This window comes from Saccopteryx bilineata, chromosome 2, assembly GCF_036850765.1.
Source record: "Saccopteryx bilineata isolate mSacBil1 chromosome 2, mSacBil1_pri_phased_curated, whole genome shotgun sequence".
Classification (NCBI taxonomy): Eukaryota; Metazoa; Chordata; class Mammalia; order Chiroptera; family Emballonuridae; genus Saccopteryx; species Saccopteryx bilineata.
In genome coordinates, this window is record NC_089491.1 from 314,060,535 (window position 1) to 314,168,139 (window position 107,605).

General features: G+C 50.8%; 9 protein-coding genes and 2 long non-coding RNA genes across 25 annotated transcripts; 7 read left to right on the forward strand and 4 right to left on the reverse strand.

The window, feature by feature from the left end:
• The first annotated feature begins 268 nt into the window (after positions 1 to 268).
• Positions 269 to 5,142, forward strand: GBA1 (glucosylceramidase beta 1). 2 transcript variants are annotated; one of them, XM_066261919.1, is made up of 11 exons: positions 269 to 432; positions 795 to 882; positions 1,282 to 1,497; positions 1,622 to 1,768; positions 2,065 to 2,198; positions 2,361 to 2,533; positions 2,746 to 2,983; positions 3,626 to 3,850; positions 4,244 to 4,407; positions 4,769 to 4,885; positions 4,979 to 5,142. In XM_066261919.1, exons 1-11 carry the CDS (start codon positions 406 to 408, stop codon positions 5,079 to 5,081), a joined length of 1,632 nt encoding a protein of 543 aa, XP_066118016.1. In that variant the 5' UTR covers positions 269 to 405; the 3' UTR covers positions 5,082 to 5,142. The 2 variants fall into 2 exon arrangements, with proteins under 2 accessions (XP_066118016.1, XP_066118015.1); XM_066261918.1 differs by having other exon boundaries at positions 361 to 432; positions 1,306 to 1,497.
• A 488-nt stretch (positions 5,143 to 5,630) lies between these two features.
• On the reverse strand, positions 5,631 to 10,694 carry MTX1 (metaxin 1). The gene is made up of 8 exons (XM_066261920.1): positions 10,580 to 10,694; positions 9,123 to 9,192; positions 8,902 to 8,981; positions 7,252 to 7,344; positions 6,887 to 7,069; positions 6,686 to 6,762; positions 6,085 to 6,239; positions 5,631 to 5,987 (listed from the first exon to the last, which is right to left on the reverse strand). Exons 1-8 carry the CDS (start codon positions 10,658 to 10,660, stop codon positions 5,773 to 5,775), a joined length of 954 nt encoding a protein of 317 aa, XP_066118017.1. The 5' UTR covers positions 10,661 to 10,694; the 3' UTR covers positions 5,631 to 5,772.
• A 66-nt stretch (positions 10,695 to 10,760) lies between these two features.
• THBS3 (thrombospondin 3) lies at positions 10,761 to 22,611 on the forward strand. 6 transcript variants are annotated; one of them, XM_066261911.1, is made up of 24 exons: positions 10,761 to 10,783; positions 11,993 to 12,109; positions 13,149 to 13,355; positions 13,928 to 14,184; positions 14,283 to 14,385; positions 15,559 to 15,585; positions 15,802 to 15,884; positions 15,965 to 16,016; positions 16,142 to 16,290; positions 16,666 to 16,806; positions 17,047 to 17,124; positions 17,669 to 17,821; positions 18,039 to 18,149; positions 18,240 to 18,347; positions 18,661 to 18,820; positions 19,112 to 19,230; positions 19,350 to 19,402; positions 19,685 to 19,878; positions 20,068 to 20,246; positions 20,356 to 20,404; positions 20,583 to 20,779; positions 21,010 to 21,182; positions 22,080 to 22,219; positions 22,306 to 22,611. In XM_066261911.1, the coding sequence occupies exons 2-24, from the start codon at positions 12,031 to 12,033 to the stop codon at positions 22,362 to 22,364; spliced, it is 2,871 nt and encodes a 956-aa protein (XP_066118008.1). In that variant the 5' UTR covers positions 10,761 to 10,783; positions 11,993 to 12,030; the 3' UTR covers positions 22,365 to 22,611. The 6 variants fall into 6 exon arrangements, with proteins under 6 accessions (XP_066118008.1, XP_066118011.1, XP_066118013.1 ...); XM_066261914.1 differs by lacking the exon at positions 11,993 to 12,109 and adding an exon at positions 12,164 to 12,284 and having other exon boundaries at positions 10,768 to 10,783; XM_066261913.1 differs by lacking the exon at positions 10,761 to 10,783 and having other exon boundaries at positions 12,036 to 12,415.
• Positions 22,612 to 24,901: 2,290 nt separating this feature from the next.
• On the forward strand, positions 24,902 to 29,831 carry MUC1 (mucin 1, cell surface associated). Its single transcript, XM_066261921.1, has 7 exons — positions 24,902 to 25,045; positions 25,479 to 27,370; positions 27,460 to 27,515; positions 27,654 to 27,787; positions 27,947 to 28,068; positions 28,152 to 28,301; positions 29,472 to 29,831. Exons 1-7 carry the CDS (start codon positions 24,985 to 24,987, stop codon positions 29,538 to 29,540), a joined length of 2,484 nt encoding a protein of 827 aa, XP_066118018.1. The 5' UTR covers positions 24,902 to 24,984; the 3' UTR covers positions 29,541 to 29,831.
• An 866-nt stretch (positions 29,832 to 30,697) lies between these two features.
• TRIM46 (tripartite motif containing 46) lies at positions 30,698 to 40,154 on the reverse strand. 4 transcript variants are annotated; one of them, XM_066261925.1, is made up of 10 exons: positions 40,057 to 40,154; positions 38,462 to 38,723; positions 37,876 to 38,150; positions 37,077 to 37,220; positions 36,852 to 36,947; positions 35,685 to 35,938; positions 35,306 to 35,427; positions 34,068 to 34,370; positions 32,917 to 33,214; positions 30,698 to 31,844 (listed from the first exon to the last, which is right to left on the reverse strand). In XM_066261925.1, the coding sequence occupies exons 1-10, from the start codon at positions 40,117 to 40,119 to the stop codon at positions 31,451 to 31,453; spliced, it is 2,211 nt and encodes a 736-aa protein (XP_066118022.1). In that variant the 5' UTR covers positions 40,120 to 40,154; the 3' UTR covers positions 30,698 to 31,450. The 4 variants fall into 4 exon arrangements, with proteins under 4 accessions (XP_066118022.1, XP_066118019.1, XP_066118020.1 ...); XM_066261922.1 differs by having other exon boundaries at positions 37,876 to 38,219; XM_066261923.1 differs by lacking the exon at positions 40,057 to 40,154 and adding an exon at positions 39,443 to 39,477 and having other exon boundaries at positions 37,876 to 38,219.
• A 611-nt stretch (positions 40,155 to 40,765) lies between these two features.
• On the forward strand, positions 40,766 to 49,638 carry KRTCAP2 (keratinocyte associated protein 2). Its single transcript, XM_066261927.1, is given in 6 exon segments — positions 40,766 to 40,840; positions 40,843 to 40,888; positions 41,193 to 41,347; positions 41,471 to 41,534; positions 49,187 to 49,253; positions 49,492 to 49,638. Coding segments are annotated over 6 exon segments (489 nt in total). The 5' UTR covers positions 40,766 to 40,804; the 3' UTR covers positions 49,613 to 49,638.
• A 12,366-nt stretch (positions 49,639 to 62,004) lies between these two features.
• LOC136323367 (uncharacterized) lies at positions 62,005 to 74,564 on the forward strand. The gene is made up of 3 exons (XR_010728965.1): positions 62,005 to 62,098; positions 62,971 to 63,126; positions 74,534 to 74,564. It is a non-coding gene; the product is annotated as an uncharacterized lncRNA (long non-coding RNA).
• A 1,606-nt stretch (positions 74,565 to 76,170) lies between these two features.
• DPM3 (dolichyl-phosphate mannosyltransferase subunit 3, regulatory) lies at positions 76,171 to 76,895 on the forward strand. 2 transcript variants are annotated; one of them, XM_066255201.1, is made up of 2 exons: positions 76,171 to 76,212; positions 76,375 to 76,895. In XM_066255201.1, exon 2 carries the CDS (start codon positions 76,380 to 76,382, stop codon positions 76,656 to 76,658), a length of 279 nt encoding a protein of 92 aa, XP_066111298.1. In that variant the 5' UTR covers positions 76,171 to 76,212; positions 76,375 to 76,379; the 3' UTR covers positions 76,659 to 76,895. The 2 variants fall into 2 exon arrangements, with proteins under 2 accessions (XP_066111298.1, XP_066111297.1); XM_066255200.1 differs by having other exon boundaries at positions 76,186 to 76,283.
• Positions 76,896 to 77,724: 829 nt separating this feature from the next.
• SLC50A1 (solute carrier family 50 member 1) lies at positions 77,725 to 80,441 on the reverse strand. Of its 4 annotated transcripts, none has more exons than XM_066261929.1 (6): positions 80,253 to 80,438; positions 79,872 to 79,949; positions 79,612 to 79,735; positions 78,571 to 78,714; positions 78,216 to 78,335; positions 77,725 to 78,134 (listed from the first exon to the last, which is right to left on the reverse strand). In XM_066261929.1, exons 1-6 carry the CDS (start codon positions 80,330 to 80,332, stop codon positions 78,033 to 78,035), a joined length of 648 nt encoding a protein of 215 aa, XP_066118026.1. In that variant the 5' UTR covers positions 80,333 to 80,438; the 3' UTR covers positions 77,725 to 78,032. The 4 variants fall into 4 exon arrangements, with proteins under 4 accessions (XP_066118026.1, XP_066118028.1, XP_066118025.1 ...); XM_066261931.1 differs by having other exon boundaries at positions 78,571 to 78,732; positions 80,272 to 80,434; XM_066261928.1 differs by having other exon boundaries at positions 78,571 to 78,732; positions 80,253 to 80,434.
• An 854-nt stretch (positions 80,442 to 81,295) lies between these two features.
• EFNA1 (ephrin A1) lies at positions 81,296 to 90,642 on the reverse strand. 2 transcript variants are annotated; one of them, XM_066261934.1, is made up of 6 exons: positions 90,510 to 90,642; positions 88,556 to 88,716; positions 84,032 to 84,327; positions 82,585 to 82,650; positions 82,373 to 82,423; positions 81,296 to 82,200 (listed from the first exon to the last, which is right to left on the reverse strand). In XM_066261934.1, the coding sequence occupies exons 2-6, from the start codon at positions 88,645 to 88,647 to the stop codon at positions 82,088 to 82,090; spliced, it is 618 nt and encodes a 205-aa protein (XP_066118031.1). In that variant the 5' UTR covers positions 88,648 to 88,716; positions 90,510 to 90,642; the 3' UTR covers positions 81,296 to 82,087. The 2 variants fall into 2 exon arrangements, with proteins under 2 accessions (XP_066118031.1, XP_066118029.1); XM_066261932.1 differs by lacking the exon at positions 90,510 to 90,642 and having other exon boundaries at positions 88,556 to 88,771.
• Positions 89,246 to 106,136, forward strand: LOC136326260 (uncharacterized). The gene is made up of 4 exons (XR_010729419.1): positions 89,246 to 90,307; positions 91,285 to 91,374; positions 105,173 to 105,576; positions 105,938 to 106,136. It is a non-coding gene; the product is annotated as an uncharacterized lncRNA (long non-coding RNA).
• The last annotated feature ends 1,469 nt before the right edge of the window (positions 106,137 to 107,605 follow it).

The following is a 107,605-nucleotide window of genomic DNA, read 5'->3' on the forward strand; positions in this document are numbered from 1 at the left end:
ATTACTTTAACCTTTTTTTTCCTCAAGAAAGCAATGTGCCTACTATGATTTCCATCCTTTGGGATTCGGGAGCTTCTACCCAATCCTCCACTCAGATCTTTAATTTAGATTCTTCCTAAAGGTGTCATCCACACATGCCTTCCAGAATTTCAGAGGATGTGTAATTACTAACAACCTGGAGGACTGCCAGTCGCCCTTTACAATTATGGTTGCAGTTGCCTCACTTCCTGTATCATGTGACTCTTGCATAGTCGTCACATGACCCATCCACTCCATTATGCCGGAATTACTCTACAAGGCTAGTCTGGTGTTTGTAGCTACCCAGGTACCTGTGTTCCTGTTTTTATTTAGTGGACTCTCTATCCACTCCGAGGCTTGGGAACTCTGCAGTCTTCTCATCTGGTGATGGAGCTTTCTAGTCGTTCCAGAGAGGTATGTGGGCCAGGGCTCCCAATTGATCTTGTCTGCTTCTGGAATCCTGACCATCCAGGTTCTGGAATTCAATGAATGACTGGCTCTCTTCAAACTCAGGCAGGCCATCATGGCATTTTTATGAACAGGTCAAGGGAGAAATGGGTGAGAAGAGGCGAGGAGGAGGGTCCTGTCTGAAGTGGGATTGTCACTAACAGAGAGGGCTTGGAGGGAGAGCTGTCACAACAGCAGAGTCCGTTCTATTCCTATTAAAGGTAGGAGACTAGGCTGTGGGTGCCCATAGGCAGCCAAGTGCTGCCCAGCAGAGTAGTTAAGAGGTGGAGAGGTGCTTGCCTTCCAGCCACTCCTCATTCTCTTTTCAGGAATGTCCCAAGGCCCTGGGTAGGATAGGCATCATGGCTGCCAGACTTGCAGGATTGCTTCTACTTCAGGCTGTTTCTTGGGCATCAGGTGAGTGAGTCGGGAAGAAAGGTAGCCCCAAGGCTCCCTTCTGCTTTGTGGTCCTTTTGTAGCATTCTATAAAACTGGTGGTGGACTTCAATATGTGCTCAACAAATGCTTTTTTTCTTTTCTTAAGATTTTATTTTTTCATTTTATAGAGAGGAGGGAGTAGGACAAGACATAGTTGCGTTGTTCTAGCTTTTCATTGGTTGCTTGTCATATGTGCCTTGACCGGGCAAGTCTAGGGTTTTGAACCTGCAACCTCAGTGTTCTAGGTTAGCACTCTATCTAGTGCACCACCACAGGTCAGGCAACAAATGCTTGGGATGGGCGTACAGTGAGAGGGTTTTTGAAAACGGTGTTCAGGCTCTCCTGACTGGTGTGTCTTATCTTGGCTTCATCCTTCAGTCCTTGCCTGTCCCTCCCTCCCAGGTGCCCACCCCTGCAGCCCTAAAAGCTTTGGCTATAGTTCAGTGGTCTGTGTCTGCAATGCCACATACTGTGACTCTCTTGATCCCCTGACCCTACCTGCCCCTGGCACCTTCATGCGCTATGAGAGCACACGCAGTGGGCGCCGGATGGAGCTGAGTCTGGGACACATCCAGGCCAACCAAACAGGCACAGGTAACCGCTACACCTTTTACCTTTAAGGTAGGCTGGGTCCTCCTGGAGCTGAATCATGCCTGTGATCACCACGGGGTTTCTCCTCTGTGCACTGACACCCTTAATTCCCTGCATATGTTCTCAGGGCTGTTACTGACCCTGCAGCCAGATCAGAAGTTCCAGAAAGTGAAGGGATTTGGAGGGGCCATGACAGATGCTGCTGCTCTCAATATCCTTGCCCTGTCACCCCCAGTCCGGAATTTGCTACTCAAATCGTACTTCTCTGAAGAAGGTGAGAAGGGGGGCAAGGTGACATAGTACATTGGACTGAAATTTCCTTTGACCTTGACTTCTACCTGTCCCTGATACTTGGGTTCTCTCTTAATACCCAAATAAATAAGATTGTCCTGTCCATCTTCCACTGAGAGCTCGGGCACTCGCAGGCTCAGAAAGCTGTGTTTCACTCAGGTGCCTGGCTCTGTAGTGCCCAGTCCAGGAGCCCAGACATAATTTAGGACTGGCAAGTAGCAGGCCAGGTCCCACATTCCCCTATTGACTCAGACTCCCAGATCTTGCCTTTTTCTGCAGGAATTGAATACAATATCATTCGGGTACCCATGGCCAGCTGTGACTTCTCTATTCGCACCTACACCTATGCCGACACACCTGATGACTTCCAGTTGCACAACTTTAGCCTCCCAGAGGAAGATGTCAAGCTCAAGGTGGGCATTCTGGCTTCCTCAGGCCCTGGTGGCATTGATGCCTGGTGTTTTGTCCTAAGGGTGGGAGGGCGGGGGCTGATAGCTAGGCCTGATGCACTGGTTGGGCCAGTCTGTCTATGTTCCAACTCTGGGTGTCTCTCTCCTCGCTACTTTTGTTTCTAGATACCCCTGATTCACCAAGCCCTAGAGATGGCCCGGCGCCCTGTCTCACTCTTCGCCAGTCCCTGGACATCACCCACTTGGCTCAAGACCAATGGGGCAGTGAATGGGAGGGGGTCGCTTAAGGGTCAGCCAGGAGACCTCTACCACCAGACTTGGGCCAGATACTTTGTCAAGTAAGGGAGGAGCAAGGCCATGAGGTCTGAACCAGCCTGGTCTATATCCCAACCTGTTTCAACTTCAGATCTGACTCTCCTCCTCTCACCTTTCTATCTTCTGGGTCTTTCAGACTTGGGCTCCCAGTATTTCTCATTTCATTGGGCCTCTTCCTTCCCAGAGTCTTGGTCCCCTTTCTTGGTCATGGTCACACATACCCTTCCCCTGCCAGGTTCCTGGATGCTTATGCTGAGCATAAGTTAAAGTTCTGGGCAGTGACAGCTGAGAACGAGCCTTCTGCAGGTCTACTTAGTGGGTACCCTTTCCAGTGCCTGGGCTTCACCCCTGAACACCAGCGAGACTTCATTGCCCGTGACCTGGGTCCCACCCTGGCCAACAGTACACATCGCAATGTCCAGCTGCTCATGCTGGATGACCAACGCTTGCTGCTGCCCCGCTGGGCCCAGGTGGTAAGACCCGGGACCTCCATGGCTACCCTAGTGACCCTTAAATCCATGATTCAAATGACTGGCTCTCAAACGAAGTGCCTTCCTGCCCCAACTCCTTTTTTTAAGTCAGAGGAGGGGAGATCTCTCACAGACTCCCACATGTGCCCTGACCGGGATCCACCTGGCAACCCCCGTCTGGGGTTGATGCTCAAATCAAGTGAGCTATCCTCAGTGCCTGAGGGGTAATGCTTGGATGAACTGAGCCACTGGCTGCGAGAGGGGGAGAGAAGGGGGAGAGGGAGGGGGAATAGAAGCAGATGGTTGCTTCTTATGTGTGCCCTAAGGATAGAAGCCGAAGCCAGGACATCCACACACCAAACGGATGCTCTATCCACTGAGCAAACTGGCCAGGACCTGCCCCAACTCTTGATTCTTGGAGCATTCTGGGCTTGATGCAGGTGCCCAGATGGCACCCTTGGAGTGCTAGGGTGTTAGTAACCCCCTCTGGATCACCAAGGTCCCATGGATCCCCCATCGTTGTTGCTTCAACCCCTTTACTTGTGTTTATCTCACTGCCTATTTCTCTGGTTCCCTAATACTTTTTCCAGAACCATCCATACATGGGCCAGGTTCAGTGGCTCCCTTTCCCCATTCCCGGTACAGGTATTGGCAGACCCAGAGGCAGCTAAGTATGTTCATGGCATTGCTGTACATTGGTACCTGGACTTCCTGGCTCCAGCGAAAGCCACCCTGGGGGAGACACACCGCCTGTTCCCCAACACCATGCTCTTTGCCTCAGAGGCCTGTGTGGGCTCCAAGTTCTGGGAGCAGAGTGTGCGACTCGGCTCCTGGGATCGAGGGATGCAGTACAGCCACAGCATCATCACGGTGAGCCACCCGTCTCCCTTCCCACGACGCAGGCCACCTGACCCTCCCTAGTTTCACCAAAGGTTGATGATAGGTACTTCTGTCCAACCCTTCCCCAGCTGGCTGGCTTGGGGGACATTTCGGGATATGAGATGCTCTATCTTGCCTTCCCTTCACAGATCTGTACATCCCGTCACCCTTTTTCCAAATGCTTGGGTCTCAAGCAGTTAGAACTGCCTCCGATTTCTCAGCTTCTTTTGGGATGTCTCTATCCTCACAATTTCTCTCCTGAGATGTTCAGGATATAGAACACCCCTTTCACAGGTCTGAGGCACCGTAGTCCATCTACCTGATTAACTTCGTTATCTGGGTACCCAGTGTGGAACCCCTCTCTCTCTGCCCTTCCTACCCTAGAACCTCCTCTACCATGTGGTTGGCTGGACTGACTGGAACCTCGCCCTGAACCCTGAAGGGGGACCCAATTGGGTACGCAACTTTGTTGACAGTCCCATCATTGTAGACATTGCCAAGGACATGTTTTACAAACAACCCATGTTCTATCACCTTGGTCACTTCAGGTGAGTGGCCGGCAGGCACCCCCACTCTACACCAGGTCTAGCATCTCCTGTACTGAATGTGCACCACCCCACATGAGGAGCAGTAGGTGCTTAGGGTGGGAACCTTGGGTGAGGCACACCTGTCCATCATACACCATCTGGGCAGGAAGTAACTTGATGGCATCAGACACAAGTCGAATGCCAATGCTGGGGCTGGGAGGCAAGAGGGCAAGAGCAGCATGGCTTGAGACCTGGAGAATTAGGGCAGAATTTTGGCAAGGTTTTGGGGGGGAATGACTTCCTGGGTTACAAATCGATGAGAACTACCCTCAGGGCCAGAGGGCTGGGCTGGGCTCCCTGACTCTTCCTGTTCCCACTTCAGCAAGTTCATTCCTGAGGGCTCCCAGAGAGTGGGGCTAGTTGCTAGTGAGAAGAACGACTTGGACACAGTGGCACTGATGCATCCGGATGGCTCTGCAGTTATGGTGGTGCTGAACCGGTAAGAGCAGCAGCAGGGCCTGGGAACTGGGCTGAGGATAGGATGGTGGGTTTGGCAGGATCACAAACTCAGCTTCTCCTCCCCTCTTCCCAGCTCCTCTAAGGATGTGCCTCTTACCATCAAGGATCCTGCTGTGGGCTTCCTGGAGACTATCTCACCTGCTTACTCCATTCACACCTATTTGTGGCGTCGCTAGTGGTGAATCAGATACCCAAGCAGATGCCGGGGCTCAACATTAAAGGGACAGAGTCAGCTCACATGCTGTCTGTGGCTAAAGAGGGTACAGCAGGGTTGGGGTAAGCTTAAGTGATGTAAGCCCAGGAACAGTGGTTTGGGTGACTCACTTTCCCCTCTAGCTGGTGCCAGGGGCTGAAAGCCCTTTGGGAAATGATTGGGAAGCCCCAGTGGCCCCCCTCACCCCACCCCCAAGCTTCTGTGAGTGTGTGTTCTGTGCTGGTTGCCTGTGGAAACTGGGCCCAGGCCCAGGGTGAGCTCACTGTCTGTACAAACACAAGATGGGGGTGGGGAAAGGGTAAGAAAATGAAGAGAATAGGAAAGCTGGACCTAGAACTGAGGACTGTTTGTCTTTCCTGGAGATGCAGAAATGAGCCCATGCAGGAGCAATGTCAGCATCAGGGCACAAGCAACTAAGAAGCCAAGCACCAGTGGGATGGCTCAGGCACACAGATGGCTCCTTGGCACCAGCTAGGAAAAATGGTGGCCCCTTAAAGGAGAGAATTTCTAATTCCAGTCAGTGTGAGCAGGTTTATTCTGGGTGTGTGTGTGGGAGGAAGACACCCATTTCTGGCTGTACCGACAACAGGGGACACAGGGACCTCTGGAATGCATAATAGTAAAAAAATCAGTCCTGGGAGCATGAGGACAAATCATTCCTCTTCATCCTCCTCAGTCATGCCCAGGGCCCGCGAGCCTGGTGTCTGGGCAGGCGTTGCCCTCTGGATAGAGACAATGCCACTGAGTAAGGCATAGCCCACCATGGCTGCCAGCCCTGCCAACACAGATAAGATCTGGTTCCGGCGCCGGTATGGATCTTCCTCAGTCTCTGGGCCTGCTGGTGTCTGGTGTGGAGGTGGCACCTCAGCTGAGGAACAAGGAAGGGAGGTGGGCAGGGGGAATAGTTCCTAGACCCCTGCCCATGCTCCCTAGGCTGGTGCCCCCCCCATCCACCTGGCCCTTACCTCCATCCCAGGGGAAGTAGAGACTGAGGATGTGGGTACAGTAGCCACAGAGGTTGTGCAGCCCCCGCAGGTGGGCCTGCAGCTTCCCACTAGGCAGCTTTACCTGCAGCAGCAGGGCCAGGTAGCTAAAGACAAAGGCGTCCAGGGAGGCAGGGCTGAAGCATAGAGAGAGGGATGTGATGGAGGAGGACAACTTCGGCAGAGTGGTTAGAGATGGAGTCAGAGGAAGATTCAGCCCTGGGAGGTAGGTTCTGGCAGCAGGGGCCACCAGAGTGGGAGAGGACATACTGTTCTGGGCCTTGTGTGGGAAGGCCCGTAGGTGGAGCCAGCCTGGCCCTGAATGGGACTCTATCCCAGGGCTGCATAAAGGGCACATTGAGTGCCCCCCCAGCCCTGCAGGCCCCTCCTGTGCCTGGCAGCCCTCCCACCCTCCTGTACCACCGAGGAGGCTCCAGCCCTACACAGAGCCCCACTGTCACCAGACCCAGTATCTGTCCCGAGGACCTCTTGTCCAAAGCTGAGCCCACCCCAGTGCTGGCAGCTACATTCAAAAGCGCATCTTCTTCAAAGCCACCTCTTATTCCCCTGGAGTCAGACTCACGCATCTGCAAAGAAGAATTTCTGAGAGCCCAGGCGCTGAGATAGGAGGGTCAGGCATTCCCGAGCCTCTTGGTACAGCTACAGGGAGGACACAGGTAGGCTTGTGGCTGTGGGTACCATGCCACCTTCCCTCCGAGGCACTCCCATCCCGCCATCAACCTTGGGGTTCCTCTCATACAATAGCTCCCTATCCCAGAGGTACCTCCTTCTCCAGTTCTTCCTCATTCTCAGGCCGGTGCTCCCCACACAGCAGCTGCAGCCGTTCCATGTACTGCCGCTGCATGCGGCCAGGCAGGAAGAAGTTGAGGGGAAAAGGCATAGCTTCTGCATACCACTTCCGGGTCACTTCTACATAGTTCTTGGTGTCTATCCAAAAAGTATGTATCTGGATTGGGCACAGAGGAAGGAAAAGGCAGGTCTGAGCCAGTGCACCTGCCTACCTAAGGGTGGGCTTCTGATCCCCATGCTGCTCCAAGGCTGGGGGATAGGGGGTGAGGAGTAGGGTGTGTGTGTCCCTGGCCCCCTTCCCCACTGACCATGAACACTGGGAGGTCTGGGCACACTCACCAGCACTGGGAGCAGCTTCTCCTCCAGCAGAGATAGGAAGGCTAAGGTGTCTGCCCCTTGCCGGGCAGACAGATCATAATCAGCATTGTATTTCTGTGGAGGAAATGTCCACCATGACATGGATGCTGACTTCAGAGCACTTTCCTAGGAACATCCTATCTGGTACCTCTCACTAGCCTCTGAATATAGCAGAGGTAGAGTAATGAGTTTTTCCCGCTGAGGCCCCTTGGCTGGGCACAGCCAATAGCCTGTTGCTGTTGGCAGACATCCAGGACCTTGGAGCCTGTTGGCCTTTGAGGTCCTGCACCCATTGGGGGGAAGAAGGAAGGCCCAGCCGCAAACCAGGAGCAGCTCCCAGAATTTCCACAGAAAGGTGGCAACGTGCCTGCTGACAGCAACTTTCTAACAGTAACTTCCTCAATCCAGGTACCACAAAGCTAGCAGAGTGGAGCTAGAGGCATGCTGGGCCCCTCCATTCATGCTTCAAGAACTAGAAGACTCTGTTACCATGCTCCTGGGACCTAGGGAACTCATGCCCAGGGTTCCTTGGCTTGTACTCTCAATGCCTAGTTCTTGGCTATTTCCTCTATTTCGTTGCCTGGCCCAGGCGCCACCACCACAACACATACATTCCAAAGGAAATCCCAGGCCTCAGGCTGCCTCACTTTCCTAGGCTCCAGTGTCCTTCTTAGCATCCCCTCCACATCCTGATTAAGCTCTGGCCCCAAATATCCTCTTGAACATGATCCTTAAGTCTTTCTGAGCCTTCTTTTCTCCTGTGTAGAATGGGGATACTAATACCTTCCTCTCGATGTGCCTGCATTAGGAAAAAACTCTGGAAACTGGAAAAGTTGTGCTCATATATAAGGAAACAGGGCAGTGGCTATATAGTTCCTGTCAGGAACTTTGACTTTTACCTGGATCCCCTCTCTCCATGCCTCTCAAGTCTCTCTTGATTCTCCAGCTCCTTAGTCTTTGGGAAAAGTACAAATGTAGAAGAGGCTCCCACCTCTGACAATGTGTTCTCTTTTGGAATTAGACCGTGAAAGGTAGAAGAACCCTTGGAAAGCATCCTGGTTAAGCCCCCTAATTTTACAAATAAGAAGCTTATGGCTCTGGGACATTAAGCGACTTGCCAAAGGTCACAGAGTAAAGAAAAGAGTGAAGATCATAGCTTATGCTTTCCCATTCTTCATATAATGTTGGAATTCTTCCAACTTCCCCACCCTGGTTCTAAGCCTTGTCCATCCCAAGCCCCATATCCTGCCTGATCTGGTCCCTGAAAAAAGGGCAATGGCTCTGAGGAGTCCCTCCCTGGTCCCATTTTTGAGGGTCTCATCTGAGTCAACTGCTCTCTCCTACTCTCTCTCCCTTATGTCATCAGCTTGTTCATTTCTCTCTCTGCCCAGCAGGTAGAAGGCACAGTGCCTCCATATGCCCCAAAGTGCCCCAGCTTAATCTCTGGTCTACTGCTTAATGTATCATACCAACAATGTATGTGACCCCCCTCCCCCCCAATCACACTATGTGTTCCTTTAAGCTCTGGGTCACCTGCATCTAGTTTGGCATTTACTTGGTGCTCAATAAATGTGTCTTGCACTGAATTGACTGAACTTTTCTCACTGGCAACCCCCTTGGCAAACCACCTACCTCTTTTCGAAGGTGGGTGATGATCTTGTGTGGTACCGAGATGACCTCTCCGTGACTGGTCCGAAGGGCAGGCAAAATTCCTGACATTGAGAAAGAAGTATGCCCACCAGACTCTTAGCTGATTACCCGTACATATTGGATCACAGGACCACATTCCTGTCTGTCTCCTGTTTCTCCCCTTGTACAGCTCTCTTCCTCACCCACCCGCAGACACTGGATACCTGAAGGGCTCCGCCAGGGGTTGGTGATCTTGTGCACCTTGAGTGGGGCACCAGTAAATCTGGCATAAGTCTGCAGGGAAGGAAGCAGAAGGCAGAGAGGCTAGGAATATGGCCCCCACAGTGGAATCGAGAGAAATAACATTTACTGAATACCTTTTGTGTGATGATCTATGCTTAGTACTTCACACACACACACACACACACACACACACACGAACATTATTGTGTACACTTTACAATGGGCAACACTGGGTTCAGAGATTATGGATATGTCCACGATTACAAGTCAGCTAGGATCCCTGGCCGGTTGGCTCAGTGGTAGAGCACTGGCCCCACATGTGGATATCCCAGGTTCGATTCCTGGTCAAGGCACACAGGAGAAGTGACCATTTGCTTCTTCATCCCTCCCCCTTCTTTCTCTCTCTTAGCCCCTTGTAGCCATGGCTCTGTTGGAACAGGTTGGCCTAGGGCGCTGAGAATGATTCTGTGGACCCCATTCATGCGCTAGAATGGCTAAGCTGCCAAGCAATGGAACAACAAGCTCAGATGGGCAAAGCATTGCCTGTTAGGGGGCTTGCCGGGTGGATCCCGGTCAGGGCGCATGCAGGAGTCTGTCTGTGCCTCCCCACTTCTCACTTAAGAAAAAGAAAAACAAGTCAGCTAGGAAAATCCTTTCACCTCCTCGCCTACCATCTACCTGGTGAACACTTATCCTCAGTTTTTTCTAACCAGTATACTACTTTTCTTGGAAAAACTGACCATGCCCTTTTTTGGCAGTCACTTTGGCCTGTCCCACTTATACCTTAGCACCTGAACATTTTACTATATTTGCTGACACGTCTGCCTTTCTGTAAATAACGCCAGGGTGGGAACCAAGTCTTACTTATTTTTGCATGCCAATGTTTGGTATTTGGAAGAGGCCTAATACAGTACATACTTATTAAATGAAAGTGTGAATGAGTGAAATGAACTAGTTTGAATCCAGAGGTCTTTCTACAGAACCTGACTGTGGTTCTTTTGGTTCAAAAAAACAATAAGCTCAGTAAATGCTCTTTAGTGAGGAGGAGGAAAGGGAGGAGCAAGAAAGAGAGGCTGAAGGAAAGATATAAATGCCAAGTCTGAGAACCCTGAGATTGTTCAGCTTTAGTCAAGATCCGCATATAGAAATAGCGCCCAGATAGAAGGGATTGCCCCAAGGTCACACAGCTAGTAAATAGATGAGAGAGGACTAAAACCCATTTCCTGAACCCACGACCACGCCTCTTTTTATTGCTACACAAAACCTATGAGGCTAAGGCATAAGGCGCTGAGTCCATATTGCTGGCACGCTCTTTGATTGCCTCAGTTTATCCCAATTCGCCCGTGAGGCGCCCTGGCAAAACTCGGATGATCAGCCAGTTAGGGGCCCCTCACTAGTCCTCCAGGGCGCAGCAGAGGGCGTCTGCACCAACCCTCACCAGTACCGCCAGGCTGTCCAGGTCCACTGACGGCAGCCCCCAGCCCCCCGACCAGCAGAACAACTCCATGGGCGCCGCCATCTTGCTCGCCCTCTGTCCCGGAAGCACTTTCCCCGCTCTTGTGCCCGCCCCTGAATGGACCCGCCCCACACCGCGGCTCCTTTGGTCGCTGGAGGCGGAGGGCTGAGGGAGGCTCCCGGAGAGGTGCGGCTTCTCGTGGCCCAAGAGGCTGCCGGGCGGCAGGGGCGGAGCTGAGGACCTCTGGGGTGGGAGGCCGCCGCCTGATTCAGAGGCGGCTCCCGAGGGGGGGGGGGGAAGGGCCCTCGACCGGGTGCGCCTTGGAGAGTCGGGACGCCTAGACCGAGGGGATTCCCCGAAGCCCCAGAGGAGTGGCAGGCCCGGGACAAGGGGTCTTGAGCGCTTGGACCGGCCCTGGTGGTGGTGGTGGTGTTGGGGGGTGTCTCGCAAATCTGCACGTAGCCTGCACTGCTCCAGAGCCCCTCAGGCCTCGGCCCATAGCCGGAGGTGCGGGGGGGGGGGGTGATCCCCCGAGGCGCATGTTTTCCACAGCGCGTTATGCTTGGAGCGGGCCCCGCGCCGCCTGTCGCCATGGAAACAAAACAGGGGCGGCGGCGGCGGGAGTGAGGCCGAGCTAGGGCTTGGGTGGGGGTAGGGGAGGTTGGGGGGGCTCACGGGCTATTGCCTTGGTAACGCGAACTAAGGCGCCCCTCCGCTTCAGCCGCGTCACCGTCTGTCAGCCAGTACCCCCGGTGTTCCCAGCCTGGTCCCCTTTGCCTGGTCTACTCCTGCTTCTGGTGTCCTTTTCCTCTTTACTTATTTCTTCACTCCGACCTCAGTGACCACTGTTTTAGACGTTCTCTCCAGTTCCCATTGAACCCGTCTAGGTTTTCCTAGGAAAGGGAAAATGGAGGCACAGGCACATGTCATGGGACCCTTACCTTAATAAAGAGCACTTTCCATTTCAGAGAGCACATTTCATGCACTATGGGCATCCCCTGGGCACTATAGCGAGCTAGTTTCCACCACTCCCTTGGCTTCCTTTCATGCCAGCTGTGGAATAATGCCCACTGTCGGGTACTACCTTGCCAGGGTTTTCTGCGGTCCCCAGCTGTGACTTCCAGAAAACGGTAGCATTTGGTAGTGGCCCCCAACAACGAAGTGCGAGGAGAGAGGCAGCCGGATGAGAGGACCATTAGGGAGAGGCAGGGAGGCCTCCAGGGCTCTTCCCAGTGCCCCTGGTTCCTGGAGCTGGGGATGCCTCCAGGGTGATTGGCAGCTCTTTGTTTCAGCACCCCCCCTTACCCGCCTGCTGCCCCCCCTTAAACTCCCCCTTCCAGTCCCCCCGCCCCCCTCCCGCTCCTACTCTCTCCGCCTAGCCTTTTCCCCTCCCAGCCGCCTGCCTGCCAGGGGTAGTGAGCCGGCTGAGCGGCATGGAGACACAGGAACTTCGGGGGGCCCTGGCTCTTCTTCTCCTTTGCACTTTCGCATCTGCCATTCAGGACCTGCAGGGTAAGCCTGTCTCCATCCTCTTCGACCCCCTGCCTCCTCCCCATTTGCCCTCAGCCTAGTAGCAGGGAACATGTGGGTAAGAGAGAAGGAGAAGGGGAGAGTCCTGAAATTGAGCCAGAGCGATGAAATGCTGCATTATGGCCCTATGGAAGACGTGAACACCAGAGGGTGGTAGGTGAGTGGGAACTGGCCAGAATCAGCATAAGGCCATGGCAGAGGACTCAGGAGCTGGATGCTAGGGCTGCCTGGCTGGGTCGGTGTCTGAGCATCCCTGGGCACCTCAGGATCTGGGAGAGCAGCGTGAAGGTGGGTGCACTATGTGGTCCCCTAGGCTTATTCCTCCCCTGGGCTCCTGGCTGCCCAAGGACAGAGTGGGGGTTGGGACCGAGAGGTCTGGGCTCTCCCGGAGGTCTGGTAGTGGGATGGGCCTGTGGGTGTGGGAGAGGTAGCTGGAGCAGATGACACAGGCACAGATTCTTTACTGGCTGGAAGGGAAACCACAGATTGGCCAGGACACAGGCGGCAAAGGAGCTGGGTCCTACATTCCCGAGGGAAAGAGCCAGACAGTGGGAGGGTTGGAGCCCTCAGTGGGCAGCTGTTCTCATCCAGAACGAGTGTGCTGAGCCCCCAGGATAGGAGGAGGGGCGTTAGGGTGTAGAATGAGCCAAAGCCAGCAGTGTAAAGAGAAACTGCCTTCCAATTTTTGGGCTGTGGGCACCAGGTGCTGCTCCTGACTAGAATCAGCAATGACTCCCTTGCGACACCTAGTGGAGACATCTCAAGTTTATGGGGCACTGTTTCTATTTCCAAATGAGCCTCGGGCCTGTGGATTCCCAGAGGGTGGCTGTAGGCAGTGTTGAGGGAAAGGCATAATACCTTGTCCTCTGATAGTAGTAAGGGTTGAATTTTGAGGTGACTGACACTGGTGGTGAGGATGGGGAGAGTGATGAAGGATGCCCCAACCCTGAGGACTCAGGGAAGTGGGCAGGCCCTAGCATCTAGCCCTTTTCCCTGACTTTGATAATCCCTGCCTGGCCAGTGATTGACCTGCTGACTGTGGGTGAGTCCCGGCAGATGGTAGCTGTGGCAGAGAAGATCCGGGCAGCCCTGCTTACTGCTGGGGACATCTACCTCTTGTCCACCTTCCGCCTGCCTCCTAAGCAGGGTGGTGTCCTCTTTGGCCTCTACTCTCGCCAAGACAACACACGATGGCTGGAGGCCTCTGTTGTGGGCAAGATCAACAAAGGTGACTTGTGGGCATCTCCTTTCCTGAAGTGGTGATCCCCTTGAGCACTCTCCCTTATCCCCACTCCCACATCTCTTAATTTTCCTTGGGCTCCACTGGGGACCATGGACCTATCAGGCTATGTCCAGGCACCAGGGGCCACCTGGTATGGAGTACTTAGGTGGTGCCTCAGAAGGCCAGGTACCCAAACAGTAGAGTGATGCCTGGTATTTGTAGGGACGGGATGTTGTACTTGGGAATTCCTGGGGGGAGGAGGAAATCCTGACACTATGCCTCAGTAGGGGTATAGAGAGGTCTCACATCCCTGGGACAGTTCAGTGGGTATATAACTAGCTACCACCTCGCAGGGGATAGAGTAATCTGATGCCACTGAATACTAAGAAAGTCTTAGTCTGAACCAATTTAAAAAACATATATTGTTCACATATTATATACAAGGTGTTTAGAGATACATAGATGAGTAAAGGATAATAGTCCTAGAAATGTGGGGCACCCAGAAGAGTTGATCCAAGGCTCAACTGGGAGATGGGGGGTGGGGTGGGGTACCCATACTGACCTCCCCTTCTGGGCAGTGCTGGTGCGGTATCAGCGGGAGGATGGCAAAGTCCATGCAGTGAACCTACAGCAAGCAGGCCTGGCTGATGGGCGCACACACACAGCTCTCCTGCGACTTCAAGGTCCATCCCGCCCCAGTCCTGCCCTGCAGCTCTATGTGGACTGCAAACTGGGTGATCAGCATGCTGGTCTTCCAGCACTGGCCCCCATCCCTCCAGCGGAGGTTGATGGGCTGGAGATTAGGACTGGACAGAAGGCGTATTTGAGGATGCAGGTGAGCAGAAGGGAGGAGCCTCGGTTTTTTGTGGAAAGTTTGCTCCAGTGGTGGGAGTTGGCAGGTCCTCCCACCCTATTCTACTTTTGTCCCCCCAGGGATTTATGGAATCTATGAAAATGATTCTGGGTGGGTCCATGGCCCGGGTCGGAGCCCTGAGTGAGTGTCCGTTCCAGGGGGATGAGTCCATCCACAGTGCAGGTAACACAGACTTCCGTTAGCTGACATCCTGAACCGCAGATCACATCCTGTGGTCTTTGGTGATTCACATCCTTTTGACCTTCTCCTTAATACTCATTCCTTTGGTTCACCTGTTCCTGGAGCTCTGACTCTGATCTCCAAATAATAAAGCCATCCCAAAAGATATCCCTGTTCAGGTCATCTTGCCTACCAGTGTAGCCAGAAAAATAAAGTGATACAAGAGAAGACTGTAACTCTGAAGAACTCTGAGTGCAGTTAGGATGTTACTGCTTGGTCTTTTTTTTGTTTTTTAATTAACTTTGAGAGGAAGACAGGACTATCAATCTGCTCCTGTCCTGACCAGGGATGATTGAACCAGCAACCTCTGTGCTTCAGACAATGCTCCAACCAAGCTATCCAACCAGGGCTTGGTCTTTTTTTTTTTTTTTTTTTTTTAAGTGAGAGAGGAAGACGGACAGCGAGGGAGGGATGAAATCATCAATTCATAGAGCATCACTTTAATTGTTCATTGATTGCTTTTCATATGTGCCTTGACTAGGGGGCTCCAGCTGAGCCAGTGACCCCATGCTCAAGCCAGCAACCTTTGGGCTCAAGCCAGCAACCCCATGCTCAAACCATGGGGTTTCAAACCTGGGTCCTCAGCATCTGTGCCACCGGCTGGGCGGCTTGGTCTTGATTTTGACTGAGATAAGGGTTTTGGGTCTTTTCTTTTAAGCTCCCATTGGTTGCTGTCACCTACCAGCAATTTCTCTGAGCATTGCCCATTTTCCTGCTCTCTCTGACAGAGATGTTCAGAGGCTTTTATCTAAATAAAGCACCCACTTCTTACAGATATTTCATAGAAAGCGTTCCTGAGGTAGAAGCTTATAAGGGAGGAAATGGACTGTATTGTGGCCCTGGTCCTGCTTTGGATTGCCTTACTCAGATCCCTTCTGCCACCACTATGCTTGGAAATTAGAGGCGTTTGGGTTTTGACTGAGGCAACTCCCTAAGAGGGTCCCTTACCCTGTGGAAAGAGCTTAGTGCTGCTTGCCTGTCACCTCTGCCCTCCTACTATCCAACACCCTACCTTTGTTCCAAAGCTCCAGCCCTTTGTTTCTGTCCCTCTTCTGCTACTTCACCGGGCAGGCCCCTCCACATCTCCACCCTCTGATTGTGTTTTCTTCTATCTAGTGACCAACACACTCCACTCCATCCTAGGTGAGTAGGTCACAATGAAGTGGACGGGGCATGAGGATGGGGAAGAGGTCCCAGGCTTTGGCAGCTGCCTGAGAAGTAAATCCTTCAACAGAAATAGGATGGAGTTTAAAGGTGGTGGTGGGGTGGTCAGCAGGGGCAGGAGCTGGCTTATTACCCAAAGAGGGACCAGGGCTGGTGTCCCAGTTCTGAGCCTCTCTGCACCCTGGGCCTTGACAGGGGAGCAAACCAAGGCACTGGTCACCCAACTCACCCTCTTCAACCAGATCCTGGTGGAGCTGCGGGATGATATCCGAGACCAGGTTGGAGTGGGCCAGAGAAGGGTCGCAGACTCTGGGGTGGGGTGGCAGATGCTGAGAGCTGACTCCTCCCCATCCACCAGGTAAAGGAAATGTCCCTGATCCGAAACACCATCATGGAGTGTCAGGTGTGCGGTGAGTGGGAGAGTAGGGGAGGGCTCCAGGTGGTATCACTGCTTCCTACCCCCTGACTTGAGCCTCCCAATTCTGATAGTTTGAATGGTGAGCTCTTGGTGGCTCTGACTGTGCCCTCCCCCCAGGCTTCCATGAGCAACGTTCCCACTGCAGCCCCAACCCCTGCTTCCGAGGTGTGGACTGCATGGAAGTGTACGAGTACCCTGGCTACCGCTGTGGGCCCTGCCCCCCTGGCCTGCAGGGCAACGGCACCCACTGCACTGACATCAATGAGGTGGGGAAGGGCAGAATCTGGAAGGGCATAGAAAGCTGGGGAAGGGGGTAGGAGAGGCCCAAGAAGGTAGGGCGAATGTTGGTCTGAAGGAGAGGAACCTTGGGTTTAGGAGAGGCTGTAGACCAGAAAAGAAGTGTGAGAAGGGAGGGAGACAGAAGGCCTGAGGCAAAGACTGAGGGCCACACAGGAAAGGTGTTAGGGGAGTGGCAGGGACAGTTTAAGATATCTAGTCAGGAGGGAACCCAGAGGGAGACTGGGGGTGGCACTCAGAGCACAGTGATGTTGGGTGGGAAGGGCTGCAAATGGGACACTAAGAGCAGTGGTCCTAGGATCATAGGCAGGGGCCTGACTTCTTTCTTCTCATCTGGTCCCCAGTGTGCTCACGCTGACCCTTGTTTCCCTGGCTCAAGTTGCATCAACACCATGCCTGGCTTCCACTGTGAGGCTTGTCCTCAAGGCTACAAAGGCACACGGGTGTCTGGTGTGGGCATTGACTATGCCCGAGCCAGCAAACAGGTCAGGTTGGGTAGAGTGTGTGGGTAAGAGAGGTTGGCCTTGCAGGGGCCAGAGGCTTCTGGGTTGGCTATGGGGCCCTTGTGATGAATGGGATGAGGTTACTGGCTCATCTACTGGCTTTGCATTGGTTTTGGGTCTGGGCTTCATGTCAATGTTCACAGATAAGGCCACATCAGTGCTCTCTCCTTTGTTGGAGACCTACCACACAGGTCTGGTTCTACCCAAAGTCTGCCCTTTCAGGTCTGCAATGATGTTGATGAATGTAATGATGGGAACAATGGTGGCTGTGACCCAAACTCCATCTGCACCAATACAGTGGTGAGCTGAATACCCTGTGTGTCTGGCGTAGTGGTTTATGCAACTCCCTCTCAAACTTCCTGCTTCCTCTCCTCCTTCCCCAGGGCACTCATAGTAGGTGTTCTTTGTGGACCTGGTATGAATTCTGGTTTTGTCCCTTACTAGCTATGACCATCAGCTTTTCTGAGTCTCAGATTCCTCACTTGAAAAATGGGGCTATTTAATTTTCTTTAATTGATTTTTTTAGAGAGAAAGGGAATGAGATCATAGATGCTTTACTTTAGTTGTTCATTGATTACTTTCCTGTATGTGTCTTGACCAGGTAACCTTGGGGTTTTGAACTGCCAACCCCAGCATTTCAGGTCAATGCTCTATGCACTGTGCCACCACAGGTCAGGCAGGGGTTGTTTACTTTTAAAGGTTGCCAGGAAAACCTAAAGGAGATAATTGATTGACCTGGCATCAAGCTGAGTGCCCATTCTACACACATCAGGTGGGACAGCGCTGGTCCTGGGCATCTGGTAGGCTGGCCCTCCTTCCTAAGATAGTGTTTCTTTACTCTTAGGGCTCTTTCAAGTGTGGTCCCTGTCGCCTGGGCTTCCTGGGCAACCAAAGCCAGGGCTGCCTCCCAGCCCGGACTTGCCACAGCCCAGCCCACAGCCCCTGCCATGTCCACGCACACTGTCTCTTTGAACGCAATGGTGCAGTGTCCTGCTTGGTGAGCTAGGCCTGGGGCTTGGAAAGAAAAGGGAGAATCTGGGGGAGGGGGAGGGCTAGTGAACATGTTTAGGAATTGGGATGAAGACCTTCATGTGAAAGAGAAGTGGGCCCAGGCCCAGGAACTGGGTGGTGAGAATAGAGCCTAAGGCAGAAAAAAGGGTGGGGTGGGGGAAGCCAACCCAGACCGCTAACTCCGACCCTTTGTGTTGCCCCAGTGTAACGTGGGCTGGGCCGGGAACGGGAACGTGTGTGGGCCTGACACAGACATCGATGGCTACCCGGATCAGGCACTACCCTGCATGGACAACAACAAACACTGCAAGCAGGTGCAGGCTGAGGCAGACACATGAGCAGGGTGGGTGCCCCAGGCTGGGCAGGCCAGAATTCATCCATTCTCCTCCTCCCCTGACCTTTAGGACAACTGCCTTTTGACACCAAACTCTGGGCAGGAAGATGCTGATAATGACGGCGTGGGGGACCAGTGTGATGATGATGCTGATGGGGACGGGATCAAGAATGTTGAGGTGGCTCCCAAACATCCTGCTCCTCCCAGCTCTTATGCTTTCCTCCCTGTCTCTGTTGCCTGGTTCCATAAACCTGGCCCCCCAACCCCTGGCCCCGGGCAGCTCTACAGGAAGGGCTCCAGTACTACAAATTAGGAAAGCATAAGCTCAGTGCCCAGGACAAGGTGGACTACCTGGAGGTTGGGTGGGTGGGACTGTGCCGAGCAGGTGGACCATCACAGGAATGGTGACCATAGACAAGGGTACAGAGACAAGGTGGGTGCTAGGTGGCCAGTGGTTTGAGTGAGGCCTGACTCTTTCCCTCCCGCCCCAGGACAATTGCCGACTGTTCCCCAACAAGGACCAGCAAAACTCAGATACAGATTCATTTGGTGATGCTTGTGACAACTGCCCCAACGTTCCCAACAATGACCAGAAGGACACAGATGGCAATGGGGAAGGGGATGCCTGTGACAACGACGTGGATGGGGATGGTGCATGCCTGGGCTGAGGGGGTGGGAGACCTGTAAGAATTTGAATATAGTGGGAATGAAGCAGGGAAGCTAGGAAGTCTGAGAATCGGGGAGGGTGTTCTTATGGAAAATGACCTATGGCAGATGTCAATGGGAATGTGAGATAGGGTGTAGCTAGGCAGGGAGAGAATAGGCAAGAGGGTGAGACGAAGTAGTCAGATTTCCTGAACAGCTATCCTCAGGATGGGAGACAAAGCTTTCACCAACCCAGGAGAGAGTGTGACAACCTTTTGCTATCCTCATGTCTTCCAGGCATCCCCAATGGACTGGACAATTGCCCTAAAGTCCCCAACCCCCTGCAGACAGACAGAGATGAGGATGGAGTGGGAGATGCTTGTGACAGCTGCCCTGAAATGAGCAATCCTACCCAGGTACAGGGGAATGGAGAGGGCAGGGAAGCGGGGTGGGGGTGGGGTTGATGGGTGATGGAAAGTGGTCACCATCTTCAGTTATCAGGAGAGATGGTGAGAACAGGCCCCCTCTATCTCAGACAGATGCAGACAGTGACCTGGTGGGGGATGTCTGTGACACCAATGAAGACAGGTAGGGTCTTGGCCAAGAGATAAAAGGTCTTACAGGGGATACTTTACTTTCCTCTAGTATATTCTCAATTCTCTATGGTTTAGCCTTAACTCTCCACTACTGCTGAGTAAGAACTTATTCCTGTAATCTACCCTACATTTCTACTGCTGGATCTTCACCTCATTTGGCTGACTGCAAGGGGTCTGGTTGTATGGATGGTATACCTCAGAGAGACTCCTAAGCAGGAGACAAGGGAAGGATATGGTACCTTTAGAGCCTTTATTTGGTGCCTATTCTGGGCAGCGATGGAGATGGACACCAGGACACCAAGGACAACTGCCCACAGCTACCCAATAGTTCCCAGCTGGACTCAGACAATGATGGACTTGGAGATGAGTGTGATGGGGACGATGACAATGATGGTGTCCCAGATTACGTGCCTCCTGGTCCTGATAACTGTCGCCTGGTACCCAATCCCAATCAGAAGGACTCAGATGGTAAGGCTAGGGTCCCACAGAGGATTGGACTAGAGTGGGCTTTGCTCATGGAGAGGTGGCAAGCCTTGCAGGGGAGTGAGAAAGGGTCGAGTGGGGAGAGAGGTCAGGAATGCAAGGCCCAAGAGGTAATAGTGTTGGCTGGTGGCAGTGGCCAGGGCCTTCCTGAGTGCCTAGCCTCACTCTTTCCAGGCAATGGCATTGGTGATGTTTGTGAGGATGACTTTGACAATGATGCAGTGGTGGACCCCCTGGATGTGTGCCCTGAAAGTGCAGAGGTAACCCTCACAGATTTTCGGGCCTATCAGACCGTCGTCCTGGACCCTGAGGGGGATGCTCAGATTGACCCAAACTGGGTTGTGCTCAACCAGGTACTAGGGCAGTGGGCTGGGCGGGTGCTGTCAGACTGGACGCCTGGGCAAGGCCTAAGTGGGATAGCGCACCTGGATCAGCTCTTTCTTCTTTATTGCCCATCACCAGGGCATGGAAATCGTTCAGACCATGAACAGTGACCCCGGCCTGGCTGTTGGTATGTGAGGGATACCCAGTTCAATAATTTCTAAACAGAGGAATCCAGCAGGGGCTGAGGGTGGGAGACAAGCTGGCCACACTATACAGCAGGCATCCCCTCCCATCCCCTCTACACAATGAGCCACTAGTAGCTTTGCTGCTCCTGACCTTGATCCCACTCACCCACCCACCATTAGGATATACAGCCTTCAACGGTGTGGACTTTGAAGGCACCTTCCATGTGAACACAGTGACCGATGATGACTATGCAGGCTTCCTCTTCAGCTACCAAGACAGTGGCCGCTTCTATGTGGTTATGTGGAAGCAGACAGAGCAGACGTACTGGCAGGCCACACCTTTTCGGGCTGTTGCCCAGCCTGGGCTGCAGCTCAAGGTCCCGCAGCTGTCCATATTCCCCAATTCAAGACCCTTTCCTAAAACCTCTCCCCCCTATCTGGATGGGAACTCTTTTACTCAGAGATTGGGCCTGGAGGTTGGCTCCCTGGGGCTCCAGAACAGTCTCCTTACCACCTTGATTGCTTTTCCCACCTGTACTTATCAACCTGTTGTCTCCCCTCATATGGGTCCTGTGGTTAACCCAATGTCTTTGCCAATGACCCCCAGGCAGTGACATCAGTGTCTGGCCCAGGTGAGCACCTCCGGAATGCCCTGTGGCATACTGGCCACACCCCTGACCAGGTACGACTGCTGTGGACTGACCCACGAAACGTGGGCTGGCGTGACAAGACCTCCTATCGCTGGCAGCTGCTGCATCGGCCTCAAGTTGGCTACATTCGGTGAGGGGAGGGGCTGAACCCTCCTGAGGGACCCCAGGCCCAGTCTTTCCTTCCCCTTTAGGCGGGAAGTGATCCTTCTACTCACTGCCTTGGTGCTGTGGTCCTGGACTAGCACCACTTCTCTCCATCTCCTCTTACCACAGACACGTCACCTCAGCCCTGCTCTCCTAGCATCAGGCGGCCTGGGCTGTGGTGCCAAGGACATATAGGCAATGGTGGGCAAGTCCCTCCTTTTCTGTACTCCATTATCCCCTCTGTAAAACTGGGGCATCTCTGGTTGGCTCCAAAGCCCAGGCCAGTCTGTGGAGAGGCATATCACATCCAGCCCCTTCACTGGTCAAGTGTCAGACCTAGAACGGAGTATCATTTACAGAAGCACAAACTAAGCCCCCAGACATCACATCTCTTTGCAGCAGAGCTGAGGCCTCTCAGTTCAGCACTTTGTCCACAACTTTGCATTTCTTAGTTGGTGGAATGACAGGGAAGGGAGGGGAAATAGCCAAGGTCCCAGAGTCTAGGCACTTGGGTTGTTTTGCCTTTAAGGTGCCTGGTGCCGTGGGGTGCTAGGGCAGGGAATAAGCGGGGGTGGGGCAGTGGGGGTGTGGACTAGAGCCTGGGAAGCCGGTGACTTCACCCCCCAGTCCATTGTGCTCATTGTCATGGCAACCCAATCCTTGCTTGGAATGTGGCTGGTGCTTTGTGGTGCTTTGAGATGCAAAGGGGGCTGGACAAAGAGCCAGGGGCCCCAGGCCTGAGAAAAGCACCCCTTTCCCTCCCCTTTCCTTCCTTCTCTCAGGCCTGCTGAACTGAGGGGGGTTGGGGATGCACAGGGCCCTGGCATAGTGGCAAAGTGCCCACCGGTACCCTGCCACCAATGGAAACCCCTATCCTGGACAGAGTGAAGCTCTATGAGGGTCCCCAGCTAGTAGCGGATTCAGGGGTGATCATTGACACATCCATGCGAGGGGGCCGTCTTGGTGTATTCTGCTTCTCCCAAGAAAACATTATTTGGTCCAATCTCCAGTACCGATGCAATGGTGAGGCCTGTACCCACATCAGCCTGACCTCCCATGTTCTTGTGGGAGAGTCACATCTCTGACCTCAATCATTTCTCCCTCCTTAGACACAGTTCCCGAGGACTTTGAGCCATTCCGGCGGCAGCTGCTCCAGGGAAGAGTGTAAAGAGGTGGCTACCAGCTTCAGAATCCTGATTTTAGACCTTTTGGCCTTGGGGTTCATTCTGGAGGCCCCTGGGTCTAATCTACAGCCCCTCAGACAAACACACACCCTCCTTTGGCACCAACCAGCAGTTCAGCTCCAGAGAGGTGGTGACTGTTGAGGAGATGAGAAGTTTTCAAGGGGTATTTCTCAGGCGCTAACCCCAGGAAAGATAACAGCACATTGCCATAAAGTTCCAGTTGTTTTCTAAGCCAGTGCAGTTGCTTATTTTAGGGATTTTCCGGGGTACTGTGGGAGCAGGAAGGAGACTAAGAGGGGTAAGAGAGGGGCTGGTAAGATGGAAGTTAAAGATCTAGAGGAAGTTTGGCTGAATTTGGAGCATGGTGAGGAAGATGCTGGATGAGGGTTAGGTGAAAGATGGGGGGTTTAGGTGAAGGATTAGGTGCTGGACGGAGGATGGTTAAAGTCCTCCCAGCCCCACTTACTCACAACTGCAGCGGCGACACTCCAATCAATCTTGGATCAGCCGGGATCGACAGCCAGGAGGGCTAAGGCTGCCCCGCTCTGGGTGAGTGGGAGGCCGGGAAGCCGGGGGGGCCGGAGGCCGGGACGAGTGCAATATTGGCGGGGGAAAGAACAACACTGCACCGCGTCCCGTCCCTCCCGCCCGCCCGGGGCCCGGGATCCCACTCCCCACCGCTTGAAGCGGGACCAGCCCAAGGACCGGGGGCGCGCTGGGAAGTTGGGTTCACTTCGGAGGCCAGAGACACTTGGCACCCGGAAGAGGATGAAGGGGGTAGTAAGGGGGAGGGGAGAAGGCAGAAGGAACGACAGCGGCATCCCGGAAGGCAGGTTTCTGGTGCCCGAGCGGTGCGCGCGCTTGCTCTTTAAATACTCCGACTGCGCGGCGCGGAGCCGCCGCCATGGTAACGCGTATCCCAGCAACTGAAATAAATGGCTGTTGCTCGGCAACACTGGGGGTGGAAGTTTTGAGGCCGCCCACCTAAATACCCGCGAGTCCTCTAGCTGGTGGAGGGCTTCCACGCCTCTCCGGCCGGCGCGCGGGACGCTGACGTCACGCCTCGCTCTCCTCGGGCTCTGGACAAAGCTACACCAACAAGGTGGAGCCGAAGTTCCTGGCTTCCTACATGCTTCGAAGAGTTTTTAAAGTTTCTTTTTATGTGTATTTTTGGGGGCTAGGAATTGTTTTCCTAACGCGGACGCAATTGCTTTCGTCGGCCGACACCACAACCCAGGTGGATAAGACCGGATACCCTAAGCAACACGTGTCGCTGTGACCCCTTATACTTTCCTGGATCCGTGTATTTCTGCCCTTTAAAACAGCTCTGTTTCTTCAAAATTACGTACCCTCATATGCAGTTTGACCCCCCATTACAACATGTGTTTATCTGCCCCCCAAAAGATAGCTCAGTGCCCCAATACCCCTCAGCCTCCTAAATACGTAACCTGTCCCACCGCCCTCCACATTCAGATGTACTCTCCTACTTACCTCGCCGACCCTTCCACTACCTCAGGATTCCACACACTTAACGCCATTTTCTCCAGATACCGCCCCACGCGCCTCACACTCCCTAAAGTTTCCAGCCTCTCGGTCGATGGCACAGTGCGTTCTTCCCCTTCTCTGTCCAAGCCACTGACTGCTCTCGCTGGGGCGCTGCCCTGCCTAGCCTCTCTCGGCCCACACTTAGGCAGCGCAGTCTGACGACCTCTCTCCGCACCCGATAGCCCCGCAACCCGCCGGGGCAGGCGCCGTGAGGCTCCCGGTTACCACTAGAGGGCAGGAGAGCCTGGCTGGCCAGCCCAACGGGCCGTCTGCCACTAGCAGGTGGAGGACTGTGAGGGAAAGATCGTATGGTTCCACGGAGCCCAGGTCTCGGCTTTCTTTAAGTGGAAATTTCTTCCCCCGCTCCCTTCTTGGGGGAAAGCCAAGGAAGGAATTCAGGCTACTGGAAAGTCCGTCAGGGGCGAGGACTGTGGGTTTTAGGGTAGAACTGCGTGTAGAAAGGTACAGGGAGCGGTTAGCAAGGTGGGGCTATTCCGGGAAGTGGTGGGGGGAGGGCGTCCAAAACTAGCACCTAGTCCACTCCTTATCAAGCCTTCCCATGTCTTCCTAGCCCCCAGAGTGGGGCTTCAAGGGGACCAGGGAGAAGTGAAGTGGGGGACTAGAGTGAACTTCCAGGCCTTAACCTAGCCCCTTTATTATTTTTCTCATCTTGGCTGTTGCCCTGGGTTAAAACTAAAGCCTTGGAAACTCAGGTCCCAGATTCCCCCATTTTTTCCCACACACACCACATTCTGGAACCAGGGAGTGGTTGGTGAAAGAGGGGAGGCCAACTGGAGAACAAACAGGTTGTCAGAGGGTTGAGTGATTGGAGCCCATGTGCCCTACCTTAGGGGCAGGAATGGTTGGGGAGAAGGAGGAAGAGATCGGAGGTAGGGAATGGGGGAGAGGGCGGGGTTTTGTCACCTGTCACCTGCTCTGGCTGAGCCTAGGGCGGGCGGGGGACCAGTATAAAGCAGCAGGCGCCTGTGCTCGCCCCACCTCACACGCAGTGCCTGCCTGAGTCTGTTCTGCCCCTTCCCCACCCGGTTCACCACCACCATGACACCGGGCATCCAGGCCCCTTTCTTCCTCGTGCTGCTGCTATTTCGAGTGCTTACAGGTGAGGGACACAAAGTGGGGTGGGGGCTGCTCTGCACAGCCTTTCTGTGGGTTTTGTTTCCTGGCAGATGGCACCACACAAGGCAGAAGTTGCGTCTGTGCCAGAATAAAAGAGACAGGCTAAGGACAGTCTAAAGAGCTGATACCCCAGGAGAGTGGGTGCCAAGTGCAGGCGAATTTCCTTAGGAGAAGTCCGGGGTCAGGATGGCGGTGAGGGTGGTGGAAGCAGCGGGAGAGGTATATCTTAAGAGTGGAGAATAGTTAAACCAGGAGTAAAGGGGTGTGGGAAGAGAGGGAAACTACCAACTAGGAAGGAGGAGGAGGGCTAACACAGGGTCCTGCTCCCCAAATCCTGGCATTACTTCTCCATGCTAGAGGATATATTTTCTCCTTGTTCCAATTTATGCTGGAACCCAACCCTCACCTTCTTACAGCTACCACCAACCCTCATCCCCAAACGGTTCTTACAACCTCTGACCATACCAACCGCAGTGGAAATATACAGACTTTGAATCCCCAAAGCAGTCCAACATCCAAGTTCACTGACAGAAGTTCTGTGAGCAAAACCAGCAGCTCACTCCCCACTCACAGACCTGCCTCCAGCCCAGCCACCACTCCAGACCACACTGCCACCTCTTCCCCAGCCACTGGATCGGCCACCACTCCAGACCATGCTGCCACCTCTTCTCCGGCCACCACTCCAGACCACGCTGCCACCTCTTCCCCGGCCACCAGCCTGGCCTCCAGCCCGGCCACCACTCCAGACCACACTGCCACCTCTTCCCCAGCCACTGGATTGGCCACCACTCCAGACCATGCTGCCACCTCTTCTCCGGCTACCACTCCAGACCATGCTGCCACCTCTTCTCTGGCCACCACTCCAGACCATGCTGCCACCTCTTCTCCGGCCACCACTCCAGACCATGCTGCCACCTCTTCCCTGGCCACCACTCCAGACCATGCTGCCACCTCTTCTCCGGCCACCACTCCAGACCATGCTGCCACCTCTTCTCCGGCCACCACTCCAGACCATGCTGCCACCTCTTCCCCGGCCACCAGCCTGGCCTCCAGCCCGGCCACCACTCCAGACCATGCTGCCTCCTCTTCCCTGGCCACTGGATCGGCCACCACTCCAGACCATGCTGCCTCCTCTTCCCTGGCCACCGGATCGGCCACCACTCCAGACCACGCTGCCACCTTTTCCCCAGCCATCAGCATGGCCACCACTCCAGACCATGCTGCCTCCTCTTCCCCGCCCACCGGATTGGCCTCCAGCCCGGCCACCACTCCAGACCACACTGCCACCTTTTCCCCGGCCATCGGCATGGCCACCACTCCAGACCACGCTGCCACCTCTTCCCCGGCCACCGGATTGGCCTCCAGCCCGGCCACCACTCCAGACCACGCTGCCACCTCTTTCCCAGCCACCGGCACGGCCACCACTCCAGACCACGCTGCCACCTCTTTCCCGGCCACCGGCACGGCCACCACTCCAGACCACACTGCCACCTCTTTCCCGGCCACTGGCACGGCCACCACTCCAGACCATGCTGCCTCCTCTTCCCCGGCCACCGGCACGGCCACCACTCCAGACCACGCTGCCTCCTCTTCCACGGCCACCACTCCAGACCACGCTGCCTCCTCTTCCCCGGCCACCGGCACGGCCACCACTCCAGACCACGCTGCCTCCTCTTCCCCGGCCACCGGCACGGCCACCACTCCAGACCACGCTGCCTCCTCTTCCCCGGCCACCGGCACGGCCACCACTCCAGACCACGCTGCCTCCTCTTCCACGGCCACCACTCCAGACCACGCTGCCTCCTCTTCCCCGGCCACCGGCACGGCCACCACTCCAGACCACGCTGCCTCCTCTTCCACGGCTACCACTTCAGCCCACGCTGCCACCTCGTCCCCGGCCACCGGATCGGCCACCACTTCAGCCCACGCTGCCACCTCGTCCCCGGCCACTGGCACGGCCACCACTTCAGCCCATGCTGCCACCTCGTCCCTGGCCACCAGCCTTGCCTCAAGCTCAGCTGCCACTCCAGCATACAAGGGCACCTCTGCCAATGCTACCAGAACCCCAATTGGTACTCCATCTTCAGTTCCCATCCACCACTCTGATACTGCCACCACCCCTGCTAGCCGCAGAACCAAGACTACTGCCAGTTACACTAACGGTAGCACAGTGCCCCTCACCTTCTCCAGTCATAGGATCTCTTTCTTCCTCCTGTCTTTTTGTATTTTAAACCTCCCATTTAACTCTTCTCTGGAAGATCCCAGCACTAACTACTATCAGGAACTGCAGAGAAACATTACTGAGTTGGTGAGTATCTGCCACGTGCTCCCCTGAAACAGCCTTCGGAACTGCTGGAATCCATGCACCAAGCCTTAGTGCTTTCCCTCTCACCCCAGTTTTTACAGATTTATAAACAAGAGAATTTTCTGGGTTCCTCTAATGTAAAGTTCAGGTACAGTTCTGGGTGTGGACTTTGTCTGGAGTGGGAAGATGTTGTCATGACTGTGAGGAGGGATTGGTTCACTTGTGGTTGGGGGAGGTGCCCAGAAGCTGGGACCTGCAGCTGAATTACCCATTTCCCTGTGAGCAGGCCAGGATCTGTGGTGGTGAAATCAATTCTGGCCTTCCGAGAGGGCACCGCCAATGCCAACAATGTAGAGGCATGGTTTGTTCAACGTGAATCAGAAGCAAACAGATACAACCTGGTCATCTCGAGAGTTAGCGGTGAGGCCCCTTCCCTTGCTTCAGGCCAGCACCACACTGCCAGCGTCCCTCTCTGTCTGTCCGGCATCAGCATCTGGATTCTTGCTTTTCCCCTGGGTGGTAATAGAGGGAGGGTCACCTCCTTTGGGAGACTGCTCTCATCATTGCTTTTCTTTTTAGTGGATGATGTGTCATTTCCTTCCTCTGCCCAGTCTGGGTCTGGGGTACCTGGCTGGGGTATCGCCCTGCTGGTGCTGGTCTGTGTTCTGGTTGTGCTGGCCATCATCTATCTCATTGCCCTGGTAAGTGCTCAGTCTTCAGCCTTAACCAGAGTCCCCCTGCTAAAGGGAACTGCACGGCCCCTCACAACCTCCTATCTCCCTAGGCTGTGTGTCAGTGCCGTCGAAAGAACTGTGGGCAGCTGGACATCTTTCCAACCCGAGATGCCTATCATCCTATGAGCGAGTACCCCACCTACCACACCCATGGGCGCTATGTGCCTCCTGCCAGTACCACACGTAGCCCTTATGAAGAGGTGAGAATGGGCCCCACAGGTGGAAGGGGATGGAGGCTTTAGCTGGGAAAGCTCCTTGAAGGGGTACTTGCAAAATCCAAAGAGCTTAGAAGACGTGAGAGGTGACATGAAGTAAGCAGGGGAGGGCCTGGCAAGGATGGGGAGGCCAGAAGAGTTCTGAGGAAAGGCCTGGGGAGGAGACCACGGAAGAAAAGGGACTTCAAGAGGGAATGTCCACACTAGTGATATTTCCAAAAGAGCATTCACTATTCGTCTGAACTGGCGCCACTGCCGTGGATGGGATGCCCACAGGTGAAATGGGTGGGCACGGTGCCCAGGGCAAGCCCTTCATACAGGACTCATAAGGAGTGAGCACCTGTACCCCACTCTTCTAAGAACGGAGGGTAGATTGAGAAAGGCTGGGGAGCCTAACCTGTGGTGGCGCAATGGATAAAGCATCGATCTGGAATGCTGAGGTCGCCGGTTCAAAACCCTGGGCTTGCCTGGTCAAGGCACATATGGGAGTTGATGCTTCCTGCTCCTCCCCCTCTTCTCTCTCTCTCTCTCTCTCTCTCTCTCTTCTCTAAAAAATGAATAAATAAAAATAATTAAAAAAAAAAAGACGAGAAAGGCTGGGGAAGGGTAGGAGGATCTCTGATTTGGAGGAAGAAGTCTCACCAAGCCAGGTGAGCCTGAGTGGGGTTCTTAGGAGTCTCAGGAAAGCAAGAACCCCCTCCTCCCCTTTCTTCTCCTGGCCTTTCTCTGCAGGGCCTAGTAAATAATTACTTTGGTCACCTGGGGCTGGAACTCCAGGTGGGGGAGGGGGGCTTTCCTTTTCTTGACCTTGTTTTCCCTCTCCTGGGACTTCCTTCTCTGAGTTTTACACAGATGAGCACACACACCTTCTTGGGCTGGAAAAGCAGAGAATGGAGGGAGACAGGGGCAGGAAGGGAGAGCACGGGGACTGATTAGAACCAAGGGGAGGAAGAGAATGGGAGCAGAGGGAGGAGAAAAGGCCCTGTTTACAGTCACCTGGCTGCTGGTGGTGCCTGGCAGGTGCTCTCTCCAAATTAACCCTTTGAGAGCTAATCAGACTCTTGGATGTAAGGTGCCATCCAGGGGACCTGAGGTGGTGGCCTCTCTCAGGAAAGCTTCTGCCCTTCAGCCTGGATCCCTTCTCCCCTCATCTAGGTTTCTGCAGGAAATGGTGGCAGCAGCCTATCTTACATGAACCCAGCAGCCACTTCTGCCAACTTGTAGGGGCACGTTGCCTTCTGAGCATCCAGCCAGTGCCAGCCAGTTGCTTCCCTCCTGGTCTTCACTGCCAGTATTCCTCCACCCCTTTCTGAACTGGTGAGCTGGGGGTTCAAGCGGGCTGCTCACAGCTGCCTTCACAGACCCCACTAAGTTCCCTACCCACCTTAACCCTGGTGATGCCATCAGATCTCTGGGGATCTGCCTGGGGCAGTGGCTCCCAGGACTGGCCTAGAAAGCCCCGGGTGGGAGTGGGAACCTGTACATGGTTGAATAAAATGGGGGCCAGCTCTGTTGACTGCCAACTTTGATCTGTCATCTGGGACCCTTAGATAGGAGGAAGGTGGTGGGGTGAGGTCGGTCTGGAAGGGGCCTCTGTGGGAGGAGACAGGGAGGAAAGATGCAAGGAGCAGGGTTTATTTGAGCAGCAGGAGGCTGGAGAGATGACATTGGGTTGCAGGAGTGGCTGGGGGAAGAATTTGAGTCACCTCTACCCCATTGCTGGCAGCACAAGAGGAAGGAGGAAACGAAACCTAGGTGGCTGTGCCCCTGGTTCCACTCAGGCTGGGGGCTGGCGGGACGCACCCTCCTCTCCCCTTGGCTCGATGCCCCCAGGCGGCGGTTCTATTCTGAGCTGCCTGGGTGTGAAGTAAGTCCTCAGGCAGTGATAACAGCCTCAGTGTCAACACGCCATGGTAAGTGTTAGATCCGGGGCTGGCACCAAGCCTGGTCACCACCTCCCTGGCTGCAGGCAGCCCATCCGCCCGGCCCACTGGCTCTGGGGTCTGCTCCCTGCACCCTGGGAATGGGGAAGTGGTTCTGGTTCTCTGCCCCCTTTGGGCCCAGGCAGTGTCTGCCCCCTCCATCCCTTTCCCTCAGGGTCTGGGAGCCACTGCCCAGATGCCTCATCAGGGCTGAAGCAGGAGGTCACCAGAGCAACGCACTGGCTGGTGGCCATGGTCCATGGTCGGCTCAGGCCTGGGCTGGGTACATGTGTGGGCAGGAGGCTTGGGAGCACCTGGCTTGGGGACATCCTTCTCTCAGGTGCCACATCCACCAGGCAGCTCTGCTCTGAGCAATAGCAAAGCACCCTGGATCCCTCCCGGAAGCCACACCCAGCACAGAAACTTAAGAGGAATGGTGGGGCTCAGGGAAGGCAGAGATATGCCTGGTATCAGTTTATTGTTTATAAACCATGAAAATGACAGCTATTGCTTGGCACAGGCCTAGCGGTCCCTACCACAGGGAGGCAGCAGTGGGCACCAGAGGTCTTGCCTGGCCCTACCCAATGGGGACATCCAACTTCCATTGGGGCCGCAAAAGGAGACTTGGCACATTGGCATGGGTGTGTGACAAGTGAAGCATGCAAGAGAGAGAAGAGGGGTATAAGAGGCATGCGGCTGAAGGGTATGGGGACCCACATAAACAAAAGAGGATAGGGTCCTCTTCCCCTCACTAGGGAGTGCCTGGACAGTGTCCAGCCAAAGAGCCTGCCCGCCTTAAAGCTACAGTTCAGCATCAGAGGGGCAAGGAGCCGGGCAGGGAGCCTGGTAGGGCAGAGGGCAGGCCTGGGATGATTCCTAGTGTTCCAGGAGCCTTCCCTCCCAACTGTCCTGAGGAGGAGGAGCACAAGGCAGGGATGGACGAAGGGGTTCTTTCCATGACTGGATAAATGCCAAGGGCAGAGCGTGGAGCGGAAACTTGGTGGGATTGGGATCTGGATTAACAGGCAATGAAGAAAATGGGGGACATCCAGAGAGGTGAGCAGAGGAGTGTCCCTTGGTCAGAGAGGGCCCTGGGAGGACACAGACATGGGGTAAAGGACAAGACTACATGGTTTAAGGGAAAAGCTGCTGGAGGAATAACCCGGCTCTAGGAACCTTGGAGCGCGAGGGCCCAGGAAGGGCCTGAGAACATCAGTCCAGTTTGGCAAAGCCCCCAATGGTGACCTTCCTCTCAGGCTTAGTGCCCACAGGTTCCTGCAGCTGTACAGCACCCCCCCCAATGAAGCAGAAGGCAGGGCACACAGGCCCGGAGCAGTCCAAGGGGCACTCCAGGAGTCCACGGAAGGACACAGCATCCAGGAAGGAAACCCGACCCTGCTCGTAGTCCAGGCAGATGCCCAGGCGGGGTGGCAGGGGCACTGTGCAGCTGGCAGCTGGGCCGTCCCTCCCTGTCAGCCCCGCATTGGAGCTGGCTCCGGATCCCAGCAGAATCTTGCCCATGCCAATGGTGAGGAAAGCAAAGGGCGGTGACGCCTCCACGGTGGCATCCTCGGCTCCGCTGTCGTGTCCACTGTCCGGGTCGTACCTGCAGGACGGTCATTGAGAATGGGTAGGAGATGGCTGAGGGGTGGAATAAAGGAGTGGGGGATGGGTTATCAGAGGGCTGAGATGTTGGAAGAAGGGAATGGTAATGTTGGTTGAAAGGCTGGATCTGGGGTATTGAGGGGAAAACATGTTGAAGACACAGGGGTTAGAAGGTCGGGTTGGGGGTTTGGTTTGGCAGAAAAAGGGTAATGAGAGGAAATCACACTGGCAAGAGAGGTACTGGGGCAAAGAAAAGACAAGATATTGATAAAGCACATTGAAGAAATGCAGCCATATTGAGGAGAGAAGGTGGTGAGTAATATGGTTTTGGGGATGTCATGCTGGGAAAGGGTCCTGAGGTCAGAGGGTGCTGGATGGGTGAGGAGTTAGTGACTAAGGGGCTGGGGTGAGGGGAGGAGCAGAGGAAGGGTGTTGGGAAGGTAAATGTTGGGAGACAGATGAGGGCGGATCAGTGTCACCAGAAGAGATGTCAAAAAGATATGGGGCTGGGGACAGCGCTGCTGTTGAACAGAAAGTATTTTGAAGAAATGGGGCCCCGGGGGATAGAGTGCTGGGAAGAAAGTGTTCAGGAAGAAGGCATGCATGGAAGGCTGTTAAGTGGGATGTTAGAGATAAGAGGGTTTGGAGATGGAAAGTTTAAGGAAAGACTTTTAAAGTGTTAAGAAAACATATGGTTGAAAAAGGCATGGCAGAGAAAAGATTTTATGGGGAAAGGATGTTGGAAATGGGGTATTAGAAAGAAAGACATGGAGGCTTGGAGAGATGGTGTATTAGTCCTGAGTGACAGATGGAACAAAGTGGAGATGGTTCCCTTTTCTATCATCTCTTTCCTCAGCCACACACTCCAAAAATCAATCCTTAGTGCCTTTCTACTGACCCCACATTTCTCCTGGTCACATGCCCCTCGGCCTGGCTTCCATGATCTTACTGCTTCCTCCTAGTCTTCTCCCAGCTCCACCCCAGCAAGTCTGGGCTCCCCTTCCCACCCCCACCCTATCCCCAGCTCCCTCACCGAGGGCCCCCACACCCCTTCCCTGCCAGAGTGGCCTGACCTGGGGCTGATCACATCCGAGGCACCCTGGAAGCTTTCCTGAAGCTTGCTCTCCAGCCCGACGCCCACCTTGACCAAGTAAGAGGCTGGGTCTACAGCGCAGGCCCAGTAGCTGCGGCCCTGTGTCACAGCCACATCGCCCAGGACCACATCCACACTCAGGTGGCAGCCAGTAAGCAGCCGCTCAGCAGCCAACAGCAGGGGCAGCCCTGGAACGCTCCGCACTGCTCGCTGGTCCTTGCTGATGGCCAGCCTCTCTCGGCTTGTGCCCCAGCGGCCATCGAGGAAGAAGTGAAGGACTGGAGTAGAGGAGGGTTGAGACAAACGGAAGAACTTCAGGGACAAACACCGACACTGGGTATTGTGAGGTGTTAGCAAAAGACACTGGGAAATTTCAGAACATGGAACAAGCTGCTGAGGGATGGGCAGGAAGCTTTGGGAAAAGAGCCTGGAGAACTGGAATGAGGGGCATATGGAAAAAAAGAAGGGGGTATTCCAAATGGGCATGGGACTGCAGGAAGAGTTTTAGTGATGACTAGTGGACACAGAAACCAGTCTCGCAGACCCAGTTCACTCACAACGCTTCCTTCAACCCCTTTTCCATGGCTGGCCCCATGTATAGTCCCCTCTAGTTCCATTTCATGTGGTGACATCACCACCACCATCTGACTACACTTTCCAGCCCACACTCTGGTGTTCACATCTGGTCCTTACACCCAACCGCTACCTCTTCTGCCCCCTCTGGGGATGGTGATGCTCTTTTATTATGCCTGCATCCTAGGGCCCACACTATTTTCTGGAGAGTCACTTTACTATCATTTATTGAGCCCTTACTCAAGGTGGAAAACTCTGCTAAGACTTTATATGTATCAATTCAATTAATTCTCACAACTCTATGAGATAAGTATTGAAATACTTCTATAGAAGAGGAACTTGAAGTTCAGAGAGGATGAATAACTTGCCCAAAACCACACAGTTGGCAAGAGGCAGAGCTGGGATTTGAATGCAAGAAGTGTAGCTCCAGCGTTAGTGAGCATGACCCACGGTTTCATTCTGCCTTCAGTGCTCACCCAGCCCCGGCTGTTAGCTCCTGGATCCCAGCATACCCTGTGCTCTTTCTGTGCCACACTGCCCACTCATGTGCCCACTCACCGGGTGCTGGGGGTGTGTGCAGGTGCACATCTTCACTGTACTCGCCATAGCCAGCTTTGTTACAGCCACGGACACGCAGCACATACACAGAGCCTGTGTCAGGGTTCTCCAGCAGGGCACTGGTGCCCCTCACCTCTTCCCGCCGCTGCCAGCGGGTGGGGCCCGGCTGGGCAGGCACATCTGTGCGCCGGAACTCAATGGTGTAGTGCCAGGCAGGTGGTGAGTGGGGGGGCAGTCGCCAGCACAGGAAGATCTGGTCGTAGGCAAAAGTGCGCTGGGTGTCAATGACTGGAGCCTCAGGCACTGTTGGGAGAGACAGCAGGGTCAGTCAAGGCCTGGCCACTGGCTGGGCATGGAGGAAAAGGGAAAGCAGCGGGAGCCGGGGGGGTGAGTGAGGGTGAGAGGGACCTGGGGAAGTGACCCGTCGGGGCACTGGGCAGGGGGTGGGCAGGCAGAGCCCAAGGCAGAAGGAGAGAGGCAGGTGCACGCTGGGCAAGTAGGAGGCTTGGGCATTAGTCCTGTCTGCCACACTGGCCTTAGGTCAGTTACTTCCCTTTTCTAGGTCTCAGTTTCCTCCTCTGTCAAATGAGGACATCAGACCAGATGGGGACCCTTCTTTCTATGGTCCTTTTTATTCTATGAATAAAGAGGAACCCCAGGAAAAAGCCACTGGAAGAGGAAGGCAGGAGGGCACTGAACAGGAAGGAGGGGACTGAGTGGGAGAAAACTAGATACAAGAGTCAGCAAGACAGAAAATGGAGGATAACAGAGGGCAAGCAAAAGCTTGATAGCAGGGGACAAAAATCAAGGAAAAGAAGAAATGTCCAGAGGAGAAGGGTCACAGGGGCAAAAGGTCAGAAGGGCAAGGATTAGGCATATACCCAAGGAAAGTAGAAGAGAGACAGGGCATTGGTCTGGAGAGGACAGAGAAGGAAGCAAAGAGTGGGAGGCCGAGCTGCATGGGGGCTGCGGGTGGAGCAGGGGGCCCGGGCCGCTGACTTGCCTGGGGTGCTCCGGAGCAGAGTCCGCGGTGGCCACAGCCTACAAACAAAGAGAGGGAGAAGCAGCGCTGAGCGCAGTGGGACGGTGTGGCCAGTGGGCTAGGTGGGGGGTGGGGGCGACTGGCCAGGCCAGGCAGTAGGCTGGGAGGTCCCCGGTGGGCACTGCCCCCCGGGTCCGCTGCTGGGGAAGAAGGGAGGAAGGCTGTAATTGGGCATGGGGCCTGGCCATCTCCTTACCTCTAAGGAAGTTAAGCTCTGTCAGCAGCTTTATTTCACGCCCCACGTCCAGCTGGCAATGGCGGAAGGAGGAGCTGGCAGCTGGCCGAAACGTCTGGAGGGCTTCTGTAGCTCGGGCAATCCTGGGATGGGGGACCCAAGGGTCAGGCACTGCCATCTGTGCAGCCACCCTTCCCCTTGATTCTGCCTGCCTGCCCCTAGAACTCAGCTTTGAGTCTCTTCCTCATCCCTTCAGGCAAGCTGGGTTTGGCCTGGTGAAAATCCTCAGGGCCCAGCTCTCCATTGGACAGTACTTGAGACATTGTCTTGGACATTGGCTATACCCATGATGCCCCTGCTCCCCTGGGAGCCTGTGTCCCTGAGCTGTGCCCCAGAGTACCTGTTATGTAACTGCTTGGCTGCTTGCACAAAACAAGGCTGGTCTGTTTCCTTAAGGACCTCCTGAGCATAGCCCACCAGACCTGAGCCATCCAGCAGGCTCCGGTGCTCCTGGAGCTGGGTGCTGAGACGGGCCAGCCGCTCCTGCTGGCATTCCTCTATGGCCTGAAGCAGCGATGCCCTCTTCTCCTCCAGCACAGCCCCGAGCCCCCGCACCAGCTGGGACACCTCTTCCTTGGCCTGCTGACCACTCACCTGCCCAGAGAGCAACACTTACTACCTTCTTGAAGGCAGTGCCTGTTCCAGGCTCCTAGGACATCAAACCATGGCTAGGATCACAGAGGACCTGGGGAAATTCTACCCACCCATTTCAACAGGACCAAGTTTCCAAAGGCACCTGTATACCCAGATGGGCTCAATTCCTGACCATTTATTTATGCTAACCTTCCTGGAGCCCACACCTTAATTCCTAAGAACTCCCCAAAATAAAAGAGATCACAAGTACACTAATGTCCACTTGAACTGCATGAACATCCACCAACATCTGTGCCATCCTTAATGGCCATCTGCATGTCAGCTTATGCATGCAATCTGAAAGAAGGTACCATAGCCATTGCTTTACCCTAGCTCCAGGGATGTGTGCCATTCTGAGCAGGCAAGTGAACCTGAGCAGCATCTGAGCTGCGTCCCTGGGGCTTTTCAAAAAGGCTCTCCCTGTCCTGGGCAATAGCCACCTGGTCCCCACTGTAGATTTGGGCACAGCCTGGCCTGAGGCACTGATGATCCTGCCAACCTGGTTTAACCAGAACCTTTTTTTTTTTTTTTTTTTTAATATATTAAAAAAAATTTTTTTTTAATTCATTTTAGAGAGGAAAGAGAGAGACAGAGAGAGAGGAGAGAGACAGGGGGGAGGAGCTGGAAGCATCAACTCCCATATGTGCCTTGACCAGGCAAGCCCAGGGTTTCGAACCGGCGACCTCAGCATTTCCAGGTCAATGCTTTATCCACTGCGCCACCACAGGTCAGGCTAACCAGAACCTTGATGCATCCATGGGGCCCACACTGGCTCTCTGAGCTTGCAATCAGGTGACTGGGTCATGCACATCCACACCCCCTTATTGCTTCCACATCCAGTAAGGGCCAAGAGCAACCTCTATGCCTCCCTCACCTCAGTGTGCCTCACAGTCTCCTCCAGCTCACAGATCTGGGTCTGTACTGTGTCCTGGTTTCCTAGGATGTATGTCAGGCTCTTCGTCAGTTTGTCCTGAGGGGGAAGAAAGAGGTGGGCATCACACCTAGTTCGACAGCAGTCAGCAGTTAGTTAAGAGGGGGTGTAAAGGGATGTGAGTAGGTTACCACTGGTGTTGAGTGTGTGTGTGTGTGGGGTCCTCACCTTGAGGGCTTGATAAGCATTGAGCACTGGTGTAATCTTGTGCCCACTGTGGGTGCGCCTTACTCGACAGAGTTGGCATACCAGCCGCTGGCATGTCTTGCAATAGTGGGTCACCTCTTCCTTGTGATCTGGGCATATTAGGCCCTAGGGACAGAAAGAACAACAGCATACTCAGCCAATAGTGGGTGTAAAGGTGCTCACCTACCATGAGAGCAGTTTGGTGCCCTCCTTCCAGTGGCCAGATGGGGCTGGAGGAGAGCCCAGCTGGTGGTGTTCCACAGTGCCATCTGGTGGTACATACTGGCATCAAAGAGAGCCTTTCTGCACCCTCCAGGCACCAGCATTGCTCCTCCCTTCATCTACCTCAGGATATGTGTGGTAATGACAATAATAATAATTAATCTTTGCCTTGTGGTTAATAATTAACTTTGTCCATCTTGTTCTTTGTCACATTCCAACGCCTAGAACAGTACTAGGCACATAGGTGGCTGATACATATTTGTTCAATGAATAAATGCATACAAACCTTTTAGTGTACAGATAACTTTCACAAACATTATCTCATGTGATCCTCTGAACAGCCCTGCAGATATGAATATTGCAGGGAAGATAATTATCAGCCTCATTCAGCAGATGAGATGAAGGATCAAAGATGTCCAAATGCCTTTTTTGGTTGTTGTTACTGAAAAGGAGCTTGGCAATGGCAAACCCCTGCCCACCTCCTTTTGGAGGCCCACAACACCAGGCACCCCCACCCACCCAGCTCTACCCATCCCAGGCCCTGCAAAGGCTGGCTCACCTTAGGGCGGAAGGAGAGGGTAGGCAGCGTGGGCTCATGCTGGGCCTTCTGGGTGCCCCAGGGGTGGAAGAGCTTGAAGCACTCATTGCAGAAGGTGGCACGACACTCAGTGCAGCCCTTGGTGGCCTCTAGTGGCGGGGGCTTGCACAGCTGGCACAAGATGACGCCACCCACACTCACACTCTGGCGGTACCGCTCCACCACACGCTCCAGGGTCAGGTTTCGGAACAGGCCTCCCAGGCCCCGCTCCCCCAGCTCCACATCGCCCTGGCAGGCTGGGCACGGGAACATGATCACCTGGGGGTGCAAAGCACCTCGCTTCCGCCCGGGGTATGTCCCAAAGCCTGTGGATGGGCCGGGGATGTAGGGAGGTGAAAATTATAGCTGGTTGGAGGTATGGGGAGTCTATTCAATTAAAAAATTAATTTTTATTATGCCATAGCTCAGCTGAGTTATTAGAAGCCTGATTGAGCAATAACTCCACCTCCTGAAAGGGACAGATGCCCGTGACCAGAGATGGACCTGTTCCATCTTCCTGATGGACATCCCAGCATCCTCACCCCCATCCCACAGGCCCCAGCCCCACCTGACTTAAGCAGCCGGTCCAACCGATCTGGCTTGGGAAGAGTTCTGCGGGACAGGCGGGGGCTGCGGGTGGAAGGAGTGGAGGCAGGAGAGGTGGGCTCAGAGCTGGGGTCCCCACCATGGCCTACATAGCCCTGCTGGCCCAGCACCTCCCGAGCACAGGCCTGGCACACGTTGTGGGTACAGGGCAGCACCAGTGGCTGCTTGTACATCTCTTGGCACACTGGACACAGCAGTTCCTTCTCCATGTTCTTCATGCTCGTCTGTGGAGGGACCAGGAGGTTGGATCAGAGCTTGGACATATCTTGACAGGCCCCTCAGTTGCCCTTAGAGACCCAAAGGGGGTCTCAGGACGGAGTAAAACAATCTACTTATGGCTTTTACCCAGCACCAGCCTAGCCTGGTTCACAGTACTTCCCAGCTCTGTCTCTGGCCTCTGTTTCCCTTCTGCAGAGCTAAAAGATGGTTGGAGCTCGCGCCTCCCCTCAAACCCCACCTTCTTTGCTTGCAGCCCCTCTCGCCCGACGGTAGCTGCTGTTTCCCTCATCTCTGCTCCAGCTCCGGCCCTTCTCTCAAGGACACGGCCTAATTGACACCTAGGTGCGGACCCTCGCCCCTTTCTCTGACACACACCCCTGCCCCCCAACTATCGCGTGACTCCTTCCTATAGGCAGGCACCGCTCGCTCCATCCTCCTGCTCGCGCCGGCCGTCTTCAGCCGCGGCTCCGGCCTGTGGCTGCCAACAGCCTCCATCCACCGTCTTTCACTTCCCTAGCTATCTCCACCTGTCCACGGATGCTAACCCATTTTCCTTCGCCCCCTGGACCTCCCGTTCCATCCCGCGGCGCAACCGGGCTAGTCGCAAAGCCATCCCGAAAAGGGGAAACAAGCGCTTCACATACTCGCCCCCTACCCACCGGAAGTATCCCTCCCTTTCTTAGTGGCGGGGGTCCTCAAGCTATGCCCCACCTCCTCACCTCACCTTGGTCCCTCTCTTTGCAGCCATCCCGGTCAGGGGCGCAGCTGACACAAAGGAGGGAGGGACACGGAGGGAGGGGGAAGGAAGTGGTGGGGGGGAGCAGGGTTGGCACCGCCCCTGGGAGAGCCGGGCATGGGTTGCCATGACAACCGCAGGAGGCTCCGAGGCAGCCGGGAATGGGGGTGCGGTAGGGTGGGGTCTTAGGGAGCTGTCCAAATTAGAAACTACCTCTCAGGGCGCACCTTCTTCGCTCCTGTCCTCAGTTTTCTTGGAAAATTTCCAAACTTACACGCGCCCCCTCCTCACGGTATAGCCCCATTACCCTGCAGCCACAGTCTAGGTGCACTGTTGGCCACTACCCCAGCCCACCCGCTGTGTCCGGGCAGCTCCTTGTTCTTCACACCCCAGCAGATGGACGCCTTTACGGCACCCACTTTCGGGCTGCCCCCGGGATTATCCTCTCATACGTGCATCCCGACCTTCCCAGTCCTTTCTACCATCACCAGCCCCCTGTCTACATTCCAGGGTCTCGCCAGATCGCCACCTGTTCGAGGTCTCAGCCTTCCCCGGACCCCTATACTCCACCTCCCCTTCCCCTCGACCCCTCCTTAACTCACACTGATGCGGACCAGAGCATCCATGATGGAAGTGAAGGTCTGCATATCCTCACCCTCAGCCATGGTCCTACCTTGCCCTCCCGCCCCCGGCTGCCCGATCCCGGCAGCGGCTGAGAACCCCGGGCTTAATGCAGGAGCTCGGTGGGGGTGTGGGGAGGGGTAGGGTGGGGGGTGAAATATTACTGCGCATGCTCCAGGGATAAGCCTCAAACAGCGCCAGTGAGGGGTAGGGAAATAGTTTCCCCACGTGGTTCTCAGAGGCGGTGGGCGGGGGGGTGGGGAGGTAACACGGGATGGCGTTTGAAGGGAAAACCATTTCTTATGCTCGCATTCTTCATTGGCTCCTAATCTTACTCATATAAAGTGAAAGAATATTTTCAGGGAATGATGCCTTCCAGGATGGCAGGACTAGATTTTGGTTTGGCCCAGGGTCTACGGTAGATGTCGAGGCAATGATCATTGGGGAAGGAGGTCTGAGAACAGGCATTAGAGGTGACATAAATGGCAACGAAGACAGAGATGGGCTAGAGGCTATGGGCTATAACCTCAGTGATTTAAAGAGTTAAATGCAGGTTGCATTGAGAGGCTGCAGTTGCTCCGTGTGCTGGTAAAGGCGGTACTAGGGCGGTGGCCCAAGATGCTCTTTGACGTAATATTTCCTCCCTTCCAGAAGAGGGCGCTACGTACAGGTGCCAGAGGGAGAAAAAGGGAGACGTGGAGGATGAAAGTTTGAGCTGGGTGCTGACGCATGCGCACAGGCAACTGCTCCCGGTTCGTCTCCCCTCTTTCTTGGCCGGAGTCGTGTATTGGACCCACGAGCAGAACGTGATGGGTAACGGGACCGGCGGGGTCCTCCGGACGGACTAGTGGGGGTCGGAGATGGGGCGGGCCAGCTTTCCTGGTCCTCTCCCCGCAGAGCTGACGTGTCCTGGTTTCCAGGGGGCGGGCCAAAATTTGCACGCGACCGGAGGGTGCCGGGCGTCCCGAGCTGAGGAATTCCTGAGGGTCGCCGTGGGGAGCCATACTCCTTAATGCTTGGAAGTGGTCGGGCCCTCGAACTCCGGGACCTGTCGAATCTGCCTACGGCTCCTGGAGCGAGGATCGGGCCTGACTTTCCGTTTTTCTCATCCCTCCAGTGGTGGGTACGGGCACCTCGTTGGCGCTGTCCTCCCTCCTGTCTCTGCTGCTCTTCGCTGGGATGCAGATGTACAGCCGCCAGCTGGCCTCCACCGAGTGGCTCACCATCCAAGGCGGCATGCTTGGCTCCGGCCTTTTCGTCTTTTCTCTCACTGTATCCTCCTGCAGTGGAGTGGGGAGAGGTGTTTGAGGGTAGGAAGGGTGGAGAGCCACGCAGGCTTGTGAGGATCCCATTACTCACACAGCTCTGCCCTACTCCTTAATTCCTTCAACCCAGGCCTTCAATAATCTGGAGAATATTGTCTTTGGCAAAGGATTCCAAGCAAAGATCTTCCCTGAGAGTAAGTGAAAACTAGGGGTTGGGAATTTGAACCCTCCTCTCTAATCTTCCCCAATATGATACTGAGCTTCCAGGTGCTAGAAGGTAAAGATTGTTTAGGAGAAGGAAATATGATAATAAGACTGTAAACAAGTGATACTTTAGGATCTAGCACTTTATGTAGCTCATGGAATTGGAGCTGGAAAAGGTCTCTGAAAGCAAGAAACACAGTGCCTTTTGTCTAGTTCGGAATGTTTGAGGAGAGCAGGCAAGTTTGGACTTCTTTTTTCCAGAAAGGGAGGGAGAGAAAAGCATCAACTCGTTCCACATAGTTGTCCATCTATTGATAGCTTCTCATACATGCTTTGACCAGGGATCAATTTGGTGACCTTAGGCTCTAGTAGAGACCTCAGCACTCCAGGCTGATGCTCTGTTCACTGCACCACCACTGGTCAGGTGGACCTGTTTTTTTGTTTTGTTTTGTTTTTGTATTTTTTTTCTGAAGTTGGAAACGTGGAGGCAGTCAGACATACTCTCGCATATGCCTGACCGGGATCCACCCGGCATGCCCACCAGGGGGCGATGCTCTGTTGCAACCAGAGCCATTCTAGCGCCGGAGGCAGAGACCACAGAGCCATCCTCAGCGCCCAGGCCAACTTTGCTTCAATGGAGCCTTGGCTGCGGGAGGGGAAAAGAGAGACAGAGAGGAAGGAGAAGGGGAGGGGTGGAGAAGCAGACGCTTCTCCTGTGTGCTCTGGCTGGGAATTGAACCCGGGATTCCTACACGCCAGGCTGACACTCTACCACTGAGCCATCTGACCAGAGCCAGGTTGGACCTGTTTTGCATACATCCATGGGGAGGTGTTTTTGTTCCCACCAGAAGCAGCAGCAGGAAGGACCAAGGTCATTGAGGGGTTCTGGTATGAAACTGACCCAATATTTAGTGAATTAAGGTTATTTTGAAGAGCCTAGCCTGACTGGGCGGTATTGTAGTGGATAGAGCATCAGCCTGGAATGTTGAGCACCCAGGTTTTGAAGCCCTGACATTGCTGGCTTGAGTGCAGTTCACAAGCTTGAGCACAGGGTCGCCAGCTTGAGTGTGGGAAGGTCGCTGGCTTGAGTAAGGGGTCATTGGCTTGGCTGGAGCCCCCCACACCCATCAAGGCACGTGTGGGGAAGCAATCAATGAGCAACTACTGTGGTGGCACAGTAGATAAAGCATTTGACCTGAAATGTTGAGATTGATGGTTTGAGACTCTGGGCTTGCCTGGTCAAGGCAAGTGTGGGAGTTGGTGCTTCCTGCTCCTCCCCCCTTTTCTCTCTCTTCTCTCTAAAATGAATAAATAAAGTCTTAAAAAAAGATGAACAGACCTGTGGTGGCGCAGCGGATAAAACATCGACCTGGAACACTGAGGTCGCTGGTTCAAAACCCTGGGCTTGCTTGGTCAAAGCACATATGGGAGCTGATGCTTCCTGCTCCTCACCCCTTCTCTCTCTCTCTCTTTCTCTCTCTCTCTCTCTAAAATGAATAAATTAAAAAAAAGAAAGAACAACTAAGGTGCCGTAACTATGAGTTGATGCTGTCTCTCTCTCTTAAAAAGATTATTTTGAAGAATCTAAATATTACACCAAGTTTCTATGTCAGCAGGAGTCCTGATCAAATCAGAATAACTGTTAAGAGTGTTTCCTGTTTGAATTTTTTCAAATTAATTTTTAGAGAGAAGAAGGGAGAGAGACAGAAACATCAATTTGTTCCTCCACTTATTCATGCCGTCATTGGTTGATTTTTGTATATGCCCTGATGAGAGATCGAACTTGAAACCTTGGGAGGACATTGTAAGCAACTGAACTCCCTGGCCAGGGCCATTTTGTGTCCTGTTTGAAATGATCCTTGTTATTGTTCATGTAATTGAGATTTGATGACTTAATTATTTATGGAGAATTAATTTCATAAAGCAAATTAGGCATCAAGGCCAGATCACACCAGGAATGCCACATGCTCAAAAATTGACAGCAGAGGCCCCTCAAAAGCCTCAGTGCGGGCAGCCAAGGCAACCTGGCCTGCATCTACTAGGACTCAGCCACCCCCTCCTCGCAACCAGCCCTGTGCCTCCACTGCCAGGCTGTTGTCAGCTCCCTCAGTGTCAAGGCAGAGATACTGGATGCTGAGCTGCTAGGACTGTGGGTGGCTGCAAGTTCTTGTCTTTAGCTTCCCCCTGCTGCCTACTGCTGCTGGCCCGCCTGCCACTTTTCCCCTGCTCTCGTTGCCTCATGAAGCCACTGGGACCCAATACACCTGCGTCATGGAGGAATATGGCTACACACACCTTTCTGCAGGAGAAATTCTTCGTGATGAATGGGGAAACTCAAGTTCACAGTATGGTGAACTCATTGAAAAGTACATTATTCCTGGCCAGATAGTTCAGTTGGTTAGAGCATCGTTCTGAAGTGCGGAGGTTGTTGGTTCGATCCCCAGTCTGGGTACAGACGGGAACAGATCAATGTTCCTGTCTCTCGCTATCTCTTTCCCTTTCACGCTCAAGTCAATAAATAAACATTAAAAAAATTTCATTAAAGATGGAAAGATTACCCTGGCTGTTTGGCTCAGTGGTAGAGCATTGGCCTGGCGTGCAGGAGTCCCGGGTTTGATTCCCAGCCAGGGCACACAGGAGAAGCGCCCATCTGCTTCTCCACCCCTCCCCCTCTCCTTCCTCTCTGTCTCTCTCTTCCCATCCCGCAGCCAAGGCTCCATTGGAGCAAAGTTGGCCCGGGCACTGAGGATGGCTCTGGTTGCAACAGAGCAACACCCCAAATGGGCAGAGCATCCCCCTGGTGGGCATGCCAGGTGGATCCCAGTCGGGCACATGCAGGAGTCTGTCTGACTGCCTCCCCGTTTCCAACTTCAGAAAAATACAAAAAAAAAAAAAAAAAAAAGATGGAAAGATTGTCAGTTGAGATAACCATCAGTTTAAAAATTTTTTTGAGAGAGAGACACAGGAAGGGAGAGAGATGAGAAGCATCAACTCGTAGTTGCGGCACCTTAGCTGTTCATTGGTTGCTTCTCATAACGTTCCTTGACAGGGGGGCTCCAGCTGAGCCAGTGACCCCTTGTTCAGGCCAGCAACCATGGGAGCATGTTGATGATCGCATGCTCAGCTGGCAACCCTGTGCTTAAGGTGGTGACCTCAGGGTTTTGAACTTGGGACTTCAGCATCCCAGGTTGACACTGTCCACTGCACCACCACGAGTCAGGCTTAAAAAAAATTTTTTTTTAATTGATTTGAGAGAGAGGAAGGGAGAGAGAGAGAGGCATCAACTCATTCCACTTAGTTGTTCCATTTAGCTGTGTACTCATGAATTGCTTCTTGTACGTGCCATGACGGGGTCAAACACACGATCTTGGTGTGCTGAGATGACGCTTTATCCACTGAGCCACTCAGCCAGAACCGTCAGGTTTTTATATATTTTTTAAAGATTTTATTTATTCATTTTAAAGAAGAGAGAGAGAGAGAGAGAGAGAAGGGAGGAGGAGCAAGAAGCACCAACTCCCACATGTGCCCCGACCGGGCAAGCCCGGGGCCTCGAGCCGGCAACCCCAGCGTTCCAGGTCAATGCTCCATCTGCTGTGCCACCACAGGTCAGGCCAAAGATTTTATTAGCCTGACCTGTGGTGGTGCAATGGATAAAGCGTCGGCCTGGAACGCTGAGGTTGCCATTTCGAAACCCTGGGCTTGCCTGGTCAAGGCACATAATGGGAATTGATGCTTCCTGCTCCTCCCCCCTTTTCTCTCTCTCTCTCTCTCTCTCTCTCTCTCTCTCTCTCTCTCTTTTCTCTCAAAACAAATAAATAAAGTCTTTTTAAAAAGTTAAATATTTGGCCCTGGCCGGTTGGCTCAGTGGTAGAGCGTCGGCCTAGCGTGCGGAGGACCCGGGTTCGATTTCCGGCCAGGGCACACAGGAGAAGCGCCCATTTGCTTCTTCACCCCTCTGCTGCGCTTTTCTCTCTGTCTCTCTCTTCCCCTCCCGCAGCTAAGGCTCCATTGGAGCAAAGATGGCCCGGGCGCTGGGGATGGCTCCTTGGCCTCTGCCCCAGGCGCTAGAGTGGCTCTGGTCGCAATATGGCGACGCCCAGGATGGGCAGAGCATCGCCCCCTGGTGGGCAGAGCATCGCCCCTGGTGGGCGTGCCGGGTGGATCCCGGTCGGGCGCATGCGGGAGTCTGTCTGACTGTCTCTCCCTGTTTCCAGCTTCAGAAAAATGAAAACAACAACAACAAAAAAAAAATAAAAAAAAATAAAAAAAAAATAAAAAGTTAAATATTTATTCATTTTAGAAAGAGGAGAGAGAGAGAAAGGGGGTGTGTGGAGGAATGGGAAGCATCAACTCATAATTGCTTCCCATATATGTGCCTTGACCAGGCAAGCTCAGGGTTCTGAACTAGTGACCTCAGTGTTCCAGGTCAACGCTTTATCCACTGTGCCACCATAGGTCAGGCAAACCATCACTTTTTATTTATTTATTTATTTATTTATTTTACAGAGACAGAGAGAGAGAGAGTGAGGGATAGACAGAGACAGACAGAGTGAGGGATAGACAGAGACAGACAGACAAGAACGAAGAGATGAGAAGCATCAATCATTAGTTTTTCGTTGCGCATTGCGATACCTTAGTTGTTCATTGATTGCTTTCTCACCTGTGCCTTGACCTCGCCTTCAGACCAAGTAACCCCTTGCTTGAGCCAGTGACCATGGGTCCAAGCTGGTGAGCTTTGCTCAAATCAGATGAGCCGCCGCTCAAGCTGGCGACCTTGGGGTCTCGAACCTGGGTCCTCAGCATCCCAGTCCGATGCTCTATCCACTGCGCCACCACCTGGTCAGGCAAACCATCACTTTTTTAAGGAGGGAAATGGATTAGACAATGGGTGCCAATGATCAGAATAATAATTGTATTTTAAGAATACTTTTTAAAAAAGATTTTATTTATTGACTTTTTAGAGAGAGAGAGAAAAAGGTGGTGGGGTGGGGGAGCCAGAAGCATCAACTCTTAGTTGCTTTGACCAGGCAAGCTTAGGGCCTTGAACCAGCAACCTCAGCATTATTCCAGGTCATCACTGTATCCACTGTGCCACTGCAGGTCAGGTCTTTTTTATTTATTTATAGAATTGATTTTAGTGAGAGAGGAAAGGAGAGCAAGAGAGAGAGAGAGGGAGAGAGAGAGGGAGAGAGAGAGAGAGAGAGAGAGAGAGAGAGAGACAGGAACATTGATCTGTTCCTGTAGGTGTCCTGACTGGGGATTGAACCAGCAACCTCTGCACTTTGGCACAGTGGTCTAACTAACTGAGCTATCACACCAGGGCAAAAGAATAAATTTTTTTTTTAAATTTTAATGAGAGGAGGAGAGATAGACTCCTGCATGTGCCCAATCTGGCAACCCCTGTCTTGGGCCAGTGTTCGAATTAACTGAGATATTTTTAGAGCTTGAAGCTGATGTGCTGCAATCAATGGGCTGTCCTTAGTGCCTGGGGCCATGCTTGAACCAATCAAGCCACTGGCTGCGGGTGGGGAAGAGGGTGAGAAGTGGGAGAGGGTAGGGGAGAGAAGCAGATGGTCGCTTCTCCTGTGTGCCATGCCTGGGAATCAAACCTGGGACATCCATATGCCTGGCCAATGTTCTTTCCACTTAGCAAATTGGCCAAGACCAGAAGAATAAATTCTTGAGAGCTTGTGTGGAAGTTCTAGCAGGGGAATGCAACTACTCTTATACCCGTGACTGGAGAACAGTCCTCTCTTTTATCAGAGAAGGTCGTCCTCTTCGAGCGCACAGCTTCGGGAAGGACGCACATGGAGTGGTGAGGGAGGAAGGGAACACCCACCTGTCCAGCTGGATCAGCCGAATCAACCCCGGTGATCAGTGGGGTGACAGATGTCACAGCCAGATCACCCTCGCATCCAAGAATAAATTCTTTTTTTTTTTTTTTTTTCTTTCCAGAGACAGAGAGAGAGTCAGAGGGATAGACGGGGACAGACAGATAGGAACGGAGACAGATGAGAAGCATCAATCATTAGTTTTTCGTTGCGCGTTGTGACTTCCTAGTTGTTCATTGATTGCTCTCTCACATGTGCCCCGACCGCGGGCCTTCAGCAGACCGAGCAACCCCCCGCTGGAGCCAGCGACCCCGGGTCCAAGCCGGTGAGCTTTTTTGCTCAAGCCAGATGAGCCCGCACTCAAGCTGGCAACCCTGGGGTCTCGAACCTGGGTCCTTCCACATCCCAGTCCAATGCTCCATCCACTGCGCCACCGCCTGGTCAGGCCAAGAATAAATTCTTTTTTTTTTTTTTTTTTTTTTTTTTTTTTGTTTTTTTTTTTGTTTTGCTTTTTTTAAGATTTTATTTATTCATTATAGAGAGGAGAGAGAGAGAGAGAGAGAGGAGAGAGAGAAGGGGGAGGAGCAGGAAGCATCAACTCCCATATGTGCCTTGACCAGGCAAGCCCAGGGTTTTGAACCAGCAACCTCAGCATTTCCAGGTTGACACTTTATCCACTGCGCCACCACAGGTCAGGCCAAGAATAAATTCTTGATTGATAGGTTTCCAAGAAATGAAGACAACCTTCAAGGTTGGAACAAGATCATGGAGAGAAGGCAGATTTATTTAAGAAGATTTAAAAATCACTGCACTTTGGTCAGAAAAGTAATAACTATGTCTCATAAATGTTTTTTTTTTTTAATTTTTTTAAGACTTTATTCCATTTTTAGAGAGGAGAGAGAGAGGCAGGGAGAGAGAGAGAAAGAGAGAAGGGGGAGGAGCAGGAAGCATCAACTCCCATGTGTGCCTTGACCAGGCAAGCCCAGGGTTTCGAACCAGCGACCTCAGCATTCCAGGTCGATGCTTTATCCACTGCGCCACCGCAGGTCAGGCCTATGTCTTATAAATGTTAAAGAAATTGCCAGCAGATGCCATGTTGTTGAAGCCTCCATTTGGTAGAATAAGGGTTTATCACTTGTCCTCCAGGTCTTGCTCTCTAGCTCTGTTGTAAGCTTCCAGAGCTCCTTCCATTTACCAGCTCCAGGACCTCTGTTTTATTTTGTTTCCATATGAATTGTTTATATTTACTTGTATAAGAAATCTTTGTTGTGGGGCAGGGTTCTTGGCCCTCTTTACCTGCCGTGTTCTCCCCAACTGGCCGGTGGTGCTTGCCCTTGCTTCCTGCCCTCCCAGCTCCCCAGGCCTGCTCTCTAGGCAGCCTGAGACCTGTCCTGCCACCATGGGCGTGTGTGTCCTGGCACTCTGCTCTCCATCCGATGTCCAGGGAGTGAGGCCCTCAGCCTCCACTATCGACCAGTTTAATGAATTGATCCCCACTGTCTGGCTTCTATTGAAAAGGCCCTGACCCTGCTCCCCAAATGGGAACAAGCCTTGCCCTTCAGGCTCTGCTATCACTTTCCTTTTCTCCAGAAGAAAGCCAGGAGAGGAAAGCTAAGTGATACTTGGGGCAGAGCTGGTGATGAGCATGCCTGTCCTACCACCTTGTCCTGGGCGTCATTAACGGCCATCTGAGGTTCTGCTGTTATTAGCTCCAAGATTCAGAAGGCCCCAGATTTCTCCTAGACGTCACGTATGATGCCTGGTATTTCCATTCTGACCTCTCCCCTTCTTGTCCCCTCTTATCTCCCCAGTTCTCTTCTGTCTCCTGTTGGCTCTTTTTGCTTCTGGCCTCATCCACCGTGTCTGTGTCACCACCTGGTAAGTGCCTGACAGCTGGTTAATGGGTACAGTATCCTGTCCTTTGGCCCTGGATCCTCCTGTGATGGTTCCATCCTTCCCCATACCTTCCTCCCTCCCTCTCTCTCCTTTTTTCCCCCTCCCCCGTTTTGCTAAACCTCAGCCTGGATTCTTTCCCTGGTGCTCGTGTCTGCCCTGAGAGGCACCAGGCTGGCAGCATGCCCACTGATGCTGTGACCTTTTTGTCTTTACCCTGTAGCTTCATCTTCTCCATGGTTGGCCTGTACTACATCAACAAGATCTCCTCCACTATGTATCAGGCAACAGCTCCAGTCCTCACACCAGCCAAGGTCACTGGCAAGGGCAAAAAGAGAAACTGAATATCCAATAAAGTTGATTCTTTGTAGCTCTGTGAGCTGTGATAAAGCGGTGACCCTCTTCTGCCAGTGACTGCATAGGTGTACAAAACATTAGGGCACATAGGTACCTGATGTTTTCAGAATTGGGAATGGTGGGGTTTTCCACCAAAGTTTATTTTTACCAAATATTTATGGAGTGCCATGAGTGGCTAAGTACTCTGCTAGGTACTGGAGTGGCGTATTGCTTGTGTTTCACGGAAGAAAAGTGCACCAATGATCTGCAGACTTGACTTTTGGAAAAAGGGGTAAAGGCTGCAGTGCAGGAAGGAAGAACCTCAGAACTGGAATAGATCTTGGAATAGAAGAATAAAGAAAGGCTCCTTGCTGCCATCCTTCCTCATGAGGTTCCGTTTACACCTGCGGGGGCCTTGTTACTCCCAGCTTCCCACTCAGCAAATGAGCCCCTGCCCATTCTGCTCCGTGTCTGTGTGTGGGATTTCCTGCTGATGTTGCCCACCTAGGCTGGTCTCTTCTAGCCCAGCATGGACATACGATGCCTGTATTTAGAAAGACTCCCAAGGGTGATGATCATTGCCCCATCCCCTTTGTTCTGCTGCCTTCATTTTCCTCCTGTTTTCGTAGCCAATAGATTAGGAACTTCCCAAGTTTTAGCAAAGTATATAAAACGATAGAGACAAGGCTGTCAACCTTGGAGGCACCATTGAAAGGAAATGAGGGACCTGGCCGGTTGGCTCCGTGGTAGAGTGTTGGCCTGGCGTGTTGGGGACCCGGGTTCGATTCCTGGCCAGGGCACATAGGAGAGGCGCCCATTTGCTTCTCCACCCCCCCCCCTCCTCTCTGTCTCTTTCCCTCCCGTAGCCAAGGCTCCATTGGAGCGAGGATGGCACGGGCGCTGGGGATGGCTCCTTGGCCTCTGCCCCAGGTGCTAGAGTGGCTCTGGTTGCGGCAGAGCAACGCCCCTGGTGGGCGTGCCGGGTGGATCCCGGTCGGGCGCATGCGGGAGTCTGTCTGACTGTCTCTCCCCGTTTCCAGCTTCAGAAAAATACAAAAAAAGAAAAAAGAAAGGAAATGAGAGGGGGCCCCTTGCGTTCTACTCTGTGCTCTGCCAGGAGGGGCACTTCTGTCCAGAATACCTGTCCTGAGGACACCTAGGCACCCGCCCTCCTGATGGGTGGTGTGGGCTTTTGAGTGTGCACAGGGCCTTGGTCAGTTTTGTGTTAGCAGTTCCTAATAATGGGCAAAGACTGGTTGGTTGATCGAAAGAACCCGCCCTTCTAGAACAGAAAATCCTGTATGTGAGATGTGCCTATTGTGAGGGAAGAAGACCTAATGAAGATGAAGTGAGTCAGAGAAGTTCTTGTTATAAATTATAGCCCCCCCCCACCTCCTCTAATTAGAGACTCACCCCAACCTACTTATTCCCATTTGTGGCCTGAATCCCAAACCCTTCTGTCACTAGACTGCTGGAGTTCTATGCAGTTTACCCAGGATTCCTGTAGAGGGCGCATCAGCTCATCTCCCGGAGACTGGCAACCCCTCTCCCCTGCAAGCCCATCCTGAGGGCTGGGGAGGATTGTTGCTCCCGTGGATGCCAACCTTGGAGGACCCAAAAGACCAGCTTGGGAGTGCTGAAGCCTGAATCGAGTGTCCTTCCCTAGTCTGGGAGCAGAGATGAAGAGTTCATTGGAGACCAGAGCCTCCCTGAGAGAATTCCAGCCCTAGACTCCAACTTATCTAGTTATGGTCTGGGAGTTGCAGTATGTGAGACCCTCTGAGGGAGGAGGAGAGGTTGTCCAAAGTGGGCTGTGGACCTATGGAGAAGCTGGGTTGGATCTGGGTCTCACTCTGTCAAACCTTGACTTTCTCCTGACCTGGGGTGGGAGCAATGGGCAGAGGGTCAGGTCCAGGCCAGGTGAGCATAGTCACAGCTGGGAGTATCTGGCCACCTGAGGGCACCTTGTCTCCCAAGATGAGAGCAAAGGTGGGGCCAGGCTAGGGGAGGGGAGGGAGGAGCTGGTGAGCAGGTGCCAGGGCATCTGCGTAGGCACCCAGTACAGCAGATGGCCCAGCAATAATAATCCCTTCCTCAGGGAATGCATTTACAAGGCAGGTTGGCGCCAATCTTGGTCCTCCACCCAGCCTATCTCTGGGGTGCCTAGTTGCAGGCGGCGGGCAACACCAGACCTACTAGTTAACCCTGGCAAGGGTATCCCATCTGCCTGATCACCATCATTAAGTTAGGGGGCGGGATGCCATCATGGCTTCTGGAGGCCTGAAGGTGAGAAAGGCAAAGGTGCTAACCTCTTGGCCCCTGGCCTGGGGGAGGGAGGGGGGCTCCCACTCCTGGAGGACAGAGGGAAGCCAGATGTTTCCTCCAGCCTCCTGCTCCCTAACACGTGGCCCTGACACCAGAGCCTTGCTCCAGAAACGAGTAAATAATACAAGGGAAGGGAATGTGAATGGGGAGGCTGGCCCAGTAGGATGCTCCCTGAGGCAGGAGGTGACAGCACCAAGGAGAGGGCAGGGTGTGAGACAGGTCAAGAAGCCTCCCCAGCCCTGCAGAGGCTGGACTTCCTTTGGACTGGCACTGGCAAGAGGGGATGCCTTGCATGTAGGGCACATGAGAGGGTCAGGACAGGGTGGGGGTGCTCAGGGCAGGCACGGAGGGGGAGTCTATGCCAAGCCAGCCCTTTCCGGCCCTTATTGTCCTTGGTGAGAACAGGACGCAGTCTCATTCCCACTGCCCACCCCTCCTCCAGCTCTGCTCCCTGGGGAATGAAGAAGGATGTTGGGAAACTAGAGTGAGCCAGAGACTAGAGACAGAGATGCTGAGAGACACAGAGACAGACACAAAGGGGAAAATTTCAGTAAAAAGCAAACATTGAAGTTTATTGTGAGCCCAGCAGGCCCTAAGCACTGTGGGAACCACAAAAGAATGAGAAGCTGGAGGCCCTGCCCTCAGGGACCTCGGGGCTGGCCTGCCCTGGACGCAGTCCTCCTTGACTTAAGATCACCCACAGAACCACCATCTAAGCAAACAATGGCCTGAACCCTTGTGCAGGCACAGATGGTGGCAATTACTCTGCTTCAGATACATTTCTTTGCCTTCCTTTCAACAGACTGGAAGTTCATAATGGGGCAGGGCCAAGATCCTAGATCCCACCCAAACCTGAGAGCAAGCTGACCAAACAGGTTGCACTGTAATGCTGTTTGGCTGAGTTCCTATGGAGGCAGGGTGAGAGCCCCTAGTTGGCCCTGGAGTTAGGCACCCACCACCTGCTGCAGGAATTCCCTCTGGTACATTGTAGAGCTTTCACTCTGCTGTATAGAGTCAGCTGTTCCCACCCCAGACGCTGCAACCTGGAATGTGGACCAGGGGTTGGGGGGCTGGTACCCTTCCTTCTAACTCTTCTATTTGGGCCCACAGTTATCAGCAGATCCAGAGAGGGTTCAGTTCCCTTCAACTACTGAGGCTCCAGATAGGCTTTATTTTTGTTTTTTTCTTAAAAATTTTTTAGGCCCTGGGTGGTGCTCCTGGGTTTGTTTCCTGGTCAGGGCACACAAGAGAAACAACCATCTGCTTCTCTTCCCCCTCCCTCTCCTCCTTCTCTCCCTCTTCTCCCACAGAAGTAGCTTGATTGGTTTGAGTGTTGGCCCTGGGTGCTAAGGATAGCTTAGTTGGTCCTAGCATCAGCCTCAGGTGCTAAAAGTAGCTCGGTTGATTTGAGCATCAGCCCCAGACAGGGTTTGCTGGGTGGATCCTGGTTGGGGCACACATGAGAATCTGTCTGACTATCTCCCCTCCTCTCACCTAAAAAATGTTTTTTAAAATTTATTTTGAGAGAGACAAATATCAATTTATTGTTCCACTTATGCATTTATTGATTTTTAATTTTTTTTGTTTTGTTTTGTTTTTGTATTTTTCTGAAGCTGGAAACGGGGAGGCAGTCAGACAGACTCCCGCATGTGCCTGACTGGGATCCACCCGGCACGCCCACCAGGAGGCGATGCTCTGCCCATCTGGGGCATCGCTCTGTCGCAACCAGAGCCACTCTAGTGCCTGGGGCAGAGGCCAAGAAGCCATCCCCAGCGCCCGGGCCATCTTTTGCTCCAATGGAGCCTCGGCTGCGGGAGGGGAAAAGAGAGACAGAGAGGAAGGAGAGGGGGAGGGGTGGAGAACCAGATGGGCACCTCTCCTGTGTGCCCTGGCCGGGAATCGAACCCAGGACTTCTGCACGCCAGGCCGACGCTCTACCACTGAGCCAACTGGCCAGGGCGATTTTTAAATTTTTAAAAAAATTTTTAGCAAGAGAGGGAGACAGAGAGACATTCAGAGATGAGAAGCATCAACTCAAGCCTGACCAGGCGGTGGCACAGTGGATAGAGTGTTAGACTGGGACATGGGGGACCCAGGTTTGAAACCCCAAGGTCACCCAGCTTGAGCACGGGCTCATCCGGTTTGAGCAAGGCATACCAGCTTGAGCCCAAGGTCGCTGGCTTGAGCAAAGGGTCACTCGCTCTGCTGTATACCCGCCCCCCCGCCCCGCCCCCAATCAAGGCACATATGAGAAAGCAGTCAATGAACAACTAAGGTGCTGCAAGAAAGAATTGATGCCACTGAGGTTGCCGGTTCGAAACCCTGGGCTTGCCTGGTCAAGGCACATATGGGAGTTAATGCTTCCTGCTCCTCCCCTTTCCCTCTCACTCTCTCTCTCTCTCCCCTCTCTCTAAAAATCAATAAATAAAATATTAAAAAAAAAGAAAAGAAAATAAAGAATTGATGCTTCTCATCTCTCTCCCTTCCTGTCTGTCCCTGTCTATTCCTCCCTCCCTCTCCTCTCCTTCTTTCTTTCTCTCTCTCTCTCTCTCTGTTACACACACACACACACACACACACACACACAGAAGCATCAACTCATAGTTGCGGCACTTTAGTTCTTGACCAAGGGGCTCCAGCTGAGCCAGTGACCCTTGTTCAAGCTGGTGGCCTTGGGCTCAAGCTAGTGACCATGGGGTCATGTCTATGACCCCAGGCTCAAGCCAGTGACCCCGCACTCAGGCTGGTGAGCCTGTGCTTAACCTGGTGACCTTAGAGTTTCGAACCTGGGTCCTCAGTGTCCCAGGTTGACACTCTACCCACTACACCACCACCTGGCCAGGCCATTACTTGATTCTTTTATGTGCCCTGACTGGGGATAGAACCTACAACTGTGGTATATTGGGATGATGCTCTGACCAACTGAGCTATTTGACCAGGGCCCCAGATATGCTTTAAAATGAAGAAAAGCTGAGGCCTGACCTGTGGTGGCGCAGTGGATAAAGCATCGACCTGGAAATGCTGAGGTCGCCAGTTCGAAACCCTGGGCTTGCCTGGTCAAGGCACATATGGGAGTTGATGCTTCCTGCTCCTCCCCCTTCTCTCTCTCTCTCTCCTTTCTAAAATGAATAAAAATAAATAAATAAATAAATAAAATGAAGAAAAGCTGAGACATCTTTGAAATGTTTTTCAAATTGATACTTTTTTTTTAAAATACCAACTATTTTATTTTATTTATTTATTATTATTTTTCTTTACAGGGACAGAGAGAGAGAATCAGAGAGAGGGATAGATAGGGACAGACAGGAACGGAGAGAGATGAGAAGCATCAATCATCAGTTTTTCGTTGCAACACCTTAGTTGTTCATTGATTGCTTTCTCATATGTGCCTTGACTGCGGGCCTTCAGCAGACTGAGTAACCCCTTGCTTGGGCCAGCGACCTTGGGTCTAAGCTGGTGAGCATTTTTTTTTTTTATTTTGCTCAAACCAGATGAGCCCGCGCTCAAGCTGGCAACCTCGGGGTCTTGAACCTGGGTCCTCAGCATCCCAGTCCAATGCTCTATCCACTGCGCCACCGCCTGGTCAGGCCAAATTGATACTTTTTAACACAAAATCATAATACGATGTAATGATCGTGCTAGTCACAAGAACTTTACAGGATTTTTTTTTTTTTTTTTAGAGAAACAGGAAGCGAGAGATGAGAAGCATCAATTCTTTGTTGTAGCACCTTAGTTGTCCACTGATTGCTTTCTCATATGTGCCTTGATTGGGATACTCCCGCTGAGCCAGTGACCCCTTGCTCAAGTCAGCAACCTTTGGGCTTTCAAGCCAGTGACCATGGGGTCATGTCTGTGGTCTCACGCTCAAGCCAGTGACCTGCACTTAAGCTGGTGAGCTTGTGCTCAAGCCAGCAACCTCAGGGTTTCAAACCTGGTTCCTCTGCATCCCAGGAGGACACTCTATCCACTGCCCCACTGCCTGGTCCAGGCTCATTACAGGATTTTTAGAAATTTTCCTTCACAGGGAACTATAGACCCTATTTTATAATGTATAGTCTTATGATAGGCAGACCAGATTCATTGTATGATTCTTTCCACATTTGTATATATTTGAAAATTCCATAGTAAAAGTTAAATCACTTGTGCGACAAGTCCGTTCTTTCATTTCTATCAGAGAGTAACAGTGTGATGGTCTGTAACTACACTTGGAGATAACAACAGAAGTCTAAATTTGAGACCTTGTGGAACAATAAGTCCCGAGCTAAATTGTCCGGAAGGCCTGTGAGGAGAACTCCCCTCACCCCAAATATGGTGGAAGAGCAGGGGAAGTTTCCCTTACCCATTTCAGTCTGAGGCTGCACTGTTAAGAGGTACTAAAGATCTATTTGGCACAGCCTAGGATCCCACAAAAAAACCCTTGCACATACCCCTTCTTGGGCCAAGAGTTGCCATGAGGGCTGACTTCAGGCTGCTTCAAGAGAATTTCTGGGACTAAGGTGTGTGTATACACCTGTGTGGTAGATACTAGGAGTAATTTGGCAGGGAGAAACCCCTTCCTGTTCTCAGCCTCCAGCCCCCATTTCTAGCTCCTGTGACCAGGGCCTCCTTCTGACTCATAAATTTCAGGGTCAAGGAAATACGTATGTGGGACACTGGGGAAATCTTGAGTCTTGAAATCAGACAGACCTGAGTTTCTAGTATGGGCTCTGAACCTTACCAGATTAGGGTCATTGGGTAAGTTGAGTGACCTCTCTACCTTATATTCCTCAACTATAAAGTGGGAATAATAATACCTATGTCAAATTGTGGTAAAGATTTGAATTAAATAACAACGTGGAAGAGCCTAGCTAGTATAGTGCTTGACCTACCAGGTGTTTGACAAATGTTATTTACTTCTATGTGATGACAAAAACACCTTTAATTGAATATTTACCACTTGCCAGTGCATGTACTTAGTGCTTTACAGATAAATTCAGTTTCAATCTTCACATTAACCTTATTGCTACTCTTATTCTATGTGATACTTAATTTTATGTCTAAACTTGACTGGGCCACGGTGCCCAGATATTTGGTCAAACACTATTCCAGATGTTTCTGTGAGGGTGTTTTTGAGTGGAATTTACATTTAAAATATGAGTAAAGAAAATTGTCCACAATGTGGCTGGGCCTCATCGAATCCATTGAAGGCCTACAGTGAATAAAAGACCGCCCCCCCCCCCCCCCGCGCGCCCCCAGAGCAAGAGGGAACTCAGCAGCAGCAGGCCTTTGGACTTGAACTGCAACACATCTACCTCCATCTCAGTGGGGCCTTTCTGACTGTGCTGTGTTACATAGCACATTCTGTCACCCTTTAGCTCTTTACCTGGCTATATTTTTCTTCATAGTACTTCTCATTGCTTTATATATTAAATATTTGGTTGTTTCTTGTCTGTCTCTCACCTCTTCGTTGAAAGCAGGGAATTTGTCTGTTTTGTTCACTAGAACACTGCTTGAGGTCTAGTAGATGCTCAATACAAATATGTTAAAAGAAGAACCAAGTATCCCATTAGCAACCCACCACTGTCTTACTTTGAGCTCTTTGCTGAAACGGGTCCACCCTGCCTCAATTCCAAATTGCTGAATCCCCAGAATCAGCCAAATGTTCCTCTCAACTGGCAGGCCTGTTCCTGGTTGTTCCTCTCTCAGGCTATCTTCTTGTCCCATCGTGGTCTTCTCTAGCTTAACTTTCTCTAGGAATCCCTGACTCACCTAGCCCCTTCTCCAATCAGCAACAAGATCTCTGATCTACCATTTCCTCCTAAAGCCTGGCTATAATTCTGTAAGTATGTATTCTTGTTGATTACATATGTGTCCGTCCTGTCTCGCCAATGGAGCTGTGAGTGCCCTGAGGATAAGGACGGAGTCAACACAACCTGACCATTTGGAACCTTTGCCAAGGACCAGTAATCACACTTGAGCATACAGAAAGCTATACTGCCTGACATAATATACAGGAATGTGTAGGGGTCACCCACTTCTCTAAGGTGTGAAGATTTTGACCTGAGGGACTAACCCTATACTCCCCCCCAACACAAATACTTTGAAGGGGTTTTTATTATAATAGCCTGACCTGCTTTTCCAGCCTCTTTTCCTACCACTCCCCAGGAACAGTGGTGGGATTCAGCCGGTTCGCACCAGATCAGCAGAACCGATAACCAATTTTTTGCTGAGTTCGGTAAACCAGTTGTTAAAATGGCATTTGTAATCAGAGTTCTCTCTAAGGTGGGCAGCTGCCAATGTGGAAATCACAAATTTACATTCTTTATTCTCTTTTAATATTAATCTGTGCAACAGCGTATTCTAAGCACCCGTAGTAATGTTCATTCCGTCCACAGGTGAAAAAAATTGTAAGTGAGGATACCTATCAAGAAGCAATATGGAAATATCTTAAATAATAATTTTATTGTTTTTAGTCAGGTATTATTTAATATTTTAAAACATATTTATTAAAAAAAAAAAAAAAAGCCTGGGCCCTGGCCAGTTGGCTCAGCGGTAGAACGTCGGCCTGGCGTGCGGGGGGACCCGGGTTCGAATCCCGGCCAGGGCACATAGGAGAAGTGCCCATTTGCTTCTCCACCCCTCCCCCCTCCTTCCTCTCTGTCTCTCTCTTCCCCTCCCGCAGCCAAGACTCCACTGGAGCAAAGATGGCCCGGGCGCTGGGGATGGCTCCTTGGCCTCTGCCCCAGGCGCTGGAGTGGCTCTGGTCGCGGCAGAGCGACGCTCCGGAGGGTCAGAGCATCGCCCCCTGGTGGGCAGAGCGTTGCCCCTGGTGGGCGTGCCGGGTGGATCCCGGTCGGGCGCATGCGGGAGTCTGTCTGACTGTCTCTCCCTGTTTCCAGCTTCAGAAAAATACAAAAAATAAAAAATAAAAAAATAAAAAAAAGCCTGATCTGTGGTGGCGCAGTGGATAAAGCGTCAACCTGGAATGCTGAAGTCACGGGTTCGAAACCCTGCTCTTCTCTAATAAGGCACATATGGGAGTTGATGCTTCCTGCTCCTCCCCCCCTTCTCTCTCTCTCTCCTCTCTAAAATGAATAAATAAGTAAAGTTAAAAAAACATTTAAAATTTTAAAACATAACATAATACAGTTTTGTGTACCTCTTTTATTGTTCTTATTTAAGTACTAAATGCATGAAATAATAAACTACCTTTCAGTATAGTGTTTCGTTTATTCTTAAAATGGTCATTAGGGCAGAGAACTGGTTGTTAAATTATTTATTTATTTATTTTTTTTGTTTTTTGTTTTACAGGGATAGAGAGAGAGTCAGAGAGAGGGATAGATAGGGACAGACAGACAGGAATGGAGAGAGATGAGAAGCATCAATCATCAGTTTTTTGTTGTGACACCTTAGTTGTTCATTGATTGCTTTCTCATATGTGCCTTAACCATGGGCCTTCAGCAAGCTGAGCAACCCCTTGCTCGAGCCAGTGACCTTGGGCCCAAGCTGGTGAGCTTTTTGCTCAAACCAGATGAGCCCGAGCTCAAGCTGGTGACCTCAGGTCTCAAACGTGGGTCCTTCTGCATTCCAGTCCAACGCTCTATCCACTGCGCCACCGCCTGGTCAGGCTGGTTGTTAAATTATTTAAATCTGGCCCTGGCTGGTTGGCTCAGCGGTAGAGCGTCGGCCTGGCGTGCGGGAACCCGGGTTCGATTTCCGGCCAGGGCACATAGGAGAGGCGCCCATTTGCTTCTCCACCCCCTCCCCTCCTTCCTCTCTGTCTCTCTCTTCCCCTCCCGCAGCCAAGGCTCCATTGGAGCAAAGATAGCCCGGGCGCTGGGGATGGCTCCTTGGCCTCTGCCTTAGGCGCTGGAGTGGCTCTGGTCGCGGCAGAGTGACGCCCCGGAGGGGCAGAGCATCGCCCCTGGTGGGCGTGCCGAGTGGATCCCGGTCGGGCGCATGCAGGAGTCTGTCTGACTGTCTCTCCCCATTTCCAGCTTCAGAAAAATACAAAAAAAAAAAAAAAAATTTAAATCCCACTGCTGCCCAGTAAGTTGTCTTTGTCCCAGAAACAGCCACAGAGGATTACTCACCATGGATGCTCATGCCTCTGTACCTTTGTTCAGACTTTCCCTTGGCCTCACATGCCCCGCGTGACCTCCATCTGAACAACTCTTATTTATTTTTTTAGTACCAACTCCAGTGTCAGGGCCTTTGTGAAGCCTTCTGCCCAGCAAATTCCCTTTTCGTTGTATGTAATTTTGCATATTCCTTCATTTTCCATGCACTTTAGAAAGAAAGTTCCCAGATTTGGAATTTGTCTCCCTCTGAAACCTAAGCTTGCAAAAACAGAAAAGCCCAACAAGCATGAGTTTATCTTTCTGCGGAAATAACTTACATCAGAGGATGGTTTGGGACCTGACCAGGTCGTAGCTCAGTGGATAGAGCATTGAACAGGGATGCAGAGGACCCAGGTTCAAGACCCCGAGGTTGCCAGCTTGAGCGTGAGCTCATCTGGTTTGAGTAGGGCTCATCAGCTTGGACCCAAGGTCCCTGGCTCGAGCAAGGGGTTACTCGGTCTGCTGAAGGCCCACGGTCAAGGCACATGTGAGAGAGCAATCAATGAACAACTAAGGTGTCACAATGAAAAACTAATAATTGATGCTTCTCATCTCTCTCCATTCCTGTCTGTCTGTTGCTATCTATTCCAATCTCTCCTTCCTCTGACTCTCTCTTTGTCTCTGTAAAAAAAAAAAAAAAAAAAAAAAAAAAAAAAAAAAAAAAAAAAAAGATGGTTTGGGAATAATGGGAGGGAGGCTGCATCCTCAGCCCTGAGATGTAGCTAATGACAGCTATTCTTTACAAGAGTAACACCCATTATGTGCTTTCCAAATGCCTCAAATTAGTTTAAGTGCCCTACCTACACTATCTTATTTCATCTTGAGAGCAACCCCATCAAAGAGGATCGATTATTGATTCCATTGTACAACTGAAAAAACAGGCTCAGAGAAGCTAAGTTGCTTGCCCAAGACCATGTAGCCAAGTAAAGGAAAGTGCTGGGCCTGACCAGGTGGTGTCGCACTGGCATTGACCTGGAATGCTGATGACCCAGGTTCGATACCCCGAGATTGCCCTCTTGAGTGCGGACTCACCAGCTTGAGCAAGGGGTCGCTGGCTTGAGCGTGGGATCATAGACATGACGCCAAGGTTACTGGCTTGAGCCCAAGGTCACTGGCTTAAGCAAGGAGTCTCTGGCTCAGCTGGAGTACCCCAATCAAGGCACATATGAGAAAGCAATCAATGAACAACTAATGTGACACAACTAGGAGTTCATGCTTCTCGTATCTCTCTCTTCCTGTCTGTCTGCCTCTTCCTCCCCCACCACCCAAAAAGAAAGAAAGCACCAGTATCTATGCTCTGGGCAACTGGGCTATAAAAGTCCACATTTTAACCCCCAAGGTGTACTGCCTCTCAACCCTGCTATAACCACATGTATTGTGTCTTTTTTTTTTTTTATGTGCCTTGACCGCAGGCCTTTCAGCAGACCGAGTAACCCCTTGCTCAAACCAGGGACGTTGGGCTCAAGCTGGCGACCTTGGGGTCTTGAACCTGAGTTTTCTGCATCCCAGTTCAACGCTCTATCCACTGCGCCACTGCCTGGTCAGGCTGTTTTTTAATTTTTTAATTCATTTTAGAGAAGAGAGACAGAAAGAGAGAGAGAGAAAGGGGGGAGGGGCAGGAAGTATCAACTCCCATATGTGCCTTGACCTGGTAAGCCCAGGGTTTTGAACTGGCGACCTCAGCGTTCCAGGCCAATGCTTTATCCACTGCACCACCACAGGTAAGGCCATATTGTGTCCTGTTGTGGCAGCAGAAGGTGATGGTATACAAAAAGATTGACAGCTACGAGTTAAACCATCAGAATCTGCTGGCATTTGTCTTGTGCTATTCAAGGCCAAAGACCCGATGTCTGGCAGATTCTAGTCTCTGGAGTAGTTATATTTTCTGCAACCAGGTAAGCTGGGTCAATTTCCCTGGAGACCAGCAAATGCTAACCTGTCCTTCCCTCTGTCCCTCATTTTACGTTTAGAGAGAAGACCTGCTGGGTGTCCCACATTGTACTTGTTCCTGGAGATACAATAGTCTTGGGCAGACCAAGCAGAGAAACAAAAAACTTACAGCTCAACCCAGTAAGTGCCATCTATAAAAGAGAGGCAATGAAGACCTGGCTGGACAGTTCAGTTGGTTGGAGTGTTGTCCTAGAGCGTGGAGGTTGCTGGTTTCATTCTCTGGTCACGGCACATACAGGAGCAGCTTGATGCTCCTCTTTCTCTCGCTCTCAAAAAAAAAAAAAGTTTTTAAAAATAAATAAAAAGGAGAGACAATGAATGTTCAGAGGAGGAAGATGGTGACCAACCCTGAAAGACAAGGTCAAAACCAGGAAGGCTGCTTAGAGGACATGATGGTTGAGCTATACTAGAGAAATATGTATCCACATTTCTTGTGGCATATATAGGGTTTCACTTTTCACAGTTAATTCTTTTTTTTTTTTTTTTGTGAGAGACAGAGAAAGACCAACAGACAGACAGTAAGGGAGAGAGATGAGAGAAACATCAACTTGTATCACTTTAGTTGTTCATTGATTGCTTTCTTATATGTGCCTGACCAGGGGACTCCAGCTGAGCCAGTGACCCCTTGATCAAGCCAGCGACCTTGTGCTCAAGCCAGTGACCTTGGGCTTCAAGCCAGCGACCTCTGGCCTCTGTCCAGCAACCATTATCTGAGGTCATGTCGATAATCCCATGCTTTGCTAGTGACCCTGTGCTCAACCTGCTGAGTCCACACTCAAGCCACAACCTTGGGATTTTGAAGCTGGGTCTTCAGCATCCTCAGCATCCCAGGTCAACACTCTACCCACTGTGCCACGACCAGTCAGGCAGTACATTTTTTTTTTTTTTTTAGTGTACCGGGAATTAATTTTGGTATAAGATATAAGGTTGAAATCTAACTTTACTTTTTTAAATATTTCTTTTTTTTAAATTTTATTTATTCATTTTTAGAGAGGAGAGAGAGAGAGAGAGAGAGAAACAGAGAGAGAGAAGGAGGGAGGAGCTGGAAGCATCAACTCTCATATGTGCCTTGACCAGGCAAGCCCAGGGTTTCGAACTGGCGATCTCAACATTTCCAGGTCGATGCTTTATCCACTGCGCCACCACAGGTCAGGCTCTAACTTTACTTTTTATTTTTATTTTATTTTATTTTTATTTTTTTACAGAGACAGAGAGTGTCAGAGTGAGGGATAGACAGGGACAGACAGACAGGAACGGAGAGATGAGAAGCATCAATCATTAGTTTTTTGTTGCACATTGCAACACCTTAGTTGTTCATTGATTGCTTTCTCATATGTACCTTGACCATGGGCCTTCAGCAGACCGAGTAACCCCTTGCTTGAGCCAGTGACCTTGGGTTCAAGCTGGTGAAATTTTGCTCAAACCAGATAAGCCCACGCTCAAGCTGGCGACCTCGGGGTCTTGAACCTGGGTCTTCCACATCCCAGTCCAATGCTCTATCCACTGCACCACTGCCTGGTCAGGCTAACTTTACTTTTTCAAATGGTAAGCTAGTTGGGAATAGTTTTCATGCAATTCACCTTTCCTCACTTACTTGAGATGCCATATCTATTATGTGTTAAATTGGTGTATTTTGATCTTTTCTTTTTTTAACTTTTCTGTTCCACTGATCTTGAGAGGAAGATACTATATTGTAGTGGCAAACTTTGCAGGCTCTGAAGTCATATTATTTAGGGTGTGCCTCAGTTCCCTCATTTGTGAAATGAAGATAATAATAGTACCTATTTCATATGATGACTGTGAAGATGAAATGAGATAATGCATGTGAAGTACTTATTACAATGCCTGGCACAGAGTAAGCAATCAATGAACATCAGTTGCTGTGATGATCTCTATCTTCCCATTCCTGGACCAGTAACTCAGGAGGGTGAAATTACTAAGCACATAGCTTTGAGCTGGTGGGACAGCTCTGCTACTTACCCTCTGCATGGCCTTGGGCGAGTTCCTACCTTTTATTTATTTATTAATTTTAGAGAGAGAGAGAAAGAAAAAGAGAGAGAGAGAGAAAGGGGGGAGGAGCAGGAAGCATCAACTCCCATATGTGCCTTGACCAGACAAGTGCAGGGTTTCGAACTGGCGACCACAGCGTTCCAGGTTTACTCATTATCCACTGCGCCACCACAGGTCAGGCAAGTTCCTTACCTTTTACTATCTCTCTGCTCTGGTTTCCCCACTCATAATGAGAATATAAAAGTATCTACTGCAGCATGTTTTGAATATTAAGTATGACAATGTCAGACCTCTTGATGAATGTTTATTCTGCTAATTATTATGACAATGTTGTAACTTATCTGTCTTTATGTGTTGTAGCCCCTTCTCATTATCTTTCCGCCCAAAATTTTATGGTCTACTGTGGCTAAATAACATACTGTGGCTGAATAAAATAGAATTTCTGAATCTGCAAAGTTGATGCCTATCCCCTGACCTGCACTGAAAGTCTTTGTGACCAGTGAATCCTGAGTGAGTAACCAGTAGGATGGGGGGGGGGGGGGGATGACAGAAGGGTGGGGCTTTGAAGTTCATATAGAAGGATTTTAAAAAGTATTTTATTATTTCTTTTTCTGGGTTTTTTTTTGAGAGAGAGAGGAAGGGGGAAGAGAGAAAGAGAAAGAGAAGCATCAACTTGACATTCCATTTAGTTGTTCCTTTTTAAAAAAAAATTTTTTTTTTCCTGATGTAATAAGCGGGGAGGGAAAGAAACAGACTCTCGCATGCGCCCGACCAGGATCCACCCGGCATGCCCACCAGGGGTGATGCTCTGCCCATCTGGGGTGTCGCTCTGTTGCAATCAGAGCCATACTAGTGCCTGAGGCAGAGGCCACAGAGCCATCCTCAGCGCCCGGGCCAACTTTGCTCCAATGGAGCCCTGGCTGCGGGAGGGGAAGAGAGATAGAGAGAAAGGAGAAGGGAAAGGGTGGAGAAGCAGATGGGCGCTTCTCCTATGTGCTCTGGCCGGGAATCGAACCCAGGACTCCTGCATGCCAGGCCGAAGCTCTACCACTGAGTTAACCGGCCAGGGCCATATAGCAGGGTTGTTTTTTTTTTAATTTTTAAATTTTTTTAAATTTTATTTTATTTATTTATTTATTTATTTTTTCATTTTTCTGAAGCTGGAAACAGGGAGAGACAGTCAGACAGACTCCTGCATGCGCCCGACCGGGATCCACCCGGCACGCCCACCAGGGGCAACGCTCTGCCCCCCAGGGGGCGATGCTCTGTCCATCCTGGGCGTCACCATATTGCGACCAGAGCCACTCTAGCGCCTGAGGCAGAGGCCACAGAGCCATGCCCAGCGCCCGGGCCATCTTTGCTCCAATGGAGCCTTGGCTGCGGGAGGGGAAGAGAGAGACAGAGAGGAAAGCGCGGCGGAGGGGTGGAGAAGCAAATGGGCGCTTCTCCTATGTGCCCTGGCCGGGAATCGAACCCGGGTCCTCCGCACGCTAGGCCGACGCTCTACCGCTGAGCCAACCGGCCAGGGCCAAATTTTTTTTATTTTTTACAGAGACAGAGAGAGAGTGAGAGAGAGGGATAGACAGGGACAGACAGAAAGGGAGAGAGATGAGAAGCATCAATCATTAGTTTTTCGTTGTGCGTTGCAACACCTTAATTGTTCATTGATTGCTTTCTCATACGTGCCTTGACCGCAGGCCTTCAGCAGACCAAGTAACCCCTTGCTTGAGCCAGTGACCTTGGGCTCAAGCTGGTTAGCTTTTGCTCAAACCAGATGAGTCCTCGCTCAAACTGGAGACCTTGGGGGTCTCAAACCCGGGTCTTCCGCATCCCAGTCTGACACTCTATCCATTGTGCCACCGCCCAGTCAGGCCCATATAGCAGGTTTTAAAAAGTGTATTAGCCTGACCAGGCAGTGACGCAGTGGATAGAGCGTTGGACTGGGATGTGGAGGACCCAGGTTCAAGATCCCAAGGTCACCAGCTTGAACGCGGGCTCATCAGGTTTGAGCAAAGCTCACCAGCTTGAGCCCAAGGTTGCTGACTTGAGCAAGGGGTCACTCAGTCAGCTTAGCCCCCACGTCAAGGCACATATGAGAAATCAATCAATGGACAACTAAGGAACCTCAACGAAGAATTGATGTTTCTCATCTTTCTCCCTTCCTGTCTGTCTGTCTGTATCTGTCTCTCTCTCTCTGACTCTCTCTGTCTCTGCCACACACACACACACAAAATGTATTAGTTCTTACTTTAACAAAGAAATTTGCAGTTTAAAAAGCCAATTAATCTTACAAGGCATTTAGTGAAAAATAACTCTTCCTGCTCCTCTTTCCCACCCCTACACGCACACACACCCTGCCACAGAAATCACTTTCCAGTTTCTTGGTTGCTTCTTTCAGTACTTGCTTCTATATTTCTAAATAACATGCTTATAAAATAAAAAAGGGGCCCTGGCCAGTTGGCTCAGTGGTAGAGCGTCGGCCTGACGTGCAGGAGTCCCGGGTTTGATTCCCGGCCAGGGCACACAGGAGAAGTGCCCATCTGCTTCTCCACCCCTTCCCCTCTCCTTCCTCTCTGTCTCTCTCTTCCCCTCCCACAGCCAGGGCTCCTTTGGAGCAAAGTTGGCCCGAGTGCTGAGGATGGCTCTGTGGCCTCTGCCTCAGACGCTGGAATGGCTCTGGTTGCAACAGAGCAACAACCCAGATGGGCAGAGCATCGCCCCCTGGTGGGCATGCCGGGTGGATCCCGGTTGGGTGCATGCGGGAATCTGTCTGACTGCCTCCCCGTTTCCAACTTCAGAAAAATACAAAAAAAAAAAAAAAAAAAAAAGTTAGCTCTGTTGGAGTATTGTTCTGATGCACAAATGTTTCCGGTTCGACCCCTGGTCAGGGCACATACAGGAAAAGAGTGATACTCATGTCTCTCTCTCTTTCTCCCTCTCCCTCTAAAATTAATAAATAAAAAATTTAAAAGAAAGAAAGAGACCCTGGTCGGTTGCTCAGTGGACAGAGCGTCAGCCCAGCTATGGATGCCTTGGGTTCGATTCCCAGTCAGGACACACAAGAAAAGCAACTATCGGCTCCCCCCTTCTCTCCTTCTTCCCCTCCTGCATATGCACTTGGTTTGAGGGTTGAGGTGCCCACCCTACCCCACCCTGCTGAGGATAGCTCTGTTGGTCCCATAGCAAAATAGCTCTATTGATTTGAGCATCAGCCCCAGACAGGGGTTGCCTGGTAGATCCCGGTTGGGGTGCATGTGAGAGTCTGTCTCACTATCTTCCCTTCTCTCAAAAAGAAAAGAAAAGTAAAGAAAAACAACAACAACAAAAAGAAGAAAACAAAATAATATATAACATGCTTATATTATTATTTCTTTTTTATATTTAATTTTATCTATCTCTTTCTCTCTCTAGCTCTTTATTTATTTTTTGAGAAAGAGAGGAAGGGGGAGGGGAAGGAGAGAGAGAAGCATCAACTCATTGTTCCACTTAGTTGTGCATCCACTGATTGCTTCTCATAGGTGCTCTAACCTAGGCTTGAACTGGTGACCTTGGGGTGGAGCCAGGACTCTTGGGATGGAGCCAGTGACCCCGGAATCAAGCTGGCGACCCTAGGATTGAAACAGCAACTCCGGGCTTCAACCCACGACCCTGGCTTTCCGGGACTACACTCTATCCACTGTGCCACTGGCCAAGGCCATTTATTTATTTATTTATGAATTTTTCCGAAGTGAGAAGCGGGGGCAGGGGGGGAGTGGTGGAGAGGGAGGAGAGGCAGACTCTTGCATGCACCCCACCGGGATCCTGGCATGCTCACCAGGAAGTGATGCTCTGCCCATCTGGAGCGTTCCTCTGCTGCAACCGGAGCCATTCTAGCTCCTGAGGCAGAGGCCATGGAGCCATCCTCAGCACTCGGGCTAACCTTGCTCCAATGGAGCCTTGGCTGTGGGAGGGGAAGAGAGAGACAGAGAGGAAGGAGAGGGGGAGGGGTGGAGAAGCAAATGGGTGCTTCTCCTGTGTGCTGTGGTGGGGAATTGAACCCAGGACTTCCACATGCCAGGCCAATGCTCTAATGCTGAGCCAACCGACCAGGGCCAGCATTTGCTTCTTGTATGTACCTTCACTGGAAACCTTAGCATGCTAGATTACCATTTAGCCACTACGCCATCACAGGTAAGTTGGGGCTGAGAAACCTTATTCTCTAAAATTATAGCCATAAACTTTGCTATTTGAAATCAGTCGGTGAGAATGGAACATTCTGAGCTATGTGGATTACTCTGACATGAAGATGCAGCCTCTCCGCAGTGGATAGAGCATTGGACTGGGAAGTAGAGGACCCAGGTTTGAAACCCCAAGGTCACGGGCTTGAGCTCATACAACTTGAGCGTAGGGTGGTTGGCTTGAACATGGGATTATAGACAAGACCCCATGGTCACTGGCTTGAGCCCAAGGATGCTGGCTTGAGCAAGGGGTCAGTCAGTGACCACTGTAGCCCCTCAGTCAAGGCACATAAGAAAAAGCAATCAATGAACAACTAAGGAACCACAACGAAGAATTGATGCTTCTCATTTTTCTCCCTTTCTGTCTGTTTGTTCCTTTCTGTCCCTCTCTCTGTCTCCGTAAAAAAAATAAAAATTATAAAGCGCAGCCTTTTCTGACCTGTGGTGGTGCAGTGGATAGAGCATTGGACTGGGATGCGGAAGGACCCAGGAAGGACCCAGCTTCGAGAACCTGAGGTCGCCATCTCACCAAGTAACCCCTGGCTCAAGCCAGGGGTTACTTGGTCTGAAGAAGGCCCACGGTCAAGGCACATAGGAGAAAGCAATCAATGAACAACTGAGGTCTCGCAACAAAAAACTGATGATTGATGCTTTTCATCTTTCCCCATTCCTGTCTGTCCCTATCTATCCCTCTCTCTCTCTGTCCCTGTAAAAAAATTAAAAAAAAACCCAAACCCTGGACTTACCCAGTCATGGCACCCCAGGAGAAGCAATTGCTGTAAGATGATTTCTGCTCCTCTCCCACCCCATTTTTCTTCCTCTCCTCTCTCTAAACTAAATAAATAAAAAATATTTTAAAAAATATCTATAAAAGGCCCTGGCCAGTTTGCTCAGTATTAGAGTATCAGCCTGGCATGTGGATGTCCTGGGTTCAATTCCTAGTCAGGGCACACAGGAGAAGCACCCATCTGCTTTTCCATCCCTCCCCTCTCACTTTTCTTTCTCTCTGTTTCCCTCCTGCAGCCATGACTTGATTGGAGTGAGTTGACCCTGGGCGCTGAGGATGACTCTATGGCTTCCAGCTCAGTTGCTGAGCAATGGAACAATGTCCCAGATGGGCAGAGCATCACCCTCTAGTGCAGGGGTCCCCAAACTTTTTACACAGGGGACCAGTTCACTGTCCTTCAGACCGTTGGAGGGCCAGACTATAAAAAAAAACTATGAACAAATCCCTATGCACACTTCACATATCTTATTTTAAAGTAAAAAAACAAAACGGGAACAAATACAATATTTAAAATAAAGAACAAGTAAATTTAAATCAACAAACTGACCAGTATTTCAATGGGAACTATGCTCCTCTCACTGACCACCAATGAAAGAGGTGCCTCTTCTGAAAGTGCGGTGGGGGCCGGATAAATGGCCTCAGGGGGCTGCATGCGGCCCGCGGGCTGTAGTTTGGGGACCCCTGCTCTAGTGGGTTTGCTGGGTGGATCCTGGTCAGGGCACATGCAAGATTCTGCCACTGCCTCCCCTCCCTAAATTAAAAAAACATTATATGTATAAAAGAAGCAGCTTTGGCCTGACCTGTGGTGGCGCAGTGGATAAAGCATCGACCTGGAAATGCTGAGGTCGCCGGTTCGAAACCTTAGGCTTGCCTGGTCAAGGCACATATGGGAGTTGATGCTTCCAGCTCCTCCCCACCTTCTCTCTCTGTCTCTCTCTGTCTCTCTCCCTTTCTCTCTCCTCTCTAAAAAAAAAAAAAAAAAATTAAAATTAAAAGAAGCAGCTTTGTCTGACTTTTGGGGCACAGTGGATTGAACATTGGGCCAGGATGCTGAGGACCCTGGTTTGAAACCCCAAGGTTACTGGCTACAGCACCGGCTCCTTGCCTCGAGTGCAGGCTTGCCAGCTTGAGCACGTGGTCACCAGCTTGAGTGTGGGATCATTGACATGATCCCAAGGTTACTTGCTTGAGCCCAAGGTTGCTGGCTTGAGCAAGGGGCCACTGACTTGACATGAGCCCTCTGATCAGCACATATGAGAAGCAATCAATAAGTAACTAAAGTGAAGCAACTACGAGTTGTTGCTTCTCATCTTTCTCCTCCCCACCCTCTTCCTCCTGTCTCTCTCTTAAAAAAGAAAAAGAAGCAGCCTTGAATTCCAACCTAGATGCTAGGCTTCAGATAATGGGGTTTTGGACACAACAGTAGGTTTATCTTAATTATGTAGCTATCTATTACATAATTATGTACAATTAATTATCTTCATTTTGTAGTTTCTAAGTGAACCCTCAGTCCACTGCTCAGCTGTTGATTCCCTCACATATATTTGTGCTTACCTTGAACCTATCAAAACACTGCTTTATTTAAATATTACCTAAACTCACCTTTTCCATATTCTGTAATGACCCTGTTTTTTTTCCTTTGATGAACCACTCATGTTCCTCTGGTGTACGGTGTATGTTCTTTTTTTTTTTTTTTTTTTACAGAGACAGAGAGAGAGTCAGAGAGAGGGATAGGGGATAGATAGGGACAGACAGACAGGAACGGAGAGAGATGAGAAGCATCAATCATCAGTTTTTCGTCGCGCGTTGTGACACCTTAGTTGTTCATTGATTGCTTTCTCATATGTGCCTTGACCGTGGGGCTACAGCAGACTGAGTAACCCCTTGCTCAAGCCAGCAACCTCGGGTCCAAGCTTGTGAGCTTTGCTCAAGCCAGATGAGCCCGTGCTCAAGCTGGCAACCTCAGGGTCTCGAACCTGGGTCCTACGCATCCCAGTCCGACGCTCTATCCACTGTGCCACCACCTGGTCAGGCTGGTGTATGTTCTTTCTTGCAGCAGCAAGTTAATAAACCTAACTGTCCAACAACCTACAGTTATGTTTCTACTGGTCTTTATCAGGCAGGCTTTTTATAAATTCTCTTTCCTTCCTTTTATAGTTCTTTGTTTTCCCTAAATTTGATCATTGCCTAACCTCTTCTTTTACTTGGTTTTCTATATATCTATCATGAGTTCATCCCCAAAACTCTGAAAGATGTATATATATACCTTATACCTTCTCTCAGTGCCTTAAGCACATCAGGAAATTCTTATGTCCCACACTTTTTCACTTAAAAAACACCCTCCTGGAGCCTGACCAGGTGGTGGCACAGTGGATAGAGCATTGGACTGGGGCCCTGGCTGGTTGGCTCAGTGGTAGAGTGTCGGCCTGGCGTGCAGGAGTCCCAGGTTCGATTCCCGGCCAGGGCACACAGGAGAAGTGCCCATCTGCTTCTCCACCCCTCCCCCTCTCCTTCCTCTCTGTCTCTCTCTTCCCCTCCCGCAGCAGAGGCTCCATTGGAGCAAGGATGGCCTGGGCGCTGAGGATAATAGCTCTGTGGCCTCTGCCTCAGGTGCTAGAATGGCTCTGGATGCAACAGAGCGACGCCCTGGATGGGCAGAGCATCGCCCCCTGGTGGGCGTGCCGGGTGGATCCTGGTCGGGCACATGCGGGAGTCTGTCTGACTGCCTCCCCGTTTCCAGCTTCGGAAAAATGAAAAAAAAAAAGAGCATTGGACTGGGATGTGGAGGACCCAGGTTCGAGACCCCAAGGTCGCCAGCTTGAGCTGGTCTCATGACTTGAGCAAAAAGCTCACCAGCTTGGACCCAAGGTCGCTGGCTTGAGCAAGAGCTTATTCGGTCTGCTGAAGGCCTGTGGTCAAGGCACATATGAGAAAGCAATCAATGAACTAAGGTGTCACAAAAAACTGATGATTGATGCTTATCATCTCTCTCCGTTCCTGTCTGTCTATCCTGGTCTAGCTCTCTCTCTGACTCTCTCTCTGTCCCTATAAAAAAAAATAAAAAAAATATTAAAATTTAAAAACAAAACAAAATAAACACCCTTCTGGAGCCCTTCTCCCCCTGGCTCCAAGCTGTACTAGTTTCTTTCCTGTGTTTCTTTTTCTTTTTTTAAAGATTTTATTTGCCTGACCTGCAATGGTGCAGTGGATAAAATGTTGACCTGGAATGCTGAGGTCACCAGTTCAAAACCCTGGGCTGGCCTGATCAAGGCACATATGGGAGTTGATGCTTCCTGCTCCTCACCCTTTCTTTCTCTTGCTCTTTTTCTAAAATGAATAAAGTCTCAAAAAAATTTTTTTAAAAGACTTTACTAATTGATTTTAGGAGACAGAAACATAGGGTGTATGTGGAGAAGCAGGAAGCATCTACTCGTAGTAGTTGCTTCTTGTATGTGTCTTGACCTGGGAAGCCTGGGGTTTCGAACTGGCAACCTCAGCATTCAAGGCTGACGTTTTATTTACTGTGCCACTACAGGTCAGTAGTTTGTGGGGGTTTTTATTTCTACTTTTCTTTTAAAAATATTTTTATTTATTGCGTGGCCTGTGATGGTGCAGTGGATAGAGAGCCAACCTGGAATGCTGAGGTTGCCAGTTTGAAATCCTGGGCTTGCCCAGTCAAGGCACATATGATAAGCAACCAGTGAACAGCTAGAGTGAAGCAACTATTTCTTGTCTCAGCCCACCTCTGTAAAATCAATAAGTACAACATTTATTTATTTATTTATTCGGAGGCTAGGAGAGAGAGACAGGAACATTGAGCGGCTCCTGTATATACCCTGACTGGGGAATTGAACTGGCAACCTCCATGCTGCAGGACGAAGCTCCAACAAACCTAGTTATCTGGCCAGGTCTTAATTTTATTTTTAAGAGAGAGAGAGAGAGAGAAAGGGAAGAGGAAAGGGAAGCATTCATTTGCTGTTCTACTCAGTTGTGCATTCATTGGTTGCTTCTCATGTGTACCCTGACTAGGGATTGAACTCGCAACCTAGTTGTTTCAAAACGACACTTTTAACTGACTGGACTAACCACCCAGGGCCAATAAAATCTTTAAAAAAATTAAAAGTAGCCTGACCGGTAGTGGATAGAATGTCCACATAACATATGGACATCCTGGGTTTGATTTCTGGTCAGGGCACACAGAAGAAGCAACCATTTGCTTCTCTGGCCCCCCTTCTCCCCTTCTCTCCCTCTTCCCTTCCTGCAGCCAGTGGTTCTATTGGTTTGAGCATGCTTCTGGTCGCTGAGGATAGCTCCTTTGGAGCTTCAGGTGTTAAAAATAGCCCTGTACTCCAGTATTGGCCCCAGATAGGGTTTGTTGGGTGGATCCCGGTCGGGGTTGCATGTGGGAGTTTGCCTCACTGTCTCCCCTCCTCTCACGTAAAACAAAACAAAACAGAACAAAACAAAACAAAACAAAAAACAAATATACTGCTCCCAGAGTTAGGGGATATTTCAAAAATGAATATGAAGCTATAAAATGTTATTTATTTTATTTTTTGTGAGCAGCTGTAGATCCCGAGGTTGCTGGCTTGAGCAAAGACTCATCTGGTTTGAGCACGCTCACCAGCTTGAGCACAGGGTCGCTGGCTTGAGTGTGGGATGATAGACATGATCCCATGGTCGCTGGCTTGAGCCTTAGGTGGCTGGCTCAAACAAGGGCTCACTGGCTCAGCTGAAGCCCTCGCCCCCTCCCTAGCGCCCCCCCCCCCCGTTAGGGCACCTATGAGAAGCAATCAATAAACAGCTAAAGTGCAGCAACGAAAAATTGGTGCTTCTCATCTCTCTCCCTTTTTTTTTTCAACACAGACAGACAGAGGGATAGATATGGACAGACAGGAAGGGAGAGAGATGAGAAGTATCAATTTTTCGTTGCTGCACTTTAGTTGTTCATTGATTGCTTTCTCATATGTGCCTTGACCGTGGGGCTATAGCAGATGGAGTGACCCCTTGCTCAAGCCAGCGACCTTGGGTCCAAGCTGGTGAGCTTTGCTCAAACCAGATGAACCTACGCTCAAACGGGTGACCTCAGGGTCTCAAACCTGGGTCCTCTGTATCTCAGTTTGACGCTCTATCCATTGCGCCACCGCCTGGTCAGGCCATCTCTCTCCCTTTCTGTCTCTCTCTAAAAATATATATATATTTAAAAAAATATTTTTACTTATTGATTTTACAGCGAAGAAAGGAGATGGTGGAACAAGAAGTTGCTTCACTTTAGTTGTTCATTGATTGCTTATCCTATGTGCCTTGACCAGGCAAACCCAAGGTTTCCAACCAGTGGCCTGAGTATTATAGGTGGTAGACGCTTTATCCACTGGTCACCACAGACCAGGCCTCTTTACTTTTAAAAATATGACAACCTTTGCTCTAACACCTATCTCAAATAATCATGATTAATTGTCAATGCATCTGTTTCTCTGGCTCCTCTTTTTCTCCTTTACCCCAGGAGAGGCAAGTGTTTTGACATCTCTAATTTCTCCAAAGGCTATCATGACACTCAAGAAACCTTGGAACAGGCCCTGGCCGGTTGGCTCAGCGGTAGAGCGTCGGCCTAGCCTGCGGAGGACCCGGGTTCGATTCCCGGCCAGGGAACATAGAAGCGCCCATTTGCTTCTCCACCCCTCCGCCGCGCTTTCCTCTCTGTCTCTCTCTCTTCCCCTCCCGCAGCCAAGGCTCCATTGGAGCAAAGATGGCCCGGGCGCTGGGGATGGCTCTGTGGCCTCTGCCCCAGGCGCTAGAGTGGCTCTGGTCGCAACATGGCGACGCCCAGGATGGGCAGAGCATCGCCCCCTGGTGGGCAGAGCGTCGCCCCTGGTGGGCGTGCCGGGTGGATCCCGGTCGGGCGCATGCGGGAGTCTGTCTGACTGTCTCTCCCTGTTTCCAGCTTCAGAAAAATGAAAAAAAAAAAAAAAAGAAACCTTGGAACAAATGAATAAATAAGGCCCTGACCGGGTAGTTCAGTTGGTTGGAGGTGTATCCACAAGCAAAGGCTGCAGATTTGATCACCCCCTCAGTGCACACACAAGAATCAACCAATTACAGCAGGAATGAGTGGAACAACAAATGTCTCTTTCCCTCCATCTCTCCCTTTCTCTCTCAAAAATAAAATAAATAAAAATTAAATTATATATATAAATGTTGGTCAAATAAGTTTGTAATATATATGTTTGCTAGCTTAAAGTTTGCATTGGGTGTGGGGGACAGGCTGTAAGCAGGCAGAGTCGTTATAGCCTAAGGCTTAGTTTTAAGACTAAGCTTTTTCCCACACCTTGACTGTTGCATGATAGGGGGTGATGCACTCTAATGAGGAATCCCATTTATGCCTCAGATAAGTGACTTTGTATCACAGACTTCCTTGTTTGTATATTGGATTAAAGATTTTGATTTCTACACTATAAAATGGGGCAGAGGAGCCCATGCTGGAGAAGAGCAGAGAAAGGCCACATGGAGGAGAGGAGAAGCAGCCAAGATGGTGGAGTGCTGAAGGAGAAGCCAGTTTGTGCAGTCTGTGCAGAGAGAAGGAGATGGGGAACAGAGGTGAATAAGGCTGTTGAGGTACAAACCTTTGATTCTAGGAAACTCGGATAAGTCAGTGGCTTTGGGAGCCCTGAATGGATAGAGAAGTGTTTTCCCACTGTGTGTAGTTCTTGCCCACGAGGTGCAAGCTAGGATTAAAGCAAATGGCCCACCAGATCTTGGCTCCGTCGTTTTCATTACCATCTGTTTGAATCAAATGCGAACCTGCATGGGCTAGGCGGCTGTGATGGTGGTTGTGGCCACTGGCCTTACATATACAGTATATATAAAATAAGTAAAAGAAAGAATAAATCAGTGAATGAATGAATGGGATTTGTGTGCGTAAGTGGTTTAAGAAAAACGATTATTGCAAGGTTTAAGGGTGGCCTTAGGCTTTCTGCAAAGTCTACGCCATCTTGGAGCGCGGCCCTGAGATAGAAGTGGCACAGAATCCTTTGGAACCCAAGCCGCAGTTTGCGGAGCAAAGACGTCTGAACTCAGCAAAGTGAAAGACGGAGGCTACGAGCTCTCCAAGCGCCTCCACGAGGACTACAACTCCCAGAAGGCCGAGCAAAGGCGGGGAGCGAACCTTGGAGAGTTGCACGCTGACGTCAGAGCCGTGTGGAACCGGGAAGCTGCAGGCATAGGTACGTCTCTAGGTTGAGAGCTGAATGGAGGGAGAGAGGAGGGTGAAAACGATGGCCTAATGGCCCTGAGGGTAGGTGAGATGGAGGGGGCTGGTGAGGGAGAAAGACGAAACGGGGGTCGCGGGGCGGAAAGATCTCGAGCTCTGCTTTTTATTCCCGCAGCGACCATGACGAAATTAGCACAGTGGCTTTGGGTACTGGTGCTCCTGGGCTCCGCCTGGGCGGCCCTGACCATGGGGGCCCTGGGCCTGGAGCTGCCTTCATCATGCCAGGAGGTCCTGTGGCCACTGCCCGCCTACTTGCTGGTGTCAGCCGGCTGCTATGCCCTGGGCACTGTGGGCTATCGTGTGGCCACTTTTCACGATTGCGAGGATGCCGCCCGCGAGCTGCAGAGCCAGATCCAGGAAGCCAGAGCCGATTTATCCCGCAGGGGGATGCGCTTCTGACACCCTAACCTCATTTCCGCCCGAACAGCCCCCATTAAAGAGGAAGTTTACTTTCTAACTTTGTTTAGTATGGAGAATGGGAATTGGGGATTGTGTGTACCAGCTGTTGAGAAGTGAGAGGGGGACAAGCCACCTTCCTAAGGCCATCCAGCCTTTATCTTTGCATCCAGCTGGTTTTCCTCCTTCTTTTTCTCCAAAAGAGGCAAAGACCCATTCTCAAGATCTTCCAGGATGGAAATGTTTCACTTTTCTGATCCTTTTAACACTGTTAGGAAGTACTTCCTGAAGCCTAACTTACATTCATCATCATAACATCCAAGCTGTCCTTTTTAAGGCCTTCCCAGGTCTGCCGAGGCTGCTCTGGTTCTTTCTTTCTTTCTTTCTTTCTCTATTTATTTATTTATTTTTTACAGAGACAGAGAGTGAGTCAGAGAGAGGGATAGACAGGGACGGAGATGAGAAGCATCAATCATTAGTTTTTCATTGTGTGTTGTGACACAGTTGTTCATTGATTGCTTTCTCATATGTGCCTTGACCATGGGCCTTCAGCAGACTGAGTAACCCCTTGCTGGAGCCAGCGACCTTTGGTTCAAGCTGGTGGACTTTTGCTCAAACCAGATGACCCGGTGCTCAAGCTGGCAACCTCGGGGTCTTGAACCTGGGTCCTCTGCATCCCAGTCCGACGCTCTATCCACTGCGCCACCGCCTGGTCAGGCTGCTCTGGTTCTTTTTTTTTTTTAATCTTAAAAAGATTTTTTATTTATTCATTTTAGAGAGGAGAGAGAAAGGGAGAGAGAGAGACAGAGAGAGAAGGTGGGGAGGAGCTGGAAGCATCAACTCCCATATGTTCCTTGACCAGGCAAGCCCAGGGTTTCGAACCGGCAACCTCAGCATTTCCAGGTCGACACTTCATCCACTGCGCCACCACAGGTCAGGCATGCTCTGGTTCTTTTAGATACCTTTTCTGAGCCAATCCTACCAGCCCAAGAATAACTCTGGATCAGGCATTGCACCACTACCCTTCACCAAACTAGGCAGGTTGAGAATCACTGAAGAGAGAATGAGCTTTGATGGGCAGGGGTAGGGAACAGTTTATTTTAAGGCACATAGTAAAGATTTCAACCCAACCTCTAAAATTAAAAAATATAATCTTTAAAAAATAAGTGCTTCATTTCCCAGGTCCCACCCAATCTTCTAAGTAAAGCTCTTTTGTTGGTCCTCAGATTCTTAAAATTGTTTCTTTTTCTTTCCCATAACCCTCAGCACCGTGGAACTGGTTAGCAGGTACAGTTGAAACAGGTTGCTTTAACTGTTGGTTTGAACCTCTTTGGTAACAGGTTGGCATTAAGGTGCCCTGTGATCAGGTGAACTGCTTCAGGTTTGTAGGAGCTGATAGTTCCTGTCTTGCTCCTGAGGGTATTTCCAGAAAAGCCAGAGACGAATGAAGCTGGTGAGGATTCCTGGAAAGTTGGGTACCTGAAATCACAAGGGCTGCTGTGAGGAGAGGCGCTGATTTTCCACCTTGCACACTTGTCACCCCATCCCTGTGCTGCTTACCATGATGTAGGGATCTCTAAGTTGAAACCCATAGAGCGTCCAGGAGGCAGAGGTGAGGAGAGTGGCAATGGTCAGTGAGAAAGAGAGACTTTGGGTTGATTTAGTCTGAATAACTTTGGCCTGTGGGAAAGGATGAGACACTCCTAGCCCAGACACACAGTAAAGCTTCCATCTTGCCTAATAATACCCTCCCTGATCTGTTACCCAACCTTTTCCTCCTGCCTTCTACTCACCCACCTCTACTGCCCTGTCTCCTTCCAGGATTTGAATCTTCCCTTCCTCTGGAATATAAGCTAGTCTCTGGCTATGGGAGCCTGGCCCTTATCTCCCCACCTCCATGGACACCTCTACTCACCAAATCAGTCAATGGTGAGAGGTACATACTGATGGTGAAGACACTGCAGAAGAGGCCCAGCTGCTGAAGCCTGGCCTCAATGTTGGGCACCAGGAGCCAAAAGTAGCCAAAACCCAGGAGAAGGACCCCCAGCAGGGTTGCAGTCTGTAGGAGCACAGCACGCTGCAGGGGAGAGAGTCTTGGAAGGCTGGCTTCATGGAGGAAGAACAGCCTTCCTTCTAGATGTGCCAGGAGCCCTCTCTTGACTCCCCTACTGGAATTAATTCATCCTGCCCTTTCCCAGGTTTCAGTAGGGGAGCCAACTTTTTTTCTTTTTTTGGGGGGGGGGGAGCCAACTTTTGTCTAGTCTCCCAGTATAGCACTTGTCAAAGCCTTTTTCCCACTAGTGACTTGATCCACCCACAACACTGGAAGTTTCTAGGGGAGGGAAAGATATCTTTTTTGTGTGTGAGCTTGGTATACACAAGAGGAGCTATTAATAAATGCTTGTATGGCCTGACCTGTGGTGGCGCAGTGGATAAAGCGTTGACCTGGAAATGCTGAGATCGCCGGTTCGAAACCCTGGGCTTGCCTGGTCAAGGCACATATGGGAGTTGATGCTTCCAGCTCCTCCCCCCCTTCTCTCTCTCTCTGTCTCTCTCTCCTCTCTTTCCCTCTCTGTCTCTCTCCTCTCTAAAAATGAATTAAAAAAAAAAAAAAAAAGAAATGCTTGTATGATTGAGTGGGGAAACAGCCTATCATCTCATTCTCAGTCCCTGGCTCTGGTGGAACTATAGGAGACAAAAGCCCTTTTCCTCAGCTTGTTGGGCAGCAGGGCACCATTGGGTAGGCAGAGCTACCCGCTTTGCCAGGATGGGTATGATGTGTGAGTCTCAGAAGACTGGCTTCATGGAGGAAGGACTGCAATGCTGGAGGGGCCTTCCAGGAAAACGTGGCTGAGCCAGCCTGTTATAGCCTTCTAGGAAGCACTGTTTGCCCTGCCACGCTGGCAGAGCATGCAGCAGAGAGGTAGGTGCAAGGGAGGGGGGGGGGGGGATCTACCTTCCGAGGGCAGTAGTGCAGATACACCAAGATATATAGGGTCTGAAGCACAGCGCCCACGGTGTTGACGACGATTAGGGTCCCGTCACCCTTCAAGATCCCATAACTCAGCCAGCTCAGGTTGCTGCAGGATGGAGGGCAGAGACATTTGCCGCGGGGCTGAATGTGAGAGAGGGACCCAAGGAGCCTCTTCCGTGGTCCTCACCCCACCCCACCCCACGCCCCTCAGTCTTTCCCGCCTCAGCCGTCGCCCCTCTCACTTGACATCCGTGGTAAGAAAGGGCAGGAACTGGACATTGTCCACTCTCCGGGTCATCCGCATGTGCCTGAGGTCCGAGCTGTAACGGGACCCCGAAGGCAGGAGTGAGAAGAGAATGGATAACCAGGCTGCTGGGGAATGGAGATCCCCAATGCCTGTCATCCTCCCCTGACAACTGCAGACCCCCGGCCCCGCCCTCAGCTCCCTGGCCTTCTTCAGGACAAGTGGCCAGCCTCGCCTTGGTACCTCGGTCCCCTCGACCCGATTCCACTTTGACCCCATGTTCTGGACGCAGCCTGGCGCTGCACCCACGTCTCCGTTCCCTCTCGCTCCTTTCCTGACTTCCTGGTCCTGCCCTAACCCGGCCCGGCCGCACTCTCACAGGCCGGTGGAGAACATGCCGAGGGTGAAGAGCACGCAAGCTCCGGAAAGGAGCGTGTTTGCCACGCTGCCCGCCTCCATCGCTCTCAAATCCGGCTCCCGCGCGGGGCGCCGGGGAAAGGTTAGCTGGGGGTAGGGCCCCAGACGCCGGAGCCCCGCCCCCCGGCGGCCCCACCCCGCGCGCTCCGCTGTCTCCCGGAAACTGAACCGGAACCCGGCCTAGGACGTAAACCAGAACTCAGGCCCCGCCCCCTTGGCTCGGCGCCGGCTCCCAAGGTTCCAGGTTCTGATGTTATCCTCCCGGTCTCTGCCCGTTTGCTTACTAGGGCTCCTCAGACTTGCCCTGGCACCCGTCGTTTCCCACTCTCTGCTAACCCCTTTTCTCACGTAGACCCCCAGCCTCAACTCACGCACAGGCCCAAAAGTCGACATGGTAGACCTCAAAACAAAAGCTTGTTGGACCCAACCAGATTTCAACGCGCTACCCACCCGAGCTCAGATCAGAACCTCCAGATTTTGGGAGGTTTCTCCCAGTTAACAGGGATTGCCAGGAATCACCAATTCTGTCAAGTGCCTTTCCCCTTCAGTCACACCACCATCTTAGCCGGCCCACTGAAGCACATATTATTTTGATATCCCTGCCAACCCGACTTGTTGCACGGAACTTTCGCTCCTAGATTCCCACACGTCTCTGTTCGTGCTGCGGGGCGCTCAGCTGGTGTTGCTTGAGGGTTGTCCTAACTCACCCATGAGTACCTGCATGGTATGCCAAGCCCAAAGCCCAGTGCTGCAAGGGTGGGAATGGGGCAGAGGTATGATAGGAAGAACTTACAGAATGGGGTCAATCTAGAACCAAACAGACTATGTGGGAACACTCCTATCTTGGACAACCCTGAGAAAACACCCCTCTTTGGGGCTGGTGAGGGGTATGTATTCTTTCCAGAAAAGGAAAAAAAACCCAGTCGCTACTGGTATTGCCTACAGCAGGGACTCAATGGTCATAAATTAGTATGGAGGAGCAGAAAAGCATGTCCAAAAAACAAAAACGAACAAACACAGCTTTATTTTGAAACAAATAACATTGTATAAAAAAATCTCCAGTTGTAGAAAACAGCACAGACACACAGCAAGTTTATATACAGATCCTGTACATGTGGGCCCTGCCCTTCAGGCTACACTCTAGGCAGATTCTGGGCACATGGGCACTGCCCTTACAACTACACTCTAGGAACAGGTTGGCACAGCCCCCTGCTGGCACAGCTCTGGGGAGTACTGCCCCAGGGTAGGAGAGGGTGCAGTGGTTGATTGCAAACCTCTCCACGGCAGCTCCACAAATGGGAGATGCTGGGAGGGCCCAAGAATACTGCCTCTTCTGTCCCTGGCTCCCAGGCAGGAAACTGTCTTTTGCTTTTCCTTCAGTCAGTTCATCCTGGCATCCTGGCTCTCTGTGGAGGAGCATCTTTGCAAAGCTCAGTGTCCACCAACATGACCCCAGACCCTTCCCAGCTCAGCTCCCACAGTACCCTTCTTGAGTCCATGTCTGCACAGCTTGAGTTTTTGGCTTAAAGGCAGGAATGGCAGAGGAAGAACTGTCCACACTTCTTTGTTTATCCCTCTGGGGTGGAGGCAGGGATAGCACTACTAGGCTTGCTGACCTCCATTGGGTTGAAACCCTTAATACTGACCCGTTTTGAGGCTGCTGGGTGGCAGCTTGTGCATATGGTGGGAGTGGTTCCCAGGACTGGGGCTTTGGAAGCGACCCCAGGACAGGTGAGGGTGCCTGCTTCTGCCTCCTCAGCTCAGGTCCAATCCTAAGGCCAGATGTGGCATATAACTTCACGGGGTTTGCAGCAGCAGGAATGGCAGGAGCAGCACAGCCCAGGCAAGTGGGAAGAGGCGGGGGGCAGCACTGTGACCGATGCTATGTAGAACCTGCACCTCTGGGTCATCTGCAAGGTGGGAGGGCAAAGGCTCCCAGGTGAGCAATCCCACTACTAGCACTGGCCCTCAGCCCAACAAGGTTTCCTTAGCCCCTGCCTGGCAAAGGAGCCACCTCTGTACCCAGTCTCCTCAAGCAGAACCCTTTGTTTGCCTCAGACCCAATTTGTTCCAGATACCTACCTGCTGGAAGTTTCTTCTCCTGTGGATTGGCATGGGCCTGAGGACTGTGAGCTAAAAGACAGGGTGGCCATAGATCAGGTACTGTGCCAAGGAGGCAGAGGGGTGGGGGTGCTGGGTGGGTCAGGCAGTAGAAATTGCCCACTAGCCCAGGTCATTAGGCCAGGCCCACCATAGGGGTATAAAAAGGAGACCCATAGGGCCCTGACACTCACTGATTTTGCCATTGACAGTCACCTTCAACCTCAAGCACTGGTCTTCTTGGTGGTGGATGGGTTTGGCTGCAAGATAAACCCACATGGTGATATGGAAAGGGAAAGACCCTTTGGTGGAAGAAAACAAGCACAAATGCCTCTGACCTTGCTTTCTCAGTCTTTGCTTATTTGAATCCATTTCTTCTCTCTAAGCTTTAATTCTTACCTTTCTTAGGCTTTGCCCACTTTCTGCCCCATGTGGTTAGAGTGGTTCCCAGGACTGGGGCTTTGGGAGGGACCCTAGGCCCAACCTCCCTTGTTTTTGGAATAATCCTTGGCTTTGGAGATGGTGATAAAAAGAACACAGCCATTGTCCCTTGTTCACAGTCCATCCTTCATTCCTGCCAGCTGGAGGGGTGAGGCCTGCACAATAATCTTCCCTTACCTGGCCATTCTGTACTCCCCCTGCCAAGACAACACCGAACGAGTGAGGCCTAGATGCATTCTACACAAAGCTGATCTGATCATTGTTAAAACCTAACAGTGGCTCTCCACTGCCTTCAGGATAAACTCCTTAGCACTTCTTAGGCCCCTATGATCTATCTGTCCTGTCCAGTCCACTTCTCCAAGCTCATATCCCCCACTTTAAAGTGTCCCTCCTACTCTAGACAGTCTAACTCTATGGAGTTCCCTAAAGATGTTATGTTTCCTTTGCATATGTTCCCCCCTCATTTATGGCCAACCCCTCTGCTTGTCTTTTTTACAGGGACAGAGAGAGAGTCAAAGAGAGGGACAGACAGGGACAGACAGACAGGAATGGAGAGATGAGAAGCATCAGTCATCAGTTTTTCGTTGCGACACCTCAGTTGTTCATTGATTGCTTTCTCATATGTGCCTTGACCACGGGCCTTCAGTAGACCGAGTAACCCCTTGCTCAAGCCAGTGACCCCACGCTCAAGCTGGTGAGCTTTGCTCAAACCAGATGAGCCCGGGCTCAAGCTGGCGACCTCGGGGTCTCGAACCTGGGTCCTCAGCATCCCAGTCCGACGCTCTATCCACTGCGCCACCACCTGGTCAGGCTCTGTTTGTCTTAAGGTCTGGGAAGCCAAGAAGCCTTCTCTGATCCCCTCTAACCTAGAAAGTACCTAAGCCATTTTTCCAGGGCCCCTGTGCTCATGTCTGCCATATTACACTGTTCTAATGGTCTGTTAACATATGTGTGTTTCTTCCCAGCTTCCTTGAGGACAAAGACCCTGTAGTATTTTATTTATCTTTGAGCCTGTAATGTCATGCAGAGTGCACAGTACACAGTAGCTCACTGTACAATGTGAATGAATGAAAACAGAATCCAGTATTGGAGAGGCCCTCTGCTGCTTGACTCCTCACTAAGCATGTACTCAAGCATACGCATCATGCCAGCTGTGTCCCCAGGTATGTGCACCTTTGTGCATGCCTCCCGAGCACTCACAGATGTAGTAGTAGCTATGTCCCTCTTTGAACTCCTTGCCAAGGGTAAAAGGTGTGAAGCGCAGGAACTTCTCAGACAGCTTTTCTGGGCCATGCCTGGCACTGGGATGGTTGCACTGCCAGCGAACCTGGTCCTTGGATTGGGGCTGGCACAGATGGTACTGTTCAAACTCCACCAGGTACAGTGTATACTGCTCCATGGCAGTGGCTGCCACAGAGTCATCCTCATAATGGGGACAGATGATGTCTAGGTAGTCATTCAGCTGCACGTATACTGTGTAGTCCTCATTCCGGAACCTGGGCATGTGCAGAAGAGAAGAAAGCAAGCTGTCACTTAAAAGCCAGCCAGAGCCTTGAGTATCCAAATGTTTACATGGCCCCTCATGCTTTACACTGGACCCCCATGGAAATTTGTTTTGACAGTCTCAACTCCCAATATTTACTGATCTTGATCTCTTAAATATCTTTCCACCATCTCCAAACATCCCCTACCATCATTGTTTCCCATAATCCAATAAATAGCATTCACTTAGTATCTTTCAGATAACAAAACATTTCCCATAACCCCCCTGATATTTACCCAAGGGTGGGCTTCTAAATATTTCCTTAGCTCTCTCATCAGTCTCTTTAACCCATAAATATTTCCCCAAATCTTTTGTACCCGGTGTTCCTTTAAATGCTATTAGACCTCAGGCTGAGACCCTACTGGCCCATGCTATCAAAGGATCCAAGGAACTCTTTCTCTTTACCAGGCTAGCATTCAGCCACAACACATTTATATCTTTTTTTAAAAATTGATTTTAGAGAGAGAGCGAGAGAAAGAGACATTGATTTGCTGTTCATTTATTTATGCATTTATTGGTTGATTCTTCCTTTTTTTTTTTTTAATATTATTTATTTATTTATTTATTTATTTTCTGAAGCTGGAAATGGGGAGAGACAGTCAGACAGACTCCCGCATGCGCCTGACCAGGATCCACCCTGGCACGCCCACCAGGGGCGAAGCTCTGCCCACCAGGGGGCGATGCTCTGCCCCTCCGGGGCATGGCTCTGCTGCGACCAGAGCCACTCTAGCACCTGGGGCAGAGGTCAAGGAGCCATCCCCAGTGCCCGGGCCATCTTTGCTCCAATGGAGCCTCGCTGCGGGAGGGGAAGAGAGAGACAGAGAGGAAGGAGGGGGGGTGGAGAAGCAAATGGGCACTTCTCCTATGTGCCCTGGCCGGGAATCGAACCCGGGTCCCCCGCACGCCAGGCCGACGCTCTACCTCTGAGCCAACAGGCCAGGGCCTCTTCTTTTTTTTTTAAAGAGAGATGCCTGACCTATGGTGGTGCAGTGGGTAAAGCATCAAAGTTGAGGTCGCTGGTTTGAGGCCCTGGGTTTGCCTGGTCAAGGCACATATGGGACTTGATGCTTCCTGTTCCTACCTCCCTTTTCTGTCTTCTCTCTAAAATGAATAAAGTCTTAAAAAGAAATTGAAGAGAGAGAGGGAAGTAGGGAAAGAGATGAGAAGCATCAACTTGTAGTCTTGTAATTGTGGCACTTTTAGTTGTTCATTGATTGTTTCTCATACATGCTTTGACTGTCAACCTTAGGTATCAAGCCAGCGACCATGGGACCATGTCTGTGATTCCAAGCTCAAGCCCGGCGACCTCAGGGTTTTGAACCTGGGACTTCAGCAACCCAGATCAATGCTCTATCCATTGCACCACCACTGGTCAGGCTCATTGGTTGATTTCTGTATGTGCCCTGACTGGGGATTGAACCCACAACATGCATATGAAATGACAGTCTAATTAACTGAGCTATCCAGCCAGGGCCACATATATGTCTTCATTTCTTATTCATTTTTTCCCTCCTGACCCACTAAAATCTTACATTTCTCAGTTTCATTTCCCCCCAAGCCTCCGGTATACCCAGGACCACAAATAATGCCTGAATCCTTTAAGTTAAATCATTCGCATTAATTATTCATTCCCCTCAAATCTATACTCAAAATGATGCTCAGGTCTCCTTGTCCACTTCTCTCAAAGGACCCCAAAACATCCCTGTCCCTTTATCTCCAAAAGTCACACATTCCGTTGTCAAGTGAGCACCACAAATGCTGAAGTTCTTAGATCTGAGGCTGCCTCTCCCCTCCTCCCAAGGTGGAGCCAGCTCCCCTCCCCCAGCCCATTCCCTCCAGGCTCCACAGGCTCCAGCCTGACTGCCCACCAGCCCCTCCCCCCCAGCTCCAGACACCTGGCTCCAGTCTGGGTGGGGTCCTAGTAGGGGGAAAAGTGCCTCCCTACCTCCCTCTCCAAGCTGGTCAGCTTCTCTGAATTCCCCCAAGCACTGCCAGTGAGACACTCAGCAAAGTTGGCTGCCAACTTGCTACAAACCAAAGCCCTGGGCATGGGTGGTGGGAGGAGGAGCAGGAATTAGGCCAAGATGCCTTGGAGGTGGGCACCCACTGCCTAGTCAGCATGACCCCTAAGAGGCCTGGCCTTGAAGCAGCATGCCAGTTCTCAAGCTAGGCTTACAAGGGCCCCTCCGCCACCCTGGGAAAGAGAGTAAGAGAGTAAGAGAGTGAGAGAGTGAGAGGAGAGAGGGAGACAGGGAGGGGGGAGAGAAGCAGAGGGAGGCTTTTAAAATTCCTCTCTGGAGAGATAAACATAGAAGCCATTTCAAAACAGGTATTTCAGCTCTGGGCCTGGCATCCTTCCCCCATTCCAGTGACGGGCACTGACTCATTCTTCATCCACCTCTGCCACCCGCCCCAGCATTCATAAGTCTGTGAAAATTTACCTTGTCAAATGTGAATAGTCCCTGGGACCCCAGGACGGCAGTGTCCACTTGCCCTAGGTCCTCTCCTCCAGGCAAAGGGAGCTGGCAGGTCTGAATGGGCAGGGTATTTGCCCTTCTAGCATCGAGGACAGTGCCCAACTCACAGTGGCACCACCCTTCTTCCCATGCTGCCCCCCCCCCAAGATCCCAGGGCAGATGCCCACTGCCCTGAGTCACCCCTGCCAGCCTCACACCCGCCCAGCTTATTGCCACTTCATCTTTGCCCCCGAGCTGGGCTCAGCTTGGCTGCGTGTGTACTCCACTCTGGGCTGGCTTCTTTTTAGTCCTGGGTATGAACAGGGCATAAGCTCTGCTTGGTGGGGGCATTGTCACTCCTCCCTCCTGGGGTACAATCTGCTCCACTTCAGGCCCTTTTGACTCTTGCTCTCCATTTGAGAAAGGGGGGCAATGGCGTCAGGGAAGGCGGGGAAGGGGGCAAGGAAGAGGCTCCTTCCTGAAAGAGAGGAAACCTGGGAGCTTGGGAACGGAAAAGGCCAGGGTCACCCCCTCCCTACTCACAGCTTCCTGTCCCCTCCTCCTCCTTCAGCCAACACCTGGCATGGGCATAAACAGGGACTTTGCTCTCTTCCACTAGGACAAGATTGGGTCAAGGAAGCAAAGAGCAGGCAGCAAGGAGTGGGGTGGGGGAGGACTGGCCAGGCTGCCCCTTTAAATCATGGGCAATAGGGCATTGCCCTCTGGAGCTGCCAGCTAGCTGTTCTCTCCCCACCACTGCCACAGACACAGAACCCTTTACCAGGCACTGTCGCCACAGGATTAGAGAAAGCTGGTACAATATATTTCTCAAGGGGACTGGGAGGCAGGCACCCTAGGGCTGGGGGAGGCTGAACTGAGTGCAGTTTTTCCTGACCCCAAGCTCCTCCAGCCCTCCTCTCCATTCTTTCCCCTAACCCCCTCTCAGGTTTTTCTGCAAATATTGTTCTCATAACTTCAGAAAACTCAAGGGCAAGAACAAAGGGTCCTATGGAGCTTCTTCCATCCAGTACCATTTGCCTCAGTCCTAAACCTGCCCAGGAGAAATTAACTCTTTCCTGCCCAGACCCCTTGTAAACCCCCCCCACCCCCAATCTCTTTGGTTTTACTACTGGAACCTCAGGTGACTACCCTGACCTACTCACACACAGCATGTACCTTACACATGTCACCTCAAACATCCCTTGGGGAGGGGGGCTTTCCGTAGTCACCTTAAATACAGAGTGAACACTTAATGCCCACAGCCCAGGGCTCTCCTGAGAGGCCCTTCTAGGATTACAGTGAGCATTCTGCTTACTCCTGATGTCATATCAGGTGCCTGTCAGTATAGGCAGATGACCAAGTGACAGACAAGGAGAGACACACAGGCTTTCATGGGGGGAAGGATCTACAAGAGCCCTGGTGGCCAGGGAGGGTGGTCCATCCTAGAAGCAGGAACTGTTCAGCATGGGTTCCTCACTTCGGAGAAACAGAGGTGCCAGAGGGAAAGAAAAGACAAGCAGAAATACTGCCTGTGTTCTTACCCTGGGGTGGGGGGCCCACTCCCAGTTATGGGGGAGAAGTGAAGGAAAGGACATCTGAGGAATCCCTCCCGCCTCTGGTCACTACCCCAAGACTCCAGCCAGGGGCTGGTCGGGACAGTTAAACTGGGGTAGAGGACAGTGCCAACAGGACGCTCAGGCTGTCGGCCGGAGACTAAGGGCTTACTTGGGGTTTGAACTGTTCCAGAAGACGGTGTGGCGGTCGGCAGCGGCCAGACTGTAGCAGAGACCCAAGAGAGGGGCCCAGAAGAACTCCATAGCGCGGGGCCTGGCCAGGCCGGGCGAGGACGAGGGGCTCGTCGAGCTCTGGGTTCCTGCGGGTTTTCTCTGCGGAACAGCCCGCACAGCACTCACAGGTCTGGCTTCTGCGCCTTAGGACTCCGCCTTTTGGGCCAGCGCCGCCCGACACCCCGCCCCGCCCCCCGCCCCGCCCGGCGTGCGGCTGCCCTGGGGCTTGGGGGCTGGGGAGGTGGGGGAGGAGAGCGCAGGGGAGGGAGCAGAGCTGAGCGCGCGACTCAGCCGGGGTAGATTCGCTGTGCGCTGCGTGTTAGCTCACTTGTGTTCTGCATGCCACTTTCTGGGCCTATGCGGGGTGGTGGGTTTGTGTCCCTCGGAGCAGTCGCGCGTGCGAGTGAGGGGAACCAACTACACTAGCAGCTCTGTGAACACGCGGTGGCGAGACCCAGCTTTTCGATCTTGCGGGGTGCAAGGTTGTTGATAGGTCTGGCACCTTTCCCGAGCCTCGCACTACCAGGCTGCGGCGTCGCGTTCCCACACTCTCCTCGCCGCCACCGCCCCCCCCCCCCCGTCCCCTCCCCGGACTCTGCGCTCGGTTGCACCTCCCCACTCACGCGGCTGTTTGTTTTTGTTGGGTTTGTCAATGTTGTCTTTGTTCAGTAGATTGTGTCATCGCCTAGATGCCGGGAATAAAGTACGACCCTGAGTGATCAAGTGTGTATTATGTGTGGCCGGGGTTAAGGGCGCGCCTCTGTGTCTGTGAGAGGGAGACACTCGGGATCGTGGGCCCGCGAGAGGGTTCACTCCTGTTTGTAGTGCGCCATAGGGTTCTAACGACCTGTGTGTGTTGTGTACGTGTGGACACACGTGTGTACCGTGCGAATGGACTTTGAGCTGTGAGAATCTGAGCCCGAAAGGTGACAAACCACACATGTGCATCTGGCATGTGCAGATGCGTGTGATGGCATGCAAGTGTGAAAGCATTTGTGAGTAGTATTACAGCTGCGTGTGGGGTGGGGAAACGTGTGCAATTTTGATGTGTGCATGCCAATGTTTGTGTGAAGAGGAAGGGAAATGTGCATAGGCGAGCAGGGTATGTGGGGTGGAGGCAGGAGTGTTTGCGTGGCGTCCCCGGTCAGTAGTCAAGACCCAAGACCCAGTTTGGCCCCCTCTTCCGCGCCCTGTAAACAAACCCGCTGGAATTCGCTTTCGGAGCCCCCTCCCCGCAGGGTCCATTGTCGGGTGGGTGTCTGCCTCCCAGGTCGAAGGGTGGAGCAGACGGGCAGGTGTTTGATTGGGCTCGAGTGTCTGGCGCGGGAGGGTCGAGTGCTGTGTGCCTGGGTGTCTGGTGGCTTCTGTGTGATCGCGTGTCTGTGCGCGCGCCCCCAGTTGGGTTGGAGTGTGTGCGCATCCCTGGCCAGCTCTCCACGCGGCTGCGCAGCGCGGGTAGCCGCAGACTCTGGCCCCGGCCGGCAAGGACCCAGCCCCTCTGGTTCTCAGGCTGTTTCATCCTCCTCTTTTACTGCCAGGCCTGGCGACAGCCTCTGTAATTACGCGGGGCCGGGACGCCACGGTTAGTCCGGCGCTGACCCCGTGGGGAGAAGCCTGGGGTGGAGGAGGGCCCAGGCTGGCCCCACCCCCGGGGCGCAAGTAACTGGAGGTCCAGCTCGACTTACTGACGGTAAATATTTACCCAACGCCTACTAGGGTCTGGGTCAGGCTTTGCGTGCCGCCCCCACCAGCCTCCACCCTCTGGCGTGCACCTGCCCCCGGCGACGTGCGCAGCTCAGCGTTTACCTGATGTGCAGCCTGTCCTTCCCGCTGGGGCCGAAGTCTACCCGCGGACCAGCTCCAGGGCGGTTCCTCACGCGCGTTTTACTCACCTGGGTGTCGGCCTCCCATGTACCCCCGGAGAGATTATCCCATCCCTGCGCCTGTGTCGCACAGAATCAAAGCTCCACGAGGACAGGGATATTTTTGTACTCTGCTGTATTGCCAACGCCTGGCACAGCACTTAGCACACGTAGTAGCTAGTCAATAAATATTTGTTGTGTGGGTGACATCACTGTTCAGTGAAGGTGCCTAACTTGGCGTACATACTGCTCTGAAAAGAAACCAGAGAAGGGTAGGGAGGGGAGGGGGATGGTAGCTCTAAAGAGAGGGTGGCCAAGGGTTGCCCCCTGGAGACGGTTTGGGGCACACCCCCGTTTCTCTGGTTGCTGGGACTGCAGAGCGGGAACTTGTAGGGTCCCTGGGCTGTGCCACTGGGGCCGGGCAGGTTCAGGCTCGCTCCGCCTAGCCCGGCTGGGCTACGTCCGTTCCCCGCCCTAGCTGCGTCTAGGGCTGGGGCATGCCGGGTGGAGAAAAGGTGGGGGAAAATTCGAGGCATGAATGGGATACGGAGCCCTCCTTCCCCGGTTTAGCGCAGTCCCCAGTGTCTCACTTTAGGCTTTGATCTCATTACTTTTCGTGCATATATTTGTGCGTTTGGGGGTCGTTCTTCAGGCCTAGGCAGCCCTAGAGAGAGGGTGTTGTGATGAACAACGTAGGTAGGGGTGCGTCTAAGATAAAATTCCTGCCCTTGAGGAGGAGCCTTCAGGCCAGTAGGAGAAATAGGCAAATCACCATTTATACAAGCTTACCTTTAAATGTTAACAGCACGGACTCCAGACCCACAATCCGCACTCGCACTGCCCTGACACTTTGAGAGCCGCTACGACGCCTACTGGACGGAAAGGAGAGTTGCAGGTATTGTGCGACCCAGACAGTGACAACAGAAGAGAAGTAGGCTTAGGAACTCGACCTGAAGACCAACTCAGCCTCCATCTTGTCCCCTCCCCCACACCTAATCTCTAGCCTGCCCAGGCGGGTCCGTCTTGGCTCTGGCTTTGGGCTACCTCTCACCGCAAACTTGTGCGCTTATAAAGGCTTTCAGCACCGCCACCCCCAGGCAAACATCTGTGCTTCGCTGCATGAGCTGTCTGAAGTGTCTGTCTGTCTGCCTGTCTGGGAAATTCCCCTTATGAACCTATTTTTGTGAATTTCTGAAAGACGGATGAACCCTCTGAGTGCCTTGTGAGGAGTCCAACCTCTGGAGGGAGTGCGTCCACCTGTGGGGGCACTGCCCGCCTGTAAGCGCCATTGCCAGTCTGGAGCAGGCAGAGAGCTAATTGATTGCTACTTCTTTACTGAGCACCCTGTGGTTTGGAGTCACAGCATCCTGGGGCACCTGCCATCCTGGTCCAGCCCCTGAGAGCATCTCTAGAATATGGGATGGGGGTGGGAGGCCTGAGCATGGAGCAGCCTCTGTTCCACTCCCTCAGTGTCATTTTGAAAAAGAAAGGGAATGTCTCCCACTTTATTAGTAATGTGTGTATATTTCCTCACTTTACAAATAATGTGTGTAGAGTTGGAAAAAAGGAAACAGGAGAATAAAGGGGAGGAGGAGACACCAGCTACTGTTAATATTTTCATATCTTCCCTGCCAGCCTTTTGTTTGTGAGATTGGGGGGGGGGGGCGGATGCTTGCTTCTTCCTAGTGTGATAAATATCACACATTTCTATTGTGTACTTCCATTTTTCCCTTTAACTTTATTATCTTTTTTAGCTATTTTTAATGTTTTGATCTTTAGAGAGAGTGGAGAGAAAGAGAGAGAGAGAGAGAGAGAGAGAGGTGGGAGAAGCAGGAAACATCAACTCGTAGTAGTTTCTTCTTGTATGTGCCTTGACGGGGAAAGCCCAGGGATTCGAACTGGCAACCACAGCATTCCAGGTTGACGCTTTACCACTGGCCCCACAGATCAGACCCCTTTAACATTATGATAGAAGACATTTTCCATGTTTCAAACTCTTTATAAATAATATATATATTTTAAATTTTTATTTATTTTTTATTTATTCATTTTAGAGAGGAGAGGGAGAGACAGAGAGAGAGAAAGGGGGGAGGAACTGGAAGCATCAACTCCCATATGTGCCTTGACCAGGCAAGCCCAGGGTTTCGAACCGGTGACCTCAGTGTTTCCAGGTCGATGCTTTATCCACTGCACCACCACAGGTCAGGTCATCTTTATAAATAATATTTTTAATGGCAGCATAATATTCCAGTGAGTTTTTTAGAGTTTGCAATTGCAGGGTAGGTATTAATAAGCACATCTACATACACAACTCAGGCTCTCCTCAGTTGCTGAGAACATGAATTGACTGGTTCTTAGCAGTTAGAAATAAACCTGAGATTGACTTTCATTCAATAAGTATTTATGGAGCACCTACTCTGGACAGGACTCTGGATTGGGGTTGGGGACTTAGTGGGGCACAACAGGGAAGGGCCTGGTTCTCATGGAGCTTATGTTTTAGATGAAGTCAGGGCATCTGCTTTTATAGACTTTGAAGATTTTCACAGATGTGGGGAAATGCATTTGATATTGCCAAGCTAAAGCCAGATTCTTTTGACTATTTTCTAGTCCAGTTCTTTTACTGAAGGCCAAGGTGACCGAACCTAATGGCTCTGTCCCCACTTACACACATCCAACTCAGGAGGAGGCCAAACTCCATGGGAGAAGGTGGAATTCTTTCCCTGGGAGTTCACTGCAGGGAAGAGGAGTTTGGGCAGGATGAGAAGTGGTAAGGAGGATGGGACTGTTCCAGAAGGTGTCTTGTACTGCTGCCTCTTCCACTGAAAATGGACTAACTACGCCTGACCAGGCAGTGGTGCAGTAGATAGAGCATCGGACTGGGATGCCAAGGACCCAGGTTTGAGACCTCGAGGTTGCCAGTTTGAGCGCGGGCTCATCTGGTTGGAGCAAAGCTCACCAGCTTGGACCCAAGGTCGCTGGCTTCAGCAAGGGGTTACTCAGTCTGCTGAAGGCCCGCGGTCAAGGCACATGTGAGAAAACAATCAATGAACAACTAAGGTGTCACAACGCGCAACAAAAAACTAATGATTGATGCTTCTCATCTCTCTATTCCTGTCTGTCTGTCCCTGTCTATTCGTCTCTCTGACTCTCTCTTTGTCTCTGTAAAAAAATAATAATAATAAAAATAAATAATAAAAAAATTAAAAAAAAAGAAAATGGACTAATTGCTTATGTCAAACACTGTACTGAGAAGTACTGGGGATTCTGGAATATATTCTTACACTAAAGGTATCTAGTCTATTGGCAAATATATAATTTGAATATAAGAATTATAATAGAGGTATAAGTGGAAGCTATGTGTTTACAGAGGTAGGAATGCTTATTTGTGGTAAGGAGGATTTTACAGAAGAGGGGACATTTGAAATGGATTTTGGAGGATAAGTAGGCATTCACAGTCAAGGATTAGGGAGCAAAAAACATGGTATAGGGGTGAGAGTTTGTGCAGTGAATACTCTGAGGTAGTTAAAATTACAAAGTAGGTCTGGGGGAATTGTAGATGAGAGCAGAAGGTGATTTGGGGACTATGTTGCCAAGAACCTTCAACCCATGCTCAGGATTTTGAACATTATTCTGCAGCCCATAGATGCTTAAACAGGAAACATAATTCAATTTCTATTTTAAAAAAAATTATTGTGGCTGATAGAATGTGGGTAGAGGAGGGAGCTCAGAGCTAGGGAGGCTGGTTAGTCCCTAGCTGCAGGAGCTCTGGTGGGAGTGAGGAGGGCCTGAAGCTGAGGAGTGGTGGAGACGGAGAGAGCAAAGGATAAATTAGACAGATTTGAATGAGACCTGAGCTGTGGGTAAGAGGCAGGGAAGGAGAAATGAAGAGTGCATGTTTTTGCCCTGGCTAGAAAGCTCCATTGGTTAAGGCAGTGGTCCCCAACCTTTTACGGCCACGGACCGGTTTAATGTCAGAAAATATTTTCACAAACCGGACTTTAGGGTGGGACGGATAAATGTATCACGTGACTGAGACAAGCGTCAAGAGTGAGTCTTAGGCCCTGGCCGGTTGGCTCAGTGTTAGAGCGTCGGCCTGGAGTGCAGGAGTCCCGGGTTCGATTCCCAGCCACAGGAGAAGCGCCCATCTGCTTCTCCACCCCTCCCCCTCTCCTTCCTCTCTGTCTTTCTCTTCCCCTCCTGCAGCTGAGGCTCCATTGGAGCAAAGTTGGCCCAGGCACTGAGGATGGCTCTGCGGCCTCTGCCTCAGGCGCTAGAATGGCTCTGGTCACAACAGAGCGATGCCCCAGATGGGCAGAGCATCGCCCCCTGGTGCGCATGCTGGATGGATCCCAGTTGGGCCCATGCGGGAGTCTGTCTACCTCCCCATTTCCAACTTCAGAAAAAATACACACACACACACAAAAAGAGTGAGTCTTAGATGGATGTAACAGAGGGAATCTGGTCATTTTTAAAAAATTAAACATCATTCAGACTTAAATATAAATAAAATGGAAATAATGTAAGTTATTTATTCTTTCTCTGTGGACCGGTACCAAATGGCCCACGGACCGGTACCGGTCAGTGGCCCGGGGGTTGGGGACCACTGGGTTAGAGCATGTCCCAATATGCAGAGGTTGCTGGTTCGGTCCCAAGTCAGAGCATATACAGGAGCAGATTGATGTTTCTATCTTTCTCTCCTCTACCCCCTCCTCTTTCTCTAAACTCAATAAGTAAATAAAAAAATAAAATAAAATGTTTAAAAAAACAGAGGGCAGTTTTGGTTATTGTATCAAATTGGAATGATTTTGCCTGCAAGTAACAGAACTGGTGGTGTCTGTTAGCCTGACAGCCGGGGTAAGCCCTGACAGTGTCTGCCACAGACATGTTGTATTTGAGGGTGTTGGGCAGATAAAATATATTATGCTCACTTTGTTAAAGATGGCGCTGCCCACATGGAAGCTGTAGCCCAGGTGATATTAATGTGTGTTGGGGGCGGACTGTGGGCAAGCAAGATCCTTGTAGCCTGGGGCTTAGTTTTAGGACTAAGCCTTTCCCACCCTTTTTGATGTGGGGTGGTGCAATCTCATCATGCCTCAGACAAGTGACCTTGTATTAGAGACTTCCCCTATTTTGTATATTGGATTAAAGGTTATGAATCTACACTTTACTTTTTTTTTTTTTTTTTTTTTACAGAGACAGAGAGTGAGTCAGAGAGAAGGATAGACAGGGACAGACAGACAGGATTGGAGAGAGATGAGAAGCATCAATCATTAGTTTTTCATTGCGCGTTGCAACACCTTAGTTGTTCATTGATTGCTTCCTCATATGTGCCTTGACCACGGGCCTTCAGCAGACTGAGTAACCCCTTGCTGGAGCCAGCGACCTTGGGTTCAAGCTGGTGCGATTTTTGCTCAAACCAGATGAGCCCGCGCTCACGCTGGAGACCTTGGGGTCTCGAACCTGTGTCCTCTGCATCCCAGTCTGACACTCTATCCACTGCACCACCGCCTGGTCAGGTGAATCTACATTTTAAAATGGGGGCAGAATAGGAGCTTGCTCTCTTAGTTCCTGAGATTAGCATTAGAGAGGAGAGAGCAGAGAGAAGCCATGTGGAGTAGGCCAGGAGAAGCAGCCAAGATGGCAGAGTGTTGAGTGAGAAACCAGTTTGTGCAGAGTTTGTGCAGGGAGAAGGAAGGAGATGGGGAACAGAGGTGAATAAGTCTGGTGAGCTAGAAACCTTTGATTCTAGGAAACTCGGATAAGTCAGTAGCTTTGTGAGCACTGAATGTGAGTGGGTTTTGGAGCCCAGTGTGTGTTTTACTTGCCCGCCGGGTGCAAGCTAGGATTAAAGATGATGGCCCACCAGTTCTTGTCTCTGTTGTTTCTTTACCGACTGTCCGAATCCAATGCGAACCTGCATAGGCCAGGCAGCTGTGATAGTAGCCCTGGCTACTGGCTTTACAGAGGGGCCAGTGGTACTTCCAGGTGGAGGTTTATCCGGGCATGTGGAGATGGGAGTCTAGAGCTCAGGAAGGTTCGAAGCTCAGAACCTTGTCCATTTGGGATGTCATGGTGAATCTTAGGGCTCTCAGGGAAGGCTTCCTCTAGACTGTATGCTACAGGCAGGGAAGGAGAGCGTGGTGGACAAAGGACCAGGAATCTCTTTCTTGTGGTTTTGATCGGGGAGAAATCCCTCTTTCTCAGCTTCCTAGCTTCACAGGTGGAAAAGCTAGGCGAGGGTGAGGGTGGGCCGGAGGATATTCACTCTCAGTGCAGCCAATAAATCTCTTTTTTAGCATTGGTTAGCCTTTCACTATAACATAGTATAAGAGCAGGAATTGATTGATTGATTGATTTTAGAGAGAGGAAGGAAGGAGGGAGTAAGAAAGAGCAAGAAACATCAGTTTGTTGTTCCATTTATTTATGCATTCAGTGGTTGATTCTTGTATGTGCTGTGACCATGGATTGAACCTGCAACCTTGGAGTATTGGGATGATGTGCCGACCAACTGAGCTATATGGCCAGGGCAAGAGTAGGAGTTTAGATACTTTTATTTCAGAAGCATTTCTTTTATATAAATTTTTCTTCTGATTACTGAAAAAATAAATTATCAGTGCAGAAAACTAGGAGAAGCACAAATGAAAAAAATAATAATCCCCAAGAGCAAGCACACTTCTTGATTCTTTCCCCAGGGCTCTGTACTTTTTTATGGTAAATATCTTTGAGAGGTTACAGTTTAATGCGTGTGTTACAACCAGCTAGGAATCCCTTACAGTTGTGTAGCATTTTATGACCTTCCAGGGTTTTCAGCTGTGTATTTTATCAGGTACTAGTTCATGTTTATAGACTCCTATACATTACGAGGTGGGCAAAGGCAGAAATTATCTCCCCCCTTCCCAACCAGATGAGGAAACTGAGTCTCAGAAAGGTGATGGTGTTCAGAACTCAGATGGGTACCTTTGATTGGGCTTGCGGCCACACTGTGTCATTTATTCCACACCTTGCTGTCCCGTTGTCCTAGGTATAAAGAAAAGGCTTGGCACAGAGTGCTGAGTTTGCTGTGGGCAGATGGACAGAGCATGTATAGTGAAGGAACAGAAAAGGGCAGGGGAGGGGGCAGCTCGTTCCAGCACCAGAGCCCATGGGGAGGGGAAGGAGAGGGAACAGTGAAGTAGGTGAGTCCTAGAAGGGACCTGAGGGCATTGTGTGACACAGGCTCCTGAGATGCAGTCCTCCAGGAAGAGCTTATGCCTGCTCTGGCCTGTCCCTGCAGGCAAGAGATGTCCAGATAATGGGTACTTTCCACTTCACCAAACTTTCACTGAGGTCATTTCATTTGTGTACTAAGCATTCTGTAAGGTGCTGCAGGGCATGCCAGATAAGGTCACCTATGACCAGGGAGAGAATGAGGAAAAGACCTAGGTTTGAGTCCCAGCTGTGGAAACTTGAGAAAGTCATTTAACCTCTCTGAGCCTCCCTTAATATATATTTAAATATTTTATTTATTTAATATTTTATTTATTCATTTTTAGAGAAGAGAGAGAGAAAAAAAGGAGGGGGGGAGCAGTAAGCATCAACTCTCATATGTTCCTTGACTGGGTAAGCCCAGGGTTTTGAACTAGGGACCTCAGTGTTCCAGGTTGACGCTTTATCCACTGTGCCAACACACGCCAGGCAATATTTTATTTATTGATTTTAAAGAGAGAGGAGGAGGCAAGGAGTGAGAAGTATCAACTCATAATTGCTTCATTTTAGTTGTTCATTAGTTGCTTGTCATATATGCCTTGACTAGGTAAGTCCAGGGCTTTAAACCAGTGACCTCAGCATTCTGGGTCGATGCTCTATCCATTGTACCACCACAGGCCAAGCTGAGCCTCCCTTTTTATTTTAGTCTTTTTCATCTGTAAGATGGAGGCAAGATGACTTTTTTCGTAGTATTATTATAGCAATCCAAAGAATCCCTACAATATTGGGAGGACCTGGTGCTAAACCTGGGGAGTAGGCTATAATTGAACCCTGGGTATGTATTTCTCTTTTCATGGGCTGGCCTGTCTGGCCTGCCTGGAGGTAACTGTGCTGATATTGGGGATAAGCAGGTGAAGACTTCAGGATATAGGGAGGAGGAGACCCAGGAACACAATTTATTCTACCAGGTAGTACTTTATAAATGCCCCAGGGACACGGCAGTCAGGAGCTCTGAGGTTCCATGGGGACAGAGAATTGAGTGGGGGAAATACTTTTGAGATTTTCCCTAAGTAGGGATGGTCAGTAAGCAGCAGTAAGGGCATTTTATGCCCAAAGGGATGGTGAGGCCACACTGCCCTGACCTGCAGAGGTAAAGTGAAAGAGATGGGGAGAAAATATATCCCTCAGATATCCCTCCTCCATGTTCCTTTCCCCCCTCCCTCACCCTATTAGCTCCCACTCTTTTTCATGGCTATTGTCAAAAAAACATACACTCTGTCCTGGCTGGGTAGATCAGTTGGTTGGAGCATTGTCCCAATATGCCAAGTTTGTGGGTTCAATACCTGGTCAGGGCACATATAAGGATCAACCAATGAATACATAAATAAGTGGAACAACAAATTGATGTTTCCCTTTCTCCCCTTCCCTTTCCTTCTCTCTCTCTAAAATCAATAAATAAAAGAAAATTAAAAAACAAAAAAACAAAAACAGCCTGACCAGGTGGTGGCGCAGTGGATAAAGCGTCGAACTGGGATGTCGAGGACCCAGGTTCGAGACCCTGGGGTTGCCAGCTTGAGCGCGGGCTCATCTGGCTTGAGCAAAAAGCTCACCAGCTTGGACCCAAGGTCGCTGGCTTGAGCAAGGGTTACTCAGTCTGTTGTAGCCCCCAGTTAAGGCACATATGAGAGAGCAATCAATGAACAACTAAGGTGTCGCAACGAAAATCTGATGACTGATGCTTCTCATCTCTCTCCCTTCCTGTCTGTCTGTCCCTATCTATCCCTCTCTCTGACTCTCTCTCTCTGTCCCTGTAAAAACAAAAAACAAAAAACATAAAAAGGATATGCTCTCTAAGAAAAAGTCTTATAAGAGCTTATTTGAGCCAGAGTGATGACAATTTCCAGGAAGCAAAATCTCAATGGTTTGAGAAAACACTCCAGAGAACGACAGTGTTGCAGTTTATTTTATATATTAGAATCAATGCCCTGGCCGGTTGGCTCAGCGGTAGAGTGTCAACCTGGCGTGCAGGAATCCCGGGTTCGATTCCCAGCCAGGGCACATAGGAGAGGCGCCCATCTGCTTCTCTACCCCTCCCCCTCTCCTTCCTCTCTGTCTCTCTCTTCCCCTCCCACAGCCAAGGCTCCATTGGAGGAAAGTTGGCCCGGGCGCTGAGGATGGCTCTGTGGCCTCTGCCTCAGGTGCTAGAATGGTTCTGGTCACAACAGAGCGACGCCCCAGATGGGCAGAGAATTGCTCCCTGGTGGGCATGCCAGATGGATCCCGGTCGGGCGCATGCGAGAGTCTGTCTGACCCCTCCCCGTTTCCAACTTCAGAAAAATACAAAATAAATAAATAAATAAATAAAAGAATCAAAGGAGGAGGTGGAAGGAGGGTTATAGGAAGTCCATCAGTGGTAGATTAAGGAGGATGGGAGAAAGCAAAGCAGGAAAATCTCTGAGACTGGATAAAGAGTATAACAGAGAGACATATTTCTTTACATTGGTGGGAATAGGATAGTTAACATTTACAGCACGTGGAGATGGTATGTGGGCAACAGATAACAGTGTGATCTCATGCTCTGATGCCTGCAGTTGTGCCTTCGAGGGGTCTGGAAAAGAAAATTACTCTGATATTTCAAAGGTATGCTATCTTAGATGCACAAAGGCAAAAGACAATTTCAAAGTTAAAGATTGACCTTTGCCAAGGAAGCTACAGGCCTAGGACGTGACTACCCACCATGACCTGCATTTAGTTGGGAATTTGTGTGCGTGTGTGTGTGTGTGACAGAGACAGAGACAGAGACAGACAGAGAGAGAGGGACAGATAGGGATAGATAGACAGGAATGGAGAGAGATGAGAAGCATCAATTCTTTGTTGCAGCACTTTAGTTGTTCACTGATTGCTTTCTCATATGTGCCTGGACCCAGGGGGCTATAGCAGAGTGAGTGACCCCTTGCTCAAGTTAGTGACTTTGGGCTCAAACCAACAACCTTGGACTCAAGCCAGTGACCATGGGGTCATGTTGATGATCCCATGCTCAAGCCAGTGACCCTGTGCTCAAGTTGGTGAACCCCTGCTCAAGCCAGTTGAGCCTGTCCTCAAGCTGGCGACCTCGCGGTTTTGAACCTGGGCCCTCTGCATCCCAGTCTGATGCTCTATCCACTGTGCCATTACCTGGTCAGGCTAGTTAGGGATTTTTAAGTTCAGGTCACGCTGCATGATTACTTTGGTCTCTGGGTTTGAAAGGTCTGCCATGCAGGCCTCTCCTGAGCTTATCTATTTAGTATGTGGCCCTTTTTTCATCTACATGGTCTTGTCATCATTAGTGAACACTAACTATGAGCCAGGCTCCAGCTGGGTCTTAAGAGAGAAGTAGGAATTGACTATGTAAAAGTGAGGGAAGGGCACACAAGCCTGGAAGGGTGACACAGCTTGGGGTTGGGCATAAGCGGAGGGTTGGAACCACCCAAAGAGGAAGGGCAGTAATGTACAAAGATAGTAGTTGGAATATAGCAGCTGGAATATTTGAGTAGTATAGACAAGACCATTGAAGGTGGCATGTGATAAATACCTTGGAGGAGACATGCACATGATGCTGTGTGACTCAGAAGGAAGAGCTCCTCCCAGCATGAATCCCTATGTAAGGGACAGACAACCTGGAGGAGGCTCACAGGGACACTGGTTTTAAATGGGCTGAGGACATTCCAAATGAGCTGGGTAAAGGCCCTTGGGCCAACCTAGAATAGCTTAGGAAACAAGCCAAAGGGTTGTATTTCATCAGGGGACCATAGGCAGTGGGGAGGCAGAAAGAGAAGGAAGTTTTGGAGACTCAGGAGTGGATAATGGGCAAGGTGCCCTGGGAATAATAATATCAATTCACATTTATAGAACATGATCACCATTCCCAGCTCATCTGATGCACTTTGCATACACAAATGCACTTCTCTTCACAATCACCATAAGAGATAGATAGCGTTGTTATCCTTTTTTTTACAGATGAGCGAACTGAAAGCACAGAAAAATCAATAACCTTCCTCATGTCACACAGCTAGTAGTCTGAAACAAGGCAGTTCAACCATTGCACCATACTATCCAGCTATTCTGGCAGCTGTTCCTGGAGTGGGGTGAGTGTTAATTTGGGGTGTAGATCACTGGGGATATAGAGAGACACCAGACTTATGGAAACAATCTTTACAGGATGCAGTAGCTGTTTGGATGTGGTGGGCAGGTGGAGTCATCTGTTTCAGTATCAGGAGCCTAGGAGACAGGGCTATGAAAGCCTAGAGTTAAAATACTTGGTCTCCAGGCCTTTTCTGCTAAAACTCAGTCAATCAGATGCGTAAACCCAGGGCTTCAAATGCAAAGGAAGGACTTAGTGATGTGGAGAGTTTACAATTCATTTCCCAGTAGACTCTTCCCGTGATCCTAGCTATAGCTGTGGCTGCCCCAGGTACCATAGTTCCTGCCCATCTACGAAGGCAAGTGCCTGGTTTTCCCATCCATTGTGAACTACTGGATTTCTTTCCAGTAAATGCTCTGGTTCCTGCAGTGTCTTCTGCTTGAAGTGACCTAGAGTCAGTTTCTGTCATTGGTAAGACAGAACCTGGACTGATGCACTGAATGGGAGATAGTACCAAGATCAAAAGTCCAGGAGAGGGCCTGACCTGTGGTGGCGCAGTGGGATAAAGCGTCGACCTGGAACACTGAGGTTGCCGGTTCGAAACCCTGGGCTTGCCTGGTCAAGGCACATATGGGAGTTGATGCTTCCTGCTCCTCCCCCTTCTCTCTCTCTCCCCTCTCTCTAAAAATCAATTAAAAAATCAAAAAAAAAAAAAAAAAAAAGTCCAGGAGACTAGGCCCTGGCCGGTTGGCTCAGTGGCAGAGTGTCAGCCTGGCATCTTGAAGTCCCGGGTTCGATTCCCAGTCAGGGCACACAGGAGAAGTGCTCGTCTGCTTCTCCACCCTTCCCTCTCTCCTTCCTCTCTGTCTCTCTCTTCCCCTCCCACAACCAAGGCTCCACTGGAGCAAAGTTGGCCTTGGGCACTGAGGACGGCTCCATGGCCTCCACCTCAGGTGCTAGAATGGCTCCAGCTGCAATGGAGCGATGCCCCAGATGGGCAGATCATTGCCTCCTGGTGGGCAAGCAGGGTGGATCCTGTTCCAGTGCATGCGGGAGTCTGTCTGACCGCCTCCCCACTTCTAACTTTGAAAAAATACAAAAAATACACACAAAAAAGTCCTGGAGAGTAGAAAGATCATATTAACATAAAACTGAAGGCCAGAGTGAGAGGCAACAAGCATTTGTTCGAGGTCCAGAAGAATAGTTAGTTATTCTGGGAGTACTGATTCAGGCAGAAACCCAATAGTGTTCTGATTGGGAGGTAAAAGCAAGGGTTACTTATGAGAAAGGGAAGGGAAATAAGTACATCAATAAAGAGATAGAAGTGTTGATGTAAGAAACCTGTAGAGAATTTTTATAAGAGTTTATCTGATCCAAACTAAAGACATATGCCAGGAAACATGATTTCAAATGCTCCAGAGAATAATAGTTTTGCAGTTCCTTTTATTCGTTTGAGATTAAGGAGGGAAGATTACAAGAAGGTGGGAGAAAGCCATATGGGGATTGTATTACAGGATAAATAAGATTATGTGCTCTCAGAGGGCTCACCAGCATGAGCGTGGGATTGCTGACTTGAGCGTGGGATCATAGACATGACGCCAAAGTCACTGGCTTTAGCCCAAGGTCACTGGCTTTAGCCCAAGGTCACTGGGTTGAGCAAGGGTGTTACTGGCTTCGCTGGAGCACCCTGGTCAAGGAATGTATGAGAAAGCAATCAATGAACAACTAAAGTACTGCAACTAGGAGTTGATTCTTTTCATCTCTCTTCCTGTCTGTCTGTTTGTGTCTGTTTGTCTCTGTCTCTCTCTCTCTCTTGTAAAAAAAAAGGAAGAAGAAAAAGATTATGTGCTCTCAGATTCGAAACCCAGAGGTCACGGACTTGAGCCTGGGGTCATCTGGCTTGAACACAGATTCACCAGTTTGCGCATGGGGTTGCCAGCCTGAGTGTAGGATCATTGACTTGATCCCAAAGTTGCTGGGTTGAGCTCAAAGGTCACTGGCTTAAAGCCCAAGGTCACTGGCTTGAGCCCAAAGTTGTTGGCATAAGCAAGGGATCAGTGGCTCAGTTTGAGTACTGCCCCCTTCAAGGCACATATGAGAAGCAATCACTGAACAACTAAAGTGACACAACTACAAGTTGATATTTCTCATCTCTAAGGTGACCAACGTTTTTACAATGAAAAGGAGGACAAAAATAAATTGAAAACAATATTGTAAATAAAAGAAATATTTTTTCATTGCAACAGCAATATACTATAATATGATAAATGCATAATTAAAACTTCTAATATTTTATATTGTAATTATGATTACATGCCTATTAATTTTTAATAATAATTATAAGAAAAAAGTACTCATTTAGATACAAATACATCACATCACATGCAATGGATCAACTCTGCATTGATCAAATATGGACGTTTACAGATTAGTCTTCCAATATCAAAAAGGAGGACATGTAGGAGGACACTTTTCAAAGGAGGACGGAACTTACAAAAGAAAGACTGTCCTCCCTAAAGGAGGATGATTGGTCACCTTATCATCTCTCTTCCTTCCCTTTCTAAAAAAAAAGATTATGTGCTATCTAGAGCAGGGGTCCCCAAACTACGGCCCGCGGGCCACATGCGGCCCCCTGAGGCCATTTATCCAGCCCCCGCCGCACTTCTGGAAGGGGCACCTCTTTCATTGGTGGTCAGTGAGAGGAGCATAGTTCCCATGGAAATACTGGTCAGTTTGTTGATTTAAATTTACTTGTTCTTGCCTGACCTGTGGTGGCGCAGTGGATAAAGCGTCGACCTGGAAATGCTGAGGTCGCCGGTTCGAAACCCTGGGCTTGCCTGGTCAAGGCACATATGAGAGTTGATGCTTCCAGCTCCTCCCCCCTTCTCTCTCTCTGTCTCTCTCTCCTCTCTCTCCCTCTCTCTCCTCTCTAAAAATGAATTAAAAATAAATAAATAAATTTACTTGTTCTTTATTTTAAATATTGTATTTGTTCCCGTTTTGTTTTTTTACTTTAAGATAAGATATGTGCAGTGTGCATAGGGATTTGTCCATAGTTTTTTTTATAGTCCGGTCCTCCAACGGTCTGAGGGACAGTGAACTGGCCCCCCTGTGTAAAAAATTTGGGGACCCCTGATCTAGAGGGTATTAACCAGTGGTAGGATTCAGTTGGTTTTCACCAGTTCGGCAGAGCTGATAACTAATTTTTTGTTGAGTTTGGCAAACTGGTTGTTAAAATGGCACTTGTAATCAGGGTTCTCTCTAAGGTGGGCACCTGGGCAGCCGCCTAATGTGGAAATCACAAATTTACATTCCTTACTTTTTTTAAACATTCATCTGTATAACAGCGTATTCTAAGCCCCTGTAGTAATGTTCATTCTGTCTATAGGTGAAAAAAAATTACAAACGAGGATGCCAATAAAGAAGCAATATGGAGCCTAACCTGACGGTGGTGCAGTGGATAGAGCGTCGGACTGGGAGGCGGAGGACCCAGGTTTGAAACCCCGCGGTCGCCAGTTGAAGCGCGGGTTCATCTGGCTTGAGCAAAGCACACCAGCTTGAGCCCAAGGTCACTGGCTTGAGCAAGGGGTTGCTCGGTTTGCTGTAGCTCCTGGGTCAGGGCACATATGAGAAAGCAATCAATGGATAACTAAAGTGCTGCAATGAAGAATTGATGCTTCTCATCTCTTTCTCTTCCTGTCTGTCTGTCCCTATCTAACCCCCTCTCTGAGTCTCTCTCTGTCTCTGTCAAATTAAAAAAAAAGAAGCAATATGGAAATATCTTAAATAACAGTTTTCATCCTCCTTTAGGGAGGACAGTCTTTCTTTTGTAAGTTCCATCCTCCTTTGAAAAGTGTCCTCCTACATGTCCTCCTTTTTGATATTGGAAGACTAATCGTAAACGTCCATATTTGATCAATGCAGAGTTGATCCATTGCGTGTGATGTGATGTATTTGTATCTAAATGAGTACTTTTTTCTTATAATTATTATTAAAAATTAATAGGCATGTAATCATAATTACAATATAAAATATTAGAAGTTTTAATTATGCATTTATCATATTATAGTATATTGCTGTTGCAATGAAAAATGTTTCTTTTATTTACAATATTGTTTTCAATTTATTTTTGTCCTCCTTTTCATTGCAGAAGTTGCAGATTGTTTTTTTGTCAAGTATTACTTAATATTTTTTCATTAATATTTTAAAACTCTTGCCTGACCTGTGGTGGCACAGTGAATAAAGCGCCACCTGGAAATGCTGAGGTCGCCAGTTCGAAACCCTGGGCTGGCCTGGTCAGGCACATATGGGAGTTGAGGCTTCCTGCTCCTCCCACCTTCTCTCTCTCTCTCTCTCTCCCTCCCTCTCTCTCTCCTTTCTAAAATGAATAAATAAAAACTCTTGTAACAGTCTAGTTTTGTGTACCTCTTTCATTGTTCTTATTTAAGTACTAAATGCATGGAATAATAAATTACCTTTCAGTATATCTTTTTTTATACTTAAAACGGTCATTAGGGTAGAGAACCAGCTGTTAAATTATTTGAATCCCACCACTGGTGGTCACCCTTTATAAGGAGGGGTCTGAAAGGCGACATTTCTAAGGTGTGTTAACCTACATGCACAGAATCAAAGCACAGGGCTTGCTTAAGGCAAAGAAAAACCTTCTACTAAAGAAGCTATAGGCCTGGGGCATGACTGCCCACCATGACCTGACCAGTTAAGAATTTATGATCAGATCACCCTGTGAGGTTACTTTCAGTACGTAAATTAACATAGTGATGCTAATTGTAAAATATACTTTTACTTTTCAGACCTGCAATCATAATATCTGCTTTCTTGTTGTTTTTGTAAACAGTGGTTCAGGATAGTGTGCTGCTTTAGGTCCAGTGCAAAAGTTATTTTTCCCAGTTTTGACATCCCAAAGGTTTGAGGAGGAAGACATATGAGGCAGATCCTCTGAAACAGCAGCCATGTTGAAGTGGCTCTGTTTATATCATTTTTCTCAATTAATGGAAGTGTGTGTTTTGGGGGAGGACAGGGAACTCTATTTCATCAAGTTAAAGTGCTTGGAAATACCTGGAGAGTGGGCTGAGAAGTTGCAGATTTGAGTTAGAGGTATAGAGATGGATGAGAGGACTGGATTTGAGGCCCTGGGATGACATCAGAGAGTGGAGGACTGGCTTGCACACAGAGTGCCTGCAAGGAGCCAGTCAGGGATCATAAAAGAGTGAGAGGACCAGGTATGTTTGTGTGGACAGGGAAAAGGAGGTGCTATGGAAAGTAACTTCACAGGGTGATCTGATCATAAATTCCTAACTGGGCAGGTCATGGTGGGCAGTCATGTCCCAGGCTTATTACTTCTTTAGTGAAAGGTTTTAAGCAAGCTATGTCTATTGTTCTTGTGCATCCAGATTAACACACCTTGGAAATAGCAGAATATTCCTGGAAGTGAGTATTAACTCTGAAGAGAGTACATAATCTTCTAAACCAGTGGTCTCCAACCCCCAGGTCGCTGACCGGTACCGGTCCATGGGCCATTTGGTACCAGTCCGCAGAGAAAGAATAAATAAATAACTTACATTATTTCTGTTTTATTTATATTTAAGTCTGAACGATGTTTTATTTTTAAAGAATGACCAGATTCCCTCTGTTACATCCGTCTAAGACTCATTCTTGCCACTTGTCTCGGTCACGTGATACATTTATCCGTCTCACCCTCAAGGCCGGTCCGTGAAAATATTTTCTGATATTAAACCAGTCCGTGGCCCAAAAAAGGTTGGGGACCACTGTAATCTAAACTATCCTGTAACCCAATCTCCAC

Bases quoted from the DNA above. Each gene is read 5' to 3' on its own strand.
- GBA1 (XM_066261919.1), top strand. From the start codon at position 406: ATGGAGCTTTCTAGTCGTTCCAGAGAG. The intron at 2,984-3,625 runs GTAAGACCCGGG...TTCCCGGTACAG, and splicing joins TGCCCCGCTGGGCCCAGGTG to GTATTGGCAGACCCAGAGGC. The intron at 3,851-4,243 runs GTGAGCCACCCG...TTCCTACCCTAG, and splicing joins ACAGCCACAGCATCATCACG to AACCTCCTCTACCATGTGGT.
- MTX1 (XM_066261920.1), bottom strand. From the start codon at position 10,660: ATGGCGGCGCCCATGGAGTTGTTCTGCTGGTCGGGGGGCTGGGGGCTG. The intron at 6,240-6,685 runs GTGAGTCTGACT...TCTATGCTTCAG, and splicing joins AAATTCTTCTTTGCAGATGC to CCCTGCCTCCCTGGACGCCT. The intron at 5,988-6,084 runs GTAAGGGCCAGG...CTTGTTCCTCAG, and splicing joins CTACTTCCCCTGGGATGGAG to CTGAGGTGCCACCTCCACAC.
- THBS3 (XM_066261911.1), top strand. From the start codon at position 12,031: ATGGAGACACAGGAACTTCGGGGGGCCCTGGCTCTTCTTCTCCTTTGC. The intron at 18,821-19,111 runs GTGCATGCCTGG...CATGTCTTCCAG, and splicing joins CAACGACGTGGATGGGGATG to GCATCCCCAATGGACTGGAC. The intron at 20,405-20,582 runs GTATGTGAGGGA...ACCCACCATTAG, and splicing joins TGACCCCGGCCTGGCTGTTG to GATATACAGCCTTCAACGGT.
- MUC1 (XM_066261921.1), top strand. From the start codon at position 24,985: ATGACACCGGGCATCCAGGCCCCTTTCTTCCTCGTGCTGCTGCTATTT. The intron at 25,046-25,478 runs GTGAGGGACACA...ACCTTCTTACAG, and splicing joins GCTATTTCGAGTGCTTACAG to CTACCACCAACCCTCATCCC. The intron at 28,069-28,151 runs GTAAGTGCTCAG...CTATCTCCCTAG, and splicing joins TCATCTATCTCATTGCCCTG to GCTGTGTGTCAGTGCCGTCG.
- TRIM46 (XM_066261922.1), bottom strand. From the start codon at position 40,119: ATGGCTGAGGGTGAGGATATGCAGACCTTCACTTCCATCATGGATGCT. The intron at 38,724-40,056 runs GTGAGTTAAGGA...GTCCCTCCACAG, and splicing joins ATGCTCTGGTCCGCATCAGT to ACGAGCATGAAGAACATGGA. The intron at 37,221-37,875 runs GTGAGCCAGCCT...TTCTGTCCCTAG, and splicing joins CCCTCTCCTTCCGCCCTAAG to GGCCTAATATGCCCAGATCA.
- DPM3 (XM_066255201.1), top strand. From the start codon at position 76,380: ATGACGAAATTAGCACAGTGGCTTTGGGTACTGGTGCTCCTGGGCTCC.
- SLC50A1 (XM_066261928.1), bottom strand. From the start codon at position 80,332: ATGGAGGCGGGCAGCGTGGCAAACACGCTCCTTTCCGGAGCTTGCGTG. The intron at 78,733-79,611 runs GTAGATCCCCCC...TCTCCCCTGCAG, and splicing joins TGCACTACTGCCCTCGGAAG to CGTGCTGTGCTCCTACAGAC. The intron at 78,336-78,570 runs GTGAGTAGAGGT...CCTTTCCCACAG, and splicing joins TCTCACCATTGACTGATTTG to GCCAAAGTTATTCAGACTAA.
- EFNA1 (XM_066261934.1), bottom strand. From the start codon at position 88,647: ATGGAGTTCTTCTGGGCCCCTCTCTTGGGTCTCTGCTACAGTCTGGCC. The intron at 82,651-84,031 runs GTGAGTGCTCGG...TTTATCTTGCAG, and splicing joins ACATAGCTACTACTACATCT to CCAAACCCATCCACCACCAA. The intron at 82,201-82,372 runs GTAGGTATCTGG...CCCACCTTGCAG, and splicing joins GGAGAAGAAACTTCCAGCAG to ATGACCCAGAGGTGCAGGTT.